The sequence below is a fragment of the Mesoplodon densirostris genome, chromosome 3, assembly GCF_025265405.1.
Source record: "Mesoplodon densirostris isolate mMesDen1 chromosome 3, mMesDen1 primary haplotype, whole genome shotgun sequence".
Lineage (NCBI taxonomy): Eukaryota > Metazoa > Chordata > Mammalia > Artiodactyla > Ziphiidae > Mesoplodon > Mesoplodon densirostris.
In genome coordinates, this window is record NC_082663.1 from 60,034,800 (window position 1) to 60,178,978 (window position 144,179).

Here is a 144,179-nt window from a genome sequence, read left to right on the forward strand (position 1 = left end):
TTACTGATTACCTCTAAAACCTTCTGCTTGGCCTCCACCACTGAACCCAATGGATTTTTACAACTTCATCTCCCCTCCACTCCTCTACACAAAACATCAGTTCCAGACAAATTTATTGATTGACTCTTGTTCAAATATAGTTTGCTTCTTCCACTCATCTTGCTTTTTTATAGGCTGCTTTCCCCACGAAGACTGACTTTCAAAACCAATCCTAACTCCCAAGGCCAAGGTCAGTTCCCCCTTCCTTAGTAATGAGGTTCTTCAGCCTCCAGTTTGAACTCATCACTCCTTCCTAAAATCCTCCCATAATCATTCTTCATATAATCCAATTGGCAATGAACCACTTACTGCCTACTGACCTTGCAACAATCATTGCTTTCTATTGTTAAGTGCTTTATTATTACTTAAGTTTTCATATTTGTAAATCTTGTATCTTCAGTTTGGTTGTTTACCTCTTCTGTAGAAAGGGACAAGTTTATTCTCTTTGTATCTCACAAAACATTTAAGAGTAACTTGCACATGGTAGAAGCTCAGTAAATGTTTGTTGAGTGAATGTGTTAAAGAGATGAGTTAAGAAGGGGTTACCTCTAACATTTAAGACCATTTAAGTTCATCACTTTATATCCTTTTAGTTAACATGCCTTCATGGTTGGTCCCAGAGCTTTGAGAAAGCACACGTCTCTAAAATGTTTGTGCATCTTGTCATGATCTTGTACCTTATATCCTTCATCCTGGCTTCACGTTCATATATGGCAAATTTGGCCTTTTACTCTACCATTAATGAACTGAGTGTGATTTTTAAACATCGAGAGTAGAGCACTAGATTAATTCTGCTACATTGTGTAAAATAAAAATTTTCTTCACCCCATCCCACATAGCTCTCACTCAACAAAACTGTAAAAAATAAAAGTGAACTTAGTTACCAATTGTTATTCTCCTCTAGTGTTATTTAAAATGCTTTGAAAAGAAATTAGTGTAAAACGCGCATTGACCTATTTGAAAGATGCTAGATGTCTGCAAGCTGTCAACTAGTACAGTCAGCTAGTTACTGACTTCTCATAGCTTCAGGGGTTTCCAGACAAGTGACTGGCGGTCGACTGCTGACCAGCCATCTCGGCCTCCAGCTTACACCCAGCCCCCTTTATCCAAACCCACTGAAGGAGATTGTTCATTTGGTCCAACTCACCAAATATCAATCTAAGACAGGTTGGAAAATAAGTACTTTCTCATATGCTGGTAACTGTCAGTTTGTAGTGGCTGCCTGGAGTGCAGTGATGGGAAGAATTCTAACACCATGTCCAGGCTCAACAGGAAGGGCCCATCAATGACGTCTTGATGTCTGCCGTGGACACAAGATGTGTTGGCCCCTGAGCCATGAATTTGCTACCTCTGGCCTAAGCAAAACTTAAGACATCAAGTTCCTCAAAGGCAAAGACTCTGCTCTATTCACCTTTGTGCCTCCCTACCTCTCCTCTCCCTTCACCCAGACTTAGTTCAGTGTCTGCCATGAAGTCGGTCGGCCCCATCAGAGGAGGTGTAGTGGCTTACATGTATCTGTGCCTATAATGGACGTGTGTGCCCTTTGTCACACTCAGTTTCCACTTCCCCTTCATGTGGAAACAGTCCCCATTTTCATTTGGAAATTCATGTGTCTCCGGTTTTCAGTCAGTGTGGTTCTAGGGGAGATGATTCTACCCCAGGCTCCTTGTGATGTGTGATCCAGGCCACCAAAAGAGATCACTGCATTCCTCACTCATTGGCTTAGGAAGGGCATGTGACTCTATTAGGGTCAATGAGATACCGTGAGATTTCTGCTGAGGTATCTGACAGGGAGACAGTCCCTCTCCTTGCTTGCCAGATTTGAAGCTCACTCCAAGCTATCACATGAAATTGAGAGTTTTATGTTAACAGAAAGAAAGACGAAGTCAAAATGTGATGACGACAACAACAGTCATGATTACGTCAACTGAGCCCCAAAGCCCATCACTCCTGAAGCCCTGACTACCTCTCACTGATAAATTCCCTTTCCTGCTTAAGCCTTTTTGAGTTTTCAGTTACTTGTAACTGACACAGCACCCCTGAGATAAACCTTTACAAGGGCCTTCTTTGACTCTTTAACTACAAAAATAGTAATAATATCCAGTGGAAAGTCTGAGAAAGGACTGCTTGGGTGGTATTTATGCTGACGTCAGGAAAGATCATACTCTGCCAACAGAAAACACAGCCATTCAAAAGCAAAAGGTTTGGGAGTTGACCACTAGCTGGGTGTATCTTTTGTTCTATGCCAGTTGCTTTCTTGTGTGAGTGCTGATGGTTGAGAATGGACTGTTTACATTGTAAGTGCTTTAACAGCAGTTTGATCAGCCCAGTAAGGGAAGGTTGGTGGCTGAGTCACTGTCCGAGCAGTGTTGGGAGCAATCTCCAAAGCCAGAAGAGAGGCCATCTCTAGAAGCAGTAGGACTGGTCCAGGCAGCTGTGGGGAAAGTTGCCAGTCACAGGCAGTCCCAAGGTTTGGAACAGAGTCCTCCAACCTCACACACGTTGAATGCTCCTCACGAGGGATGAGGAGGTAGGCGGAGGGACCGTAGTCTACTATCTCAAGAAGACAGTACTCAGGAAGAAGATTCCTCAAAAAGTGTCTACCCTAGCCGGGTTTAGGCAGCATCCTTGCATCACTTGAGTACTGGATCATGTCAGAATATTGCCCAGAGGGCTGTGCCCACTGCTTAGTGAGTACCTTTGACATTACTGACCTAGAGTAACTTGAAGAAACAGCAGAGTCTTAGCCACGATCCGAGTCTCTTCATTTTATGCTGCTGTTTTTCACAACTAAAAATAGTAGCTTCCTGCTTCCCTGAGATAGGGCTCAGAGGGCGCCTTGAACATCAGTGCTGAAATGCTTCTTTCAGCTCCAGGAAAATGCGTCTGTTGTGTCTCAACAAAATTGCTGTCTGAGGCAAAACTATCTTTTGCTGCAATGCTCCCACAAAGCCTGCAGGAAAGGGTCACACAAACATCCACAAAGGGAAAAGTCAGATAATATTTCTTCTCTCTTTTTCCCTCCCTTTTAGTTCTAAGCTATGAATGTGGTTAAAAGTCCAAGTGATGAGTGAAGTAAGTCAGAAAGAGAAAAACAAATACTGTATGCTAACACATATATATGGAATCTAAAAAAAAGAAAAAATGTCATGAAGAACCTAGGGGTAAAACAGGAATAAAGACACAGACCTACTAGAGAATGGACTTGAGGATATGGGGAGGGGGAAGGGTAAGCTGGGACAAAGTGAGAGAGTGGCATGGACATATATACACTACCAAATGTAAGGTAGATAGATAGTGGGAAGCAGCCGCATAGCACAGGGAGATCAGCTCGGTGCTTTGTGACTGCCTAGAGGGGTGGGACAGGGAGGGTGGGAGGGAGGGAGACGCAAGAGGGAAGAGATATGGGAACATATGTATATGTATAACTGACTCACTTTGTTATAAAGCAGAAACTAACACACCACTGTAAAGCAATTATACTCCAATAAAGATGTTTAAAAAAGAAAAAAAAAGTCCAAGTGTTGAGGCCCATTCTATCTGGTTCTTGTTCCTCAGGACATGTTCAAAGATATCAAAAGTCAGCCTCTGAAGCTGACAGGAAAATGGTCCTTTTTACTTAGCCGCCAAAAGAGTTTAAATCAGGGGCCTTGCAGAAATTCAACGGTGAGAGCTAAGAGGGAAGTTTAAGATTGTTCCCTGACGTCGGAATATATGGCTTTTTTTTTTTTTTTTTTTTCTGCAGGCAAATCAAATTCACACAGCTGTGCCTTTAGAACAATTAGACACACCTAGAAGATCAGGCCGGGATGCCAAGAAAATGTCCCCAGGAGAGAGAAACAGTAAACATTCTGACATCATATGAACTGATTGGCTTTTTATATTCTGAGGTCTTTTCAGAGAGATGTTACTCAGATAAAAATGCGAGCATCTGAACCATATGCCTCAGTGTTTTTTCTGTGCCGCTGGCCTGAGCAGCTGGCAAAACATGATCTAAGACTGATAAACCGTCTTGACAAAAGCACTTCAGAGGGCCAGGGTCTGAAAGATGTCTGAATTTTAAAAAGGTACTAATTGCTCCAAGGATGAAACAATTCTTCTGAAATCTAACCCAGTACCTTAAGAGAACCCAGAACAACACTGAGAGAATCTCAGAAAGAAAACCTGCTCGCTTTCCTGCCACAGAGGAAAAGTATGCCCACTACGGATAGGGTGACATGGGAGAAGGCACTGACTGGGACTTTTTGAGGCTCTGATGAATCCTTCAAGAGCTGGAAGAAAAATGTGACTTTAGCAACTGAGCAAGAGACAAAAGAGCAAAAATCTATTACTGGGGAACTACTGGAGATGAGGTTAGTGGTCTCTGCGTAAACTTTGAGTCTGTCAGCTCAATCCTCCCAACAGCTGTTGCGAAGGTCTGTCAGGACGACTGCAGGGGACTGTGCCCAAAGGCTGGGGATGGATGGCCCATCTGCACACTCAGTAGCTCTGACCCTCCAGAGACAATGTGAACTCCACAACTGGGCCTGTTCTGCTCCTCTGGCACCTGCAGTATGGATTTCATATCAGCAATTGACAGCTGTCGAATAAGACTTTATCAAACACACAAAATCCTACATTACTGGGCAGTGAAACCAAGTAAGGACTTCAGTGGCCCTATGCCATCTGAACCAATCAGGGCTGAGGACTTGTGTGCCCGCCACTGTGTTTTATCTGGCCACAGTGCTTCCACATCGGGGGTCTCAACAATTTTAGGTTCTCTAATGATCATGTCTCATCCCTGTGTTTTATCTAAAGAACTGGAAACTGGAAGATGAGTGAACATCTCCATACCTAATGCGCAAAAGTATGTTGGAGTAGGATCCTCAGCTCTTGATCCCCATTGCCAACGGCATTTGTGATGAGAACAGATGAACCAAATCAAATAAAGAAAGACAGTTATCAGGATAGCTATTCTATGTCCCAAATGAACAATCAACATATTACTGCTGTCTGCAAAAATATGATCTAGACAACTAACAATATAAAAAACATCCCAAGCTCATTCAGTATGCACACGTCAATTTCTTGTGATGTCTCCAGGAACTGAGTAGAAAATATTATGCAGAAAGGGGGGTAATGGGGGTAACAGAAGGTAATGGCTTTACAAAACACAGCAGTGAGCCTGGCATCCCAGTACCCTCCCCTCCATCCCCTCCTTCTCTGCCTCTTCCCTCCTCTGAGACAGCAATGCACAACCAAGGGAGTGGCCGAGATTACCACATGGAAGATGAATCACGGCTGTGGTCCACAGCTCCACCCGCACTCAGGAGGGAGCCGCTCTCAGATGGTAATGGCCTCCTTACTGATGCTATGGAGGCGGCGGCAGGCCTTCTCTAAAAAACAAACTGGTTCTATCCACACTTCACAGGGTAAAGTAAATTCCTTTGAAGAAATGGACGAATTCTTAGAAATGCACAACCTGCTAGACTGGATCAGGAAGAAATAGAAACTATGAACAGACCAATCACAAGCACTGAAATTGAAACTGTGATTAAAAATCTTCCAACAAACAAGAGCCCAGGACCAGATGGTTTCACAGGCGAATTCTACCAAACATTTAGAGAAGAGCTAACACCTATCCTTCTCAAACTCTTCCAAAATATAGCAGAGGAGGAACACTCCCAAACTCATTCTACGAGACCACCATCACCTTGATACCAAAACCAGACAAGGATGTCACAAAGAAAGAAAACTACAGGCCAATATCACTGATCAACATAGATGCAAAAATCCTCAACAAAATACTAGCAAACAGAATCCAACAGCACATTAAAAGGATTATACACCATGATCAAGTGGGGTTTATTCCAGGAATGCAAGGATTCTTCAATATACGCAAATCAATCAATGTGATACACCATATTAACAAATTAAAGGAGAAAAACCATGTGATCATCTCAATAGATGCAGAGAAAGCTTTCGACAAAATTCAACACCCATTTAGGATAAAAACCCTGCAGAAAGTAGTCATAGAGGGAACTGTCCTCAACATAATAAAGGCCATATATGACAAACCCACAGCCAACATCGTCCTCAATGGTGAAAAACTGAAACCATTTCCACTAAGATGAGGAACAAGACAAGGTTGCCCACTCTCACCACTCTTATCCAACATAGTTTTGGAAGTTTTAGCCACAGCAATCAGAGAAGAAAAGGAAATAAAAGGAATCCAAATCGGAAAAGAAGAAGTAATTCACTTTGTTATAAAGCAGAAACTAACACACCATTGTAAAGCAATTATACTCCAATAAAGATGTAAAAAAAAAAAAAAAAAAAAGAATCCGCCTGCCAATGCCGGGGACACGGGTTCAATCCCTGGTCTGGGAAGATCCCACATGCTGCAGAGCAACTAAGCCCGTGAGCCACAACTACTGAGCCCACGCACCACAACTACTGAAGACCGTGTGCTCTAGGGCCCACGTGCCACAACTACTGAGCCCGCATGCTGCAACTACTGAAGCCCGTGAGCCTAGAGCCCGTGCTCCACAACGAGAAGCCACCACAATGAGAAGCCTGCTCACCGCAATGCAGAGTAGCCCCCAGTCCCCACAACTAGAGAAAGCCCGTGTGTAGCAATGAAGACCCAGTGCAGCCAAAAAAAAAAAAAAGAGAGACAAATACCATATGATATCACTTATATGTGGAATCTAAAATATGACACAAATGAACCTATCTACAAAACAGAAACAGACTCACAGACATAGAGAACAGACTTGTGGTTGCCAAGAGAGAGGGATGGACTGGGAGTTTGGGGTTGGTAGATGTGAACTATATATATGTGGGGGGGGTGTATGTATATATATATATGCAAACTATATCTATGTATATAATATGTGTATATATATGTCTGTGTGCATATAACTGAGTCACTTTGCTGTACAGCAGAGATTGCCACAACATTGTAAATCAACTGTACTTCAATAAAAAAAAATTGGAAAAGAAAAAAAATTCCTTTGAGCTTATTTACCAACGTGAAGATGGCTGGACTCTTGCTAAGCAGAAGTTTTAGAGTGAGATTATGCTGATGCCTCATCCCTGTGTCTCATTGGTAAAGCACAAGAGAGGCGACCAGGCACGGGCGGGGGGGGTCTGTGTAAATGATGCTCTTTCTCCTGCCTTCAGAATATGCCAGAATTCAACCTTCTGCTTGGCTGGAGTTTTGAGTTTGGGATTTTTACATGTTTGTTTCGGGAGAGAGTAGTGTTATCACCTGGAGCTTCTGGCTTACCTATTGTTTATTGATCACCTATTCAATACTATATATATGCCAGACTCTGTGCTTAGTCAATACATATGCATTATCTCATTTAAAGACAATCGTCATCTCTCAAGGTAGATATATCTCCCCATTAAACAAACTAATACTCCAAGCAATTAAGTTTCTTCCCAAGGTCAAGTGAAATAGTAAATGACTGAAAAATTAGAAGCTTGATGTGCATCCTTTCACTATCCAAGAGCCACCTCCCCAGGACTAGAGCTTTGCCCAGGGGGCAAGAACCAGCAAGGAGCTGCCTCTGTGCACAGGGTCCATAGCAGAACAAGTCTGTCTGCAGGATTCCCACGTCTACGGAAGGTGAAGGTGCCAGCATTTGTCCAGCTTGTCAATGGAGCACCTGCTAACCCTCCCCATCACTGAGAACCGAGGGACAGCAGGGGCATTCTTCCTTTGCATGTGAAAATCTACAACGGAACCTCAATGTATAATTGGCTAGGAGGGGTGGCCAAAAGAAGTATCTAGAGCTTGCTAAAACAAGAAACATTCAAGTGGTACGTGAACCACCCAGAGTTACCAGCTCCCTGGTGCCCAGTGCCGACCTTCTTACTTGGCCTCTTGGCAATTTTACTACGTGTTAGAAAGTTCTTGGTACAGTATAGTTGTATTCAGACAGAATATAATCATAAATTAACACACATTTTTGGAATATAAGTTCACACACTTGTGAGTTTATATGCTCTGGATAGTGCAGAAAATTAAAATTACGTGATCCAAGAGAACCATATTGAAGAATACTGGTTCTCAACGTAAAGGCAAGCTGACGTCATCACCATCTCCATGCCATCTGTATTTCTTTCATTACATCAAATTAACACTGACCACAGTGGTGAGAATAATATGATTACCTAACTATGCATCTGAAATTTTATCAGATTGGGATCTGTTCAGCTTTTCTCCCAATCCCTGTCTCTCAATTTTGCTGGGCATGTGGTCCACAAGAAATCCTGCTCTTTCAAGAATAGGTATAGAGAGAGTCAAGGTCAAGGGTCACCAAGTCACAAGGGGCACTTCTCAAACTTTCTCACCAAAATCTCCCAAGGACAGGTTGAGTCAGCACATCCCCCAAAGGCCTTCAGCAAGAGAATAGATTCCTCAAAGTCTAATGTTTTACCTTAAAGCTTGTGGAAATCCCCCACTTTGCCCATAATAAGTCCACATATGTTAACATAGAAATGATATTCTATTTCTTATGTGCTTAGAACTGAAGCTTCAGGAAGACGTGTCACATGCATCCAGTATTCCAGGTGTCACCTTGCATTCTCAGGGTACAAACACGGAATCCAATGTCCTTGGTTCTTAAAAATCAGGGCAAAGTGGAGGAGTGAGGAGAAATGTAAAAAGGGAAGCTGTCTGGCCAACCGAAGGGAAGAGTTACATTTGTCATAAACCAAGAACAAGCACAAACCCCAGCCAGCCCCATTTCAAACAAGACCGTGCAAGCGCGCGTGAGCTTTGTATCCCAGCTGTGCTGGTAACACAGCCACGGCCTCACAGAAAGGAGCAACTGTCATAGGGCTGCTCAAGGGCTGATTTCCCAGGCAGGGCTCTTGGTCTGCAACCAGACAGCTGAGTCACTGGAATGCTTCTGCACTGACCCAGCCTGGAAATCCCCAGAGAACATTCCAGTCCTCCTCTCCTTCCCAGCACTGAGCTGGGGAGGTGCTGTGTCTCAGCTGCCCCGGCTCAACAGAACAGGTCCTTCCCCGACTGGGGGCACCGCATGGAGTGGGCATCAGGGTATGGAAGCCACAGCCTCAGCATGCTGAGGCCCTGTTACAGCACCGCAGGCTATTGTCAACAGGCCGTACCTGGCCACCTGTGTATGTTTGTGAGGACTGTTGCCATGGCACCTGGCCTCTGCTCTGTGCATAGTGAGTGAAGGAGTGCTGGCCAAGCAGGGCTCCTCACAGGATCGAAACTCATGTGGGACGTGCAGAGTGGTGGGACCTCAAAGAATCCTGGAAGGGAGCCTGACCCTGGGGGCGGGGGGGGAGAGGAAGTACAGGGAAGAGCAGGGAAGGTTCTAGAGGTTCTGAGAGATTATGTCACAGACTCCCTAAACCCCCTCAGAAAGAGCCATAAAACTCCTTCTCCTGCCAGAACTCCTTGGGCTACCATGGCTGACTTTGGCTCTCAGATTGGGCCAGTTCTATACAAAGATAAAATAGATGTATGTATAAATATACATTTTTTATATATTATTAAATATGCACATTATTAAATATATAAATTATTGTATATATAGAGAGAGATATATAGATGCAGCAAAGCAGCAATATTTCCTCTCCTTTCCTAGAGAGGAAAAAAAAACGAAACAGCAAATTTGACAAAAATAAAGCTAAAATAATTTCTACAGTTTTCAAGTAAAGGAAAGCATAATGGGAGCTAAACTTCTGTTTCCTCTGGGGCATAACAGAGTAGGGAAGGTTGCAGTATCTTCTGGTGTGAGGGTAAAATCAAAGAGGAAGGGAAAGGAAAAGAAAAGGGTGAAAGAGAGAACAAAGAAAAAGAAGGGTAACTCCATAGGGGGCAGAAGAGGCCATTTCAGAGTCAGGCAGTCAACATGTTAAGGCCTTTAAGAGCAAATAAACCTTAAGACTTTACCCTAACAGAACCCAAAGAGGTTAAAAGTGTGAATTAAGTATAGGTCACAGCACTGGATTTTGGACTTGCCCCATGTGTGCTGGACAGAGGAAATGGAACTCAGGGCCCAGGAGGGCAATGACAATACTATTTACATGGCACATCCTATATGCAGACGCTCGTCCAAGTGCTCCCCATATTTTAGTGCTCACAGAAAACCTGGAGTAGGGGAGAGGGCAGTATCACTCTCCTTATTTCATAGATGTGAAACCTGTGGCCCAGAGGGGTCACGTGACTTGTGTAAGGTCACACAGCGAGTAAGAGGGAGGGCCACTCAGGATTTGAACAAAGGTGGTCTGACCCAAACCCCACCCTCGTAAGAACTTCCCTGTACCACTTCTCCAGGGTAGTGGTTCTTGAGTGTGTGTTCACCATTACTCTCAGGAATGGTTTCCCACAGGCAAGATTACAAGTTTAAAAAAAGAAAAACTGGGTAGAGAGAAATTTCAAGCAGGTTTTGGAAAGCAATCTGATCAAGAGCTGTGTGTGGGAGGGCTGGTAAGGCGGCCTCCGCCAGGAAGAAGGCCATCTGCATGGCTGGAAGGCTGGCGATGCTCCCCACGCAGGAAAAGGAGCCTGGCCAGCACAGAACCTCTGCCTTCCCTTTGGTTTTCAGCTCGTTCTGAGCACTGGGTAAGTAGAGGAAGGGTTTCCCAGGGCTGTCATCATCTCACAGCCCCAAATCTTGCTTTAAAACGCTCAGCCTTGAGCTTCCAGGTGTCCTCAGGTCTTTTTTCAAAACTCAAACTGGAGCTGAAGACAAACAAACAAGCAAACAAAAACGCTCATTGTAATGATCTAAGGCATTGTTGACTATAGATAAAGTACCCAGGTAGAGCAATATTGGGAATCCTTCAGACAGAGAATGCACTGGAATATTCTTGGCCTTTCTGATATCATTCTACCTGTATACCTTGTCTTCTTGCCCTTGGCCTTGAGGAGAAATTGCTGGGAGAAAGTGTCACCAGCAGCCCTGGCCAAAGGCCTGTCTTTCTGCTATTCCACTGTAGTCTAGGAGTCCAGCATTTGGCATCCTCAGCTTGCCATGGTCTTTGGGGGGGCCTGAAGATCCACTGTGTACTTGAAATACTATTTAAGTGGTCTACAGCAGCTCTTCAGATATAAGTTCTTTGCTGAAAAAAACCCACAAATTTTACTTAAAATGAACCAAACCTGTTTGAGTAAATGAAACCTCAGAAAAAATGAAAAACCCTTCATTGTTATAACTTTTCTTCTCTAGATGCTACTGCCTGACCAACTTAGGTAGGAATCACTCTCAAAAACATAATCATTAAATATCTACATAAGAGAGGAAGTATAAATGCTCTGGCTTGGTTTCCAAACCTTGGGCTGCAGAGTTTCTGTAGATAAAGAGGGACATTGTTTCTAACAAGTGGCACTGACTGAACCATTTGGGATGAGACGATATAAAATCATGTTCTGTGATGAGCTTTCTGTTGTCCTTTTGCTTTTCTCTTTCCTTTTTGCAGCACCCATCCAGGGGAGAGTGTGTTATTTTCATTGGGTATGTAAGATGAATCCATTTTGCATTGAAAACTCAATTCAAACTGGCTGCTATAACGCAATGACTTACGAGGAGTGTCACAAATAAGTTGATACTCATAAGGGAATACCAAAGCGTGGGAATGAGTTCCTTTACAAATTAGAGCTGACTCAACAGTCTCACCATTCTGGAGTCACTCATAAGCCCGTGTAGTCCAATGTGCTTTCTTAAATGGCAGAGACAGAGATAGAATTACAGTTAGTGAAAGAAACTGCACATCCTCAGCATACAACCATGGCTCACCTCCTACCCATTAGGATGGCTACTATTAAAAACAAACAAATAAAAGTAAAAAAAATAAGTGTTGGCAAGGATGTGGAGAAATTGGAAATCTTGTGCACTGTTGGGGGGAATGTAAATGCTGCAGCTGCTGTGGAAAATAGTATGGCAATTACTCAGAGTTGAATGTAGAATTATGTATGATGCAACAATTCCACTTCTGGATATATATCCAAAAGAACTGAAAGCAGGGGCTCGAAGAGATATTTGCACACTACGTTCATAGCAGCATTATTTACCATAGCCAAAGGATGGAAGTTATCCCAAGTGTCCATTGATGGATGGATCAATGGATAAACAAGATGTGGTGTATACATCCAATAGAATGTATATTATATTCAGCCTTAAAAAGGAAGGAAATTCTGACACCTGCTACAACATGGATGAACCTTGAGGACATTATGCTAAGTGAAATAAACCAGTCACAAAACAAATACTGTATGAGAATAGTTAAACTCAGAGAGACCAAAAGTAGAAGGGTGGTTGACAGGGGCTGGAAAGAGAGAGAGATGGAGAGCTGTTTAATGGGTATACAGTTTCAGTTTTGCAAGACGAAAAGAGTTCTAAAGATTAGTTGCACAACTACGTGAACGTACTTAACACTGCTGAACTGTACACTCAAAGATGGTTAAGATGGTAAATGGTATGTTATGTGCATTTTACCACAATTAAAAAAAATTTTTTTTTAATTTTTTTAAAGATTAAAAAAATACTACTATGGGACCATGGAGTATGTTGCCTGTGAAATATCATCCAGCACATATGAAGGTGGAAAACCACTTTGGAGTACTGGGAAGCTGCACGGTACTGCTCAGACCACCACCTTCTTTTCTCCTCCTTCATCTTCATCATCTTCCTCAGTCTATGTACATTTGCCATCTGCAAAATCTTGCTGATTGGCCCTTTCTTTTCTGCCTTTGCTGTCTCCATCCCCTCATACAATCTGCATCCTAACTCATCTGTATGACTTTAGTTTTCTCTTCCCCCCAATCCTTTCAGTGTCCCTCTTCCATTCAAGTATTTCTACAAGAACGCTTTGTCCATGTCACTAGCCTGCCCAATAAAACTAATAATTACCCCTTAATTACTGCATCGTATCTGCCCTCAATACTCTTTAGCACTAAGCTATCACCATTCCAGCAAACCTTGTTCTCTATTGCTTTCTTATGCAAGCTTTCACCTCTAGCCTGATCAGACTCTTTATTATTTGCACCTCTGTGCCTCATACTAAATCTCCCCATTTTGAAATATACTAGAGCAACCTGGAAGGTCCATGGCCTGTACTTTTCTGTCATCAATCTGAGGGGAAGAGACATGAGCCACTCAGCTAGGAGGGAGCCTGCCATAGTTTGCATCTCTACATGGCCCCATGGTTCTCTGCTTGTCACTGCAGAGGCAAAAACTCTTTGTGTTTGACTGTGGCTTATGGGAGCAATGAAATACCATCGTGGTATTGGTGAAACTGGGCTCTCAGAAAAATTAAGGACCTATTAGACCTTCCTTCTCTTCTCTGCAATTTAATTCTCTCCTTCTTCAAGAAGTCTTCCCTGGTTACTCTGAGGCTTGGGGTTCTCTGCCCTTTCTCTGCTCTTTCTCTGCTCTGACGGCCAGAGAAGAAACTCTGACCTATAAACACTTAGCACAGGTTTATATACTATCTGGTATTGTTCCTTAGTTAATTCATTTGTGTGAACCTTACCTCTCCAACCAGACTGTAGATATTTTGAAAGATTAGGAACCATATCTTCTATGTCTCTTGATTTCACAACATCACTAAGTCCAAAGCTGGACAGATTACAGAACCCTAATAGCTCAAAAGAGTGTACCTGATGGCCATGGAAAACGATGCCCTATGCCGATCCTCCTAGAGAGACATGCATCTCCCATGAGGCAGTGAGTTCTCCTTTACTGCCATATACTACCCTAGGATTTCTCTCTTCAATTTTGAGAAATGTCTGACATGGGCTAGGATAATCAATCATTCTGGAATTCTATATCAACACAGAATCATGGATGGGGAAATTCCAAAAAATTTACTTCCCTTTTTCATATCCTATTTTCCTCATCTCAAAGTGGGACGAATGGAGGTTCCCTAGCGGCCTGGGGATTAACTATCCTGTAAAATCCCGTCAGCTTGAAAATCTAAAGTGTTGCATTGTTGCCCCATCACTGACAAACAAAGTGAAAGTTAAATTTCCTGGTGGCTCTCATACTCCATGGAGTTGGTGGCAACACTGAAGTACCTCTGCCCAGGAAAGAATCTCTGAGAAATAGACAACAGATTGTCTACCAGCCCAAGAGAAATTTAGTAAACGTTGTTCTGGAGTTCTGACAGAGCCATGACTAGTCAGAAACCTGTCAGGTAAGCCCACACCCTGGCAGGCCTATCCTCGATGGCTCCCAATTCCTTGGAGGCCTTCCTGAACATTCGGGGTTGGTTTCTATTGAAAACACAGACGGGAATGAGAAACAATCGAAAAACACTCCTTCCAGCCCTGGAACAATAGCCCTTTGTTTTGTGTATTCTTTATGCAAGAACATGGCAATTATTTTCTGAGCCAACTTGTTTAAGCAATAGCGTGGCAGGGTGAAATGCAGAGATATAATTAGAATATCAAGGCTAATGAAACTAGTAGTTTCAAGGTAAGCCCATATATGACTGCAGCACCACATAACTGCCTTCCCTTTTCTATTCTCTCAGGGAAACTTGCCAGATGTATCAGAAAAAATTAGCTGTCTTTTCTAAGAGTTAAAAAGAGAACAGGCCTGGTGCACAGAACACCCTTCAAGATTTCAAAGAGAATACTACCCAAAGCAATCTACAGATTCAGTGCAATCGCTATCAAACTACCAATGGCATTTTTCACAGAACTAGAACAAAAAATTTCACAATTTGTATGGAAACACAGAAGACCTCAAATAACCAAAGTAATCTTGAGAAAGAAAAACGGAGCTGGAGGAACCAGGCTCCCTGACTTCAGACTATACTACAAAGCTACAGTAATCAAGGCAGTATGGTACTGGCACAAAAACTGACATATAGATCAACGGAACAGGATAGAAAGTCCAGAGATAAACCCACGCACATATAGTCACCTATCTTTGATAAAGGAAGCAAGAGTATACAATGGAGAAAAGACATCCTCTTCAGTAAGTGGTGCTAGGAAAACTGGACAGCTACATGTAAAAGAATGAAATTAGAACACTCCCTAACACCATACACAAAAATAAACTCAAAACGGATTAAAGACCTAAATGTAAGGCCAGACACTATAAAACTCTTAGAGGAAAACATAGGCAGAACACTCTATGACATAAATCACAGCAAGACCCTTTTTGACCCACCTCCTAGAGAAATGGAAATAAAAACAAAAATAAACAAATGGGACCTAATGAAACCTAAAAGCTTTTGCACAGCAAAGGAAATCATAAACAAGGCGAAAAGCCAACCCTAAGAATGGGAGAAAATATTTGCAAATGAAGCAACTGACAAAGGATTAATCTCCAAAATATACAAGCAGTTCATGCAGCTCAATATCAAAAAAACAAACAACCCAATCCAAAAATGGGCACAAGACCTAAATAGACATTTCTCCAAAGAAGATATACAGATTGCCAACAAACACATGAAAGGATGCTCAACATCACTAATCATTAGAGAAATGCAAATCAAAACTACAATGAGGTATCACCTCACACTGGTCAGAATGGCCATCATCCAAACATCTACAAACAATCAATGCTGGAGAGGGTGTGGAGAAAAGGGAACCCTCTTGCACTGTTGGTGGGAATGTAAATTGATACAGCCACTATGGAGAACAGTATGGTTCCTCAAAAAACTAAAAATAGAACTACCATACAACCCAGCAATCCCACTACTGGGCTTATACCCTGAGAAAACCATAATTCAGAAAGAGTCATGTACCACAATGTTCATTGCAGCTCTATTTACAATAACCAGGACATGAAAACAACCTAAGTGTCCACTGACAGATGAATGGATAAAGAAGATGTGGCACATATATACAATGGAATATTACTCAGCCATAAAAAGAAATGAAATTGAGTTATTTGTAATGAGGTGGATGGACCTAGAGACTGTCATACAGAGTGAAGTAAGTCAGAAAGAGAAAAACAAATACTGTATGCTAACACTTATCTATAGAATCTAAAAAAAAAAAAAGTTCTGAAGAACCTAGGGGCAAGAGAGGAATAAAGACACAGACATAGAGAATGGACTTGAGGACACAGGGAGGGGGAAGGGTAAGCTGGGATGAAGTGAGAGAGTGGCATGGACATATATACACTACCAAACATAAAATAGATAGCTAGTGGGAAGCAGCTGCAGAGCACAGGGAGATCAGCTTGGTGCTTTGTGACCACCTAGAGGGGTGGGATAGGGAGGGTGGGAGGGAGACGCAAGAGGGAGGAGATATGGGGATATATGTATATGTATAGCTTATTCACTTTGTTATACAGCAGAAACTAACACACCATTGTAAAGCAATTATACTCCAATAAAGATGTAAAAAAAAAAAAAAGATTTTGAAGTGAGCGAAGGAAGCTTTCACGGCCGGAGGGCAACCTCTCACAGGGGAAGATCAGCCCAACTGCAAAGCAGTAGCATCTAGCTGGCACCCTACAGATGGGGAGGATGCAGCCCCCTTTTCCTTCTCCTTCTTTGCCTCCTCCAACCATTCTCTCTCCACTTTGTAACAGATGCATCACTAAGGAAACCATGGTAACATCCATGTTTCTGCGGAGCTGAGTGACAGCTCAAAAGAGAAAGGAATGGGTTCAGTTTGCAGTTTGAAATCAGGAGTATGATTTGGGGAAATATTCTGAAATAGCCCATGATTTGAAGAAATTGCTAGGTGGCTAGAATAATATGCAAGATGGTGGTTACGAGTCACTTAACTGCAGTCTTGGTTTGATAAAACTTCTCACAAGGTCTCAAATTTACGAGCAATACGGGGTCTGGTTGGCGGGTAAACTTCCCAGGTGAGAAGAATTTGGTCTGTAACATGTGGCAGCACCTTTGAGTTTGCTGTGTAATCTGAGGATCTGGCGCCAAGAGCAGTGCAGAGTGAAGTCCCAGATGTCTTTCATGACAACTTTTATCACATACCACTTTGTCCTCGCCCGTGTTGAACCACCACGCACGGGCTGTTGAATTCAGCGGTCTGTGGAAAAATTATACCAAGCCCATGCTTTGGCAGAAGGAATACAACATACTGCTTATTTTGTATCTACAAAGCTAAGCAATGTGGAAGACACCAAGCCTGCCCAGTCACTTCCCATAAGGACAAATGGAGATGCTTCCAAGCGGCCTTACGGCAAACACATCTCAATCTAGAGTCAGATGATGTTCAAAATAATAAGACATTCACTTGAATCTTAGAGTTGAATGCTGCTGACTGTGTCACCTCAGGATTCAAGAAGAAGGAGACTGTTTATTGAAGTGGCTTGGGTTTACCAATCTGAAGTCTTGGTAGATTTCTTTTTTTTTTTTTTTTGCAGTACGCGGGCCTCTCACTGTTGTGGCCTCTCCCGTTGTGGAGCACAGGCTCCGGACGCGCAGGCTCAGCGGCCATGGCTCGCGGGCCCAGCCGCTCCACGGCATGTGGGATCCTCCCGGACCGGGGCACGAACCCGTGTCCCCTGCATCAGCAGGCAGACTCTCAACAACTGCGCCACCAGGGAAGCCCCAGTAAATATTTTTTGAAAAAACAAATGGATGGATGAAGAAGGCCAGTTTAGGATGTGTCCTGTGGCTGCTGAAAGAATGAAGAAAATGATATAAAATCATTTTGAAAAATTAATAGGTAGTAAATGTCAGAAGTTTTATTCACAATAAGGTACATGCTATTGTTTTATGAAATGTGCCAGAGAAATAAATGTGCCATACAACATTTATTTGGTTGATGCAATCAAATAACCAGAAAGTCATTTGAGGCACCAGCTTGACAAGGTATCTGACTTGGATAGTCAGATACCTTGTCAACCAAACTAGGAGTCTGGTTGATCTCGTTGTCCCTTTGTGGTCATGCCCCTTGTGCCCTAGTGGTGACCCACCATTCCTGTCAGGAGCCAGAAGGAAAGGAAAAGGGAGGGAGGGCTGCAGCTGTGCCGTGGTGTGGTCAGGAGAGTACCGGCTGAGAGCCTGCAGACCCGGTTTCTACAACAAGATCACAATTCATATCCCCTCCAGAAACCAAGTTCCATTTCACCAAGCTGACCTTGGCCTGAGACCACTTGGGAAAGTTCTGTTCTCCTCAGAGGGAGTGGAGGGGTGTGCGGCAGGAAACAGGGGGCAGCGGAAGACCCCTCAAATTCTAGCGTTGTGGGCTTCCCCGGTGGCGCAGTGGTTGAGAGTCCGCCTGCCGATGCAGGGGACATGGGTTTGTGCCCCAGTCCGGGAAGATCCCACACGCCGCGGAGCGGCTGGACCCGTGAGTCATGGCCACTGAGCCTGTGAATCCAGAGCCTGTGCTCCGCAACGGGAGAGGCCACAACAGTGAGAGGCCCGCGTACCGCAAAAAAAAAAATTCTAGCATTGTACACTACTCCTTGGATGGGCCCCTCCTCAGCCTTGGGGAGGGCCTTCCTGGCCACGGCTCTGTGACCTCCATTCCTGGCCATTGGTCCTCCGTCTCAGGACCGTCCCCTGACTAGAGACACAGCAGGGGCAAGTCTGAGAGAAACTGGGCTGTCTGCTGTCCCAGATCCCTGCCCTTTCTTCTATGTTCTCCTCTCTACTGTAGGCAACTAGGAGCCAGTCCCCTTGCCAGAAAGCAGGAGGAAGAAGTAGGCTTTGTTGTCTGATGCTGGTGGTGCCATCAACTAGTATGGCACCAGCAACTATGATCTCCTGCAGCTCCAGAGGTGACTCTGAGCGGTAGCAGCACGAGCCCTGGTTTCACCAGCATCAGTGTGTGGCATCCTGAGCTCCTGTTCATAGAGACCAGCATACAGCCAACAGCAGCGGCATTGAAGCAGCTCAGCAGGGAGTGTGGGCTTAAAGCTTCCCACCCCAGGTCAAAACCATCCTCCTGATCTCTGGGGAAGATCACCCTCTCTCTGTGCTCCCCCAGCTCTTTCACCTTTGGAACCTTCTTTCTCTATGAATCCCCTCTATCTGAAGCATCCGGAGTAGTTTCTGTCTTCCTCTCTAGATACTGATCGATACACCTCCACCCACGGCTCTCCCAGAGCAGGTTCAAAGGCTGTGTGTGTGTGTGGGAACCACAGCCTGCCTCAGCTAGAAGGTAAAGGAGGAAGGGAGGACCAAACAGAGCACCACACCTTACAAAGCTCAACTCCATCTTGAAAATCCTGAAACGTGATAAGCCATCCTTCACCTTGATTTTATGGTGGATGCTGTGATGTACCACCCAGATCCCCCCTGAGGAATGAAGGACTATGCCCCCAACTCTGGGATTGATCCCAAAAGATCATCCCCAACTGTTGACCCTCTTCAGGAATTGCTTTGGCTGAAGAAAACTGCCTCCCCCGAGGTCATACCTCCTTCCAGAGGCAGCCCTCACCCAATGATGGATCGACCAGGGCGTACAGAGGCTCAAACCCATTTCCCAACCATGAAGGGCCATCCCCCAGATCCAGAGCATCCCATGGAGTCAGCTGAGGCCTTCACTGGGACTCCATCACATCTCCGTATCTCCCACTTCCCAGGCTGCTTCTTTCTCTTCTTTTCCACAGGAGTTTATCCCAAGAGTGCTCCCTTACAAACCCCCTTCATTTTAATCTCTGCCTCTGAGTCTGCTGCCCAAGGTCCCTGTATTAGTTTGCTAGAGCTGCTGTAATAAAGTACCACAGCCTGAGTGCCTTCAAAAACAGAAATTTATGTTCTTGGTTCTGGAGGCTAGACGTCCCAAATCAAGGTGTTGGCAGGGTTGCTTCCTTCTGAGGGTTGTGAGAGAAGACTCTGTTCTAGGCCTCTTTCCTTGACTTGCAGATGGCGATTTAATGCTCATATGACATTCTCCCTCTGTGTGGGTCTGTCTCCAAATATCCCCGTTTTTATAAGGACACCAGTCATATTGGATTAGGGCTCACTCTAATGGCCTCATTTTAACTTGATTACTTCTGCAAAGAACCCTATCTCCAAATAAGGTCACATTCTAAGGTACTAGGCGTTAAAACTTGAGCATATGGGTGGAGGAGGAGACACAATCAACACTTAACAGAGCCCAACCTGCAACCACATTCAATTATGTTTTCAACCAAGAGGTCAATGGACATGGACCTGACGGCTTCCTGAGCCCACTCTAAGATTCAAGCACAATCATATCAAGTTGCCTTTATTACATGTCTGCCCACTCACAAAGCTAAAAGAAAGAGAGATGCTTGGCCAGGTTATATGCGGGTTCTCCTACACAGGTTGGCAAGATTAAAATCAGGAAGGACAGAGTCTGGTTCCCAGGCTGGAGGGAAGCTGGAAATCTGCATTTACATGGAAGCTCTTTCTGACACATAGCTGGGTGACAAGAAGTGTGACTGACAGACTAACCTCTGGAAGGGTGTCTGGGAACCTAACGTAATTAGCTTTTTATGTCCTTTGTTCTCAGAATTAATAACAGTATGACAGTGAGTAGAGGTGGGAGGAGGGAGATGCAGGTAAATCGATGATGGATTTTTCACTAGAGAAAGATGGGGTTTTTTTTCAATTAATTTACTGGTAGAGTTATAATGGCGTCACCGAGGTTTTTCTCCACACATGTATTGCTTTAGTTTCAAGCTGGACAGGAAAGATGCACTGCTGTGGAAGGCCTAGCTGCTGTGAAAAGCCTTAAGCATCGACACATTGCTGGTGGGGGCAGGGCAGCAGGAAATGCAGGTTAGAGAAATTCACACATCAGTGCTTAAAAGCAACTCAAAGCCAGCCTGCATGTTGGAACTCAAGGATATTCAGGTTGGTGTGACCATCCGTATCTGGAGCCAGCAAGACCGTGTTTGGATGGGGCACACACAGGCAGGGTTGCAATCTGGCCCCAGGCCCTGATTCCCAAGAACACTCGTCTCAAAAACATCAGAAAGCAGTGGAGGTCTGAGGATCAAGTGCCAATGTGCTTATGTGCCAAGAAAACCTAGATGGCTATTTTCACAGCATACTGGGGCTTGGCCGGGTTCCAGAGACCATCAGCAAAGCAGCCTGCCCGATACTTCAAAGGAAGAACTCTCACTGATAAATCCTGTTCCACACTTTCCACAGCACACACTTAATCTTGAGGCATATAATACCACAACAGTGAGTCACTGGGCTGGAGCCTTAGGCCTGTCCACAGGACCGGGTGGGTGAAAAAAGTCTCCCACGTCTGTTTTCTAAGGTAATTCCCCCTCACTCCTCAGAATGGCACTAAAACAGAGTAATAAAACCTGTCACAAGGCAGATGAGTTATGGCCTGGTGTACCTGTACAGAGCCCCATACAGGACCATAATGAACTCAGGCCACCATTTTTCATGACCCTGTTTTATCACATTTTGATAGAACCCATCAGACAGGGGTTAACCAACCTGCTTGATTCCTCAGATTAAGCTCAGAGATCTCTGGAGGGCTTTCAGCCATGAGATAAGTTGAGAACTCTTCTTCAACACACACACACACTCACAGCTCTCTCAGGAGGTCTGAAACTTGGAAAGCCTCGGTGTTCTGAATTGTATTCCATATAAGTTAGAATCCAGCCAATATTCACAAGAAGGCCCTGGATAAATAATATCAAGCCTAGGTGTCGTGGAACAGAAGAAAGCAACAAGGGAATGCCAAGGTCAAAGGTGAAGGCCTTTGCTTCTTCAGGGAGCAGGGGAAGAATAATACTAATTCCTTTGCTACAAATCCCACACTGTCTGGAACGCTCGTGGCCCGCTTGGCAGTTAGGTCAGCAGTAGACTGCTTCCCATCTGGTCATTTAGCAGTGGTCTGTGGAAGGATGGTGGAAACAGTCTAAATCTTTTCTTGAGTGAGACAAGCAAGCCGGAAATTGAGTGACTGCATAATCCACTGGTGGCGGCCTCTCAGGAGACACCTGCTTTAGGTGTTTGCATCTGGCCGCGTACGCACTGGGGTGCATTTCTGGGCCCACAGACACTTGCCCAGCCCAGTCCACCCTCTCCTCGAGGCCCTCGTTATGCACACCTCCTAAGGGTATGTACTTTCCAGATGACCTACACCAAGTCCTTCTCCCGAAGTCCTTTCCCTCTTCCTGGTTTCACTGAATTCTAATTTTCCCTTCACTCGCATTTTGACTTCTGTCTCCTGGGACCCTGGCGGGCATCTGAGAACAGGCTCCACGGCCACATCTGTCGGGGAAGGAGAAAATGAGGAGCTGCCAATTTGCCTATTTCGAGGTGGCAATAAAACCCCTGGACTCTCTGGAACTCAAGCTGACACGACTGGTTCGGGAGTGGTGGCCGGCTACGTGGCCTTCCACCGTAAGGGCCACCTTTTTCATCACCTAAGAAATAAAAGCTGGCAGGTTTCATGCGGGGCCCTCTATAATTCTTACGGAGTAATTCTGTGCACATTAGCCACCCTAGCTTGAAGAAAGTGAGCCTTGGTGAGCATGAGGTTGCTTTGCCAAGGCCAGGAGCCTGGATGCTGTGCTTGAGGTCCTGTAGGGAGTGGCAAACAGTCCAAACCACAGGCAGGGGCAGAGGAGGGGCACGTGCTCCTCAAACACCTGCAGAGTCCAGGATCCTGCTGCCCATCAAGGTAGAGGGGTGGGGGGCTTTTTTTTTTTTGTGGTACGCGGGCCTCCCACTGCTGTGGCCTCTCCCGTTGCGGAGCACGGGCTCTGGACGCGCAGGCTCAGTGGCCATGGCTCACGGGCCCAGCCGCTCCGCGGCATGTGGGATCTTCCCGGACCGGGGCACGAACCCATGTCCCCTGCATCGGCAGGCGGACTCCCAACCACTGCGCCACCAGGGAAGCCCGGGTGGGGGGCTTTGACGAGGTCCACAAGACGCCCAGAAGGAAAGGGCCCTGGAGGCAGGGGCTGCGTGGAGTTCCTGAATCTGTGGCGAGGAGACTCAGATCCAGAGTGTACACTGGGGTGCCCCCTGCCCAGCCCCCTTTGGGAAGGAAAGAAAATCAGGGAGGAAGTTTCCAGCACTGGGACCTTCTCCAGAACCTCATCCCAACTACAGGGGGTGTCGTGGGAACGTCTGGTGGCGTACAAACACCATCTCACTCAAGCAAGAAGAGTGGTTCCCTATTCGAACTCCATCACTTACTGCCTTCTAGAACTTGAGCAAATTACTTGATTTCTCTGAGCCTCAGAAAGTTCTCAGGATGACTAAATAAAACAGTATATCATATTAATAGGTAATGTTTCTTAGACATTTCCTGAAAGCCAGGCACAGGGCTAAGAAAATAAATAGCCCAGTGTTCAGATAAGAAACAATGTAAAGCGCAGAGACCAAGTAACTTGCCTCACGCCACACAGAGCAGACGCCCAACACATATTTGGTTATTTTGTCTGTCTGTTTAGAACCATGAGCGTCTCAGCTACCTCTACAACACATGAAATGTTTAAAAACTCCAGTGGCCATAGTTTTGGTTGTTTGCTGGCAGAAGACAAAACTTGTACAAAGGTTCACCCAGGACAGCCGTTGTTGTGTGATCAGGTTGGGAGGCTGATTAGGCTGATGGGGGCCTTTTATTGCTGTTGTTGTTTTGTTTTTGCTGTTTGTGGCCACAGCCTTCACAGGCACCTGGAGGCCAAGGTGGCTTCCTCTTCTGGCCCTTGGGCCACAAGCCTGCAGCTGAGCAAATCGGAGGTGTGAATGGGACACGGAGAGATGGAGTGTAAACACTCAGAAGGCTGAAGACAAATCTTAGAGAAAATACACCACCCCTTACAGAAAAAGCATATAAAGGGAAGACTGGCAAGAATTGCAGGCCCACCGCTCCAAATGGAATGGGTAGCTCTTCAAGCCAATAACGTTTCCATCTGCACACGTGCCCAAGTGGACACCAGCTGACCAGAGCGGGCAGCTCCGCGGCAGGGAATCTCCTCGGCAGAGCTCACTCCTCTGTTCAGCGATCACAGGTCGGAGGCCTCCCCCTCCCACCTCTCCGAGAAGAAGGTGCTAGACCACGCCCAGTGAAGAAGGGTTGACCTCAAGGTGTCTTTCTGTGCCAACATCCTGAGATTCCTAATTGTGTCGAAGAAGCTACTTTGAACCGACTTTAGGCAAAAGAACCAGACCCAAAACAATGCTTGTTTGGGGCCAAGCCTAACAGTTCTGACCCTTTAAAGCTTGCATTTTATGTCTCTTTCCATAGTGCCTTGAGGAGAAGACACTTCAGAATCCCTGCATGGATCTTCTTCTTTCTCCCCTTCTACTTCTCCTTACTCTTCTCTTTTACATCATCAGCCTCTGCAGAAAGTGCTTTACTTGAGCTGCTGCTCCTACCTACTGAGGAACGGGAAGAAAGCCACGGAACTCCAAGATCTCACATGGTACCAAGGCTGCAGAACACCCACCAACAGAGCCCTGCCCCACGCCGCTCCAAGAGGGCCCAACCTACAGCCCCAACTGAGGGGTCTTGAAGCGTAAATTGCAATGTTCATATCATGACACCCTACCTCCCAGATAACTGGTCCAGGTACAAAAGCCTGACCTACGAGCAGCCAGTCTCTGAGTTGGCCCGACACAAACGTCACATCCAGCAAAGACAATGGGGATAAATGGAACCACTCGGATTCTCTCTGCTGAAGAATCTAAATTGAGAATCAGAGAGAGAAAGAAAGAGAGAGATTCGTGACTTGGAAGGTGGGAAGGAAACAGAAGCTGAGAGGCATTCAGTAGAAACCTAGAGGAACAGGAGCCACGGGCGAGGGAAAGCATGGGTAGCAGGAGCTAAGATAAGCCTGGGACTCTAGAAAGCAGAGACTGAGTGATGCACAGGAGAGACGGTGATCTACTTGGTTGTGGAGTGGCTTGAACGGTGGAAAATTAGAAAACCCCTGTCATTCTAGGGCAACATGATAATCCAGTTCCTAGAGTTGCTTTTGACCCTGCATAACCTCTCAGTTCCTGCTGCACATTCCATTCTCCATGTGACTTGGCTCTTTATAATTTCCCATGAGGGATGGTGCAGATGAATGCCTGCATCTATCCATCCATGAATCTCTATTTCCTCATTGTAACCTGAGTCAGTCTCTCTTTCTTATCATCAAAAATGCCTATTAAATATAAAACGCCACACGGACTCGTTGGCTGAACAATAATTTCCTGTTCACAGCTCCACTGACATTGATGCTTCTGTTCTATAAAATTCCAGGGTTCATCTTCTATTTTTATTGAATTAACCACATGCCTGTTTTTAAAATGCTCTAAACCTTGTATTTCCATAAATGCCCTTATACCCTCTTTCATATACCTCTCGCATTCTCTCTAGACACCCAAAACTAAAAGCTCTGGTACTATTACTTCAACTACCACCCTTACACGTGTACTTTTCCAGACCAATTTTTCCAAGTTCTTTTCCAAGTAATTTCACGCACATGATCTCTTTTGAACTGTGCAGTAACCTTATGAGGAAATAATAATAAAACACCTAATCTTTGTAGAATGCTACACAATTTAAAGACCACTTTCACATACATAATCTCCCTTGATGAGATCCCAGTCAACAGTGCTACGAGGTCTTTTTCTCATTTTACAAATAAGAAAACTGAGACCTGGGGATGGCAAAGAATTCATCCAAGTTCACACAATAAAGAATGGTTTCTACTGGGATTTATGGCCTCCGAATCAGCATTAAAATACTTTGTGGTCTTTTTTTCCACCACGGACAAACAGGCACTAATCTTGGATGTACTCATATGACATTGGAAATGTCTAGTTTCTTATCTCTATTTATTAAGTCAAAGGTCCTTGAGGTTTACCATGTACCACTGCACATGACTGTGGTCTGCCCGCATGGTCTGGCTGCCACTGCTCAGCAACACTCAAAGGATGGCCATTTAACAAGGAAACTCACCTTTGTTCTTCCACAGGTGCACAAATAATCCATTGATAATATTAACTTGACACACAGACCTGTTTCTTCCTGGTCACTGAATTTGATATATAAGTGTCCCGTAACCCAGGCTACCTGAGGCAAAGCCTTGGTCTAACATAGAGGGCTTTTTTTTAATACCAGGAAATTGACACTTTCAGAATAGTGACTCAAACTAGCTTGCTGTAAATACATTGTGCCATTTCAGCTTGTAGGACAGAATCTTGAGATCATTTTGGTTTAGGAGAGAGACTCAGAATATAAATTGTTGTTCGGTTTCACCTATAGTAAATGTGGTTGCTCTAATGATAGCACACAAAGCTCGTTGTTTTATCATTCCTTAAATAAGACCTTGACATTCAGCACCTCTTCTTCCTGTCATTTGAAAGCCAAGGGAGTTTAAATTTTGTTTGCCCCAGTAGCTGTTCTTCGCAAGCACACAGATGGCTGATGCAGTTTATAACAGGGACCCTGGTGATCAGAGCAGCATCGTACATGTAATAAAGTAAACACTATGTGCAACAGCATGAGCTGGATGCTGGGGGGTGGGACCTCCTCCGTGGTGTCTGAACCACTGCAGAGAGAGGCATTTAGATAAATGTCAGCAAATCCTTGGCGCATGGGTTCCACACTATTAATCAAAGCTTTCTTGCTGATACCAGCCATGGCCTCATATTCTCCAAAACATGGTATTCTAGGCACCTAATTACCAATAGATAAGACCTGATTATACAAGATGAACCCTACATGCTATTTAAAATTTAGATGATCCCTACCGAGCAAGACTGCTCAGGATTGATCTTTGTCCCACAACAACTGGGTCCAACTACATGGTCCCACTATAACTGGATGCCATGGCCAGTGCTGTGAAGGTGATAACTCAAAATATGTCCATTGCCCTAGATTATAAATGTGCACTGTAACATTCACTGCCCTGTTCATACTGGGAACTCCATTTGGAGTTATTTAAGTGCTACACCCCAGTAATCCAGGACTGTGATTCCCCAGCACATCATGTGATATCTCAACTCTATGCTTTTTACACACCCTGTTCCCTCTGCCTGCAATGTCCTTTCTCTTGCAGGTGACTTATAAATGCCTCCTGATCCTTCAAGATTTCAAGATTAAATATTATCATCAAGCCATAACTCACCTCTGGATAAAAACCCTAGAGAAACTTGTACACTAGGAAACAAACACAAAAGTTCATAGCACTGGGTAAATAGACGGGGGAATGGGTAAATTGCAGCCTGTTCATACAACAGGATACTGCAACAAACTAGACATTTACTTAACATTAATGAGGCTTATAAACAAAACGTAGTGAAAGAGGCAAAGACACAAAACTATATATATTCTATGATTTTCTTTATATAAAGTTCCAAAGCAGGCAAAACTAAACCATAGTGTTTAGTGATACATAGGTGGTCAAATGACAAAGAAATTGACAGCTGTGATCACCATAAAAGCCAGAGCAGAGGAGAGGTCGTCAGGGTTTGGAGGAGAAATGTGAGGGCGTCTGGGGTGCACATGATGCTCCACTCCTTAAAATAGATCATCATGACTTGGTGTTCATTCTTTGTTATACTACACATTTGTATTTTATATACCTTTCTATATGTATGCTATATTTAATGACTTTTAAAAGCAGTAAACGAAAAAATGAGTACAGAAATTGTCCAGACAGAAATTTTTGGTTAAGAAATGCCATCAGGGCTCCCCTGGTGGCGCAGTAGTTGAGAGTCCGCCTGCCGATGCAGGGGACACGGGTTCATGCCCCGGTCCGGGAAGATCCCACATGCCGCGGAGCGGCTAGGCCCGTGAGCCATGGCCACTGAGCCTGCGCATCCGGAGCCTGTGCTCCACAACGGGAGAGGCCACAGCAGTGAGAGGCCCGCGTACCGCCAAAAAAAAAAAAAAAAAAAAAGAAATGCCATCAAAGGGCTTCCCCGGTGGCGCAGTGGTTGAGAGTCTGCCTGCCGATGCAGGGAACACAGGTTCGTGCCCCGGTCCAGGAGGATCCCACATGCCGCGGAGCGGCTGGGCCCGTGAGCCATGGCCGCTGGGCCTGCGCGTCCGGAGCCTGTGCTCCACAATGGGAGAGGCCACAACAGTGAGAGGCCCCGCAAAAAAAAAAAAAGAAAAAAAAAAAAAATGCCATCAAAAATGCAGACATCATCTTTCTGATTAGAACCCCTTTTAATGGACAGAACCCCTTTGTGCAGTCCTTTATCAGTAAGGAAGCCCCCTGCACCAATGTAAAACATGCTGCTTTAGTAGCAGGGTGAAAAAATATATACCCTTCCTCTGGTGTGTCTGTGACTGCTGTAGCATAAAATATCTGTTTATGGAAAATAAATTGATCCAGTGTTTTTTGAAGACCCTAAATTCTTGCTTTGTCTCGTCTGCCTGGAGCAGGGCTTTTAGCAACCGTGGTTCATAGTGTTTGTATTCTCCCTCCTGGGGTCATTGCTTCCCTGGAGGCAAATTTTAAAGCTGTTTTTGGAAGCCAGCCTTGGCTGGCATAATGACGTATACAATTTTGGGATTCTTTTGGGTTTTTTTAAATAAGGAAGAATCACCACCCTCTTTGAAGCTGGGAGGCAGAGAGGTGCATCAGAAGTAACCTCGTCTTGCCTCCTCCAGTGCCCCCTGTGGCTGCAATTGGCTATGGTCCCCTTCTTCATTCCCCGTCCTAAACCGGTGTGCACGATTGCGTTGTGTGTTAAACAGCTGCGGGGCCTTCAGCAGACAGCTGCTTCTCGAGGCTGTGTGAAATGAGCCTGGTACCCTCGGCGCCTCAGCACCTCAACTCTTGGGTCCATGATACGCTCCCGTGTGCAGGTAGGAATTACATGCTCGGAGCTCAAGATTCTCTTTTGGTCGCTTCTTGTGTAAGCACCAGAGGTCAGCATTTTATGGGGAAGCTCAGGTTCTCAAAGGGGAGATGGGGGTGGGATCTAATCAGCTGAGTGTCTTGAAATTTTGCCCACGAACCAAAGAAAGGGAACCACAGCAGGTAGCAGGGGAGATGTGAGGCAACCAGGACTACGCTGAAATCTCAAGGAGAAACCTCAACACATAGCCAAGTGCACCATCACCCTGGCTGCAGCTGGCAGGGGACCAAAAATAAAGGGTGGGGTGCTGAAAGTCGGGGCAGTAAAGAGAGTGGTGGTTGTTTTGTTTTAATTTCTGGAAGAGTTTACTTAAATTGTTAGGCATTGTAACGTTAAATTGAAGAAGAAAGATTTTGTAAAAAAGAGAAAGGCATCTGCTGGAGAAACAGGGAGAGACAAGGATATACAGAGAAAGAGATTCAAAGGGACACAGAATGCAGAGAAAAAAAGAGATGGAGAGAGAGGCTGGAAGCAGAGACAGACCAAAAGAGAGACAGAGACAGTGAACAGGAACTTTCCTTGGTTTGGTTCATTTTTTTTGTTAGGACGGCAAAACAGAACTCTTTGCACCTCTCCAGATTAGTGCTGCGCTTAAACCCATTTAATTACTGTGATGGATTGCATTCTTGCCACCAATAGCCTTGTTCTCACTTGCCCTAACTACTAATGGGCTGTAAATATGGCCTTTCAAAAAGGAACCAGGTTTGATGTGGATTTGTGCTCACCTATGTTAATGTCATGTGGGGAGATGATTAGCTGCTGTCTGCCAGTGACTCACTATACTAACTTGGCCTGGCCCAGTCCAATTGGATAGAGGGTACTGCTCAGACTGTATGCAAACCTGGGCTTTTATCATCCAAAGAACAGGCTTCAGCAAAGCAGAACATTTCTAGCAGGAGCAGAAAGAGGTCTGGTTATTGTTTGGTGAGCAGTTGAGTCCTAGGGGATTCTTCCAAGCGATGAGCAGCTTCAGCTGGAAATAACTAAACAGCTTTCCTGGGAAAGGGGCTGAGGAGGAGGGGAGATTAATGAGCTCCAAGCAGCGAAAGGGTTACAGCATAATTAACTCCCAGACAGTCTCATGGATGGTACTGCAGGGTTGTCCAACCCAACCCAGAGCTTCCTCCCTGGCAAGACTAAAGGTTAATTCAGTGTCAAAAGGGCATTAGAAAAAAGCCCTGCACAGCACAAGAGGGAGAAATCAAGGACCCTTTGAGAAAGGGTCCCACGGAGAGAGGGTCACCATGTAGAAGCTCCTTCCTGCACACTCAGACGAGTGGGTGGATTCTAAGGGGCGACTGTGAAATCATCTGACCTAGACTGAAGGAAGTCTGAGTCTGGACCATTTGAGAGAGAAATTGATGGAAATATCTGCCTGATGCCTGGAGAAGCTATTTGTTTTGACTACTGCTGCTGCTATTTTCCTTAAGGTTAGAACCCACAGGACTGTGAAAAGCCAGTGCCCTGAACCAGAGAAAGTTTTCTCTTTAAGCAACTGGGAAGCCCTGTGCTCTGGGTGCCCACCTGCCACGGTGGGCATTCGGTGCTCAGGAAAAGCTAACCTGCAGTCAGTGGCCCACCTCATGTATTTAATATCCAGAGCAGATCATTTTTAACATCGCCTCCTCTTTTCAACAAAACTATTTTCATCAAAATCTTGAAATGGAATAAAAAATAGCTTGGCCAGGAAATGCAGGGAAAATTTCACAGGCAGTGACAAATTTCCTTTATTATACTTTGTATGTATAATCTTCCCAGTAAAAAAGAAAATTTATTCTATGTATATAAAAGGGAAAAAGCACCACTTGTTCAAAAGTTTTATATCCACCTTACAGTTTGGACTTTGATCCTTTCTTCACAATATTCTGTAATATTATTTTATGTAAAGAATTGTCCAGTAACTTCTAAATAAATTTTATTAAAATCCAAATGTCTACAAAAATTATAATATAACTGTTAAGTGATATAATTGTGTGTGGTAATGTTTTCTTTACTGGATTTGTTCTTCAGTTTAAAAACAAATAATTATAATTTTCAAAGTAGAATACATGGACAAAAATGCCCATTTTAAAGATATTGTTCACAGTCGGTAAAACATTTCATGTGTGAACTAAAATTTGCACTTAACAAAAATATTATTCCCCACAGGTTTACAGTGTTTCACTATTTCGAATTTTAGACACAGATACACACCCAAAATGTCCACAGAGAATGGCAGAAATGCAGTAATTCAAATTCTGTTTCTTTATCTTTTGCAATCATTGTTTACTTCAAATCTAGTGTTTAAACGCAGGAGTATGAACTACAATGGGGCTGGAGAAACAAACTCTCGTGATGCAATCTCTAATGATTTCAAACCGCTATGAACTGGTTCTGGAAATAAAAGCAGGTAACTCATTCCTACGTAACCAGAAATTATCTGAATTAACTTCTATATAAAATATAATGCTTATTAAATAAATATAGTGTTTATTGTGATTTGAGGATTACATATAGCATTGAAACTCAACAATAACCACAGCCATTGTTTAAAATTTAGATCACTAACATTTTTTCTTCCGGGAAGATATTTTATCGTGACATTATTTAGAATCAGGGTACATGGTGAAAATGAAAAGCAAATCCCATTTTAGTCAGTTTTATAATTGTTTTTCAATTCTTCAACACACTTGCTCTCCTGTTGCTGGCATTGGGCTGAACCTCTCCCACTGCCCTGCCCTTCCTATCCCTCTGTTATTCTCTGCTCATAACCCCAGACCCAGGCATCATCTCAGCGGGGACAGCCCAGAGTATCTCCAACAATACCCAACTGGAGTGAGAAAGAAGGAGGGTACTGGGCAGAAGTGACATTTGTTGAGGATCCCTTTACCAAGCATTTTCACTCACAATGACTTTCATTCTTCCCAATGTCTCTTCACAAGAGGGGTTAAAATCCCAATAGTTAGGAATGAGGAAAAGCAGACTACAAGAAGTTGAGTGGCATACACATGGCCCACTTCTCATAAGTGGCAGAATCCTTATTAAAGCCCAGATAAGGCTGAGAATGAGGCTCCAGTTACCTCCTGAAGGCACCGCAGGTTCTGCGACATCCTTAGGAGATGGTGTAGAACTCCCTGGCTGTGTACAAATGCACAGAAGGCATGCTGAGGGTCCACTGCTCTAATGAGAACAAATTCACCTCTCCTGGGGGTCTTTCCTGAATTCAAGTAAATCACACCTTGAACGTCATTGGACCACTAATCCTATGCCAACAAAGGGCTTCCATCTGACTCAAGGAGGTAGAGAAAGTCTCACTGGAGGGTTTCTGAACCTTCCTTCCTTCTTCCTCCCTCTCTCCCTTCTTCCCTTCTTCCTCCCTCCCTTCCTTCCTTCTTTCCTTTTCTTCATATCTTCTTGTTTCTCTCTCTCCCTCTGCCCATCTCCCTCTCTCTTTCCTTCCTTTTTATGACTTTTTAAAACTTCTTCCTTACCAATATCTGTATCTTGGGTGAAATGGCTAGGACTCTCACATTAAGTTTCAGAGAATTTCTCATTTGGGACCTTGCCTATTACACATAGTTCTGAAGGACTGATAAATCCTTTTTATGTCCTCTTTATGACTAAAGCTTAAGGGGAACATCTTGTGTCTCTCTTTCTTCTTCCTGCTGCATTAAAAAATGATAATCTAGCTCTCCATATGTCCAGAGTTCAGACGAGATCTTCCTTATTGGTTAGTATTGATTAGTATGCATTTATAACTGGTATAATATTTTCCCTACAGGGTGCATATTGCAATTTTCAGAGTCAGGCCACAGAAAGCTTTGAATCACATAATTGCAAGATTTGGCAAAACCTATAGTCAATGGTCTCTCTTCTCCTCTCTAATTCCCAGGAGAGCTATTTTGTCTCCGTCTGTTGTCTTGCCTTTGAGTATGACCAGGGGCAACAAATACAATGCTGGCCACCTCAGACTACTGGGGGAAGGGTTCCTCCCCACTCACCAACAGGGCGAGATGAACAGCCTAGTGGGAGTTAAGGTGTACAGCTAAGGTACACAGGGCCAGGTGCACAGCAGAGCCTTCCCTGAGCTTCCTCTCCTCTGGAGGCACACCCTTGAGAGCCTTCATAGCGAAGAGACAGGTGAGTAAGAAAGGGAGAGCAACTGAGTACTTCCTCTCCTTCCATGGCCAACAGAGGAACAGGTGTCATGCCACTGTACTCCTCTTTATTAGTTGATCTATTCAAAACACATTGAAGGAGAATAAGCATCTTCAGAATAACAAAAAAGTACCAGTTATAAGTAAGGTCAGTGCATATAACAGTAGCCCAAATAAGTGACTTAATAATATACAAGTCTATTTTAAAAAGTGGCTGAAGTGGGCAGCCCAAGACTGTAATGGAAGTTCCACAGTCAGGAGGGACCCAGGCACTTTTTTCTTTCTTCTCCATTGGACGTGGCACATGGCTTAAATCTTCAAGGCCACCTCGTGATCCAAGATGGCTGTTGGAAGGCCAGCCATCATCTCTTTTCTAAGAAAGAAAAGATAGGGCAAAAAGGGGACCTCTCCCAGTTGAGACAGCATTCTTGATGATTTCCAGAAACCCAACCAACAACTCCTCCAGAAGTCAAGGAAACGTATCTCTTTATCTAGGCACATCACCACCCAGAATAAAATCAGAGCTCTGCTAGTGAGGAAGAGGGGAGACTCAACACTGAGTAGGCATCTCCAGTCTCTGCTAAAAGCTAGGTGCCAGCCCCCGAGCTGAGGACATTATATACATTACTCTGCTTCTTCCACAAAACACCTCCACTAACCATAAGCCATTAGAGCTAAAGAAGTCTTAGGGAGTATCAATCCAACAACCCAATTTTATTTTAACTAACATTTGAATAGAGTTTTAGCATTATAGAACTCCCTCCAGATCTCATTTAATTCTCAAAAACACTCCCTTGAGGTAAATGGTATTCTTAGCTTGATTTTCCAGAGGAGGAAACAGATCTAGAAAGGTTTAAGTGATGGTTTCAAAGTTACACAGCTAATTAGAAGCAGAACTGGTACTAGCTACTCAGATCTCCTGACGCCCGGCACCATATATTTTTTTCTGTCTTTTTTAAAAGAAATTAAAGATACAGAAAAGTACAAATGTCTAGCCATGACTCAGAATTAACAAATCCTAATATTTTTATCATTTTGCTTCAGATTTTTTTTAGACTGAAAAAAAGAAAAAAATATTGCTGAGAAAGTTGAAATCTATTTTGTACCCCTCCCCAGTCACATTCCCCTGGCTCCCCAGAGATAATCAATATCATTAATTTGGTGGTTATCCTCCTGGTCCATATTTCTCTATTTTAATCTCTCATATGCATCCATAGATAAGTTGTTTTTGCAGCTTTTTTTTTCATTCAACATTTTTTTGAACTCTATTTAGGTTAATGCATATAGTTCAATCATTCTGATTGCTAAATGATTCTCCATTATATAAATATATAGTATGTTTTATTTATTCATTTCCCACTTTCCTACTACATATATTGATTAGGGGTTACTCAATCAGCAGATGAGTAAGTATTCCAAGAGCTTATCTTCATAACAAATCTGAGAAAGGGATGGTGATAATCCCTGCTGTACATGATGAGGAAACTAAAGCAAGCAAGAAGTAGGAATCTTCCCAGGCTTTCGTAGCTGATAAGCAACGGAGCCAGAATTCAACCCCAGAGGACCTGGATCCAGAGCCCCTACCCTTGACTTCTACTCTATACTACCCAGGTCTAATATTCAGACATCCTTACCAAGACAGTCATACCTGTTGTGAAAATATTGCCCCCAACACTCTATCCCAACCAGGTAGGACTCTGCCCAGGTCCACGGCCAGCATCGGTTCTGATTGGTTGGTGCCTCTACCCTACTTCACAGCTAAATATTTTGAAGATCACTCGTGTTCTGTATTGACTGGATGACACTTGAGTTATTTCCAGTTCTTCATCCCCTACGAACTAGGGAACCCAGCAGTAGAAATACTGACTCATATATCATACCCATCACAGGCTTTACTAAAAACTACTGACTGCTCTGGAAAGTTGGCTATACAAATGAACTAATAAACTAATAAGCTTAATACTAATAAGCTACTCTAAGCTCCCATTCTTCCCTAATATTTTATGTCATCAAACTTCCTCATTTTACCAGTTTGTTGGGTATAAAATGGTACCTCATTGTCTTTATTTGCATTTTGCCTATTACTAGTAAGGTGGATAGGGTTTTTAATATGTTTATTAGCCATTTCGGTTTACTCTTGTTTGAATTGCCTTTCTTTCTCTTTGAACATTTTAAAAATAGCTTCTTTTCCTTTTATGTATTTTCTTTTTCTTTATATAATTTGGACATTAATCTTTTGCCTATTATATCCAGTACAAATTCTCCCCACCACCCTTTACCTCTGGCCCCTATCTCTCCTGTCTTCTGCCATATAGAAGTTTTAAATTCAATACTGTCAAATCTAAAAATCTTTTCCTTTAGAATACACTTCTTGTTACTTCTCGTTCTTGAAGTAGTGAAGAAATTCCATATCTTCTTCTAATTGTTTTATAATTTTGTTTCTCCTCTTTATTTTTTGTGTGCGGTATGAGGAAGGAATCCAGATATTTTCCTACTTTGAAATCATTCCAACACTATTAATTTAATAACATCTTTTCCCCACTGATTTTCTTAGTATCACTTCTAGCGTAAATGACCCAGTTCCATAAATGTACTGATTTATTTCTTGGTCCTCTATGCTATTTCACGAATCTGGGTTTTTTATTCTTTTTTTTTTTTCAGTTTAATTCTCTGGCTTAAAAATAATGCATGTCTGAGACTAATACCCTCTATCTGATCATATCATTCCTATTGTCCTGGTGCTGAACACAAGCCTAAAAGTTTCATAAGTGCCTGGCAGATCTTCAGGATGGTAGACTAGAAGGCATGTGGTCTCTTTGGTTTCCATGCTGGAGATACCACTTGCACTGCTGGGGGATCTGGGTGTTTGGGATGCTTTCCTCTGAAGTAGAAGGAAGAATTAATTCTAGAGGTCATGAGAAAGAAGGAATGAGTCTCAGGCTCTGCATCCACAGAGATATCCCACTACTGATACCCACTCTTCCACATCTTATAAGTAAATCTCAGTGATGGCACATCATTCATAATCATCATTCTTATTAATTTAAGTTGACCAAATATCCCAGTTTTTGATTACACAAGTATAGAAAGATTGAAAAAAATCAGTTTCAGAGCTTAGAGAAGAAAGAAAATTTTAAAATCACATTGCTTTTTATAAGTGACTGCATCTATACTACTACATAATGGTCTGTGGTTTATAGTACTTTACAGGGTTCAGCTGTCTGTATATATTTATGGCTTAGAGTCTGGCTAGGGAAAAGTGCTCTTCTAGCGCAAGTTAGCAAGCACTATAGGCAGAGGATGTGAGGAGGATGATTGATGTTCCGCATACGACACCCTGAAGTAAAGAAGGGTAAGAAAGAGATAGACCCCTGACAGCAATCCTGAGTGTGGCTGTAGCAGTATCTTTCTGCCTGAGCAACCCGACTCCGGCCAGGGGTGGGGGAGTGGGGAGGAGCAAGCTCGGAAGGCATGCGAACTTTCTGGTTCTGCTGGTGAGGTTGGAGAAAAAATGGCAAGATGCTGACTGCGCAGAACCAACATTTAGGGATTCACAGTTTCTATATTTTCTGGTCATACTCCCCCCACTCCCAGCCCTACCCCCACTTCTACCTTTTCCTAAATAAAATTTTACAAAAGTGGAGAGAGATTATTTTTAATCATTCAAGGAAATTTGAGGATATTTCTGATTTGTAGCCTCTAATTTCTATAATGAAAATGATATGTGGCACGGACTAAATGTGAATAAATAGGCAATTGACTATATACCCAAGGATATTTACATTAAAAAAATTTTTTTGTCTCCTGCATTAGAGCTGACATGGCTTTCCTCATCTTCAAACAAAACAATTGTTTTGAAAAAGGAGAAGAATCCAGGCTACCCATTTGCTCAAAGCAAGCTGAACAGAGCATGACGTGAGAACGCCACTGCCTTCTTACAACCATGCTGGACCTCCCCTGTAACGCTGTTCTCTGGGTCCATGTCTGAGACCATTTTTAGGTAAATCTGTGTTTTAACAAGAGTCTCCTGCTTCATCCAGTCATAAACCACCTTGGACAGGGTCCAAGTCTAAAATGCCACGCTTTGTATTATATGCATAACGGCACGTCACATTTGTGCAAGGCCCCGGTGCAATTGGTCGTACATTTTTATTTCTTTTTACTCTATTTCTTAACATGCAGACTTGACTGGCACGCTTACGTCAATTGCTCTGTTATTCTAGCTTTGTTGTGGTTGTATGTTTTAATGAAAACTCTTCCTCCTGAAAGACAGGATCTGTGGAACCTACAGATTTTCTTCCTGGATAATAAAACAAGAGCTTGGCTAATGTGCACATTTGCTAAATGAGGCTTTCCTCAAATGTCACTCATTCATTCAACAAGTATGTACGGAACACCTCTTAGGCTCCAGGCTTTGTGTTTGTGTGTGAACACGAGAGTGAATGAAACAGATGTGCAGCGTCCCTGCATGTGTGGTGGGTACCATCCCCTGGCAGAGGCAGCACAGCAAATATCTAATTACCCGTTGTGCTGAGTGCAGGGAGGGGCAAATAGGATGCTCTGATAGAGAATAGTGCAGTGGGGAGAGAACTGCAGAGGAAGAGCTCTTGGAAGTGTGACATTTAAGCCGAGTCCTACAAGATGACGAGGGCCCACCATCCAAGTGGAAGAGGGAAGCGTGTGGGCAGAACGGCAGCTGTGAAGGTCCTGCGGAGTGCTTAGACCACCTCTGCTCACCACCTCGGCCCTTCCGTCTCCCACCAGCCTTCAGAGGGCAAGGCCAGTGCTTCTGCCCCGAGGGAGGCTTCCCAGCCAGCCAGCGCGCATGGCGCTCTCTCCTCTACGGCCTCCTCCAGCACTCCACTGGTTCCCCATGACTTCCCGCTTAACCATATGCTGGCTTGTATTGTCCTCAGATGGTCCCTGTGGTTAAACTTGCCTCCCCAGCAAGTCCTGGGAACCCACTGAGGACAGAGGGGAGGAGCTCCTTGGCGCCCCCCCGCCACGTCTGCCACCGCACTGGAGCAGAACCTAGGCGGGCTGCGTGGCGATGACCTGGCGAAGCAGGTGAGAAGCCGTGGCTAGGCCGCTTTCTGTCTGAATCTGCTCATATCAGACAAAATGCAAATAGATAGGCACCATCTCTCTCTGCTCTATTTAGCATTTATATGACACCTTTCAGCACAGAGAAATGAGTAAGTGGAACCAGAAGTGGCTGTTCTGTGCACTCATCCCCCCCAGCTCGGCTGCAGCCAGGCATCTGGTCCCCACCTGCCCCCCCACCAGACCCTTCCTCCCCAGGGGGCTGCAGGACCGCCGCCTGGCTTTCAGCGGTGCCCTTCCCTCAGCCACACGCTGTTGAAAGAAGGCATTGTCTGCACTAAAGGGAGAGTGCGGATAGCACGTTACAAATCTGAGCTGTTAAGTGATAAATGAGCAATGAAAAGTGTCCTGACATCATTAAGGGGTTCCGGAACATGTGCCCCGCTCAGCCTCACCCCCATGCAAGCACGAAGACAGACTGGCTTGTAGGGTGACAGGAGCCTGGCTCAGGAGTCACCAAATTGGGTCATTCCGACCCTATGGGGTTTTCCTAGATTCTGCCAGTTGGGAACATGGGCACTTTATAAAAAGCAGACTTGCACCTTTGCAGACTTTCTTAGAGGATATGGCTCTCTCCAACGATAGGGAAATGAACTTGCTCTTTCACTGCTCAGAGTATTCCCAGAGTAGGAAGCAGTCCCTCAGCACTCCCCCTCCCCCCCAGCCCCATGTTCTGGAAGCCCTCCCCCAAACCCCCAGGGCACACACATCTGGACTGGCCCCTCTTACAGAACCCACACCACATCCTCCGCATTCCCCTGGCTCTACCAGGACCCAGCATTGACGGGGAATCCGGGATAGACTGCCTGGTGGGCGACAGAGCAGCTCATGTGACATTTACGAGACAACATTTGCCAGGGCCAGAAAGGGCATCCCTTTAAGATCCTATAAAGAGCATCTTAACCCCTGGAATGCTGCGGGGACAGGGGCAGGGGCCAGGTAAAGCAACCCCTGTGCTTTTACCCACTAATGCCGTAGAATTCTAAGTTTCTAGAGAAGAATTCAGGTGTCGGTCAGCAAAAGCAGTGGAGGGGCTGGATTCATGTCCTCATGGCTCAATCACTACTAATTTGCTTGTATACATCCCAAGACCATTGGTGTAGAAGAAGGTACATAATTCCACAATAACATATTGTGACAATATGGATATAAATCCTGGTTCCATCTCTTAGCAGCTGAGTTACCTTGGGCAAGTCACTTAGCATCTTGGTTTCCCTACCCGTAAACCAGGGGCAAATGATGACAACCGTCACATAAAATACGATGAGGATCACGTGATGGCAAAAGTTACACGCTCAGCACAGTGTCTGGCACATAGAAGGGATGTAGTAAATATTTATTGTTTATTGCAGACCTATTTAATATGTCACACACTGAATTACATGTTTCACTTGGTTCTCTAACTTAATCCTACAACAACTCTCAAAGGTAAGGCCTGTATTTATAACCACTATGCTATTCTACTCACTAAGTTCCCCTACGAGAAATATTTTCATGTCAGTGGCTATTCCCACCTGCAATTTTCCCTTGAAAAATTGCTCCAGGATGGGTACTTCCTAAGGGGAAGCTTTCTCCATTAGCTAGACAGGAGGGGAAATGCAAGGGCAAGCCTTGACCCCCCATTGCCAAGAAATCAACTGTGGAAGTGAGTCATCTTTCTCTCGCCACTAGGCTGGATGTGGTGATTAATGGGAGACATTTAACATTAAAACACTTTCTTGTTCAAGTTTTGAAAATTAAAGCTCTTGGAAATGTGAGCCCAGAGAACGAAGGAAAAAGAAGGAAGTAGAACAAGATTCTCTTTCTAGTTGCCTGCTTTCAAAAACTCAATCCCCTTCTGCCAAAATGTAGAGAATCACCTAGCCTTGTCTATGTCACGTTGCTTTCCTTTTTTCCCTCCTCGCCTCCAAAAGGACCTCAGTTCCAGCCAAAATGGTTATCATAGATCCTTAGCACAAACAGTTTCCAAGTTCTCAAATGAGGCAGTGGAACAATTGATTGCACTGGCACAGGCCAACGGTAGGAGATAAGGGAGTAACATGTGGGCTCAAATAGCTATTGTTGCTGTGTTTTTCTCAAAGCATGAGTGCACAGCCTGTGCTGGCCTGAGCCCCTGAGATTCTTGGGAAAGAAAAGATAGCTCAGCTCGTGCCTTATCAAGGCCAGGCTTCTCGGGGCTCCGTGTTACCCTGGCCACCTTAGCTCACACCACCCCATCCTGAGATGGGCTCTGAGACCCAGCCACCAAGAGCAAACTTTGGCTCCATATGTCACCATCTGAGTTAGGCCACCTGACTGATTGTGAATGACATTTACTGAGCACTTTCCACTGTGATAAAAGTGCTTCTCAGCTTTCCATTTAAATATCCGAAACAGAGGATTTAAGAAAGGACTTTCAGGGCCTCCCTGGTGGCGCAGTGGTTAAGAGTCCGCCTGCCGATGCAGGGGATACGGGTTCGTGCCCCGGTCTGGGAGGATCCCATATGCCGCGGAGCGGCTGGGCCCGTGAGCCATGGCCGCTGGGCCTGCGCATCCGGAGCCTGTGCTCCGCAACGGGAGAGGCCACAACAGTGAGAGGCCCACATACCGCAAAAAGAAAAAAAAAAAAAAAAAAAAGAAAGGACTTTCGGGCTTCCCTGATGGTGCAGTGGTTGAGAGTCCGCCTGCCGATGCAGGGGACGTGGGTTCGTGCCGTGGTCCGGAAGGATCCCACGTGCCGCGGAGAGGCTGCGCATCCAGAGCCTGTGCTCCGCAACGGGAGAGGCCACAACAGTGAGAGGCCTGCGTACCGAAAAACAAAAAACAAAAAACAAGGAGCTCTGGTTCTAAGCACCCCAAAACTGTCACAGCCTTTACATGAGAGGGATGATGGGGAAAGCTATTCTCAGTTCTTCAAGCAAATAGGAATCCACAAGCACGCTGTGAAACTGGAGCATCTACTGGGGAGGGTGTTGGAACATTTATTCACCAAAAGGAGCTCACAGTTATTGAGTGTTTACTCTGGGGCAGGCACCGTGAGAAGCATTTACACGCAGGAACTCATTTCATTCATTCTCACCACATCCGTATGACGTCGATCCAAGTCTCACCCTAAGTTTGCAGATGAGGACATGGAAGGACAGACAGACTCATCAATTCACTCAAGGTTCCGAAATTCTGTGTAGCTGCTCTGGGGAAAGGGCCCAGGCAGTGGGCTATTGCCCAAGCACCCCAGGGGGTCTCGTGTGCTGCCAGGGTCAAGAACCACTTGACTGAGCCAGTGCGAGGATCCTGCGATCCTATAATCACATAACACTTTGCCCTGTGAACTGTTGCCTGAAGACGTTTTATGTCTCCAATTAGATGATAAACTCCCAGGAGTGATAAGGTTGAATGGGAACAAGGTCTTATAAGCACTTGGAATCTGTTCTTTCAGTACTGGCACCGCGGGGTGTAGCCGGAGTGTACACTCAGTATACTTGGAGGCTTCAGACTGAGCACAGGGATGGCAAGGCAGGCTGTACACCAATTCTTTCGTTTATTTGATGAGGTCGGTATTACTATTATTATTCCCATTTTATAGATGAGGAAACACAGGCACTAAGTGGTTATGGACACACAACTTGTAAATGCAGAAGTTAGAGTTGAATACAGTCTGGCCCAGAGCCTGGTCTAATCCAGTATGATGGGAAAGGGGGGAGGGAGAGGGAGGGAGAAAAGGAGGAACCGTCAATAGGAAGATGGAGGAAAACAGAGAATTCCAAGTCGTATTAGTTTGCTAGGACTGCCAAAACCAAGTACCATAGACTGGGTGGCTTAAACAACAGAAATTAATCGTCTCATCCTCCTGGAAGCCAGCAGCCCCTGATCAAGGTGTCAGCAGTGTTGGTTCCTTAACTGAGGCTGAGAGGAAGACTCTGTCCCAGGACTCTCCCCTAGCTTCTGGTAGTTTGCTGGCAATGTTGGGCATTCCTTGGCTTGTAGAAGCATCACACTGATCTCTGCCTTTATCTTCCATGTGACGTCCTTCCTGGGTGTGGGTCTGACTCCCAATTTCCCCTTTTTATAAGGACACTGGTCATGTTGGGTTAGGGTCCACCCTCCTGACCTCATTTTAACTTGATGACCTATGTAAAGACCCTGTCTCCAAATAAAGTCACCTTCTGAGGTCCTGGACGTTAGGACTTGAACATATGAATTGGGGGGTGGTACACAATTCAACCCATAACACACGTTAAGAGCCACATGGCACATGGGTTAAGAAGCGGAGCTCCACGGGAGCGAGAAGGAAACTACTGGAGACGAGACTCGGAGCTGCCTGGAGAAGGGCTCCAGTGTATGGGGGATGGGGGGTCGGGAGAGGGGCATCTGCAGCGGAGGCCAGCCTGCAAGGGCCTGGCCAGGCTTTCTTTGGCACAGAAAATGAGTGGTTTCCAACTGGTTGCTGGCTTTTCCTGGCAATGCCTCAGCCCCTGGATTGCACAACCATCTCATCAATGAAAACCAATAAGCAAAACAACAACAACAACAAACAAAAAAAAAAAACTAAACAAAAAAACCACACACAAAAAAGAGCAACCGTATGTTGTCTGTAAAAAACCTTAAAAAAATGCCAACCAGTGCTGAGTCAGGAAATTCTCCCCTAATAGCTTTTGTTGGAAACGTTTAACATTTCAACTTTATCTCTTCTTTTCTTGAAGACAGCTCCTCAGAGGTATTCAGATGCAACAATACCACCATTCAGGCCTTTTGGCTCCCAGAGCCCTGGCCAACACACACACACACACACACACACACACACACACACACACTCACAGAATCAGAGCAGTGTACACATCCTGGGTAGCTGACTTCCTCCAGCCCTACCAAGCTGGGAGAGAGGGGATATACCTGTGCCTTGTTGCCATCTCACCACTCGCGAGAGTATCCCCTAGGTAGGGACTGCGGAGCAGACACACCCCAGGAGCTGAGGTTTCATCTCTGGCAGTGGCCAAGATATACCAGAGAACCTCAGTAAGGGTCCTTCAGTGCCACCCAGAGACTCACGGTCACCTTGGCATCACAGGACAAGAGTTTGGCTAAGCCAACACCATAGCACTCCGTCAGTTTCCCTCACACCTCAGTCTTCTGCAAGGGGTCCCAGGCTGCTCTGACAGCAGCACTCCCTATGGGATGGCTACCCAACAGTTCTCGGTCCCCTGAGCAACTCCACTGTTTCTCCACTGCAGAATCTCCCCTGAGTGGGACGCCACCTTCTTCCGAACCAAACAAGCAAACAGGAGGACAGAAGGGAAAGTAGTGGAGTGGGGCTGGCATGGAGAGAGTAGCTGACAGGAACGGCAGTAACCAATCTGGTATGGCCTAAGCCGATTGCTGGCCTTCTTTAGTGAGACACCACCTCTCTGGGCAGACAAGCAAAGAGGCATCTTCTAATGCAGAACAATAAGTAGCAACGAAAAGAGAGGCGCATTCCCTTTCTCACCACACTCAGCCCCAAAGGCACAGCCTACTCCCCAACAGGGGATTCACGAGCGTCCAGGCTGGCACCCAGTGACCCTTAGTCAGCAAAGTCCGGCCTTCCCAAAACTGGAGTGGAATCAATGAGCCCATTGTGCTCAAGCTTGAGCTGAGAAATTGTATGTACAGAACAAAAGAGGAGCCAGTGCCAAAGGTAATCTTTGGCCACCCAATCATCATGCTAGAATAAATAATGCATCAATAAGCATTGATTAGGAAAGGACATATTAATTGTCCAAACATCATGAGGTCATTATGCCCAGCTGTGAGAGCTAAAGGACGAGGCTAAGCCAGCAACTTTTGCCCTTTTCAGTATGAGCATGAAAGTTCACTGAAGACACGGCAGAAAGGGCCAGGCTCACCATTGGGACACAGACTCAAGAACAGCAACCATGCCAGGAAAGGCTGGGGAGACTGAGTCGCTGGGGCCAATCATTCAAAACCGGGTGACAGGGCCTCCCTGGTGGCGCAGTGGTTGGGAGTCCGCCTGCCAATGCAGGGGATACGGGTTCGTGCCCCGGTCTGGGAGGATCCCATATGCCGCGGAGCGGCTGGGCCCGTGAGCCATGGCCGCTGGGCCTGCGCATCCGGAGCCTGTGCTCCGCAACGGGAGAGGCCACAACAGTGAGAGGCCCGCATACCGCAAAAAGAAAAAAAAAAAACAAAAAAAACCGGGTGACATTTCTCACCTTAAACCATGTTGACACACCCATCACCTGGAAGAGAAAGGAGAGGGAAGCAAGTGTCTACTGGGCACTTGCTCACTGACCGAAATCCTCCTCGCCCCACAAGTAGGTGCATCATTCTCATCGACAACACGAAGAGAGCATTAAGTGACTCGTACTCAAGGACCCGTTATCAAGTCAACAACCATTTTCCTTGCAAAAGGATCTTCAAGTCAGATTCAGGGCCAAGGAAAAGGGTCTCTAGTTTGGTGTTGGGTTATTGTAAGCACAGGACTTGGACAGCGTAACCAGGTTAATGAACTTGCTGGGGTGCGAAAGGAAACGAGTTCATCCTTCCCCCACCACAAGCTCCTGCAACATGATTCCCCCTTCCCCGCCCCCATACAACTTCCTGGGTTCACTCTATATAGCCTCCTGGGCTGCTTCCATCCATAAGAACAAGTCCCATGGGGGTTTCCCTGGTAGCACAGTGGTTGAGAATCTGCCTGCCAATGCAGGGGACATGGGTTCGAGCCCTGGTCTGGGAAGATCCCACATGCCGCGGAACAACTGGGCCCGTGAGCCACACAACTACTGAGCCTGCGCGTCTGGAGCCTGTGCTCTGCAACAAGAGAGGCCGCAACAGTGAGAGGCCCACACACCGCGATGAAGAGTGGCCCCCGCTTGCCACTAGAGAAAGCCCTTGCACAGAAACGAAGACCCAACACAGCCAAAAATAAATAAATAAATAAATAAATAAATAAATAAATAAATAAATATTAAAGGCAAAGAAGAAAGGGGAAATTGTAGATAGAGTAAGGATCTAGTTTAAAAAAAAAAAAGAACAAGTCCCATTTGGTCAGTTAAGAGCTTTTCAGGTATTAAAACGTCACATCCAAGTCCAAACTTCCTTGTCCCTCCATATTGAAACTTCCCTCTTCCTGTAGCTGAGGCTGAGTCCACTTGGGTCAGAAGTGGCAAGGGGTGTGGGAATCTTCTTCCCCTTTTTCTTACCCATCACTCCTCCTCCCTACTTCTGGGTCTTTCTGGGTCAGAGCAGGGTTGAGGGGACCAGGAGGTGCTCAGGGGTTTTGCTTGGTGGTCCTCTGAGCAGTGATCTCTTGACTCTGAATATTCTGTGTCACAAGCATCCCATGCAGCTTATGAGGACCCCATACAGGGCCCTTCTCTATATACAGTTCCTGTCTACGGTTGAGGAACACTCAGGCAGACTTCCTGTGGACGGTCCCAGCATCCCACCTTTCCCCTGACCCTCACAGAAAGTCCTCTTACTGGGAGATTGGGATTGACATATACACATTATTGATACCATGTATAAAATAGATAACTAATAAGAACCTACCATATAGCACAGGGAACTCTACTCAGTGCTCTGTGGTGACCTAAATGGGAAAGAAATCCAAAACAGAGAGGATACATGTATACATATAGCTGATTCACTTTGCTGTGTATTAGAAACTAACACAACATTGTAAAGCAACTATACTCCAATAAAAATTTATAAAAAAAAAAAAAGAAAGAAAAGAAAAGCAAGTCCTCGTGCTCAGGGAACCCTGAAGGCACTGAGGTGCCCGTGGGACCCACGGGAAGCTCACACACACCTGCCACACCAAACGGCGGGGAACACAGGCCGCCCCAGCCATCCTGCCTCCTTGCCCTGCCCTGCTGCGTTATTGCAGCTAGTCCTCCCAACGGCGGCATGCTCCAGGCAAGCGGTAGGCTTTGGGTTCACATCTGCCCCCAGATTGTCAGGGGGAGGTGCCAACCTCTCCCAAAGTGCTGGTGAGCCTCTGCTCCGCTGTAGCTCCCAATCAGCCACCCAGAGAGCAAGAGCCCGGCCCCTTCCTGTCAGCACCCGCAACGGCCCTGAGGGCCAGGCCCCCCCAGCACTGCAGGGCCCAGGGCAAGAGTCCGCGTGGAGGCCCGCATGCCAAATATCCAAACATTTAAGTTACAAATCTAGCTAACAATACCATTAAATGAAATATCCTCTTGCCTCCTACCTTGACAAATATACCTCCATTATGGCCTGGGAGGTCAGTTTGAATTTAGAATTCTCCGTCTCCTTGGAACTGGAAGCTGAGAGAGGCATTCCTCCCAACACCTGACCCTGCACCTGGCTGACAGCCTGCTCTGCAAATCTTCCTACCCCCGCCTCATCCCACACAGAGGACCCTCAAGTGAACACACGTAGCCACCCAGGCTGCACCTCCAGGCTCAGCCCACATCCCCCCAAAGCTGCCAGCCCTTGGCCATGCTCAGGCCCAGGGCTGAGCCCAGTCCACCTTGGGTCAAAGGACCTCGGAACAGGGCTGAGCAGGCTCTGGAAGGGGATCTGGGCATCCTGGGAGACCTGCATACCTGGAATGTAGTGGGGCCGAGGCTCCAGGAGGACATGTCCCCTTCAGGCCACAGATTATGGGCTCCATGGGGAGGAGAATCCTGGAGGAATTCCTGAGAAGATCTCTCTAGAATGCAGAGGTCAGAGCAGGGACCCTGCTGCAGGGCGGTTCCAAGGAGCATTTTCATGGCCTTGCCTCACCTGACTTGAGGGCACAGCATGGAAAGGGGAGGGCAAATGCCACAGCCCTGTCCTCCAAAGCCCTCAGTCACCACTCGGCAACTCCCCTTCCTATGAATCTGTTTCCCCTGCTTCTACAGGCCACATGGGATGGCACCAGGGAAGGACGACCCGCCAGCCTGGCTGCCTCCTGCTGAATCCCGGAGGGTACCCCTCAGCACCTCCCTGTCTGCTCTCGTTAGACCATGGAGGCCCATTCTACCTGCTGTCCTCAGCTCTGGGGCTTCGGCCATAATTCCAAGACCTCAGTTCCGTTAGGTGACGGGCTGGACACAGTACTGATGGGACACAGATTTTAAGTTAAGGAGTGTTTGACACGCCCACATTTTAACGTCACGTGAGGGGAGGAGAAGGGGAGAGTGTCGTTCACATGTGGGCAGCTTTCAAACCAGGCTTGACCCGTGACAGGCATACGTTTATTGAAACGTGTCTGCAGTGACATTGGGAGGAAACACAAAGCCCTTGCTAAGGGAAACCCCACCAAGATTTTGGGAGAGAAATTTGCTATTTCCCTCAACTCAGAGAGCTCCGTGCTGGCCCCAGTCAGGAGGCCACTGCCCTCACATCACAGCTTGAACACTGGGCCAGCAGGTCCTACCCCAGCCTGGAAGGCCCTCGCTTTCTTTTAGGGAAGTGTGCGGAGGCCCCGTCACCCCTGTCCCCAGCCTCCCTGGCCTCTGTTCGCCTGGGCCCACCAGGCCTGCCGCCGTCCGCACATTCAAGCCTGCTCTGGAAGCAGTTCAGGAACTTAGCTAACACCTCGGCACAGGGGACCGCATAGAGAAAACAGGACTGATTTGGAATTGGAAGCCCTGGATTGAAGTTCTGATCCGTCTACTTACTAGGAGATCGTAAGATGTTTAGGTGTCAGTGAATGTTCTGGGCTTCATCTGGAAATGGGAGACCGAAAGAAGCCAGCGGTCCATTTTCCTGCTTCCCAGCCCCGCAGAGGGGCATGGGTCGGGGAACACCATGCTGCCCCCTCTCTCTCAGGTAGGCGGGGGCAACCCCGGCTCTTTGCGACATCCCACTCATGCCAACCGAAGATGGATGATCTAAGGGGTGGGCCCCGGAGACTGACCCCGCACACGTGGACGCGCCATGCTGTGCTATCTGTGAGCAGGGAGGCCCAGGCAAAACCTCCCACCAGCCGGGCAGCGGCCTCCCCTGCCTCGTGGCCCCCCACCATCCTGCCTCCTGGGTGCAGGTGGGAGCCGAGACTCTGAGGACAGGCCCAGGCTCCAGAGCCACAGCGCCTCTGTGTAGTCGAGGGGGCAGAGCCCTGGACAAGTCCCTCACGCCTCCCCACAGGGCTCCCACGGGCCACTCAGGGACAATTCCCAGGGAGCTGCATTTTCCGCCTGTGTGGACAACACCTGGCAGGAAGGCAAGCTTTCGACAGTTCCAGCTTGATGATCTGGGCCTCGGGCTTTACTCCTTATCCTCATCTTTCCCACACAAGAAAAGGGATGCTGGCCCAGCTCTGCAGATCTGGCCCGGTTGCGAAGCACTGTCGCTAATTCCTAACTGCAGAAGCGCCAAGAGTGCTGGAGGGGCCGAGGGGAAAGATGATAGAACCATTTATCTTTCAAGGAAACCCCGAGGGCAGAACCGTCCCAGGATTGGACGGGGTGACTGGGCTGCCAGGGACGGGATGGCAGGAGGGGAACCTACCCCCCCAGGCCACCAGGAATCAAGGTTTTAAAACGTTTGCAGACGTTAATCTTGACTTCTCAAAGTAGCTTCCGGGGGAGGAAGGGTGAGTGACAATTTAATCTCTCCACCCTCACCAACCTTTACTTCCTCCTCTCTCTCCCACTCTCCCGGCCTAGAAAAGCCATCTGCTGTCGACTGGGGCTGAGCAGCGGTTCATAAAAAGCAGCTGGATGGGCCTCCCTGGTGGCGCAGTGGTTGGGAGTCCGCCTGCCGATGCAGGGGATGCGGGTTCGTGCCCGGGTCTGGGAGGATCCCATATGCCGCGGAGCGGCTGGGCCCGTGAGCCATGGCCGCTGAGCCTGCGCATCCGGAGCCTGCGCATCCGGAGCCTGTGTTCCGCAGCGGGAGAGGCCACAGCAGTGAGAGGCCCGCATACCGCAAAAAGAAAAAAAAAAAAAAAAAAAAAAAAAAAAAAGCAGCTGGAGCAGCAGGATGCTGCGACACTCAGTTAACGAAACGTTTTTTTTTTTTTTTTTTGGCGGTATGCGGGCCTCTCACTGTTGTGGCCTCCCCCGTTGCGGAGCACAGGCTCCGGACGCGCAGGCTCAGCGGCCATGGCTCACGGGCCCAGCCGCTCCGCGGCATATGGGATCCTCCCAGACCGGGGCACGAACCCGTATCCCCTGCATCGGCAGGCGGACTCTCAACCACTTGCGCCACCAGGGAGGCCCCGAAACGTTTTTTTAAATGGAACCATTTGGGGGCTTCCCTGGTGGCGCAGTGGTTGAGAGTCCGCCTGCCGATGTGGGGGACACGGGTTCGTGCCCCGGTCCGGGAGGATCCCACATGCCGCGGAGCGGCTGGGCCCGTGAGCCATGACCGCTGAGCCTGCGCGTCCGGAGCCTGTGCTCCGCAACGGGAGAGGCCACAACAGTGAGAGGCCCACGTACCGCAAAAAAAAAAAAATTTTTTTTTAATAAAAAAAAAATTTTTTTAATGGAACCATTTGGCTGCTGACTATTGGGTGATGTGGGTGTGCGGGGGGGAGGGAGGAAAAACCCAGACAAGTGAATGGGCCTAGAATAGTGGGGAGGGAACGGACCACAGAAATGGCCAAAAGACGCGGAAAGACAGAAAGTGAAGAGCCTGCCCTCGGAGGAAAGGGAGAGTAGAGGCCGAAGAGGGAGGAGACGGCAATGGAGAAGAAGAAAGTGCTAGAAATGAGGGGAGGAAAAAAACAAGGAGGCTGAGGATGAGAGGAGTTATAAAGAGATGTATCATTAAAAGAAGCAGGAGGAGAGGAAGGGAGAAATCCCCAGCTCGTAAATGGGTCGTGCCCTGGAAATGTTTTTACAATACACAAGTTTAAAACTAAAAAAACCCATCTCTATCGAAACAATGAATGTTGCCTGAGTTCCTAACATCACCTCCCAAAAAAAGAGCCGACTTGCACCCCCCTGAGAGTGAGCAACTCCTTGAATTTTGCCCCTGGGCGCCTCTCGGGCCTCACCCCAGGCCTCACCCCGCTGCAACATCCCAGGGCTCTCAACCCTCTACACACAGTAGAATTTCCAGGGAAACTTGTTAGAAGCACCTATGCCTGGGCCCCTGCTTAGGCCAGTTTAATCTGACTTTCTGGTAGAGGGACCCAGGCAGGGTTTAAAAGCACCCCGAGGTGATTCTAATGGGTGGTCAGAGTTTAAAATCACTAATATAACTTACACGGTAATGTTGAGCTCTGTGAGGGTAAAGAGGGCCTTCTGACCTCCATGAAGAATATTGTTTCTAAGCCAAAATGTATTTAGGACTTCCCTGGTGGCGCAGTGGTTAAGAATCCGCCTGCCAATGCAGGGGACACGGGTTTGAGCCCTGGTCCGGGAAGATCCCACATGCCACGGAGCAACTAAGCCCGTGTGCCACAACTACTGAGCCCACGTGCCTAGAGCCAGGGCTCCACAACAAGAGAAGCCACCGCAGAGAGAAGCCCGCGCACCACAACGAAGAGTAGCCCCTGCTCGCCGCAACTAGAGAAAGCCCGAGTGCAGCAACGAAGACTCAATGCAGCCATAAATAAATAAATAAATAAATAAAAAGAAAACACATTTAGATTCTAACTCCAGATGTCAGGCACAGACCAGCCCGCATATCCTGTATGCCTCCCACCTGCCACTCACTGCAAGGCTTACTCATCAGTGAAGGTGGGGGCCAGAGGGTCTGGTAGAGCATCCCCCACCCCAGATCCCCCTGCAGGGCCTCCACGCCGCTCCCAACGTGGGGACACCATCCAGTCACGTGTGGCAAACATTCCATAACTTGGGTGTTTGAGCAGTCAAGGGGCTCTTATTCGAGTTTGGTGAAAGCCTGAAAGGAAAGGGAGGTGGGGAGGGAAATGTGACAACAATAAATAACAGAGCTCCGCAAGAAAGGGCAGAAGCTTCGAGTTAATAAATAAAGAGGACACATGCCTGGAAATGGAGATGAAATGTGGCTTCACAACTCTATACTAGAAAATCGGCCGAGCCCAGATGTCAGAGAAGTTGATTTCTGGGTTCACTTGTGTTAGAGCCGCCAGACATAATGAGATTGTTCCAATCAAACAAATACAGCCATTTCTCCTGGGACGAAGGGGAGAAGGCAGAGAATTTAGGCACCGGCACTACAAATTCTCTGACCTGGAGGGGCCCTGGACACCCCACCCACGTGCGGGTGACTGAGGGTTACACTGCCCCACTTCCTACGGAAGACAAGCTCACAGAAAGCAGGACGCTGCTTGTGCAAAACACCCGGGGAGACCGTTGGCAGCAACACAAAACTTCATGAAATCCTTAGAGCCAACAAGACAGAACAGGCCAGAGGGTACAGCCAAAAACCTGTTGCCTCTTCACCTCTGCCAGCATCGCACAATGTAAAGTCAATCAAATAATCGAATTACACAAGCAAAGGCCTAGGGAGGATTATGTAAATGCAGCCAGCTTCTGGTGGCCAAGCTGGCTCCCCCGAATCCCTGTCCGAAGAGTCTCCCCGTCAGCCAACAGGGGTCCAGGGGGTCCTGGTGCCCAGGCTGATGAGCCACTGAGCCTGCACACAACAGAATCTCAGCCCGGCCTCAGATAGCTTTCTCCCCGCCAGAGTGGCTGCTCCCTGACGGGCAACCGTGGGAGGTGTGGGAGGAGGCCTACGCCTCAGTCACCCTCTTACTCCATAAGGGACAGAGTAGCATACTGTCATGCCTCAGTTAGTTGAATTCCTCAGTGAGTCAGGCTCTGCAGCTGCCGGGATGGGACACCATTGCAAGTCAGCCCGAAATGGGACACGTGGGGAGCAAGGGAGGCAATAGCCCAGGCAGAGGACAATTGGGAACATGCCCCAGGATCCAGGGGAGCTCCAGCAACCTCAGGCAAAGCAGCGGCCCCAGGAGCTGGTCTTCCCGCCCCTCACAGCATGGGCTGCTGCTCCCATCACATCTCGACCATTATCTCATGGCTTCTGCCTCCTCCGCTTCTGTTCCTCATGGCATCTGCTTACTTGTCCCCGCTCTGTGTGCCCCTTGGCTTCTGGACAGCTCTAGGATCTCCCATTCAAAGAGTGACTCTTAGACAGAGAAGCTGATTGGGTCAGCTAATTTCCGCCCTGTATGGAGCGTTCTTATTGGGTAGAAATCTCACTGCAGCCTCCCGCTGGCTACCTCTGAGTCAGGTCCAAACTGCTAAAGCCAGGGTAGAAGGGGCATGGGCAAAGCGTGGCAACCCATACCTGAGGAATACCCTGTGGCTTTGTCAGAGTCAGAGGGGGTCATAGGCAAGCCTAACACCTTGTCCAGGACAATCTCAGCCTACCCTGCGACTCAGCTTTCCTTCCACAGATGCACAATGTGACAGCTCCTAAACCACACACTGAAGGTGGCGTGAGCAGAGCGTGCACGGGGAAGGAATGTGTTTCTCTATGGGAAAGAAGACCAGTAACTTTCTAATACTGAATATCCGTGGTTCAGGTCCACGTACTACATGGTTGAAAATAACTGGGGTGAGGTTGAATCAGTGCAAAGGGAAGAAAAATCGGTTCTTGGAGAATAATAGCTAACAATTATCGAGTCCTTGCTCTGGGTCAGGCTGTGCACTAAGCACTCAACCACTGGTGACATCCTGACATCGCTGTGGGGCGGTGTGGCACACCTGTTTGCTGGCTGACCCCAAAGAATCCCAACCCGTTCTCCTTTAACCACTACCACAAAAGCTGAAAACGAATCTGCCAATTTCCCTCACAGATGGGGGGCCTTGTAGCCCTGTTCTGGCCAATGAAATACAAGAGATCATCTGGGAGCTTTGGTGAAAGTTTTTCCTTTTTGGAGAAAAGGAAGATACAGCCCTGAAACATGGGCCTTTGCCCTATGCACCTTTTCCTTTTTTTATCCTGCTATCACCTCTCATTTCCACCCCCTCTTCCTACTGTGAATGAGGACAATATCTCGAAAAACCACAGCAGTCTTGCAAGATGAGGCAACAAATATGAAGATGAAAAATGAAGTTGTCAAAAGAGCCTTTGTCCCTAATAAGTCAGTTGAGCGGCTGCATATGCAAACTGATACAAGTAGTAGTATTACTATCCCCACCTTACAGGTCAGGAAACTGAGGCCCAGAGTGAATAAGGATTGGTGTAATGGTCTGGGATTTCAGCTATAAAGGGACTTCATCAAGATTCAAAACCAAACCTGTTGACACCAGAAACCTAACCATCATGAAATACTCCTCTCCCACCATGAGAAATCTTCGAATTGAAAAGTCCATATTTGGAAGGTCCCTTAAGGACCCTGTGGCCCAATTCCTTTTAATTAATGGATAAGGCCCACAGTGGTTAAATGCTGGCCCCAGGTCCCATTGGCTTCACCCTCCTGAATATTAGGGCTGAATCCTGACTCTTCATCCAGGGTTCTTTACATTGCTTTATGCTTTACATTACCCATGCCTTCTTTCCTGAGAACAAGAGACTCTAAATCCTGTGCAGTACCACGGTGGCTTCTCTGCTGCCTTAACTAAGGATTTATCATCTTGACTCACTTTGGACCTCTGACGCCACAGGAACCAAGACAGAAGTAAAGACAATAGTATTGTATGTCAGTCGTCAGAAAATCTATAAACAACAAATGCTGGAGAGGGTGTGGAGAAAAGGGAACCCTCTTGCACTGTTGGTGTGAATGTAAATTGATACAGCCACTATGGAGAACAGTATGGACGTTCCTTAAAAAACTAAAAATAGAATTACCATATGACCCAGCAATCCCACTACTGGGCACATACCATGAGAAAACCATAATTCAAAAAGACACATGCACCCCAATGTTCATTGCAGCACTATTTACAATAGCCAGGTCATGGAAGCAACCTAAGTGTCCATCGACAGATGAATGGATAAAGAAGATGTGGTACATGTATACAATGGAATATTACTCAGCCATAAAAAGGAATGAAATTGGGTCATTTGTAGAGACATGGATGGATCTAGAGACTGTCATACAGAGAGAAGTAAGTCAGAAAGAGAAAAACAAATATCGTATATTAATGCATATATGTGGAACCTAGAAAAATGGTACAGATGAACCGGTTTGCAGGGCAGAAATAGAGAAACAGATGTAGAGAACAAACGTAGGGACAACAAGGGGGGAAAGCCGCGGGGGGAGAGGGAGATGGTGGGATGAATTGGGAGATTGGGATTGACATGGATACACTAATATGTATAAAATGGATGACTAATAAGAACCTGCTGTGTAAAAAAATAAATAAAATAAAATTCAACAACAAAAAAAATAGTATTGTATGTCAGAACGCTGTCATGTTGACCGCATTACACTTCAATGTATTTAGACGATATTAAGCCAAGATATTTTATACCAGAAAATGTTACCTGAGAAGGACCATTATTAGCGGCTTTTGCAATATTCACTCTGGGAGCCTGCCACACAGTCCCTTAGGGAGAACAGTATTGCACTGCTAAAGCAATGGCAGGCCCCATCCCTGAGGCAATTTCTATTATCAAGCTGTTCAAACAAAACAAAACAAAACAAAACTCTCCAGTTTCCTAAGGATCACAGTAAAACAAAGAAGTCTGTTTACACTTAAATTTGCCATCTCTCCAAAGGGTGTTGGGCAGGATGGAGACTCGTTTTGAAAACCCAACTCTTAAGGATCGGTTTATTCTGCACTCTGGCTACTTTTCAAGCATCTCTGAACTTTCCCCCAAAAGTGCCGCCGTCCTATGATTGATGCATTTCTGGAGATCCAGCGGAACTTGTCTCTTCACATTATCCAGCTGTTCACTGCCTGTGGTTTTCGCTAATGGTCGTTCCATTTGATCATTCCCTCCTTGTCCCTAATCTTCTGACAGTGCTCAAGAAAAATGGAGAATGCAGCTGGGACTGGGAGCCTTGCAAATTTAGCAGAGTTTAGGATAGGAAAATGTCTTACATTTGAAATAATATGGGATCAAGGTGGGAAATCAGAAGAATCATTTGTTCATTTATTCCCCCGGTGTTTACTGTGCCCTCATGGTACAGCAAGCTCTGTGCTTAGCCCTCTAGATGCATTCCCCTATTTAACAATACCACAAATGTATGAGTTCAGCACTAAGATTATACTCATTCTATTCTTCAGGGAACTATGGCTTAGCAAGATAGAATAACTTAACAATCCAGAAAAGGAGAGAGCAGGTAGTACAGACACACATATGCATGTACAAACTCCAACACGTAGCAGAATCTATTAGTTAGATGATCTAAATGTCAGGGCCCAGATAAAGAAGAGATTGCATCCCAGCCTCAAAGAGAAGATTGCGTTTTAATAAAGTTCTACAAGATGAGTAAGAGTGCAGCAAAATTATAATAATAATAGGGATCCCAGAAGAAGAGACGGCATAAGTAAAGGGGAAGAGGCAAGCAATGTAGACCGCATTTGGAAACGGTGGACCATCCAGTTTAGGAAGAGCAAATTTGTGCAGTAGAGTAAAGGCGTTAGGACTGGGCACGGGTCATGTAAGACATAGAATATCTAAATCTGGAATTTATCAGTATCACAAAAAGAAGCCACTGCGGAGCTTTGGGGAACCAGGAAACCCTCCCAGGCTGTCTTTAAGTAAAGTGTATTTAACAGTAATACAAATATGGAAAAGGAAAGAGGCTGACAGCTGGGAGCCTGGGCAGCTGCAACCACAGGACCGTACGGCAAACAGTGAAGATCTGCACTGTGGTGGAAGGGGTGGGGATGGAAGGATGTCTATACAGGCGAAAAATGTGGTAAATAGACCAGGCCATCGATAAGTGGGAGAATATGGTGTCAGGAATGATTCTGATGCTGAGTGCCGTCAACATACATTCAGGCAGGAGATGCTGAGCAAAAAAATTACAACGTAAAGAGCTTCCAGTTAAAAATGATACCTGGCTAGCAGTCCCTGCCTCCACTAATTTCCTGCTAGACATACAGAAGACTACACACTTTCAAGAATGAAACTCAAAGATAGCACAAAAATGAAAACAGAATTGCCAAAATGTGGAAAGAATTTCAAGGGACTCCAGGATGGCTGAAGGTTGATTCAGAGAAACAGTGAGTGGCCAGGCTGTCCTTGTTGTCCTGAAGCAGTGAAGCCCACACATGGCAAAGAAAGCCAGGTGGGCCCTGGCCCTTCCCCACTGTCTGCCCTTCCTCAAAGGCCCAGGGTGATTGCCCAAAGGAAAACTGGTTAACTGTCACTCTGTTATGTGAGTGTTTCTGTTAAGGTGCCAGCGTGAGATGCCAATCATCTGTCCCCATCTTGTCCTCTCTGACTAAGGCCATCCCACCCAAATTTTCTATCACATCTATGGACTGAAAACAATAAGCAGGGAGTTGAAGGGGTCTATCATGATGCTCTGCATCCTTTAGGATGTAGCCCACACACTGAAGCCATATTAGCGAGAGAAAAAACTGTAAGAAATCTAACAGCAGGGCTTGCTGGAGTTGTTCATCTGCACGAACATCCTCAGTTTCAAAGCGTCAGAGAATCAAGCAGTGGGATGAGAGGATCCCATTTCTATACAACGGAACCACAAAATCTGTTGTCTGTTGACAAACCTCAAATCCGGGGAACCTGTCTAATCTAAAGATTAATAAACAATAAACTAAATAGGAGGTCTATGAAAAAAGTGCCAAAGCTCCAGAGAAAGGGAACCATATCTTAAAGATCAAGAAGATGAACAGACCTTTGAAAATAATTTACAACTGAAAAAAAAGAGAAAATACTATGAAACGTTTTTATAGCTTCAATAGGACCTAAGAATATGTGGCTTCTCTGAGACAGAAGCAGAAAGCCAAAAAGCTGAACTGAAGGAGCATGGTGAGATGAAAAGACAAGACAATGGAATGCAAAGACAATGAGGCAGGTGGGAAGGGAGCTGGGTGAGGCAAGGAGGCTGACATTACAATAAGAGAACTAAAGTCATCACTGAAGACAGTAAAATAGACGGTGGGAAATCAAATCAGTAACAAAGAATTTGAAAAGCTCTCCCGGAATAGGGGGAAAACGAGGCGGAGGTCAAAAAATGTGTTCATTTTCTAAGGCAAAAGAATAGGTGATACATGCAGAGGACAAAGAAAGGAAATTCAACGCACCAATAATAGGTGTTACCAAAGACAGAACCGAAACACAGTGGGACCAGAGCAATGAGCATGGGTATAGTTTGGAAGCCGTAGCTGTAAGCATCTCACAGAGGAAATCTGCTTCATTTCTCTGTGTCTCAGGGTTCTTGTCTCTGAAATGGGGTTTTAAAGAAATAGGCAGAGAATTCGGATGACCAGTAAAGGAGATGCTATATGTAACGTGCTTGGCTTCAATACTGGTACATAGTAAACACTAGGTAGCATGGGTTGTCATTTATTATTTCTCTATAAATTGTCCTGACAAACTGATAAGCAAAGTTAAATAAATAAATAACTGCAAGCTTGAAGAGTTAATTCATGAAATAAGAACTACGAATAACACAGAAGCGTACAAAGAATATTCACCTTATTAGGAATCAAAGAAACTCAAATTCAAACAATGAACAACTTTTCTAATAACAGGTTAGCTACAGTTTTTTTCTTTCTTTAAGGATAATGCTCTTATGTTGAGAGAATATGCTTAAAAGAAGCTCTCCCCACCTTGCTGGTGGAGCTCTAAATTGGTTCAACCTAAACTGGTTGAAATTTATAGATCAAGAGGATGAAAAGGGTTTGTATTCTGGCTATGGAATGAATATTTGTGTCCCTCTCAAAATTCATATGTCGAAACCCTAACCCCCTAATGTGACTGCATTTGGAGCTGGGGCCCATGGGGAGGTGTCAAAGGTTAAATGAAGTCATAAGAGTGACCTAATCCAATAGGGCTGGTACCCTTATAGGAAGAGGAAGAGACACGAGAGCTCTCACTGCCACGTGAGGACACAGAGAGATGGTGTCCAGCCACAAGCCAGGAAGAGGGCTCTCACCGGGAATGGAATCAGCCAGCACCTTGATCTGGGACTTCCAGCCTTCAGAACTGTGAGAAAATTAATTTCTGTCGTTTAAGCCACCCAGTCTATGGTATTTTGTTATGGCAGTCCATACAGACAAATGTAATTCTTTAAGCAGAGTCTCCATTTATAGGAGTCTATTCTAAGGGACTAATCAGTGAAGTTGACAAGGATTTATGGAGGTGTCTTACACCACTGTTGAAACAGTTAAAAACAAGCGAAATGTCTAACAATAGAAGACTCTTTAGAAAAGTACTAAATGCACCAGGGTTTTTTTGTTTGTTTTTTTGTTTTTTTTGTGTGTTATGCGGGCCTCTCACTGTTGTGGCCTCTCCCATTGCGGAGCACAGGCTCCGGACGCACAGGCTCAGCGGCCATGGCTCACGGGCCCAGCCGCTCCGCGGCATGTGGGATCTTCCCGGACCAGGGCACGAACCCGGGTTCCCTGCATCGGCAGGCGGACTCTCAACCACTGCGCCACCAGGGAAGCCCAATGCACCAGGTTTTAAAGCTCATTTATGATGCAGGAGAGTGATTATTATATAATATTAATATAAAAGCAGTAGAAAAAACTATATCACTCTGATCCTCATTTCATTAAATTATGTATTTACCAAGTATGTACACATAGAAAAAGGAATGAAAGAATATACACCAAAAATAATAACGGGTATATTATCTCTGATGGTGGGTACAAGTGAGACTTCTTTATTTTTTGAGATGTTCTAAATCTCCAGCAACCATCCTGTATTATTTTATAATCATAAAAAAAATGTCATTTTAAAAACAAGGCATGTTATACTCCAATAAAGATGTTAAATAAATAAATAAATAATCTAAAAGAGTGGAAAAAATTAAAAAATTGAAACAAGGCATGTGAATCCTACTTCTGACATTAGCTTCAAATAGGCTTTAAAGAGAGCCTTGTTTCTTCATGGTACGCTTGTTTCCTGCCTGTAAAGTTGTAGAGATATTACCAGTCGTTCAACTGCATTCACAGCATAATAAATAAAAGTTATTAAAAAAACTGCCACTGCAGGATGGTGGCATTGTTACTTTGTTAGTAACCCCTGCATCCTCTTTTATCCACAATCCCCAAACAAATGTGTATGGTTTCTGCCTAGGGGTTTGGTGGCAGAGCCTAGCAAAATTCTTGCTTTAGTCTTTAAGATGTAGCAGCCCCAAATCACAACAGGCTCCTTGGAATTTTAAATGTTGAAAAAAGTAATCTAAGTAAACATGAGTATGTTCTTGAAAAATATGCCACAAATCAACCAACATGGAAAATATTTTGTGGAAGACAGAAGAAGCTTGTCCTGTATTGCTGCAGAGGAAGGAACTAGAATCAAAGGGTGAAGGTTAGGGGAAGGAAGATTTTGGTGCAGAACCAAGAATTCCTTAACAAGAAGAGGTTCCTTGCAAAGTAGTGAGCTCCTAGGCACCAGTAATGTGGAGAGCAAACACATGATCACTTGTTTGGAAGAAGGAGAAAAAGTAATTTCTGCATTAAATCTGAACCAAACTGAAAAATGAACTGCATAATCCTTAAGGCAAAAATAACCATAGAACTTCTCCAAACTGAGCACTTTTGAGAGAAAAGAGGCAATGTTAATAATTACACTGGGACAAGGGCATCCTAGTTCAACTGGAATGTGTGGCCATCCCTCTCTAGGGTCTCTTCTAACTCTTGGCACTAACTAAAAAAATTCTACATTCATACACCTTAAGTCTTTAATCCATGTTTCAAGGGCTAAATTCTTCCCATGCCCACGTTTGAATGGTTTAATGGCCTATTGTAATGGTCAGACATTCTGGTGTGTAACAACATTTCTCTGAATGGCTGGAGATGGAGATGGGGGTAGAAATACCATGTTTCCCCAGTAATTGGCCCTTGGAGAAAAAGAGAGGAGTGAGTACAGTTAATTGGAAGCCTACAAGGCATATGGCACTGGCAACCCCAGATTTATTTTGAGCTGCAGTTAGCATACCTAGATGATTAGTACTTGGATATTTCAGTGCTTCCTAAGCATAGCTGGACTGTGTAGCTCTGATCTGTTTTCCAGCTGGAAATGTTACAGACATGGGAAGATTTCTGCTTTTGAGCATCTTGATGTACCCGGCCTCTGCCTGGCAGGAGTTCTGCTCCAACAGTCTGCATGTCACTTCCGCTGGGCTCTGGGCTCCACGTAAGTAATTTAGATTGAGCTGCAGGAAGGCCAGCAGAACCTCACCAGCAGCAGGCAAGCCCAGCCCCAAGCTGATTCCCTGCAGTTTTATTGTCTGTGATGATTAGAGGGTCATCAGTTGGAAAAGGGTGAGAGAGGAGGTGAAAAGGTAGCTGATGTGATTTTAAATGTCCCTGCCTCTTCTGAATACCTCCCCATTGGCCTATCAAAAGTACCACTGGGCTAAGCCATCATATGCCTATAATTTCCCTATGGGAATGCATAAGTGTTTCATTCTAGAAGCGAGACAGCAATCTATTAGTTTTCAGTAGAGCTTGTTTTCCTACAATCGGACTGTAATCTCTCCCAAGGCAGAAATTCTTTTTATGCTGTGTGCCCTCATGGGTCAGGTGAATTTTGAGAGGAAATGAGTCCAGGAATGACCCAGAGATACTCTCAAAGGCAGACCAAGCTGATGCTGTACAGCAAAGAACAGTGAGCCGCTGGGAGATACTGGGCCTTGGAGGGGTGAGGGGAGGGTGTAGAGAAAAAGCCTCCGAAATGGAGATGGAACATACTTAAAGACAAACCATCCCAGATTAGAAATTTTACCTGAAGCTTGGGAAATACACAGAGGGAACAAAGCGGACCTTCTACTTAAGCAGAGAACCAGGTCACATTTCTACTGGGTTGGCCAAAAAGTTTGTTCGAGTTTTTCCATAAGATGTTACAGAAAAACCCAAATGAACTTTTTGGCTGATCCAATAAAACCCAAGAGGATGAGCTCTTTCTAGAGAAACTTGTATGTCAATGAATGAGCAACTGACTTAAATTTCAAGTATACAGTCTTGGGCATACTTGTTAAGCTCTGGCAATTGGGAAGGAGAGAAGAATAAAGTATGCAAATAATGATATCTTCAATATCTTCAACTCTTGGCACCTTCAAGAAAGCCAGCACATCCTTTGGGTAGTTGTAGCACCGATCCAGCACCAAGCTCCTTAAGACAGTCAAAAGCAGAGCAACTAGTTTTATAGGTGAGCAAAACTGAGATGTTCCATGGTCACCCTTGACCAGTTAAACCAGCCTCATCTCTAAAGCTTTCAGAATGTCAGCCAACAAGACAGCAACACCAAACTTCCTGGAATGAAGCCAAGCTACCAGTTGAGTGGGGATGGTCCATCTTTGAACACCTCCCCGGCTGTTGAGCTGAGCTGACATGGAGGAGAGGCCAGCGGTAACTGTACAGCTTTTGTGAGGAGCGTCAGTCAGGAGAGATGCTGTGAAGCCACAGGTGCAATTGCCAGGTACCTGGAAGCACAGCTTCAAGCAATTCAGAGGAGCCAGGCACCTCTGGAACCTGAGTGCCACTGGCAGACTGGCGAGGCTCCAGAAAGAGGACTGTGCAGGCTCCTTTTAAGCAAAGGCTGCGGATTATCCAGAAAATCCAACAAGTAAGATGGGAATAACCTACCGGGACAAATGCTATTTCAGCCACAAACTGAAGAGCAACCTACCGGTGCCTACCAAGGCAAGCTCAGTGCACTGCCCACTTGGACCACAGATGGAGCCATCTTCATGAAGGATGCCAACAGGTCATGAGCTTCATGACACACTGCCTTCTAGGAAGGATAAGCACGATACCAGGAGGCAGGAGACTTTGGCTCTGGTCCCCACTTTTCCACCAACATGCCTTATGACCCTGGACTTTTCTCTCAATTTACATGCCCACAATCAATAAAATAAACATCCCTTCCCTTCCGGTTCCAATTAAGTCTTGTTTACAGGGATATTCGAGTAGGGAATGAGATAACAGTAAGAAAATTATGTGGAAACTACAAAGTCGAATTCAAATGTAAGGTGTTATTTTCATTTAATGGAAGACAGACTAAAAACTGAACAAAATAATGGGGTCATGTGCTCAAAGAGCAATAAAGAAAATCCTTGTTAATGTTTCCAGACAAAGCAAACAGCTTCAAATCATTTGTCTTCCAAACTATGCCTATTGCCAAGAAAAGAGCCTACCAATTTGTCTTCAAAACCATCCTCTTTATCACTTGAAAACTCAGGCAATGTGACTGGGACTGATGAGTCTCTTTACTCTGACATTTCCATCTCCACCTTTCTTCCCCAATCCTGTGACCAGAAATGGGTGCCTGTAACTGCCGGCAAATAAATAGGAGAAGTGCCAGGTCCTAGTAGGCAGCTACCACCCTCTGACCCCCAGCACCCCCGCCCAGAATCATAGAGTCTCTGTAACTACACTGTGAGGCCATGTCAAGACATCAAACGTAGTTGTTGTTGTTTAATGCCATACTCCTTCCCTGTTCTCTTCAACATTTTCACTCATCTCTACTCTCCTTCCATACTTGAGCGAAGAAAAAATTTCTAAACATTCATAACCCCATGGCTCCGAAAAAAATAAGCAGTTCCATGAAGGCACGTAGGCAGCATGCATTTTAGCACAACCAGAGAGTGGTGGCAGGAAGTTGGAGGCCTCAGATAAACCTGCTTACAAAGGCATAGGCTCAGCCTCCACAAAGACCAGCTGCCCGGAGCTATCCATTTGTTGGTATAATTTGCACGGAGTCCCTGGCACACCCATTTTAGCTCTAAAGGCTCCTCCTCGGTTATCTCTTTAGGCTTCATCATCCATTTGTAAGATCAGGAATCAAATCACATAAAACTGGGCTCTGCACATTTGAAACTAACCAATGTCGTTTTTCAAGAGCTCTCCGAAAAAGAAAATGGATTATGCAGGAAAATTTTGTAAATGGCAAATATTGCATACGCAGATTCTGAGAGAATCCAGGACATTTTAAACAAGAGAGCAGATGGAATAAGTGCGTTATAAATTAGTGGAACTATATTTTGCCAACTGCAAAGTGACTCTAACTCCAAACAGAACTTCTCCCCAACTTGTTGACGGCGTATATATTTGTCTTTAATTACCACTCGGTAGAATTTAGTGAGAGGTTTAGTGTTAGAATCACAGAGTCTATGAAACTAAGGAAACAAGGACATAAAATTCTTGCAAGGTATTTACATTGGATGATAATATCCGTGCATATGCTCTATAAGCCAATTAACAAAAACTATGCATGTGGCAGTTTTTAAGAAACAAAGAGACAGTATATTAAATACTGAACAGAAGGGCAAGACTTCATGAGCAGTCCTTTCCGGACTTGGCCCTCTCGCCGTGACCTCCGTCTTGTCTCTCGGATGTTACGGCAGCTTCCCAGTGGAAGAGTCTTGGCCCCTGGTTGTCAGGGTCAGAGCAGGTCTTAATCGACTCAGTCCTCTCTAGGCCATCAAGTCAGGCTTAGGAAGCTTTGTCCAAATTACCCTGCCTGGAGTGAATCAATTCAGTCACACTAGAGCAAACCAACCCGCTAATTTATAAAGGAGAGAGGGAGGGGTTGGCACAGATTCTTCCCTGCAGTGCAAACTGCAGTAAAGAGACAGAGACGCTGATGACTTCTTGGTGAATCTGCCCCCTTCTCCATATTCCTGCCGAGGTGCTCAAGCCTTGAGCCGTTTCCTTGGGCTGGGTGAGCACAGATATGGCTTGACCAGCAGGCCACCGTTAACCAATGTGCTCCAGTAAACACACACCCATGACTCCCCAATCCACTGCCCAGCAAGGCTTCTGTTTGGACAAGGAACCTTGCTCAATATCCTAAGCCATGATTGGCTCAGGTCTTCAAAGCCCAAGTTTTCAGTGACAAGCAACTCTGGAGTGTGGATGATGAGGGTAGATGCCTCCTATGTCTAACATCTCTCTTCCCATAAATATTGGGTAGCACAGAACTGCAGGTCCGCGCTAAAAGACACAGGCATTACAAGGTGCTTGCTGCATTCTTACTTTTTCTTTGACATGCAGTCCCTCTATACTCTTTCGTCTCTGCCACAAAGACACCTTCATTCTCCTTGCTCAGTTTCAGATCTCTCACCAGCTGTTACTATCAGGTAGAGAGGCTCAGGGTGGAATCGGCATCTGGAAATATGTTAATTTTGCATGAAATTAGAGGCTGATGGCAGAAATGACAGAGACTGAAAGCTAGAGACATCTGTGCATTACACCATTCTACCACGCAGTAACATCGTGAAGCAGGAACTGGCAGGAAGGTGCTCTCCACCCCACAGCTCAAAGGGGCACCATCAGAGGGGATTGGGAGAGACAAACCAGGGAAATGAAACTGGCTAAACTAACTCAAATGTAGAAGAGCCTGTGCTCTGACATAGAGGGAAGGTAAGAGGGTAAGAGGGACAGGACTCCCAATCCCTGTCGAGCAAAGCTTTAGCCCTCGTTCGTCCCTGTAGAGCTCAAGAAAGGATGCAAGGATGAGTCTTTGGGAATCGCAGGAATGAGGAGTGGAAAGACAACACTTCCAACACATCATCCATGTGCAAGCACTCGGTTCTGGGCCAAGTGAATGCAAAGATGTGGACTCATTTCCACTCAAAAATCAAAATAAATACTGTACTAGGCCCATTTCTGAACCCCTTGAGTCATATGCAACACAGTGGCCATAGTTTGCCATGGGGCTCTGGCCTTCACAGCTCACTCAGCCTCTCTGCAGCGGCTTCTGGAATCGGGGGTGCAGTCCACCACGGGAGCTTCCCGAAAACTGGGCACCTTCAGACCCCTCAGAGGGCTTCTCTTCCCAAGAGTATTCCCACCACAACAGACCTGTACACTCAGTTAAAGGAGCAGCGAGGATAACTTCCATCCTAGAATTAAGTGGTAGCATAATATAGGGACTAAACCCAGTGCAGATTTGTAAACTGCATTTCCTGCAAAGTTTCTGGGGGAGAAAAGTGGGTGGGGTTGTAGACAGCAAACATAACCACATTCACTTACCTCAGAGGACAACTGAGAGAAATGGCTAATAAAAATTATTACAAATCACTACACACACATAAAGTGCTTTACAATCAACATGAAGACTTTAATCCCATGTTGACTGTTCTTTAGGCTTGAAGTTTAAGTAAAAGTTGAGCTGAAAAGAGTGAGAGAAACAAACTTCACAATCTGTCATTTTCTAGTTTCAAGCAAAGACCAAAGAAGAAGAAGAAAACCCCAAGAAGTCCATTTTTAACTTGCTGCTTATGTAATAAGAGCCTGTGAACTGCACCAGAATTTAATTGAAGGAAAAGTAACTGTAGGGAAATTGCTTGGAGAGCTGCCAGAAGGGTTTTAACAGCTGGAAGTTGAAAAGTGATTAATTTTGACAGCAATAAAAGCCTCATGTTCATACATAATTATGCTTAGATTTGTGGGCTGCTGGAATTCTTTTCTAGGCACTATTAACCTTTTGCTGTCCAAATTGGAATTTAGATACTTTAACTGAGTGCCTATTTTTATATTGAATAATAATGGGCTTTCCATGGCGTTGACTCATCTCAAGATAAAGAAGACTCCAGGGGAGAAAGTGTGGAGTAACGGGAATATGTTCAAATCCTCTTCTGAGTATTTTTAGAACTTAATACAAATAAAGACATCTCGTTTTACCCTATGCGGAATCACAATGCTTACAAAAGAGGGAGTTCATGAAAAAGGCATTCAGAGCAAATAAAAAATGATGCTGTAGTGGTTGTCCATTGTCAACCAAACAATTTAGCTAAATTCCCAACATTAGGAAATAGAGACAAATCTGTAAATGGCCACTATAATGCTACTTTCGCAAATACTGCATAGACTAAGAAAGCTATTAATTAAACGGAGTTCTAGGACTGGCAATGTTGCTAATTAGCTATAAAAGCTTAGACAAGTCACTTCATTTCTCCATGACGTCTCCGTTCCCCACATAAAAAGAGAGGGATAGAGCAGATAATTGAGAAGATCTAAAAATCTAGTTATTTACATCACCTGCTCTAGGATTAGTCACATCCTGAAATTTTTCTGTTAGTCACCTTTACTATCCTCGTGCCAACCAGTTTGACCAGATAAGAGTGAAACTTCAGTAATAGAAAATATTTTCAATTAATTGAAAATAACTAATATTTAATAATAGTGATTACAGCAGTTTCTAAGGCACAAGTCTAAGAACTTTATATAAAGCTATATTTTAATCCTCACAACCCCTCTGTGAGGTGGGTCCTACAGGGCTATTACTATTATTATCCCATTTTACAGAAACTGAGACAATAAGAGGTTACACGACTCCCTAAACACAACAGTCACCTAGTGGGAAAGCAAAGAGTTGGAGGCTCTAATGTCCTGTTGTTTCCAAGCAAATACATATTATTATGAAAACACTTCATTTGTGGCTTTAAAGGGGCAATGGTAAGAAGAGCAATGAACCTAAACTCAAAAGAACTGAATTTAGTTTTAGCTCTTCCATTTTTTCAATTGGACAGTCCATCCAATCACCTTGGACAATACACCAACTTCTTCACTCCAAATTCCTTGATTGTAAAGCACAGTAGTTGTCTAAATTGGTGGTTCTCAAGGTGTGGTACCCAGAGTAGGAGCATCACCCTCACCTGGGAACTTGGTAGCAATGCACATTCTTGAGCCCCACCCCAGACTTACGGAATCAGGAACTCAGAGCATTCATCTGCGTTTCACACGCCCTCCAAGTGATCCTGATGGACCCAATAGTTGGAGAACAACTGGCCAACTTGTTTTATCAATTCCACGTATCACTAAATTGCCTTCTGATTCCCACATGCCACGATTCTATCTCTACATGTCTGGTTTTGAGTTGCTGGATTTCAAACTGAGGTGATTTTACTATATCTAAATTCTTCTTCCCTGATTCAGCAGATATTCGGGCCTCTGTTGCCAGAGGGCAGGACACCTAATGTTGGCTCCCTGGAATGACTGTTTCCTTATTCATCATCGGATCATTATGGAATTAAAAGGCAGAAAGGAGTCGTGAATCTAAATAGAAAGATGATATTGTGAATGTTTTGTTACCTCCAGTCAAAGTCTCAGACTGAAACCCACAGTCAGAACCTCAGCATAATCTGAGTTCTTAATCCACTGCCATGTCCCACATGGGGGCTTACTGAGTCCTTGTTGCCCTTCTGAGACAAATGGCACCCAAGCTGGGATTCGCAGCCTGGAGGAGCTGGCCTGTGGTTGCTCCCATATTCTCAGCTATGCCAAAATCCAGACCTACCTTCCTCCTCTGAGTCAAGAGGGAGGAAACTAACCCCAGAGAGAATGTTGTACTTACCTCTTAATTTAACATTCCATCGCCATTGGGCAACTGAGTAGATAAACACGACCACTTTAAGCCAGAAGCCAGAATGCCCCACAAGAGACAATTCCAAATGTACTCAGGAGCCCAAATGTAAATGGGCCTTTGCCTTGTTCTCTTCAAGGAACCACCTGCACATCAGAAACAGCAGAGGAGGGCTTCCCTGGTGGCGCAGTGGTTGAGAGTCCGCCTGCTGATGCAGGGGATACGGGTTCATGTCCCAGTCCGGGAGGATTCCACATGCCGTGGAGCGGCTGGGCCCGTGAGGCCATGGCTGCTGAGCCTGAGCATCCGGAGCCTGTGCTCCACAACGGGAGAGGCCACAACAGTGAGAGGCCTGCGTACCGAAAAAAAAAAAAAAAAGAAAACAGCAGAGGAAAACCTCTGAGTTTTTGTATCACCCACAATATGAAAGTCCAGTGCCTCCTGCTTAATAAACCCGCTTATAAAAGGAGAACATTGGGTGACCTCACACCTGATGGACAACACAATGAGCAACAGGTGAGCAAAGACTGGTGTCTCTACTTCCTTTGCACGTCTCATGACACCTCATTAACATAAATTGTTTGCTGACTCATCTTTTTAAAAGATACTAGAAGAAACAAAGAGGCAGAAATGCAAACACTATCAGAGTTACACAGATTTCTAGAAAAAAGTGGGAATTTAGGCAGGAATAACATATTGAGAGCAAAGGTGGCCACATGAAGTATTAGAAACTTGTTTGGAACTGTAGTTACGAAGTACGGAAGGTTCTACTCCTCAGAGCTGAGTAAGCCTAAGACTTCCATGTGGAATAACTCTGTTCTTGTGTTTTATGAGAGTGGAGAATCCCAAACATTTATTCTAGACCCTCTTGGAGACTAACAATTTTACATTTGGATAGCATAAATATGAGAAGGGCTGAAAAACTTTTACAAACCATTTCCTCATCCAAGTCTACTTAAAGTGACATGTTAGCAGAGATTTTGCATTCTTTTATTAAAAATAATCTAGACACAATTTTCCAACTCTGGACACCTGTGTCCTGCTGTGACCCCCATAAAGAAGTCAAGCTGATATTTTGGTATTTCTTCTGAACTACACTGCACAATCTATGTAATAGGTACTATCTTACAGATAAAGAAACTGAGGCACAGGAGGCTTAGCCCAGCCAAAGTTACAAAACGAGTACACAGAAGAACTTAGATTCAATCCCAGGCAACCTGGCTCCAAACTTCATGCTTTTGGATGGTCAAGTCATTCTTATTTTATCAATTGCACGTATCACTTAAGAATGCTTTTGGTGATGTAACAGAAAACCCACCTGAGAGTGGACCTTTAAAAATAGGAATTCAGGGGCTCCCCTGGTGGCATAGTGGTTGAGAGTCTGCCTGCCGATGCAGGGGACACGGGTTCTTCCCCCGGTCCGGGAAGATCCCACGTGCCGTGGAGCGACTGGGCCCATGAACCATGGCTGCTGAGCCTGTGCTCTGCAATGGGAGAGGCCACAGCGGTGAGAGACCCGCGTACCACACACACAAAAAAATAAAAATAAAAATAGGAATTCATTTTTCTCACTTTGCATTGAGTATGGGGTGAACAATCGCTAAGCAGTTCAGTTGCTCACAGTGTCCCCTGGAACCCACATACTCTCCATTTTGCTGATCCATCCCCCTGGCATCCTCATCCTTATCCCCTCACGGTCACTTCCAGGCATCACCTCCCACGATAGGGAGGCAGAATAGGTAGGAGAAAAACTTCTTCTGGGGAGGTACTGTCTTTTCTTTGAAAACTAAGCTTATTTCAGTAGACGTCCCCTTACATCTCACCAGCCAACACAGGATCACATGCCACCCTTCAAGCAACCAGGGTCCAGGCAAGATTACAGTGTCATAACTGGTTCTGATCAATCATGATTTATATTTTGGAACTGGGAAAGAAGCTGAACTGATGGGTCTCTACCTAGCTCCTGAATAAACTGGACTTCTTTCACTGGCGAAGAAGAGTGAGCAGGAGGGGAGATGAGCATCGGGCGACGGTAAACAGTTCCTGCCGTACTCCCCGACTTGGAGTTTTGGTTGCTCTTCATTGTTCAATACCTCACTTATTTGAACTGTGGAAAGGCACTGTGCTGACAAGTATGAATAAAGATAAAAGATATAATCTCTGTATAATTATCAGTCACTCAAAGTCTTCATTCGAGAGAACCAATCTCATATCCAATTTTAAACAAAGAGGTGAAAGAATTTAAATCACGTATAGCTGAGTTGGCAAATGGCTGTCAAGAGAACCCAGTGGGCCTTCCTTGGGCTCTGAGTACACAGCAGGTAGAAAAGATTAAGCCTCAAGGTGCCGTTCTTAGACTGTAAAACAACAGACAGGGCTTTTAAGCACATACAAGGCTTCTGTATGTGCTTAAAAATAGAAGACACTGTATGTTCAGGATTTCTGAGGCATTGGGCACACAGAGTTGGCTTCTACCCAGATGTAATTATAGCATAACCTGAGTCTCTCCAAGTCTCACCTCCACTGGCTGTAGAGAGGATCTTTCGAGAGTAATGACTCAAACCTCACTGGCACCTGCACCCCTGGCCCCCGCTCTGTGTTTGTGGAGGTCCCACTGGGCTCTCACGTGTGCACACAGACAAGTCCAGTCCCTTTGGGCCTGCTCCCTGCTCAGATTCCACAGAGCCACACATCGTTCTGGAGCACAGCAGGGGAGAGTAGCTCTATCCTCTCCCCTCTGTCTTTGCCCCCACTGTTAGAAGGTTCTGGAAGCAGTCCTGCATGTAGTTTCGCTCTCACAGGAACCCAGATATGTGTCCATAGGGCTGGGCTGGACGCAGATTCAAGTGCTAGTGAGTGTGATAAACTCACTGTCTATTCTCTTCCCAAATATCACACCTTGTTACTGTCTCACATCAGCCTGTCTCTTTCTTCCCTTGGGACAACTAATTATCTCTGTTCTAGGAACTTATTCTTAGGAAATAACCAGACCTATGGCCAAGAATATGTGTAAGGAATCAATTACAGAGCTCTTCATTCTGGTTAAAAAAAAAAAAATCCTAAATTTATCAGTCGTAGAGTGGTTAAATTAATTATAGCACATTCATTTTGAAGAAGAATAGGCATCCATTTAAAATGATGAGGCAGATCTATATTTATTAACATAGAAAGATATTCATGATATATTGTTGAACTGGATGGAAAAAACTATAATCTCATTTTTGTGAAAATATAGATAAACACATGCTCCTGTGAATGTATGTGGATTGATGTGTGCCCACACTCACACCGATAAAACAGAGGTTATCTCTGGAAGGCAAGATAAGGGTATTTTTACTATCTTCTTTACATCTTTCTGGACAGCACATATTTTTACGAAAAGCATGAATTGCTTTCCCAATCATAATCACAAAAAGATAAAGCCATAGCCATTTTGAAAAATAATTCTTTTAGTAAAATGGGCTTTACTCACTGATGCATTCTTTAGAGTAAAAATATGGGCAGGTAGGAAATCTCCATTTAGTGAGATTATTTTAATAAAAGGAAGGCTCAATCATTTGCTGGATATTCCTGGGTAATGTGGAAGAACATGACCCTTGACAGAAAGATGATTACAACCGTACATCTCCCCCAAAATACCATGACACTGGCCAGTAGCGCTATACCCCCAAAACTGCTGCTCCTGGAAGTCTGAAAAAAATCATGATTTCTGGAAAAAAAAAAAAGGGTACATGGAGCAAAGCAAACACATGGGCTGGTATATTTTGTGGTTGCTTCTTTTTAGTCTTGCCTCAGTTTTTTTCAGTTGGTTGTTTATCTTTTTCTAATTGATTAGGAAAAGCTCAAAGTTTACCAATACCTGGCATTTATGTTACACATTTTTTCTCTGTTTGCCTTTCAAGTTTCGTTTTTTTTTGTTTTGTGTGTGTGGGGAGTGGGGGGGGATCTGATACCATACAGGAGTTCTCATTGTTCGCACAATCAACCATAACAATCCTTTATTTTATGATTCTTGGCTTTGGCAGCATGCTTGGAAATGCCTTTTCTACCCCCCAAAACACCAAAATTATTCACCCCTATTTTATGTAATCTATAAATTTCATCTTTTACAATTAAATGTAAAGCTAATCAGAATTTATTTTTGTGTGAGGCATGGAAGAGGTAGTGATATAAATACCCCAATTGGTTGGTCATTTTCCCTAACACCATTTATGAACTATCCAGACTTTCCCCAATGATTGGAAATGAAATCTTTATCATATACAAAAACAAAACAAATGCACATATGTATCCTTGGGTCTGTTCTCCTATTCCATCATCTGCCTGCCTATTCCTGAACTAATACAATTACAATTATTATAGTTTTAAGCTGTATTTTATTTTTTGATAAGACAAAGTCTCCATCACTGCTCTTTTCAAACAACATATGAGCTATTCTGAAATGATCATCCTTCTCAATAATTTAGATTTCATCAAATTCCAAGTAAGTCAATTAAGATTTTTATTGAGATTACATTAAATTTACAGTTGAATCTACAGAAAACATTTAATATTTTCAGTGGGAAGACTTCAATCTCCCTTTAAGATTTTGTAAATTTCTCTATATCATTCCCGGATATTTTCTGGTAAGCTTATGAAAAGTTGATTTTTTTTTTTTTTTTTTTTTTTTTTGTGGTACGCGGGCCTCTCACTGTTGTGGCCTCTCCCGTTGCGGAGCACAGGCTCCGGACACGCAGGCTCAGCGGCCATGGCTCACGGGCCCAGCCGCTCCGCGGCATGTGGGATCCTCCCAGACCGGGGCACGAACCCGTGTCCCCTGCATCGGCAGGTGGACTCTCAACCACTGCGCCACCAGGGAAGACCAAAAGTTGATTTTTTGACCCACAAGTTGGGTCACCTGTACCGTGTTGGAATCTCCTTATCACATTTACAGTTGTAGGACAGACTTGCATATCTGCAACTCCCAGGCAAATTTCCTCTTCCTCTTGGCACTTCCCTCTGACCCCCACTATCTGGCTTCTGGTTTCAGAGAACCCACTTGGGCATCCTAATCCCCAGCATGCTCTGCTCCCAGGGCTCTTATTTACTCCCCACAAAATGCTCACCTCATAGAGACTGTAACTCACTCTATTATTTTTCTTTTGCAGCCCAACAGACAACCACAAGCTTAGCAACATAAAACAACACACATTGGTTATCCCACAATTTCTGTAGGTCAGGAGTCAGAGCACAGTTTAACTGGGTCCCCTGCTCAGGGTCTCACAAGTCTGAGGTGTCGGTGGGATGTGTTCCTTTCTGGATCTCGGGGTCCTCTTCCAAGCTCACAGTGCTGTCACAAGAATTCAGTTCCTTGTAGCTGTCGGACTGAGGGCCCCACTTTCTTGCTGGCCGTCACTGGGGTCCTTGCATGTAGCCCCCCTCTTGGGCCCTCTCACAACATGGCGGCTTCCATCCTCCAGGCCAGCGGGAGGCTCTCTCCCTCAGTAATATAACCACAGGGGTGACATCCATCCTTCACCTTCACCATTCTCTACTGGCTAGAAGCCAGTCACGGGTACTGCTTGCACTCAAGGGGAGGGTATTATTCAAGGGTGTGAATAATTTGGGGGGGGGTATTTTCCACATTCACAAGTCTTAGGCCATTGCCAGCACCCCACTACTTCCCAGTCACTTCTGAGATTTGGAGTGTTGACCTAAATATAACAAGGTGGAAGCCTGAGTGGGGACAAGGGGAAAGAGGGACAGGTGGTGGTAGGAGGAAGGAGAGGAGAAAACAGAAAGCGAGGCACTCTGCTCCCTTCACAGCACTGGAAGGCTTCCTGTTTGATGTAGGCATTGGCTCTCCAAATCATGGAGGCACAGTAGAGGGATGACATAGCTGGAAGCTACATTGGTTATTCTTGGTCCTCTCCATCTGCCTCGTATTTATTGTCAGTTCCTTTATAATTCTGGAATTTGGTGGTTAGTTATTTTCCAGTGTTGTAAGTTTTATCTTTTTTTTTTTTTTTTTTTTGTCTTTGTATCTATGTTAGTAAGCGGTTAGGGAAAACGGCCAGCCTCGTGATACTTTGAACCGGAGTCTCAACCAAGCCAGTCTCCAGCAGGCTTCCACTTCTGTCTTCTTGAGATGGTCCTGCTGCCTGGTTTCTGGCTCTTTGGGAGCAAATGCAAGGATGAATGCACACAGACTAGCTATCTGTGCCTCAGGACGCTGTGGGTATCAGAAGCATATCTGCATTGCTGGCAGCCATTTAATCCTCATGATAACCTAGTGAAGTAAATATTATTAAACCACTTTACGGAAGAGGAAGCAGAGGCTCTAACTAGACAAATAACTTTCCCCATGTCACAAAATCCCTAAGTGGCAGAGCTTGGATTCAGATCACACTTTGGGTGACTCCAAAGCTCGTTCTGTCACGTCATGCTCTCAGGGTGGGGGAACGCCTCCTGGAAGATTCAAAGGCATTTAGTAATAATCAACACATTTTTCCTATTCTTAATTCAGTCTATAACCTCAGAACCCTAAAGTAGTAATGAACTACAACTTTTCTGCAGTTGGGAGTTTTTTATGATGAAAATGGACAACATTCTCACTTCTAGGATTATACCACATCGCCTTTGTCCCACAGATTTTATACCTAAAATAAAGCAAGTAAAGTCAGTTTTTGAGGGATCTGATAGTCACACTGGGGCTTTCTCTCCCTGAAACAAGCCACTCTAAACACGAACATAAGCAAGTCACAGGGAGACTCCCCGCTTGTTTCCTTCAGGAAACTCTTTAGGGGGCAGTGCATCCTGATGGGAAAGGACACGGATACTGGATTCAGAGTGTCTGGGTCCAAATCCTGGGGCTGTGTGCCCACCAGCTGCCTTGGCAGGAAGGTCATGTGCCGGATGGTGGGATTATAATAGATACGCACTAGGTATAAGCTCTTAAATAGCTAATGATACCAAAATTTACAAAGATGTCTTATAAAACAGGAGACCACACAGCACACCCATAGGTGGAGGCAGAGACTCCCCTACAGAGGTCCCTACAATGTATCGCTGCTGACCACAAGCCCATCCCCTCTGACTGCCTGAGCTCCGTGCCTGCCTGCTAACTAGGTACAAGTAATTACCTGAAGCAAACCCCAGCACATTCTTAAGTGTTTACAGATCAACAAAATCCATTTCTCTGGCATACTAGCCTCACTAGGCTCAAGATTCAGACCCGCCTTGGGTCCATTCCTGCAGCAATCTCGGGCAAGTCACAAAATCTGGCCAATCATCCATGGCCACTAGTACAGTAGTTCTCATATGTGGTCCTGGGCCAGCAGCATCCATATCGTCTGGGAACTTCTTAGAAATGCAAATTCTTGGGCTCCACCCCAGAAATACAAAATCAGAAACTCTGGGGATGAAACCCAGCCATCTGTTTTAACAAGCCCTCCAGGTGATTCTGAGGCCCGCTGATGTGAGAACCACTGCTCCAATACCCGGAGTTGTGAGAATGAACTAAAATCATGCATCTGTTCTGCTACAGTGTGCCTTTCTGTAGCACGAATCACCCCATCAGTGACTGGTTACAGAGGAATGATGCCAAGAGAATGTGAAAACTGCACACTAAAGTGTCATATTGCACTGTGAAAATTGCACATTGCTTTTCACCATATCGAAGGTGGGTTTTCCTAAGCAAGAGGAGGTGGAATAGCAAAAGTGGAACCATGACCTTCAACGGAAAAGGAAAAGGTCAGGGGCTCGGCTGCTACATCATCAGCAGGAACTTTTTTGCTGTTTTCCAGGAAATGTAAGACTAGCACCTGTCTCCAGGGCTATCTTCTCCCTCAGCCCACCCCAGCCTCGGAGCTCTCAGCTTGTGCGAGGTTTTCCTGCCGCCTGTGCTCTCCTTGACAGTAGCTCCATTTCCTCTGCCCTGTCTCTACCCCTGCCAGTGCTGGTCTAAGAAAGTTACCAGCTTCTCAGCTCTATTACTTTTGTGGACTTTAATACCCCTGTGGCAGCTTCTAGACACCCAGGTGCTGTCAAGGTGGTCCAAGCGACCTCCCCAGGTAGCAATGACTGCTTGGGCTCATCAGGGTTGCACGGGATTTGAATGGTCTATCTCGGCCCTATTTTTCCCATAAATCCTATTATTTTTTTAATACGGAGGTTTGCAGATGGCGAGATTTTCTGGGAAGTGTTATTCTGTGTTACAAGAAGAAGTGCCTGTATATGTAAAGTCCCGGGCACATAGTACAGACATAATAATTCTTATTATTAGTCTATGTCTGCCATACTTTGTCCTTGAAATGCTGACCAAAAAAAAAAAAAAAATGGAGCCAAGAAAACCCTGCAGTGACAACCCCAGTGCAAAGCAAAGAAGCACCATGATACTTTTTATAATGAAAGGGTGAAGTTTTTACCCTCTTTGGCCAATATTTTGAATGACATTCATTTGGAGCAATTCCTTCTGCTTTCTTTTTTTTTTTTTTCCAGTTTGAGCAGCTTTTTCTAAGACATGGGGATATTTCCACTCCTACACACTTAAATCCTTAATTACACTCAATCTCTTTCTTTGTGACTCTAGAAGCTCAGGCACTCATTCTTAGAAATAGCCAGGTAGAGGGTAATTATCTTGGCCATAATTCCTGATGTTTACAGAGTATGGCACTCAGACTTAAAACCTCCAGTCACCTTTGCTGGCAGGGACTAGTTCAGTCTCCTCACCTGACAAGAATGGGAACTGAGGTCTGGCTCAAGGTCTAACAGCAGGATAGTCTGGCCAGGAAAGCCAGCCAGGTGTCCTGGCTCCTAATTCAGTATTCTGTCTAATGTTTACTCTCTAGTCATGCCCTGCCTTACGAGGTCACTTCTAAATTGTTTCCTTAAACATGGGGTCACTAGTCAAAACTGGTAATCCATAGGTCAAATCGGGCCCACAGACATGTTTTGTTTGCCCATGTATTACCAAAAAACTGGGAAATTTCACACTAAAAAAAAATTTAGCTTCATTTACAAATTCAGAACATCTGGCAACGCTGAGCTAATATTCCCACGTGGCAACAAGCAGCTAGAGCTAAAGAGCATCTTCCCCTTTCAGCCACGATGAACTCACCCAGTCTTGCTACAGTCTCTACCACTCCCTGTAGTTTTACCCACATACACACACCTATCCTCACACAAGCACACACGTTCTGTATTCGTCTGCTAGGGCTGCCATAACAAAGTACCACAGACTGGGGGGCTTATACAACACCATTTGGTTTTTTCACAGTTCCGGAAGCTAGAAGTCCAATATCAAAATGTCAGCAGGGTTGGTCTCTTCTAAGGCCTCTCTCTTTGGCTTGGAGGGGCTATCTTCTCCCTGTGTCTTCACATGGTCTTCCCTCTATATGTGCCTGTGTCCTCTTCTTATAAGGACACAAGTCCCATTGGATTAGTCCCAACCTAATGACCTCATATTAACTCAGTTTCCTTTTTAAAGACTATTTCCAAAAACAGTTACATTCTGAGGAACTGGGGTTTGGGACTTCAACATATAAATTGGGGATGGGGGCACGGGATATAATTCAACCCATAACGTATTCCTTCCTCCTTCTATATTACCTGCTTGACCCCAAAAGCATTTGAATCTGCAACTGAGACAAGCAGTAGCACAGTTTGGTTTGTTATTTAACTTCCACAGCTCTGGGTCTTATTTCATCAGGCAGCCCCTATACGAAGCGCCTTAACGATGAAATGCACAAAGTACATTTCAAAGAGATGTAAAACTTTGAAGACAGCAAGACACTCAGAGACCATCTCCTGCAGTGGTTTTCAAACTATTTTTAAGTCACAGAACAAAAGTGAACTATTGATAGAAACTGATACATAAAATAGCTAAGCTTCATTCCTATTCTCCAAAATGGCTCCTAAGAAAGCTCCAGAAGATACAGGGCCTCCCAGCATGAAACATGATTTGAAAACCGCCGATGTAATCCAAATCATTCGGGTTATAGATGAGAAACTTAAGCTCATATACATGCCCAAGGTCACAGAGAGCCAAGAGCAGAACAGGACCAGATGCCGTGTCTCCTTCCCATGTAGGTTCCAAGGAAGTCATGGCATCAGTGGAACCCAACAAGATAGTGTGAATAATGTCATCAGGACAGGGAAGTCCTGATACTGTATTGGTGGGAGGGGCAGCCTGGAGCCCAGATCTAGGAGTCAGAAGGCCCAGATGCTAACTGTGCTTTGCCAGTACAGGCTGTGCAGCCCTGAGGACAGAGGGCTTGACCCCTCTGTTCATCCCCACGGGGAGCACAGTAGGATGAGACCCCACGGGCTCTAAGGTCCCTTCCAGTGTCAAAACAGTAGGATTCCAGAATGCTACACGAGTACTTCTGCTCATCTTTAGTTTTGCTCTGTTGGTACAAAGGACTTCATGATAACTCCTCACCCCAGAGGCATGTGTTCCAGTAATGGGCAGGCTCACCCTTCACACACACCCAGAGCACCCTGCAGAGAGGGGTCCTCAGATCCGGTCTGCTGACCACCAGGGTGACTTGAAACCATGGGGTAAATCCATTTCTCCTGCCTTCACTAATCGAGGTCGTTTTAAGATTTGCATGTCCTCCAAACCACACGGGGCCCAGACACGATGTTTGCCTGGTTTGTTTTTTAGGAACTTAGAGTCAGCTGTGTCCAGTTCAAGCTAAGCCAGTTAAGACTGGATAGGACCATCCCCCACACACACAACTGGGCGTGCACGAGTGTCCGCTCTGTGACCTTTTGAACGTGCAGAGGCCCCTGGCCTAGTTACACCTGAGGGAAGGACAGTTATTGCACTTTTCCCATCACCTTTCTCCACGTCCCCACCTTTTTCCAATCACTGCTCCCCACGCCTCTGACCGCCCTGCTGCTTTATTGGTCATCCCGTAAATACCCCCAGCCCCTGGCTTTTAGGGGGAGGTGGGTTTCAGATTTGTTCTCCCGTCTCCTCGCTCAGTTGAGTTGTGAATAAGCTCTCTCTTTGCTGCAAATCTTAGCATTTTTGCTGCGCACGGGGCAAAACGGAACTTGAACTCTTGAGTCCCGCTTGCTCTCATAGAAAAGAAAAGCCAAAAGTGAAGAAGGCATTCCACAGAAGAAATACTGCTATCTGACCCTCTCTTTTCTCCGTAACGTGAACTAGGAAGTTTGCCCCCCAAGGAAAGAGGAAGCAGGGAGGGTGGGGGAATTGCTGTGCTATTTGGGAACTGTAGTTTAGAACTCTGAAGTAGAAGTGGCAGGAATTTGTTCTCCAACTAACACTCCAAGGATGATCTTGTTTCATGAGGTTGCCCATCGTGGACCATGCTAATTCCCCCAAGTAACTAGTAACTCATTTCGAGCCAAAACCTATGGCTCCAAACATCCAAACTTTGGTTACCACCAACACCCATGTTCTCTTTTTCCTCTTTTCTGACATTTCCAGCCTCGATGCAGGTAGCTGCAGCCGGAGAACTGAGCTCTGGCCAGTGGCACAAGGACCAGGTATTCTGTGTCTCTTCCAGGCCTGGCCCATAAGAGGCTCTCATGTGTGATCCTGGCTCTCTTCTCTTCTGCCAGCAGCTTGGAAAGGCCTCCAGAGACAGGAGGACATGGCCTAGGGCCCTGAATGACTTCACGAAGCAGAGACCTACACCCACCCACATCCCCACTGGCTTGCGATGGGGGGCAAGAAGTAACTTTTCATTCTGTTTAGTCATCGGGGTTTGGGAGTTACCTGTTTCAGTAGCTAGCACTATTTAGTTTAATACATGCATCCTGTGAAGTGCAAGAAAAACCTACTCCTTTCCACTTGCCAGACCCTGAAATATTTGAGGCTAGTGCTCATCTAAAGGTGGCAGGGTGATAACCTCTCTTCTCCCTTAGTAGCTTCCTCCTTTTGACTTTTCCCGATTCATGAGATTCCCCAACATGCTATCCGGAACACCTTGCATCAGGACAGGGTTCGCATGGAAGAACTTACCGATAGTCTTTTTCTGGCTAAAGTTTCCAAAAACCTAAGCTTTTGATAGGTCAGAGAGGAGTCCCAACATATTCAGAATATTTGGGAGAAATATCATCAATGACAGGAAGATGATGGGACCAGAGTTTCTCCACTCTCAAGACAGAAAAGCATTCCACAAGTCTCAACCAGAGTCCCACAGCTGAATTAAGTCTTAATGCCCTCAGAGATCCGTTGCACCTCATGCAGTAACTTTTCTCCGACACATCTAGAGTGATACTAGTTATTTATCATCCTTGGGGGAATTTTAAAAACTGCTTCTGAGGACTGTTTAGATGAGGAATTCTATTTAAAAGCTGCTTAGAGGAAGGGAGAGGAGGGTAAAGAGAGTGGAGGCATTGAAGGATCCTACAGAGCAGAGGGAAAAGTGCCAGGGAGCCAGCAGAATGCCAGGTACACATGGCAAAGGAGCCTGGCCTGGCCGAGTGCTGCAGGCATCAAGGTCCGTGGGAGCAATAGCACAATGGCAAGTTGCAGGCACCTTCGCAGAGGTCCTGGCCCTCAGGGGCTCCGAGGTAGTGGGAGTGCACTCACTCGAAGGAGGGAGGTTGGCGGAGGGAGGGCCCCCTCCAGGGGGCCAGTTATTAAGGATTCTATGGGGCAATGAACATCTCCATGAATACCTTTGAAGACAACTCAAGAACTTGCTAAAATTTTCACCCGTCAGGCCAAGTATTCAGAAGGCCTAAGATGATGAAGCCAGGTACTGTTCAGTGAAGGCTTCCCACTGCGAAGTCTTGAGATAAACAGCTTCTTCCCCAGGCTGATTTTTTTTTTTTTTTGGCTTTTCTCCGCTCTCTGTTGCCAAAGAGCTTCTCTAAGACACTAGCAAAGCCCATCTTCAAATGCAAAAGCAGTCTTTGGCCCTCCTAGAAGACCCTGCCAGACTACCAGTGCACTCCGGACAGGATGTGGCTGTTCCCTCATTTTATGTTTTTCCAGAGGAATCTCCTTCCTTATCTGGAGTCATCAGACTCCAGAACTGTACCCAAACAGCAATTCTGCAATAAAAGTCAGGAGAAGGCTTTGCTCTAGAGATTCCTAACAAGGAACAAATAACCGTGCACAGGGCTGGCACATACACTGCCAAGAGTTCATATTTAGTGGAAAGATTTTTCTAAATTAAGTAAAAAATGTTAGTTTTTCAGCAAAAGTCGGTATTAACTAAAGTGCTCAATGTGGGAGTCACGGCCATCTCTCCTGAAGTGTGCACAGCACACATGAAATGGATAATTACATGTATAACTTGCGAAGGATTGCATTTTAATAGGGATGTGGGAAAACAGGAGAGAGCAGCTCAACCCAAGTCACCTAAAGCCTTGAGAGAAGATTAAAGGAGTTGTGGGCTTCCCTGCAACTCCTTCGTGCCCCAGTCCGGGAAGATCCCACATGCCACGGAGCAGCTGGGCCCGTGAGCCATGGCCGCTGAGCCTGCGCGTCCGGAGCCTGTGCTCCACAACGGGAGAGGCCACAACAGTGAGAGGCCCGCGTACCGCAAAAAAAAAAAAAAAAGAGTTGCGATGGTTTTGTCCTGGTGCTGAGAAAGCTAAGGGAAAGCTACGTAGCTGTTTTCAAACACCGTAAAGTTTAGTCCCGGCACACACTTCTGAACTCAGGCCCTGGCCCTGCCCAACTCAGAGTGCTTGAACTTCTTCTGGCTGAGCACTGCTATCCTAAGTGGAAAGTCGAGTCATACGCTCTCCTATTTCCCTGGAAGCTTCCCCCTGAGAGCCCCATGTTCTCCTGCACCACTATCTCCCCACCCGAACCATTAAGTTAGCATCATCGCTGAGTCCCGGACTCCTACCCACCCAGTGCGCAGGGTCCTACCGAGCCTCATGCCCCGCTAACCTGCCCTTCGGCGCTCCCACCCCCGCCCCCTTCGGGATCCTCTTCGCTTCTTGCCTGTAGCTTTGCCACAGCTGCATCTGGTGGCTTCCCCAGCCCACCCAGGAACCCATCTCCACGCTGCCACAGAGCTCCCACCCAAAACAGAAACCTAAGGGTATCACTCCCCCACGTAAACAGCTGCAGTGGACTTTCTGCAGGCTTAGAATTTCTCAAAACAGTAATTTTTTTTTAAAATATCTGCCTTGGCTCCTTTTTGCATCCAATCTCCTTCGCTTTGTTCTCAAGCTCCTTTACAGCCTGACCCACGCCCACCTCCCCTCTCATTTGCCCCACAGGATACTCCGCTCCAGGCCTATTCCAGAGTCACAATTCCTTGAACGTCCTGCTGCTTCGCTGTCTTTCTCTTGCTAATCCCGATGCCTGGAATGCCATTCTTATCTCCTCCCAGTGGTAGAATCTGAGCCATGTTCCACAGCACGGCTCAAACATCAGCTTCCCTCTTAGGCCTTCCCGAACCTAAGCAGAACTCCCCACTTCCTCCTGCAATCCCCACAGGGCTCGGCCCTGCAACAGCACTTGTCACGTGTCACGATTACTTGTGTACATTTTTGTCTTGCTCACTAGACTGTCAACCTCTTAAAATTAGGAACCATATCTTATTTATTTGGGTTTTCCCCTAATACTTTGCAGTGTCTAGTATATAGTAAATGTTTGATAATGGTTGAATGAAAGAATAAGCTCCCAGTTCAAAGAGTCTCCAGTTTACCTAACATACCCAGCCTGGCTGGGATCTGGGAGTGCTCAGCTTGGAGGAAGAGGCAGGATTCCAGGAAAGGGTTAATAGGAAGTGAGCTACAATTGCCTATAATGGCTCCTGCTGGGCATACTTTTACATCCCAGTGTCTGGATCACAGCTGGCAGTTTCTGCCCTGTCTATTCCTAAGTGTCATAACTGGAGCAAAAGTCCTTCACCAGCCACTCCGGCCACACCACAAACACGTGGGTTGGAAAGCAGGGACTGCCTCGTTCTTTTCAGGTTCCTATGGATACGGTGCCACCACTGATCCACTGGGATTCATCTGTGTGGGCAGCTGCCACTTCCGGAGTGCAAATACACAGCAAACAGTCAGGGAGGGAGGAGGGGAATGGAAAGGGCAAGTAGGGGGAGGGCAAGAAAGAATTGAGAGAGAGCATATGGGCAGAAGTGCAGAGGGAGGAGGGTTTGGTATTTGTTCCTGCAGAAGATAGAATGTATCTGAAAAGCAAGCATATTTTTTTAAGTTCCTTTTGCTAAATATAAAATGTGAAAATCACCTATGGAAGACTGTCTTCCTTTCTGCAGCCAGGATACAGCTCCTGGATATATTTTGATCAGAAACCTCTAGATACATGCTTCACAAACAAAATTAGGCGGGCAAGCATTTTGACATGTGCTTATTTAACTAAGAAGCAAATTAGGCAGCCAATCTGTAAAAGTGTAATATGGTGTCTTTTTCTCCCTTTTGATCATTTCATTGATTGAACACATACATTTATGCATGCAGTAATAGTGCTTTATATAGTTGGCTCTTGATAAAGAAATTTTGCCTAGAGCTTCACAACAACCCAGTGAGATAGGCAAACTGGATATTACTGTCTTGTCTCCTGATGAAGAATCGGAGATAGTTCACTGCTCCCCAGCTGCTCAGTGGAGGGAGAATCAAGACTTACACCCAGAACTCCAGCTTCCAAGACTGGTGTGCCCATCACCACATTCTCCACCTCCTGCCTCGCCAGGCTGCCAGCTGAGCCCCAGGCTACTTCTTAGTTGGAGCACAAAAGATAAAGAAAGAGGAAATGGGTGGTTTGGCTTGGGATGGGCATGTTGACAAAATTTTTATAGTTTCCTGGTCTTTTAAAACTCCACGTTAAAGTAATTACATGAATTATACTCCAATAAAGATGTTTAAAAAAAATAAAGTAATACATGCATGTCCAATCATCAAACCACTGGCTTATAACTTAACTTATTTTCTCTGAATATATAAATTTGGCTCTCTTGCCAATGCATTCAAGATTTTTGCATGCGGTTCCTTGAGTGGATCAGTCTCCAGAAGCAAGGTCATGATTTCTGTCCCCGTGGGGGCCTGTAAGCTTAGTTCTGCATGGCAGCCCATGATTGCCCTCCCTTCCATGAGCCACAGGAAGCCCCTGAATGCAACCCACTGTCTCCCTTTTAACCAGGTTTTATCTGTTTCTCAAGCATCTGTATTTGTGGGTATAGTGATGACAATACATTACATTTACAGGACGTTACAGTTTCTGAAAAGCTTTACTGTTTCACATACCCAACCCCCTACTGCCTCTCACCACAAGGTCCCGTTCCTGGCCATGAGGCTGACGGGGCTGATAACACTATTTTAATTTTACAGATTAAGATATGGAACTTGGAGAGGTTACATAATGTGTCCATTTAACACAACAGGAATGTGGTGAATCAGGAACTGCTAAATCCTAAACTTCCAATCCCAAATCCAGAATTCTTGCCAGGAGGACTGTTGATTTCTTTGTCCTCTCCCACACCCACCACAAAAACCCTGATAAGACGGGAAAAATCCATCACCAGTGACAGAGCACAACTCAGAGCATACGCTGGACTACTGGTGAGGCAGGGTCCTGGGTGGAAAGGGGACCTCGTCTACAATCCCACAGCACTCTGGACACGCCTCCGGGATGGAACCTACCACTCTGCTGTGACTGTATATCCACTTATCCATGCCTCTGACGAGGGAGTAATAGTTCTTAAACTTATGCCCATGGATAATTGATGGATCCCCTGCAATCGAATGTTTTGCTCAGATAGAAGGTCTGTACTTTTCACCAGATTCTCAAAGGAGTGTAAGAGAGGTTAAAAAAAAAAAAAAAAAAAAAAAAAGCAGCTCTGTTCTGTAAGCGCACCGAGCTTGGTAGGTTTCTCCAGTGCCTACCACAGTGCCTTTCATATCAACAGTGCTGGCTGGCTGGATGCGTGCATACCTGGCTCTGTGTGTCTCTGTCAAGCCCTAATTCCACAGTTGACCCAACTACCATGCAAACTGAATGATGCACTAGACAGGACCCAATCAATGAGACAGAATCTTGGGAAGAAGTATTTGAAATGGAAAATTTTTTCTCTCAAGGGCTATAAAATGTGACATGACGACGCACACTCAATGTTGTTCTTCCTATCTTCCCATCCGTTTACTCTATCACCAAGCAAAAAAGAGGACCCGAGTATCATCAAACGCAGCAAAGCATATAGAGAAATTACGTGGCATGTGATCTTAGTCCTGACTCATTATACACTTTACATTTTATAGCTGTTTCCCCATCAGAATTATAAATCTCCATACACACAAAACCATTAATTTTAAATGGAGCATATCAGAAAATCACAGCTCAGCAAAATAGGGCTTTTTCTTGACAAATACTGAATAAGTTATATACGCACATTGTGCTTTTAGAGACTGTCCAAACTACAGGGTGATTTGAGACTTCAGTCCCTCCTGAGCACTGGATTGATTTCAAGAAGATAATTAAAGTCAATGGTACCTGGCGTATGAAATCAAACACCCATCCTCTACTCTCTGGCTTTGGTAGATAAAAGATAATAAACCTGTCATAAACCAAGACAAAGGGCCACCAGGGAGTGACAAAGCACTCTCGGGTTGAAATGTTGGCAGAACAGGCAGTGGAGATAGAGGATTGGTAAACATGCCAATCCTCCCGCTAACCTCGACTGAACAGCCTGGAAGGAAAACTGGCCGGGCCCTTCAACATGCTGGCAAGAGCCAACGCCCGACAGCCTGGAAAAGAGCAGAGAATTGGAGAAATGCACTGGAGAACAGTGCTCTTCTGTCCTACTAGCACCCCACATCCCCATGGCCACAATCTGTCACTGGATATTTTCATGCTGCTATCAATAAGCTGTATACAAAAACTACCTGGAGGCGGACTCTGACTCTGGCATTAAATACCAGAGGGGATAAAGTATCCCGCCAAGGACACACTTTTACAACCCTACATTCCTCTACCAGTGATCTGTATTCTTTTCCTTGTCCGATTAGAAAGAGGCGGCGGGGTACAATGGATGGATTGAATATCAGATCAAAAGTCCTAAGGTCTAATATGTTTTTCCACCACTGGACGAAAGACATCCTAGGATTCAGGAGGTCAATTCAGCTTATTTCTTACACCATTTTGATAAGAAGAAGGAGAATTCTTTGTAGTTTATTGCCTCATTTCTACATTATCTTATTTACCTTCACAACTCCGCAAAGTAAGAAGAACTGGTAGTATGGTTCTGAGTGTGCCGATAAGAAATGGAAGATCAGAGACTTTGAGTAGCTTGCCTGGGTTCACATAGCAGTTTTGAGAGGCAAGTCCCAAGCTTTCTGACTCCAAGTCCAGGGTTCTCTCCAACATAGTCTTTTCCTAGGTGGTTGTAAGAGCTCTACCCCCCCTTAAACAGCTGCTCAAATGCTCAGATAACCCTTGTACTAGCAAGTCATCTTATAAGTGAAACTTTTATACAGGGGACCTTTTAGCAATTTGATAGGTAAATCCTTTGGGCAGATACAAAAGGTACTCATTTGGCATTGTATTCTGTTCTCTCTATAATGGTCTAGAGTAAACTCTATTTTTAGTACTTTAATTACAAAATATAGCCACACTTTTTTTTTTTTTTGAGGTACGTGGGCCTCTCCCTGTCGTGGCCTCTCCCGTTGCGAAGCACAGGCTCCGGATGCGCAGGCTCAGCGGCCATGGCTCACGGGCCCAGCTGCTCCACGGCACGTGGGATCTTCCCGGACCGGGGCACGAATCCGTATCCCCTGCATCGGCAGGCAGACTCTCAACCACTGCGCCACCAGGGAAGCCCTAGCCACACTTATTAATGTTACCTTTATGCCTTTAGTGCAATTATCCAGTCTAGTCTATGGCCTTTGAAAATTTTTTAAACATCTGAAAGGCATTACTTACGGAAAGCTTGCATTATTCATTCCGTTCAAGAAATATTTATTGAATGTCTACCAAGCACTACCCATGCATTAAGAAGACAAAAGTGGTCAAGACTAGGTCCCTTCTGTAAGGAGCTTAAATCAGAGAGGAAGTCAAATAAAAACAGGTAAATGCATATATTGAACGAAGAAATACATTGGGACAAGGGCAGAGGTTCTGAAAGCACAGAGAAAAGGCACTTAATTCAGTGTTGGAGGTCAGAGAAGGCTTTCCAGGAGGAATAACATCAATGCCAATAATTCAGGAGAGTAGGATTTTGCAGAACTTTTCTAGCCTCAACTATACCTCTAGGGCCACTGGGGGACACTGACCAACATTTAATGAAGCACACCATGCCTTTTCCCACTTCTTTGCTTTAGCCACACTATCCCCTTAGCCAGAATATCTTCTCTTGAATTTGATTCTGATATCATCTTTTTCATCATTTAAGGCTCAGCTTTAATGTTGCCTTTAAGAAGCTTTCCTTGATCTTATTTTAAGAAACAGAACTGAAACTAAAAGATTCTAAACACAAGATTCAAGTTCTATTACATTTCCCTTGACCTTTCAGTCCCTCAGTTATATTATCCTTAATAGATCACAATGTCCATTCTTTAACATTTCAAGGATAAGTCACACTGTACACTACTTGAGTGTTACTGGGGAAGCCTAAAGAGGGAAAAATTACGGCCAATCCTAAATTCTTCCAAGGCTTGTGTTATTACAGCATCTTGGTCTTTACCCAAAGCCAAGGAGTAAGAGAGCCAAAGCTCTTTCAGTTCCGTTGGATCCCAGTTGGGATATATGAGGTAGCCTGAAGGATAACCACCATCTGAATCCTTGGCCAACTGGTGGCAAATCTGGGTGAAAACATGTCAACATGGCATTGCAGAAGACCTCAATTTTTTCAGTCTAAAATTATATACTGGTTCTTTTGGCCATCATCAAATCTTTACAAATGGGACCAAGAGAACTTTCTTCAGAGATACGATGGGGACTAAAGAGAGAAACAGTATTCATATGACAGAGTTTTGCAAACTCTCCGGATGTCCTAAGAATGAGTTACAGATGCTTAATCCTAAATTAAGAAGCTAAATATAATGTGGACTCTACAGTGGTAATTTTCTATAATTTGAGGAAAATAGTTGGTAGCTCAATCCCCACTAGAAATGGCTGGCAATGGTTCTGCTCTGTTAAACATCTCTGTCAGCTTTTTATAAGGACCAGATCCTCTAGAGAAGAACAACAGATTTTTAAGAAAATTAATCAAGAAACTGTAATTTGAATTTTCCTCTGGACATGCAGGTATTAATTTATAACAAGAGAAGTAATAAGAAATCACGGGACCTGTATTCATATCTGTACTCATTCCATCGAACCATTTCTTGGCTTTTCATATTTTGTACTATTGCCTTGTTCTCCTTTGTTTTGAAAAGAAACTTCTTCAGTTTTCCTGTGGCATGCCATTTTATCTCCTTATTCTGCTTGCAGTAAGATATCAGCCTCTTATTAGCACAGCAACTTACAACAATGATTCTTTGTCCCCCCCCCAAAAAAAATGCATGAATAGTACATTATTAAAATAGAGAAGGAAGTGTGTTTCGTTTCATTGGTGATTTACTTAGTGAATGTTGTCATGGTACTAGGTGCTTTACAAAAGACAAAGTGAAGCAATAATACAGTGCACTTGCTTCTTGCATTTATCATGAGGATCTGAGTATTTACCAAACTACCAAACGGTGACTTATAAATCAATTCACTTCAGGTAGGATGTAAATGTGCCTTTAAATTTATAGTCAGCTTTATGGAACCTCCATGTCACCAAGCACTGTATAAACTACCTTGTTGGATCTCCGAGGGCTTCTGAGGAAAGGTGAAACCAAAATGGGGGTGGGCGTAGGAAAGATGATAGATGAGTTTTGAAGAAAAACAGCCAAAAAAGGTAATAGAGGAGAAACTGGGAAACAAAGCTACAGCAATGAATTTCATAGACAACTGACAGTTAACTCCAGATTCTAAATCAAATGCATACTTAACGGCTGTCAGGGTAAATATTTTACTTATCTCACACTGGCTCTTATCTATGTCTACCACACTTGTGACATCTGAAACTGTTTGTTCCTGCATGGGAGAAAATTTCTCTACATTTTTTAAAGATATTAATAACCAGATTGTACTTTTATATTCACAAAGCTGAAGTCTGTTTCATCCTAAATAATAATCACATATAATTTGCCACACACCATCTTGATGTGAAGGTTGAAATCAGGAAAGCCACATTAATTCAGATCCCACTAAATTCTGCATTTGTGGGAAGATAAGCAGAAATCAGTAGAAGATTATGCTTGTGTGTTTTGTCATGGCCCAAAGAGGGTCACACCTGTGAGGTGCAGAGACCAAAGGCAATGGGCAGCTGCCATTTGGGGGACTCTGACATTGGGGACACAAGGTTGCCTCTGCAGATCTTCATGGACAGGGTCCTCACACCTTTTCTCTTGGGAAGATTTTGGTGAGCCCTATGCTCAGAAATAAAATGGAAGGCAGAGAGCCTACAGGCAAGTCTTCCAATCACTATTTCAGAACCAGGTGCCAGAGACCAAGCCTCTGCAGGGGGAGCTCGGCTTCAGCCTGAGATCTGCTGCCATCCACCACCAGGCTCCAAGCTCTCTGGGTCTGAGCTGGTGGCTGGGGCCAGAAGAGGTCTGTTGCCTGGGGGCTGAGCAGCCTCCTGGGAACTAGCAGCCCGCTTTGTGCCCACGGCTGGAGGGTATACAATCTGGGTAAATCCCAGCCTGGTGGAATACCAGGCAACATTCCACTCGAAGGGAGGACCTAGGAGCCCTGGGGGACAGCTCATTCTAAGAGAGGAAGGAGCCGGGAATAGGGCAGAAGAAAGTACCAGAGCCCTGGTTACTTTCTATTCAAAGAAGGCAGTGGGAGGCGGCACGGGCTTGCAGCATCCTGGTTGTTACACCAGCCCTGGCCCAACTCCGTGGGCCACATGATCAGATCCCAGGTGAGAGAAAGAGGTTATGACCAAATTCTAAGACAGCTGTCTCAGTAAATGCTTTAGCTCCGTGGAGCCCATGCCTCACATTGAGCGCAGCATAACATTACTGCACCCTCTGAGCACAGCTGAGCCCACCAGAGTCAGCAAGGGAGGCTCCACCGCCAGAGAAGAAAGGCAGCCCTGGGGGTCAACCTCTCCCTCGGGACCCTCAGAATTACTCGAGGGAGGAAAGAGGACATTATTAGAGCACTTATGAGAGCAGTTTGAGAAAATAGTGTTTGAGGTTATGTTTCAAATAACTTTATATTTCTGAACATTTACAATTTCCTCCCATCTGCAATTTCCATTATCGTCTGTTTCAAAACAGGTAAATGACAAGGGATTGCGTATTTGTCTTCAGAGAACATAAGGAACAGGTAAGACCAAGACCCACTCCACAAACGTATTTAGCAGAAGCAGAACAAAACAATGCAGGATTGTTGGTGGGGGAAAAAGGTAACAGACTAAGATTTTAGGTCCTGCATGAAGAAAGCAAACAGAATTTGCAGACCCTGAAGATCCCCAACAGGGCTTGCCAAGAAAAATAACAGAAATATTTTAAACATTGGGATGGGAGAGGGAATTTTCAAATTTCATATAGGAGCAGACTCTATACAACCATTTAGAGGGATTTGTTCTCCCATTCAAATCAACATACTTAATTACAAATAAATAATTTGTATATAGAATTTGGCCAAATAGTAGATTTTTCTTTTAATCTCCTACATACAAACACCTATTAATGGCTTTTGACAAAATGATAGTTCCAAGTCCCTATAGGCCCTCTATTGCCAATACTTTAGAGCCATTAGTTGAGTTACTATGGAGGCTTTAAAGTACTAGAATCACATTTCTTCTGGCATTCAGACCCTTATGGGGATTCAAACAGCTCTTTCCAGCCCTCAAGACCAATTAGGGAGGTGATACTGTGTTCGAATTCAGACTGCAAGAGGTTTCCCTGGCAGGTCAGGAAACCGAGTCCAAAAACAATGCAACCCCTAAAAGCAAAAGGAGTTGTGCATTTGTGTCTGGACCCAGCAAAGCACTCAGGAAACGTGCAGCCTCCTGTTGATCTGCTTGGTTTTCCCGAAAGAACAATACTGTTCATGATGAGGGTATTGTTTATGGACGATGCAAATAAGTAAAATAATTAATTAAATCAATTAATTAATTAAATTATCAAATAATTTTAAACAAATAATTAATTTAATAAATTAATTTAATTTAATGCACTCTTTCTTCTTCCGTCTCTAACTTGGTCTTTTCTGCTTGAGTCCTTTGCAGGTCTAGGCAGTGATCTGTGACGGCTGCTGTTCTCCAGTTGAGAGTGGGGACCGTACAAGGCAGGAACCACAGTAGGATTACCTCAATTAAACGCACAGACTTCAGGGTTGGAGAAATAAATCAACAATTGTATATGTGGTCCCTCTGCCAAACAAGATTTCTGTTTTCCTATTCTGTGCTTCCTTCTCCTTCCTAGTTCTCTCCCACCTGTCCGGGCCTCACTTATCTTATGCTATTCCTCCCTTTAGTTGGGCTGCCCAGACCCCGCAGCAGGCTGTCTCCACACTGACACTCAGACCAGGCAGAAATAACAAGAGCCCTCGACTCGCCTTTTTTACTCCTTTGCCTGTAGCTCCCACCCTCCCTGTTTTATGTCTCTTGACTTGCTCCCAGGGAAGTTTTATGCTTTCAAAATGCTCCCACGTTCCTTATCTGTATCCAGGAATTAGCTTTCAGAGCCATGAGTTCAGGCTTAAAAATTTATGTGCTCGGGCTTCCCTGGTGGCACAGTGGTTGAGAGTCCGCCTGCCAATGCAGGGAACACAGGTTCGTGCCCCGGTCCAGGAAGATCCCACATGCCGTGGAGCGGCTGGGCCCGTGAGCCATGGCCGCTGAGCCTGAACGTCCAGAGCCTGTGCTCCGCAACGGGAGAGGCCACAACAGTGAGAGGCCCGCATACGGCAAAAAAAAAAAAAAAAAAAAAAAAAAAAAAATTAATGTGCTCATGTGGCAAAGTTTCCATGTTGATTATGTCGCCTGTTCCTAAAACAGGAAATCAGATAGATTCAGAAATACACAAGGATATTATGGGTAGCGTAGCATCTTCTTCAACTCCTTTCAAACCCCCGTTCTTCCCCAGCTGTGGGAAGTAGAACTGCTCTTGGCTTCTGGCTCTCATACAGAATTAGAGCAAGAAGCAGAACGTGAGAGACATACTATGTTCAAAAAGGAATTGGTCAGGATCCAAGAGTCCCCTGAGGATGGGATCTACAAAAAGCTGATCAATTGATTCCATCCATCCACTGATCCATCTCTCTGCCTATGTGGCTAGCTCTCTATCTTTTTTACACATATAAGGGGCATCAGGCTGTTGAGAATTAAATTTGTCTGCCTGTTGGACAGAGTTTAATTTTCTTGCCCTTCACACCGCCCTCCCTGGGGCTGTATTGGATTCCTCTCCTGTCCTACTCTGAGGATAATAATGATCCCTATCACTTTGTATTGGAATTGTTAGTAGCTATCTGTGTCCCTATAGACCTTAATTCTTAAAGACAGACTCTTGCTCTCTCCCGCACCTTTGTAACCTGGAAAGTCACAAGGAGTAGCTGCCAAGGGATCCCCCACTGCTAAAGGGGAGAGACCGAGAACGCAGGCAACTGTGAGGATGCAAAATGGGAGATGGAGAAGAATAAGGACTCAGGAGGGCAGGCTCAGTCAGATGCACTTGTTTTTTGATCAACATAAAGATGGCTTCCAGAAAAATCTTACCATCTACTTTAACCATCTAGCTTTGTTTCAAATTTTAAGAAATAATTATGTAAATAATCATTGAAAAGCATCCTGGTTTAAAAAAGCACAGGATACTTGACAAGTTTGTACCTATTTCTGCGTGCCTCTTCTCCAGTTTACTTCTTTCTTCTCTTCTGTTGATGTCAAGGATGAACCTACATAGAAACACTAGGCTGGCTGACTCGAAACACAGTCTTGAAGTCTCAGGCGCATCTTAATCTCTCTTATATGAAATACAGTCTCCTAGAAACAAAGGCAACTGGATTGTACCAGACACCTCTGAGACATGCTCATCAGACTCATTCCTGTTTTAACGTATGTTTCTTAATTATTCATCAGCAAGACATAAAATAGTTCATATGAGAAGAGATCTCATTTGGATGTTAATTTGCAAAAAAAATCAGGAAGACGTTTGAATAAATTATTTTTGTAAGTTTATGTACATAAAATATCTTCTAAAATTTCAGAAAAATGGTGAATAAAATCTTCTTGGGAAGAATAATCCACAGGCAATAACCTTGACTTTAAAGAATTTTATCACAGTCCGTCTTCTGTGAGCTTGTTTAGCAATCTAAAGGGTGAAATTAGACCGCATTATGAACTACTTATATACATCATTAGAGACGATGGGAAAGTAATTTGAAGAATTTGGAGCCTGGTGATGAGTTTCCATTGAAGTTGGGAAGGGGCTGGCAGTAGGAACTGAATTTGAGATAATTGGGGTTCTCTCCAAGGAGTCCAAATATTGATGAAGCTTCTGTGTTGAATAATTAAAGATGCTAACCTCAGAGAAAGATGGAGGGACGTCGTCAGGAACCCCTGGACAGTTAAAAAGCCTGTGTCCTGGTCTAACAATCCACTATTTAACTCCGCCCTCCTGTTCCCCTCTTTGCTCCTACCTCTGTACTTGCGGTGTCCCCCAGTGTAGGCACTGAGAAGGACAACTGAAAGCCTGGAGGATGGAAGAAAACCTGGTTAGGGAACTTGACTCTGGCTGCATCCCACACGACAGTTGTAAAACCTCCCCCCTTCCTGTCTGAGGTGCCCTTCTGGAGAGCAAGGGTAACGAGGATCCCTCTCCCAAGCATGTTCAGGAAATCAGCAAACGTTTGCCCAACTCTTTGAAGTTTATAAGCTCGGCATCTGGGTAAAGTCCAATGAATGCCTCCCTAGGAAGCCCTTTCCTAGGAGAAAAATGCCACTCTGGGCCTGGCTTTTCCTTCCCATTCATTCCAATCTCTGCTATTCGGCTCATGAGAACTTTACTCTGGTTAATCACGCCCCGCCTGGAATAGTCTCCCAGGATCTACTACCAAGAGACGTCAAAGTCCATTTCCAGTGTTCCACATTTGGCCTGGATCACCCTTACTCCAATCTAAAGTGCCTCTTGGCAAAGCTGTGTGGGCCAGGGGACTTCTAATGGAAAGGAGAGGGAGATGTGCTCATTTCTCAGGCCAATCCCCAGAGTACCCCGTTGTCCTAGAGGCATTCTGCAGCCAGGCCAGCAGAGCACCTAGAGTTTGTAATAGAGAATGAAGAGCGTGGCCATGGTGACCTGGGAAACAAGGTCAAAGGCACGACCTCATCTTAACTAATTACATCTGCAATGATCCTATTTCCAAATAAGGGCACCTTCTGAGGTCCTGGGGGTTAGGACTTTGACATATGAAATTGGAGGGGACACAATTCAACCCATAACAACATCTAAGTTGGTGATTCCCAAATCCTGGTCCAGGGCTAAGGCAGATGGCAACTGCAACCTCCATGGCAGATAAATCTCTCCCAGATGAAGTCTTGTCCGCTGTGGTCCAGGCCTCACTAGGTGACCCTGGCTCTTGTAGAGAGAGCTTTCTGCCCCCCTTCCCATCCCTTCCACCGGCCAGACACCTGGTCTGCCCCTGCCTGCTCTCCCCCAGCCCAGAGAGAGGACAGGAGAAGCAGTGTTGCAGGGAGAATGGCTCTTGTTTTTTGACTTCTCTTGGCCCACTCAGAATTTGGACCCAGCTAAGGAGTGGGCCAGCAGAACATCTTTCCTGGGTGCCAACCTCTTATATCACAGGATCTCTCCCAATTACTGAAAATGATATAATACAAAGACAACTGTATTTACCAGGATGAGTGGGATCGTGCAGTCCTCGGAGAGCATGTTCAAATAACAGACAATCAGTCTCCCTGATTGTCTTCAGAGGAGAACAGATCACTGACTAAAGGATTTTGGTAATGCCAAATAGGGTGTTTGAGGTTGGGGCAATATTTAATAGCTCAGATCATCAAAGCCAGACTGAGTTCTCCCACCAGGTTCCTCCTCTGACCTTCCTCTACTCAGTAACAAGCACCCTGGGACTTCCTTCGTGGTCCAGTGGGTAAGACTCTGTGCTCCCAATGCAGGGGGCCCAGGTTCGATCCATGGTTGGGGAACTAGATCCCGCATGCCATGCCACAACTAAGAAGTCCGCATGCCACAACTAAGACCCAGAGCAGCCTAAATAAATAAATAAATATTTAAAAAAAAAAATAACGACCACCCCTCAACAAAGGCTGAGTGTAAGTATTACCAGTGTGAATGTAGTTCCAACTTAGGTCATAGCCTCAGGTACCCCAATTACCACCCCACACAGGATATTCCAAGTTCAGTGAAATAACACCAGGTATGATGTTTCCATTTGCATGGAAATCATTATGAGAGAATGGATTTTTCGCACTGAATCTGATTTTTAAATGTACTTCCTAGAAGCTGGACATTTGGGCTCCACTTCATATCATAGAACATAAATCTTCAAATCAACAAATTTGCAACAAGAAAACAAGTATCTAAAAGGTGACATGATTAACTAAAATTGTACTTAATCGCTCTACATTCGACAATTTTAAATCTATCTTTCTAAACACACACATGGGTTTATAGTTATTGACCATAGGTCTTAGGAAGGATGGTCCTGCTTCCTACCCTCTAGGGTTATGTTGTCCTTTCATATGTGAAATGATGATGAGAAGAAATATTTATTTTTAATGTCCTTACTTGATAAAAATAAAAATTGGCAATCTTAGTGATCTGTGCCCTCCTCTATACACACATACACTCACTTATTTTTTTCTTTACTGGGCTCTGATATCCAGACATCTGTAAACACTGGCCGAAATAAACGAAAACCCAGAGATGGTTCAGATGATACTCTCTACTGTCAAAAAGACTTTAGTAAGTAAGAGGAGGTGAGTAAAATACTAGACCTGATCAAGACATTCCTCCTGAATACACAGCCCTGCAGAACTCCAAAAACATCGTTTCTCAACCCCATCTAAAACAGAATCTGTCTGCGACGCGAGGGTCTTTATTTCTGCCCTTTGTTCCTTGCTGCTACCATGAGCTTTATGTACACTATTTATTTCTCTCTGGACTGCTGGCCGGTGAGTAGACTGTCTCACTGTCTAGAGAGCAGGAAGCAGATGGAAAATAAATACAGTTGAGGAGCTCTGGGGGCAAAGCTACAGACGGGACAAGAAAGCCAAGAAATAAACAAACAGGAAGGAGACTGATCTTTCTGCCTTTCATCCCTGGCTCTGATAGATAAGACTTAAACAGCAAGACATCGACTGGGCTCAGTTTCAAATTCTACCCAGCTTTTACTCCGGGGTAGTTTTTCCCTTTGAAAAAAACCTATCTCTGCATTTTTAAAAAAAGAATGATCAAAATAAGCTCTTAATAAGCGATTACAACTCATTTCAAATGCTATAGCCATTATTACATCAGAGACACATAATAACGCAAGAAGCAGAAATCAACTTCAGCACAAACATTGCACGTGTATACGGTGCACATGTGTTAAAGGTAGAAACACTGACTTAGATGGATCTTACATGTATTGAAGCAGGGCCCAGGTCTTGGAATGCTTCTGAAGTGAATGGAAACCCTGACTGTACTGCCTTCATCATACTTCATGTGTCTACTGTTCCACATTCTTCCCTTTCCTCTTGTCAAATCCAGCTTTAATGACAGAATCTAAAACCAATCATTTACACCTCATAATAAACTGAAGCCAAAGCATAATCTCTGACTTTACGTCATTATTCTTATTGTAAATACATCAAACTCAAAGCCAATTCCATTTGATTTTCCTCACTAAGAATTTCTTCCTTAAAACTCCTATTATGGTCTGATACGTCTTCAATACTCCCCACCTTACCCCCAGATAAATGCCTCCTCTTTCTAGGAGTTGGCTAGGTGACTGGTATGAACCACACTGCAGCTGGATTACCCAGGTTCACATCCTGACTTCCCCACGTCCTAGTTGTTTGACCTTACCAATGTTTTTTAGTCTGAGCCTCTGTTTCCTCATCTGAAAAATGAGAACAATACCAAAACTACCTTCTTCGGAGGATTACTGTGAAGCTTGACCGTGGTAAATGTAAAGCTCTTGGAACAATGGCCAATACTAGCTAATATTAGTACTTTCATTGTATGGTCAGAAATTGTTAACATGGACATATATATGTTCCGTGATACTAAATAAATGAAATTTTAAAAGTAACTAGCTCAACAGAAAATAATAAATAATTTAAGAAATCTCTCATTTCTTAAGATCACCATCTTTTTACAGAAGTCTCTCTCCATGATCATTTTATACCATATAAGACTATCTTGGTAACATTTTTTTAAGTATAGTGTTTCAAAGAATCTTCAGGAAGAAATACATGTAGGACAAGAAAGTCTTTTAAATTTTAATTTTTTCCCCAATATAGGCAATTATCATCTGTTGTTACTAATCTAAAACCTCAGTTCATTTAGTATATTCTGATTCAATGCATGCCTTACTTTCTATAAAATCTGTTTCAATCTCTATCATCAATTTTAAAATGTTATTGAAGAGGAAGTGTTTTGAGCGGAAGGAATGACATTCAAAGAGTTAGCAAAGGGTGAAAACAGTTGACTTCATCTTAAAATAATGTTTACAACACTTCACAGCTACAATATGGCACAGTGGCCAACAAGAAGGAACCCATGCCTATTAGACAACGTTTTCTGGCTTTGGCAAGCCGTGTGTCTTATGGTCACTCTCGGCAATTCGACAAGATACACTTTGATCTTACCTCAACCCAGTGCATTTAAATGTCAAAGGTATCATAAGGATTGTAAGGGGAGAGGGGAAGGGTGAGAAACTCTTGAACCCCTACAATCGCCCAGTATAAGTGGCATCTTGCTTGGTCTTCACAAATAAGGCTAGCAGAAGGCAAAGATTAATTCTGACTTAAATTAACTGCATTTTTATTTTGCATTAAATATAAACTTGTTATAGTAAAAATAAATTTTCTCATATTTTAATTTGTGACTGTGAAAGAGAAAAGTCTGAGCAACAGTGCAATGAGTATTCCCTGCCTGAGGGAACGGGCTTTTACTGAACACTCAGGTCACCCATGGCTTCCCATCTTGTCCTTCAGGTCGAATCATAAAGCTTCTTGGTACGTCTCTTCTGTAAAGCTCAGATCAGAATATTTAACTACAAAGGATAGTCTATAGATTAACTGTCAAGGGTTTTGAGACTCTTAACTGCTTGATAAATGCTAATGAGACAGGTCGAGAAAGCTGCTTTTATTTGCTCACCAAACATGAGGATTATTCTATCCACTCTGTAACCGCCTTAGGTCTCGTTATTTACAGAGGCTAGTTTTTCACTTGTATTGCCCCTCTACATTGTCCTCCAAAAAAACATCATGTTTTAATTATAAAGTCTTGAGTTTTCAACCATCACTGCTGAGTCAATCTTTAGGGTCTGTGTTATGATCAGAGGGAAGGTAATCTGCCTAAAGCCTTGGATTTGGCTGGGAATCACCAGGCATCACAAGCCTGTGAGTTGTAACAAAGACATTTTAATAGTTACTTTAAGGAAAGATCAGCTAGGAAGCTGGGAAGAAAAACCAGGCTAAGGGGGAAGAGTAGGATGATGACTATCTTCTAAGCCTCAAATTAAATCCAGCAGTTGGGCCAAAGGCCTTATAAGTACTTTAGAAGAGACTTGAGAAAATATAGACTTTGCAATTTCTTTGATTCCCATCTCTCTGACTCTAAACGTATTTGAAACACACTAGGAAAAATAAGCATTACAAGCATCCCTGTCCTAAGGAAATAAAAAAAAGCCATGCTGCATTTACCCAACTTTTCACTGGGAGAAAGAAAATAAAGACTACTTTAATATGGGGCTACAAAATGTCCAGCTCCATTCCCACCTTGGTCTTGATTCATTCGGAGTTCCTGAGAGGGTCCTTGAACCTATATCTCCATCACATTCCCCCTCTACCTGAAAAAAAAAGGTAATTAAAACAACTCTCTCATACCTCACAAGTAAGTCATAAAGATTAGAGCATTGAACTCCAAAGATGAAAGGCTCAATATAAATTCCAGCATTATTGTCAAGACATCAGTGTGAACGGCCAGAAATGTGCTGCTGAAGCAATTCCTACCTGTCAGCAGATCTAAACTAGGATGACCTTGATCTTCAGAGGGAAGGACAGCAGTGCCTTGGACTGGGAAACACAATATCTCAGAGCCATTCCTTGTTATAACACCACTTAACTGTCCATACGGGCTAGTTCACCATAAAGATTAACTGCTACAATTTAATGCATACCTGCTACTCTCCCCACCAGCCCCCGGACAAGAAATAAATATTTATCCTGCCCCTAAAATGTGCAAGGCTGTGCCTAGGGCTTGAAATACAGAAATTAAATAACATACTGTTCTTACCTCTTCAGAGCTCATGTTAAAATAGGAGACCCATGCATTCTCTGTGTCACCTAGGGAGAAGTGTCTGCTAAAGCTTCGAGCATCCCAAAGAAAGATCCTCCGCAAACAAAAACTACCCAGTAACTTTGTAGCTGACTTCCATCATCAGTGACTGAATTTGCCACGTACTGTGACAAATTCAAATTTTGCCATTTTTTCCTGTTCTCAAACCGAAAAGATATCAGTGATATTTGAATCTACAGCTGCTCCAAATTAGCACTGAAGATATTTTTAAAGGGGCTAAGCTGAAAGCTCCACCACTCTGCTCTCAGAATCAGCAAGCTCGAAGGGGTCCTTCAACCCAGAAGACAAATGCTCACACCAATGTTTGGCAGCTGACTAGCCTCGAGATGATTTTCAGCATGGCCAGGGGTATAGAGAACAGATGTGTGTGTGTGTGTGTACGCACACACCAGGGACAGACAGCGTGCCACATTGCCCTGCCCTGCCTTGGGTCCCTGCCTTCCTCCCATTCGGTGGTGAGTGAATGAATGACCAGTTCGGGTGCTACCTCAGAAAACTCATCAACCTCAGCCTAAGTCACTTGAAGCAGCTGTTCCAACCCTGTTTTAAAGGTCACCAGGCCCTGACCTCCTTTAGAAACCTCATTCCAACATCTGACCCATTTACAGTTGGGAAAACCTTCCCTATGTGGAAACAGAGAATAACAGTTCAGCTCATTTTCTAGCTCATTTTCTAGTAATCTAGAGCTAATTGTTGTCACACTTTTAATTTTCCAACCTCTATCATGAGAGTCTGGCTTTCCCCAAAGGACATTTAATAATTGTTGATTTCATTCTCCAAATTCCCTCCAGTTTTTTCCATGTGTCTTTTTAAACATAAAGATTTAAGCTAGCTAGGAGAATGTGGATATACATTTCCTCATCTATAAAATGAGACAAGATGATTCCTAGGGTTCCTTTTGCTAAGGATCTTGATTCTTGAGAAACTCTGCACAGTAGTCTAAAGCAGCAATCAGCAAATTTTTTCTGTAAATCACCAGAGGGTAACTATTTTAGGCTCTGTGGCCATAGGGTCTCTGTTGTAACAACTCAGTAGGGCCGTTGTAGGGGAAAAACAGCCATAGACAGTACATAAGCAAGTGAGTGGAGCTGTGTTTCAATAAAGCTTTATTCACAAACTCAGGTAGCTACTGGATTTGGCCTATAGGCCATAGTTTGCCAACCTCTTGTCTAAGTTAAAAAAACAAGCTCCCATTCTGTGTGTTCGTACCACCCTTCCTGTCCCTGTGTTCAGGCTCAGATTTTCTGAAATGACCCACAACCATTCAGCAATCAGTGGACTTAAGAATTCCTCAACTGCCTGTGTATATAATACACACACGTGCACAGGGAACGGGTAGAGAGCCAAACTTGGAAAGCAGCATGTCTTTTTGTTCTGTTTTTCCATCAGTCCATTCCTGACTTTCAGGATGAGAAGAGGCCTACATTTTTGTTTACTGTGTTTTGTAATGAGACTCAATTTTTTAACTGCCTGGGCCACATTTGTCAACAGCTATGACCATACAGTTAAGGAAGTTAAGGAAGAAACTTCCTCCTGCTTAAAGGACAGTCTAAAGACCAAGAGCCTCAGCATCATAATGAGAGCATGATAGAGATGCTGAATCTTGGGCCCCACCCCAGATCTACTGAATCAGGATCTGTATGTTAATCAGACCCCAGGTGAACATTCCATTTGAGAAGCACCGTTGTATGTGATGTATTAGTCAAGGTCCTGGCAAGAAACGGTCATTAACCACAGGTGGAACAAAAAGAGAGGTGTGGCCAGGATGAGGTGAACACACAGGGATGCAGAGGAACCTCTGGGCTAGCAACAGCTGTAGCCATTACAATCCCTGGGGTTGAGGGGACATGAAGGAGAGAGAGTGATGCTTGAACCCAGTTTGTACTAGAACCGTTGAGGAGAGGCTGCCTGGTAGAGCTGTCTCCAAAGAGGAAACAGCAACTTCTAGAGACACATCACTAAAGCAGGGACAGAATAAAGACTACCCCAGCCTCTCTTCCCTCCTGCCACCCACCCTCTTGCTGGTACCTCCTATTGGCCAAACCCAACCAGGAGACAGAGTGTAAGGAAGCCCAGAAGGGGCGGTCCTCAAGGGCCAGCTCCCAGGACACAGAGCAGAGAATGAGGGAGAGCGGAAGAGAAGAACCAGAACAGCCAGATAGCACTTCCAGTTGGGGTTCACTTCCCCCCGGGGCTCTAAGCCGGTGTCCCACCAGCTGGTGGCTCCCATCTGCCCTTGTCTCCTTCACATGTAGCTCCATGTCATTGGTTGACGCTGGAATGTTGGCTTTTCCTTTTATTCAGAATTCAAAATTGTTCAACTCCTATTACTGTCCAAATTTTTAAAAACTATATATCTCCATACCACCTCAAGAAAACCACGCCTCAAAACTGCTTCTTTTTTACTGTCATCCCCACATCCCAATGAAGTTAAAACACGCCTGTTGTATGCCATCAAAGCACCCAGTCTGTGGGAAGGACCGCCTGCCTTCGCCAGCAAGGAGTTTGGCTCAGAAAGCCAACTTCCCTCTCTCTTCTACTTGCAGCAAATTCCCAGAGATGGTTTCCAAACAAGACTTCCCTTTCTTTCCTGACAGGTACAGTGGATCAAGTTATTTCTTAGCAAAACATAAGAACCGACGGTGTTGAAAAGAGTGAAAGAGGAGGCAATAAATAGACACATAATGAAGAGTTTGCCTCTTAGTCACCCTGTCTGGGCAAATAACTTACTCGAGCTTCAATATGTAAAATGGAGATACTATATATATATTGCAGATAACAATAGTACCTACCCTACACATTCGAAAAGAAGAAAACAGCAGTGCGATATAAGGTTAAAATGAGATGATGCAGAAAAAGCACTTAGCTAGCCTATTAGCTGTAATTACTATTACTTCTGTTAACATTGAGCAACATTTCAAATGCTACCAGAAGAGTCTTTGCATCACCCAAACCCAACCTCCACTTCTGGATTATTGGGAAAGGGCCCATCAGATATGTAATCTTTACTCAGGGAACAACACGTCTGCCCCTTTTTCTATCATGCCAATCTGAGTCATGTGGACGACCTAGAAAGAAACCACAGGACCCTCCTCTTTTCCCTTCTGGGTCTGGTAACAGCCCTGGGGAGAGCACTGCCTTCATCCTAGCCTTCCAGCCTCATCCAATGGGCTGGCTCTTCAGAGGCCAGTAGAACCAAAACACCCCAATCCCCACCAGGCCACCCAGCCATCTCAAGGAGAAAGAGTAAGCACTACGTCACTTCCTGTTCTTTTTTGGGTTCCCATCCAATTTCTGCTAGGAGAGGCTTCTATGTGTGGGAGTTGAGGAGGGCTGTTGACAGGGAAGAAAATGCTAGGGTTAGATGTTACCTCCATACCCTCCCTGTCTTTTCTGTTTTCAAATGACTCTTACCAACCATTTATTTGCCAACACCTTACACCTCCCCCTACAACTCCTATTAGTATATAATCTTGTAGTCACCTATATTCCTTGCCTAAAGACATGACAGCAAAGTAGGACAGATAAAGTTTTATCTGGTGTTTTGTTTTGGAAGCACTGTGTTACACAGAAGGCAGACAAAGCAGTATCTGGGGTACATGCATAGCAAAATAAAGCAAATGAAAAGAAGAAGAAAAGAAGGGAAGGAAGGAGGGAGGGAAGAGGAAGGAGGGAGGAAAAGGTGGAGAGAGGGAGAGAAGAATACTATGAAATAGTTGCAATTTGATATTTCAAAACTGTTCTGAATTAATCATCAGGGCAAAACAAAAAATCTTGTTGGAGTTCCTTATACCTATTTCGTGATTTAATATTATCTTTGTCTTAAATTACATTAGAGGAGGTACTTCCTTTCTCACAATGCCTGCACACAAAATTATTTTTAAAGAAATACAACCTGGGTTGCCCAGGAAGTCTGGGCAGGTATGATGTAGACCTCTAGGAACCCTGACTGCCCCACCGCATGCAGGCACAGAATGGCAAGATGACTCACTAGAAATCACTCAAAAAGTCAGCCAAGTGATCAGGGCATCTGGCCATCAAATCTATGTTTATTCCACCCAAACAACAAACTTCCATTCCCAGGGTAAACAGATGGTATTTCTTTTTCAAAAGTTCAACACAGCTATCGGCCACAAAAATTACTTGAACCAAGAGGAATCAGACTGCTTGCTTTGTTTCAATCCAAGCCTCCCCTTCAGAGTACCTGCTACCTGGAGGTCACATACTTCCCAGGACAAAAAGTGGTACTCAGTGTGTATACTGATTTTGCATAAATTGCAAAATCCAGGGACCCAGCACAACTCCAAGGAACTGCCACAGTCACCAAGTTTATTTGATAACTTTTGCAAATACACATTTGACTCATTAAACATGTTTTCTTTCCTGGATTAGTGTGCAAGAGTCACAGGAAAAATTTACTTAGTAGGCGGGTGTACTTTAGTGCTGTTTAAAGAAGATTTTCTCACCATTACTTGGGAAGAGGAAGGTACACAGGATGGGAACCACACTGATAAGTAATCTCCTTCAACAATTTTTGTGGATCTTTTGACTTTTTTGTGTGTGTACCCTTAACCAAAAAGTCAATGTAACCTGTGGGAAAACCAGCAGACCTTGATTCCATGTTATTTTTTAAAATATTTTTTATTGTGGTAAAACATACATTAAAAAATTTTACCATTTTAACCATTTTTAAGTGTATGGTTCAGTGGCATTAAGTTCAGTCACAGGGTTGTGCAGCCATCACCACCTTCCATCTCCAGAACTTTTTTATCTTCCCAAACTGAAACTCTGAACCCATGAAACAATAACTCCCCATTTCCCCTCTCCCAAACCCTGGTAACCACCATTATACCTTCTGTCTATGAGTTTGACTATTCTAAGTATTTAATATAAATAGAATCACATAATATTTATCCTTTTGTGTATGGCTTACTTCACTTAGCATAATGGCTTCAAGGCTGAACACGCTGTAGTATGTATCCGAATTTCATTTATTTTTAAGGCTGAATAATATACCACTGCACATACAGACCACATTTTGTTTATCTATTCATCTGTGGAAACACATTTGGGTTTGCACATTTTGGCTGTTGGGGGTAATGCTGCCATGGACGTGGGTATACGAACATCTGTTCAAGTCCCTGCTTTCAATTCTTTGGGAGTATATGCCCTCCATCTAACTTTAATTAGCTTTACCAAAATGCCTTCCTCCATCAGAGAAGACTGTTCTCTGAACATACAGTGTGTCCTTGAGAGAACTGTCATCAGCCTGGTGAGAGAGGAAGCAGGAAGGTCCTCGTCACCATCGGTTAACTCAGCCCTGGCAACCAGCAGAGCGACAGATGTGGCAGTCAAAACGCCCCATGTTCTTACTTTAGTACTTTTTAATGGTATGAGTTTTTAAATCCCTAGGGACTTCTTTGAAAAAATTTATGGTGTGACCTTCCAAACAGCAGTTTGGTAGCCAGTGAAAAGATGGCCAGGCTGGGTAGAGAAGGACATCTCAGGTGGACTCCTGGGTGTTTGGTGCTCAAAGGGAAAAGGCCAGAGGAGGCTGAATGGAGCTTCTCTGATGAAGTCATCCAGGATGGAGAGTAAAAGACCAGAGAGGAGCAAAGATAGTGGCTCCCGGATGGAGGAGAAACAGGATTCCCGTGGAGTGAGGGACAAACCCTCTATGGCATCCTGGGGCACAGGAATCCAACTGCAGGTCTAGAGTAACCCGAAGTATGTAATTTACAGTGCAGCCTCTAGAGAAGCATTGTCCAGGTCCGGAGAGAAGATAGGAAGCAAAATCCCTAGTGAGAAGCCAGCAAGAGAAATGACAGCTTTCGCAGGAGCTCAGCTGAAGGCTCAAGGAAGGTACAACTGGTGTCTGAACAGAAAAGACTCCTCTACTGGTTCCACAGGTCAGGTAAGGGGCTGAGGACCATGTCAAGGCCCAGGCCTCAAGAGTAGAAGTTACGTGGAGTCTCCAGAAGGTCTGTGGGCCCAGGAGACCCAGCACAGAAGATGGGAGAGGAGTGAGTACACAAAGGATCACACACGGCTTCCCACCAATCATCAGGTCACGTGAGCTGAACAAGACTAGGCAGAGTTCTTTCTCGGATAAGTCACAGCCCACTCAGGTTCAGTCACCTACAAGCCAACTGTTCACACCAGGCTTCAGGAGACCACGATGTAAGGGAAGAAACAGGGGAGGAAAGTGGCTGGAATCAAGGAGTTGGGGATAAAAGGACACTTCCCACATTCCCTCACATCCCATTCTCACCTTCAGTTGCTATCATCAAAGGGTGACAACCAGATCTTACCAAGCCAGAAATGGCAAACACGCTTCCTTTTGATCCATGCTTTTGATCTGTCTGAAAATTCCCCATTTGGCACTGATTTCACTAGTTCACTGAACCATTGGTTGAGTTCTCCCTCCACGCTAGGCCCTGCACCCACAGCTGAGACACAGATGTGAAGGAAGCACACATCCAATGAGGAGACAAATAATTACAAGGGCAATTACAAAAGAGAGTGACCAGGGCTATAAGAGAAAGAGATGTGGGGTGAATTAAGGGCACACAGGAGTCTCTAAACCAGGAGGCGTATACAACCCAGAGAATCAGGACAATTCAGCAAGTTTGTATTCGTTTCCCATTGCTGCTGTAACAAGTTACCATAAACTTACTGGCTTTAAAACAACACAACTTTATCCTAGAGTACCAGAAGTCAAAAAATGGGCCTCAGGGGGCTATAATCGAGGTGTCAGCAGGGCTGCAATCCTTCTGGAGGCTCTATTGGAGAACCCATCCCTTGCCTTTTTCAGTTTCTAGAGGCCGTGTGCTTCCCTGGCTCATGGCCCCCTCTCAACAATGGTATCACTGACCTCTGTTCACACTGTCACGTCTCCTTCTCTCTGGCCCTCACGCTCCTGCTTTCCCCCTTGTAATTACATTGAACCCACCTGGATAATCCAGGGTAATCTCTGATCGCAAGATCCTTGAACTTAATCGCATCTGCAAAGTCTCTTTGCCATGCAAAGTAACACATTTGACTTCCAGGGATTAGGACGTGGACATCTTGAGGGGGCCAGAGGGGAGTATCATTCTGTCCACTGTGAAGTTAATTCCCAAAAAATGAAAAACACTTTGCCTAAGTAGATCATATCATTATTCTCCTCCTGAAAAGACTATCCTCCATTTTTCTTGATCTTTTTTTTTTAATGGCAAAAAGAACTCACACAAATTTTCTATTTGAAAATGTGCCGCATGTCATCTGAATGACATATTAAAATATTGTGGATAACATCAGCACACATCAGACCCCTTCTGCAAAGCCTATGTTCCTTTTACCATTTACAGTTTCTCCAAAATGTTTCTGTAGTAAGTCACTCCGATTCTCGGATTCTCCAAATGCTGATTTTTCTCATATTCTGGTCTCATCACTCCTTTTCTCTTAAGGTAGAAACTAGGGAATCCCCTGAGCAGACCTGACTTTTCATGAGCTCATAAAACATACATTAGTCAGTTTCACTTTCTAAATTGGTCATAGGAATAGAATTCACAACTATTTCCTGAAACTATTTACTTGTATCTATAAAATCATGAGTTGAAAGTCTTAAGTCTTCTGATGTTTTATTATCATATTTCTACAGCTGTGGTGTGGGCTGGTGGGCGGGGCGAGTAAAACTGTAAACCACACTGGAACCAGAGATAAACTTTGCTCAGCATCACACAGATGGTATGGTATAACCTGGATGAAAACCTCAGCCTCTGGACTCCAGAGCCAGTACTCTTCACACTAACCGGGCTATCTTTTCTATGTCATTCTTCTCCTCGAGATAGAAAATTTGGGAGGAATACAATTAAGTTTAAATACTTGTCCTGATTTTCCTCTTCATTGAAAACCTCCCACCAATACTAATAATTGGTGTTCCATGAACAGTCCTTCCTGTTGGTGGATGTTTGACTGTGAAATATAAACAAGATTCAACAAGAGGACAGAGAATATGTAATCAATGTACCTTGGCCCATGTTCAGCACGGCCATGCCTCTGGCACTTGATATCTTTGCAGAAAATGGATATCGGAAAGGAAGATCGCACTTCATTTAAAAGCAGAACAACAGATGTAGGGACGATGGTGTCAGTGAGAATCAGTTACATATATGATGAAAGTCTTTGTGAATCTCAAATAATGGCAATATGGCAATCCTTCGATTTCTCTCTAGAATTCCCCAGAGCGGCTCTTCCAGACGCCCTCCCCCTCCAGTCTCTCTCTCCCAGCCAGATGGCCGCAGCAACTACTATAGAGAGGAAATCAAGGCCAGCCGCCACCAGCTCCCGTGACGTTCCTCCTCCCTGCCTCATAATCACTCTTCCTTTCACTCGGCTTCTCCTGCTTCCCCCTTGGTTATCATGTCCTCATCTTTGTTCAACTGGCTGCCCCGCCTTCAATCCACTGACAACATTAAAGCCCAAAGTCCTCAGCATAGTGTGAAACTATGAAGCCCTCTCCTGCCTCACTGAGCTCTCCACTCCAGCCGTACTTCTCACTAAGAACTCTCCATTCCTTTGCACCCACTGTTTTCTCTGCCCGCAAGGCCATTCCTCCATTCTTTGCCTGGAGAACTCCTAATCATCCTTCAAAGCCCCACTCAGCAGTGACCCCCGTAATGCTGTTCCTGACCAACAGCCCTCCTCAGTAAAGGGTCATACTCTTGCTCTGTGCAGCAGGAGCCCCAGGCTTTCCTCCTGGAGAGCTCTTGGCAAGAAACCTTAGCATATCTGTCCACCCCACTCCCTGTCTCCCTCCAAAAGTTCCCAGACTGAGAACTCTTTAACAGGAGAGTCCTCTCCTTTTATCTTGAAATCCCTAGCACTTACCACAATCCTCAATACTTAGTGGACAGCCAGCAAATGTTTGAATGATTGAAAGTATGTTCAAGTCTTTCCATTAAAAAAAGAAAGGAAACACAACCTATCACTCTGCCCTTTCTGGAACGGTTCTCTACGCCTACATCTTTGCTTCCCTTTCTCACTAGATTCTCAGAACCCAGGCCTTACCCTCTGCAAGAGGATACCTTCATCAACTGACCCCTGGATCTGCTTTACTGATGCTAGATTATTTCTTAGTCACCTCGTCAATATCTATAGTCAATCCTGGCTGCTTCTCATGTCCATTCTCCCTGCCCTTCTGGGCATGTGATGGCTTTTACCTTCCTGCCTTTTATGTCACTGCCTTCTATTTTAAGTCGAGAGTTGACTCCCCATCTCTTCCAGCTTCTCTGTCTCGCAAGCGTTCTCCTTCCCCAATTCCCCCACCATCACCTTCATAAAGATGCTAGCCTCGGCCACACTCCAAACCTCAGTGTAGACAGCCTGGGAACATACGTGAATTGAAACAAGCCTCTGGAAACAAGACAGCAATTCAAAGAAGTAATGTGTGAACCCACAGAGCTCCGGGCCTTAGCCCTCCACGAACGCTGTTGGACCCCATCCTGGTCAAGCTCCCTCCAAACCAGCCAACCCTGCTCCCATTTCCCTGCCCTTTAATTCATGCTGAGCACTGCTGCTATCATAATATGTCTAGCGAAGAATGTTAATTCCCAGGTTAAAAGCCCTCAGCGTGCTGCCCTACCAGTCATAAAAAGGAGGGGTTCCTCAGAGCAAAATGAGGAAGATGGAGGCAGCAAGGGCAGCAAGCCTTCCATTACGTTTCATTTCTTCAACTTCAAGTGCTGCCTTTCTGAGATGATGTGCCTCCTGCCTTCTATATTAAAATGCCCTTTCTGTAATGAACCCGTGGTCATTTTGCTTTGTTTCTTTATGTCAGTATCCTTATTTGGGAAAATACAGAATTCATAACTGTAATTGGCCTAAATTTTGCTTTTTGGAAATTCCATTAACTAGTCCGTTATCCCAGATTTCTACAAGGAACCAAGTGGCCTCTGCATTCTTACCACATTGGATGAAGGCCTTACTACCACTGATAGAATGTTAAAAGAAAAAACAGGCAGAGACAAAAAGATGTTTGTTTATAATATAGACCTCCTCGAGATGTTTGAAGCCCCCAGTTTCTTTTCAAGAAGGTATATGTCGGCTTCCCTGGTAGCGCAGTGGTTAAGAGTCCGCCTGCCGATGCAGGGGACACGGGTTCGTGCCCTGGTCCGGGAAGATCCCACATGCCGCGGAGTGGCTAGGCCCGTGAGCCATGGCCGCTGAGCCTGTGCGTCCGGAGCCTGTGCTCCACAATGGGAGAGGCCACAGCAGTGAGAGGCCCACGTACCGCAAAAAAAAAAAAAAAAAAAAAAAGAAGGTATATGTCCCCATATTGATTACTCAAGAGATGGACATTTTTCTCTGCCATGAATCATCTCCTGTTTTATATTTGGAAATAATGCATTCAGCAAGAAATGAGATTTCTTTGACTCCCATGTCCATCAGGAGGGTGCAAATGTCCAGACAACCCTAAGGGCCTTTTTGTTTACTCACACCTTCAATTTTTTAGTTATTATTTGCCTTTAGTTTGCCTTTAAGTTTTGTAGACACACACATACTAATAGTGACTGTCATCAAACACACCACACACACACACACAAACACACTTTAAAGCAGGCAATTCATCATTTCCTCCCCCAAGACCATATTTTACAGTCAGAAGCCAATTGTCAGCACACATGCTCCTAAATAAACTGACACGCATACCAGCTAATAGATCAATTTGCATGGAGAAGGCGTCGTAGGAAGGAAACCTGTGTTCCCAGATTTCCCAGGCAGGTGCTCAGCCTGTTAACATAAAGATCAGTCCTTCCGTCCAACCCCTTGGGAACACTGCCCCAAATTACTTACAATTACAAACATGGTTGATGCTAAGATAGTTCTGCAAAAGGAGACCCTGGTTTCCGCAAGGTAACATAAGAAGAGCTCAGCTCAGGAGGGGCCAGTATGAGCTTTTCGAGGGGGGCGGCGGGGGGTTGTGTTCTTGCATCTGACTTTTCTAATAGAAGACAATCGTGCACCAGTGCTTCATGCTTTCAAGTTCCCTTGCTGGTGTCATCCATTGTTCTTCTTATACCCCCTGTAAGTGGGAACGGTTATGAGTCCCAGGGAAACTGAGACCTGGTAGAATTAATGTGTTCAGAGGGGTGAAGGCTTCCCACGTGCACACGCGCTCATTCGCGGGCCCCTCCCTTAGCATTTAGAGCTCCTGTGACCCCTTCCTTCCCTTGTATCTCCTAAGCTCGTCTCTGAGCCCATGCAGCCAGCCCTTCTGAATGGCACGTTCAGCTCCCCTATAAATCACTTCATTGAGGGAAGGGATCATGGTAATATGCTCAGAGCTCCAGAAAAGGGCAACTTATGGTCTGTTTTTTCACTCCGCTCCACAAATTCCTCGTCCTTAGAGCAATAATATAAAGGCTTAGCATGAGGGGAGGGGAGAGATTTACATGACAAAATATTAGACTTCCAAAATTCAGAAAAAGAATCTACCAACAGTGTTCTATGTTTAGTTTGAGTTTCCCTAAACAAGGATCATCCACAGTGTTTTCCAAATAGGATTTACAAAAATATCAAAGGCAGTGGCTGCAAACCAGCCCTGTTGTTTGCCTGCTGGGTCCTCAGTGAAGAGAGGATGTGAATCCGGTGAAGTCTGCTCCTGGGAAATGGGCTGGAGGAGGAGGGTGCTTCCCTGGGAATTAGTCCCCCCAGCTCAGCCTAAAGGCCCAACAGAATGGCCGAATCCCAGCAGGGCAGTGACCCTTTGTTTTTACCTATCCGTCTACTGTAATCCTTCAGTATCCCACCTGTTTTCAAAGACACCATCCTCATTGTTCTTAACTCCCACCCCACCCCACCCCCCAAAAAAAGCATTAGACTCCCGCTAACACAGCAAGTCTCTGTTCCAGCACCTTAAGAAATAAAGGATTTCCCTTCCCTTCCGCAACAGGAGCAAGGCCTTCCCTCCCTGCAGGGGACATGGTCCCATTCTGCAGCTTTTCTGAACAAAGACCCAACTGTCTGTGCAGTACAGGAGACTCTCCCTCCCTGGAGTTCAGAGCACACCCTCCTACAAACCCAGACATGCACAAAAGTTCCACATTTCACTGCAGGAAGCAAGGCCGGTGGCTTCAGGCATCGTTCATCATTTTGAAGTAATTATTCTTAAAAAGGAAAAACAAAACAGGGATGCAGTTTAAGTCATGCCCAATGAAAATGAGCACTTCTCCTCAAAATCGCATTTCCCTGATTCCATGTAGGACGGTAAAAGCTCACTGTACTGACAGAAGCTGGGGAAAAAAGAATGTTTCCTCCTTAATTAGAACTCCGACAGATATTTGGGACGTGGCTTGGTCAAAGGAAACATCTTAGAGGGAGGTTCAGATGGAGGAGGGTGGTCTCCACTTCCTTGGCCGTTCCACCCAGAAAGACACACACTTAGGAGGAGGATAAAACAAGAGCCACTGGCGGGGGGGGGGGGGGGGGGGGGGGTTTTGCTTCCTCCGGGAATCTTCATTTTCCATTGGAATGCCATTAAACAGAGCTTGGGACGATCCTGTTTTGTGCTCTAATTCAGCTCTGGAACGGTGGAGGCCCCACCCCTAGGCCCTCCCCTTGCCAGGAAGGGCTGCCCCCTGCGGGTGTTCCTCAGTAAGGGAGCAGAAAGGGAGCAGGGCACCAGCCAGTCTAATCCACTCACCCCTCCCTAGCCCACGCCTTCGAAGTAAAATTGTGTCTCTAGCACAGAAAAACCGATAACTAGAAAATGAAATCTCCAACTCTGTCTTTCCTGGGAGGTTACATTTCCTGCCTACTGGGTTGAGAGGAAATTCACTTACATAAAATTGGATTCATTTCTTTTTCTTTCCCCTGGAATCTCCTGGTCTACCAGAAGCATCTTCTGTCAGTTGCCTCTTTCTGAACCTTTGGCTATTTCCCAACCTTTATTTATCCCTTAATCAGAATATCTGGCCCTGGAGTCAAGACCAGAAGCCAGAATGGAGGCAGGAAAGAGTCGGCCACTTTCGGCCTTGTTCCCTGTTGCCTCCTTACCCCCTAGGCTGGCACGTGCTTTGCCCGGGTGAGAACCTAGACACGCCTTCACCTCCTCCCCCATCAGTCAACTGCTGAAGTCTCACAGCCAAGTCCTATCATTTGTTTTAATTTAAAGTCTAAAAACAGAAGAGAGGAGGAGAATTGACAAATGTCATCTTAGCAGTCTAAGCTACAGATTTGAAATGTAATAATGTTATTAAATCGGGTGGTCTTTGTTTTTCAGAGCTTGGTTTCTTAAACTAGTTTTGTATCTATCCAAGAGGAGCCTTTTAAAACCTGAGTCACACTGTAAATGACCAGCAGAAAGCCTGAGTGGGATAAGGACGGTGGCCTGGCACAAGGTGGGGGAGCTCGGGCCAGTTAAAGACGGTGTCCCCATGGAGACCTAGAGGAACAGCCTGGTGTGGGAAGGAGGGTATCCCCGTCTGGGAGCTGGCAGGATGGGTGTCAGAGGAGGGGTTTCATGTAGCAGGAGGTAATCGTGACCCAGAATGCGGACCAGAGCCAGGGCATCTAGAGGAGGGAGTATGACAAGGGGAGATGGGAGATTGGTTATGTACAGGAGGACTAACCAGATAAAGAATCATTTTAAGGATAACAGGGAGAAAACTAGAAGGAACCCTATGCATTGTTGGGTTGGAATTGGATATATTAATGTTAATAAATCGTTTTCAATACACATGGGTAAATATAGAAATAAATATAGCTCAGTCCACTGCTAGGGCCTGGGAGTAATGACATCACGATGTCAATGAACACACTGAGTGTGCCTAGAGGGTCACTTCTGAATATCCTCCCCTCCTCCCCTAAAAGAAACCAGGGCTCCTTGGAGAAGCAGCTGATGCTAAAGCTGGAACCAGGGAAGTCCAAGATAAGTGGAATATCTTGCCGTGGCAGAAGGCAAGGAAAAGCTCAAAGACTGAGGTAGAAATGTCAAAAGGACACAGGGACAGCTTCAATGGACTGCCACTAGGCAAACCAGGGACAATTCGAGCATCAAAAAATTATAGCAGCAGCAGCTTATAACCCGTTAAATAAAATAGGAAACTATGAGTCGTTCTGAAATAAACAAATTGAAACCTTGATGAGGAACAGGATATTTACATAGTTTCAAAGTACCTCCCCACAAAATGCTCATGAATTACAAAGGAACAAAGGATCGCTTGACAGTGGAGAAGCCCGGCAGAGGCCACCCTGATCAAGTGCTCACAACGGACATCATCAGTATGGAACACTTTGAAATCGTGCCACCCAACAAGGTGCAATGAAAAGAACACAGAATCATTTCTATGTGATCGCTCCCCAAAAGGCACAGCCTAAATCTAATCATGAATGATCATCAGTCAAATCCAAACTGAAGGCCATTCTACAAAATAACCGGCCAGTAGTCTTCAAACATGTCGAGGTCCTGAAAGACAAGGGAAGACTGGGGCCATGTTCTAGACTGAAGGAGACGAAGGGATGTGACCAAATTCAACATGTGATATCAACCTGGAACCTCTTGCTATAGAAAATATTACCAGGACAAGCGGCAAAACTTGAATGGGGTCTGAGGATCAGACGACAGTCATAGCGATAGTGTCCGTGTTATTTTCCTGATTTGGGTGGCTGTATCGTGGTTATGGAGGAGAATGTCTTTATTTGTGGGAAAGACTCCCTAAGGTCATCAGGAGTTGATGGCATTACGTGACAGCTGACTCCAACACAGGTCAGGGGAAAAATTATTTTGTGCTCACAACTTGTTTGCAAGTTTATCATTGTTTCAAAGTATTTTTTCAATTTAAATTTTTTTAAAAAAAGACTGTTAGCTCATGAGCACCTGGAAGGGCAGAGACCACGGAAATTCATTCTTACCCAGTACCTGGCACATGTCCAGCCCAGACGAGTGCTCAATAAATGTTTGCTGACTTTAAATGTTTGGAAAACTCTCTGAGATACAGAAGGAATGCAATGAAAGGGCTTCCACTAAGGTTTATGTATTTATTTTTTAAACATCTACGGGGTTTATCATGTGCCAGACATTATCATAAATATTTGACAAATAGCTCTATGAGATAGGTGCTATGAATTTCCCCATTTTACAGAGACGGGAGCTGAAGGACAGAGAGGTCGTGTGGGCTGCCCAAAGTCACACAGCTGATGAGGAGTAAAACGAAGGGTCGAGGGCTTCCCTGGTGGCACAGTGGTTGACAGTCCGCCTGCCGATGCAGGGGACGCGGGTTCGTGCCCCAGTCCGGGAAGATCCCACATGCAGCGGAGCGGCTGGGCCCGTGAGCCATGGCCGCTGAGCCTGCGCGTCCGGAGCCTGTGCTCCGCAACGGGAGAGGCCTCAGCAGTGAGAGGCCCACGTACCGCAAAAAAAAAAAAAAACCAAGGGTCGAGCCCGAGCAGTGGGGCTGCAGGGTCCACGCTCTTAGCCACACTGCTGTGAGGTCTCTTCAAGATCCCACCTGCAGAAAATTTAACATCTTCCCCATTCAAGACATTCAGTTCTCAACTAGTCAGCTGTATTTTTTGTACATTCTAAGTTTACAAAATAATTTCGTATTCTTTATTACATAATGCCTAGAGTCAGCCCAAGAGAAGCCCATTCCAGAGCTGGGTGCTCACCTTTGCAGGCAGTACTTGTCCACCAGCTTTGGTCTTCACATAAGCTGTGATCACCCAAAGAGACCTTTGGGTCTTAATTCTATCAACGACAGTGTATGTGGCTCCAACTTTTTAGATTTCTCTCTGCTGTGCATGCCCCTTTCTCCTACTTGTATCCAGATTTTAACATGGAGAAGATATATCCTGGGCATATCATGGTACAGCTAATCTTCCATACGGCAAGGAACGTCCCATTAGCCACTGGCCAAGGTCCCACATTATGACACCTCGCTGTCAGGTTTCCCTCTCACAAGCATCTGAATTTCCTGAGGCATTGACTCAACCGTGCCTCCTAATGGAATGGCTATTTCTACAGCCACTGTGAAAAAAGCTGAAGATACTCCGCCCCATAGCCTCCTCTGCCTAGCTTCCTCCCTCATGTGAAATGTGAAAACAGATGGTTCCACATTCATTTATATTCTTCTAGGGAAAGGAGCTCTGTCAACACCAAGGTGCAACATCCATTAGGCTCCCCTTTAGAGCAAAGGGCTCATAAAGGAAATCCAATAAACAAATACCTTTCTTTATCATTCAGTGTAGCAAGTTACCTAATAAAACTGTAATAGGCATGACACAATGAATTCTATTTCACAAGGCTGGTTTGACTATTTTTGTAGCCTACCATGTTATAGTAAAAATGTATCGCAAGTTTCAGGCAGGCTTCGAGCAGAGCAAGTTCCACGTTGCCAAATAATAGCTCTTAGTGTTTTTACCTTCAAATAATATTTAGTCATAGGAACAAGATCGTCCATTTGCTATGCCCCATTTCCAGAGAGGTGAAAGCACTAGGGATAAAACAGGAAGAAGAAAAGCTTTTATTCAATCTTAGGTGCGATTTCTCTGTCTAAAATAGAACTATAAACTTTTCCTGCACTTCTTCTCTGTGCCAATTTCCAACCATCAACAGGTATTATTTCCTAAAGTTTATATTTATAGATTTCCATATGTGTACATATGTGAGTCTGTGTGTATATCCTCTGCCCTCCTATTTCCACTGTAAATTTCTTTCCGTTGCAAAAGCACAGATGCAATGCCCACAGTACACTGGCTACATCTCCTCACCCTTATCCCTGAAGTGCACACCTGCCCAGCTCCTAGCTGCAGCATCAGCCTTTCTTTGTCTAAGAGTCCTTCCTCATTGCTGGAGTCCACTTTGCTGCTTTGGAGACAGGCAAAGTATTGTGGAACGAATGTCCCCAGGAGTGGTCCTCAACCCACGACTCGAAAAAGTTGGTGCCTATATACCCCAGCTCCCTTGCCCCCTGGGTGGGATGAGTCTGAGGGAGTGCTTTCGACCCTGGTTGCCAGAGCTTCCCCAGAGGGGCTGAGTTCCAGTCACCCACAGGGGCAGCTGGCTTGATAATACACTCTTTATGGATTGCCTTCTCGAATTCCTGTCTCACTTCCCCAAACCGCTACTGGCGTTCCCTAAGTTAACTACTTGCACTTTAATCCTTGCCTTGGCATCTTCTGGGGAAACCCAAACTAAGGCACTCACTCTTCAAAGAACATGGAAGTTGATCAAAAGCCACTGGACAAACAGCTACCCTGCTGTTCCAGCTGTTGACAATTTTCCCATAGAAGAACCTCAAAGCACAATTTGTATCCAGACCTTAATTTTTCCCTATCTCCTCTTTTCCCCACCTTCTACAATGTTCAGCATGCCAATGATAGATTTCTTCTTCCCTAGTTCTCAACAGCCCTTACTCCAAAGTTTTCCTTCCCTAGCAATCTGCTGTCAGAGATGTCCACTGATTGTGGCACCAACCCTTTTGTTGAATTGGCTCTTAGAACAGTGTATTTATTCTTCTTCTGTGCACGACAGATATAACCTACCATATGTTTATTTCCACCAGGGTCACCCTGCCATCTGGACGATGGAAGCTAATGCCCCAGGGAAGACATAGCCATAAGGCAATTTACATTAAGACACAGATTCTAGACATACAGTCCAAATTTGGACACAGAGCTGACTCCAGCTGACAATGCCACAGACTCTGATTGATTTCACCCACAACACGTGGAGGTTCCCGTGTCTCACAGACAGAGGCAAAGGCATTATTTAGGCTGCATGACTAATCCAATTGTCTATTCCCTTGCCGTACTCATCTTTATTTGATCTGAGGGTACCAAGTCCAGGATAATAGTTTCAGGTGCCTCCCCAACCCCTATCCAATTCCCTCAGGCTTGCTTTGAAAGGGACCCAAAGACACTCTGCCTATTGGTCAGCATTTTCTTTATGGCTATTCTTGGCCTTTCTGCAACCATTAAAAAATTTTTTAAGATTATACGGCTGGTTACCATCATTAAAATTAAAATTATTTAGCACCAGTTTTTCACACTCTCTTGCCCCCCGCCCAAAACACAATGGGGGAGGGAGAGTGTAGACTACCTTTTAGTGACCTACTTTCTGTCTCTTGTCCAAAGCGAGGTTTCTGCTTTCTCCATTTTTTTTTTTAAATGGCATCAGGTATGGAAAGAATCTGTCAGCATTTTCAGCAATCATCTCCCTTCACCATCCTAGTGCTTCATACAATACTATCCAACATATTCGTTTGGAGCCCAGAAGCAGGGAGGAGTAAACAGCCCTATCAGCAGTCACTGTTTGCTAGCTGCTCTGGAAGAATCCTCTCTGCTTACTGAAGATCTGGAGTCCTGTTGGTTAGAATGCTGGTATTCCCTGTGCCTTGCTGCTGATAAGGTAGAGGCCCTTGGTAGCACAGTTTTCTCACAGTCCCACAGCCCTCTGCAGGAGACGCACTCCCTATGCATCAAAAGCAGCTTTGTGGATAGGTTACACACACACACACACACACACACACACACACACACACACACACATTTCATTCTTTTAATCAGCCTGGAAATTTCTCACAAGCTTTTTCCAAATCTAATCTTAATAAGAACCCTCAAGGGAGGGTCTTCTGCAAGGTTAAGTACATTCCTAGTATCTAGCATAGTATCTGACACACAGTAAGTTCTCAATAAATATCTGTGTCTTTATCTATTTATCTGTTTAAACAAAACACCAGGCCAATTAAGAAGTGTCCAGCAGAAAAATACCTCTTAAAAAAATGAAAAGAGAATATGACTTTATGAAAATTGGTACATTGAATAAATACAGAGCTAGTGTCTTCTCTTTTCCCCAAAGCTTGATTTCCTAGAGAACTTGTTCAAGTCTGTGGTTAACATGAGTATATTACAATAGCTAAGAAGATGCGCCAATAGATTATGAAAAAATCTAGGAAAGAGCCAATTCAGTTCTCTGATTTTGTGTGGAAATTGGATCAACAGGCACCAAAGCTGTCCATCCATTATAAAACAGGCATCCTCCTCTTATGGCCCTATTATTATAAGAATTGATGATTTCTTTGTCTCTTCAACTACTTGGAAAATAGGACTACCGTTGGGTTGTTTTTCCATCCGAGTGCCTGGCACAATTCTCATGCGCAGTAGGCATTCGAGGAAAGTTTGGTGAATGAATGAATGAGTATATCGTAGGAAACAACCATGTTATATACGTGAACGCTTTTTAAAGGCCTTACTTGTACAAGGTGATCTTTCCATAGACAGGCTGAAAGGTTTCTCAGATTCTAGAAACCAGTTAGAACCCCGCAGGGCCGGGTGGGGCTGGGGAGGAGGGAAGTGGGGGAGGGCTTAGCCAATGACTGAAGGGCTTAGGAGTGTGGAAGCCAAATTCCTTGCCTTGAGTCAGACACACCCTGACTCCAGGGCTTCTTACAGGATCAAGCTAAAGCTGCCATCTGAGGGACTTGTCCAGAAATCACACCCTTCCTGTCTGTCCCCTTCCCTGTCCTGCTGTTCCCACCCCCATACCAGTTTATTAATAGGTTAGCAACACACGCGGGGCGGGGGGGGGGCGCGGTGCGGAGAAGCAGGTTAGGATCAAAGGACGGAGTCTGTGTCAGGAGATCCGTGCACAGGCTGACCCATCCCCTAGAGGCGTCCCCTCACTTCTTCCCCTTCCCTCCTCAGTGGACACCAGTCCTGCCCAGTCGCTCTCTTCCAAATCTCTCTGATTTCCACCCACTCTCCCTTGCTGCTGGTTCTCCCCCAACCCCCACCACTTGCTGCTTCCTACACACGTTGCCACCCTTGAACTCTGACCCTTCCTCCTGCCCATAACATTCTTTCCTACCACCTTCAAACCTCTGTGACTCACTTAATGGACCCAGCCTCCCAGGATGGGATGAGTCTTTATCCCATTCTGTTTCTAGGGAAAGTTGGGAGAATAAACGTACCTCTTGGGTGGCACACCTGCCCACAAGAGCAGCCATCAGACAAGTAGGGCAGCTGTTAAGGAAAGGCAGAGGAGCCCCTGTCTTGTCAAATACATGATAACGATTCCAAACGGGGAAAAGGTACAAATGGAAAACAAAAGGTACAAAAGGTACATCCTCTTTCTCTTCAAGGAATCTCTCCTGGCTACTTTGCAGAAAGTCCACACTATGTTGAAGGCACCACCAGCGCTGCCATTTAGTTACCTGAACTTAGAGAATAATAATTTCCGGTGAGCAGTCTGGGCCCTGATCTCCAGGACGATGGTGGCCGCACTAAACTGGTTTAGGAGGTTATTTGATGAATTCCACTTTGTAAGCCACTGCAAAGTCAACATGGCTAGAGACAGACGATGGACAGATAAACCATTCTTTCTAGGGTCACCTGATGCAGTCATGCAGATGCTCCCTGATCCTCTCGGTCTGTTTTGACTCCAAGAGTTGAGAGCAATGCTATATTGGAATCTGTTTCTTTCTGAACAGTGTTCAATATTCATATCATGTAGCACTTCCTCCATTTTATTTATTTATTTTTTTTTTATTATTATTTTTTTTTGCGGTATGCGGGCCTCTCACTGTTGTGGCCTCTCCCATTGCGGAGCACAGGCTCCGGATGCGCAGGCTCAGCGGCCATGGCTCACGGGCCCAGCTGCTCTGCGGCATGTGGGATCCTCCCGGACCGGGGCACGAACCCATGTCCCCTGCATCGGCAGGCAGATTCTCAACCACTGCGCCACCAGGGAAGCCCTAGCGCTTCCTCCATTTTAGATTTATAACAGTAACACAAGGAAGTAGAACCAGTTGGCCTGCTGGGCAGTTCGCCTGCCGTGCCATGTGTCTTTTTAGGGAGTATGATCCCCTTCTAATGAGGACTCTGGACCCAGGCCATGTCAATTTAACCAGAAATGAGCACCCAAGTCAAGACAGGCCTAAGCCAGGAAAAAGGACTTGGAAATACAGGGCCTCGTGGGTCCTTGGGCCTTCTCAGGGGTCTAGTCCGTCACTGTCGGGTAACTGAACTGAGAAGTGATGTAAAGCTGAGGCTGGGGTAACCACATTCGTTCAAAAGAAAATGAAGGGGGGTGTGCTGGTGAGAGAGAGGGGAGATGAGCACACAGAGAGAGGCAGAGATGCAAGAATACGGCCCCAGTATGACTGAGGAACTATCCAGCTCTCCTGGTCCCTCCAGGTTCCTGGTGAAAATTCCTACCCTCAGGTTCCATGACACACTCCATGTACTTCTAAAAAATTCCCCTCTTTGTTTAAGTGAGTCTGAGCAGGTTTAATTCCAGAAAAGAGAAAAGAAAAGAATTCCTAAGACAGGAACAGGAAGGTACTAGGCCTCGGTTTTAGTCTGTTTGAACACCACCTCAAAGGCGGGGGAGCATTCAATTAACCAGTGATTTCTGACTTCTCCACGTTACACAATTATCCTTTCTTTGTAGATAAGGAAAAAAGTCACCAACCTTTAAAATAGATTATGTCGTCTTTTGTCGTTTTAGGAAATATTCTCAGATTAGATAACAGAATTCCTGATTTTCCAGACAACTCAACAGGGTCCCAGAGACTCTCAAATCAACATATCTAGTCATCATTACTGTACCATGTCATGAGCTGATAAATTCAGAGAGCCTAAAACCTTGCAGATGAGAGAGGTAGTGGAGAAATATGCTTATCTCCCTTTTGAGTTAGCCTCGATTTCAGAACAAACTCAGGAGTGCCAAGAATTACTGATATTCTCCCGGTGATGAAATGTACTTTCCAGCAATCTTGAGCCCTTCCCACCAGTACTGGGTTACGAAGTCAACATGGCTTAGTTATTCTCATGCCAACTTGAGGGTTGGACTAATTATTTAAGCGCCAACCTGAGAGCAGAGCCCTCAGTTTCTCTTCCAGAAGTGAGAGTACGACCACCCTGACAAATAAAAGACTTCCTTCTGCCAAACTTCCCTCTGCAGGAGACTGAACCAATGCCATCTGAGCTGTCATGCTTTCTCTTCCTGAATCTGATGTAGCATTTCACACATACACGTGAGCTGTTTGCCAGCCTCTGGCAATTTCCAAGTTTCCCACAGATGAATGAAAAATCCAGCTGGTTTTCCAACTATTTGGAACACAGCACTGTGTGATAAAATGAGGATAGAAGGGAATCTTTATCCCATTTCTCCAGCAGTCAGAGAGATCTGGAACATACTGGGAAGAAAAATTGCAAGCTCAATTGTCCAAAGATTTTTTAAAAAGAGGAAAGCAAGCTTTGTGTTAAATTTCTGAGAATGCCTTTTCTTTACCAAACAGAGAGAGCTAAAAAGCTATTCTTTGAGTCATCAGGTATGAGCTCATGCTGCCTTCCTAATCCAGCCTGGGAGTACTTTCAGTGAAAGGTGAGCAGCTAAGGTTCACATGAAGGACATTTGGACATCTTGATGATCTCAGAGCTGCAGCTAAATGAAATTGTTGTGAATGTCAGTGCCCCTCAAACTATCCTTGCTGAAGGACCACTGTTTGTTTGTTGGCTTATTTAAAATCTTTCACAGCATCTTTTCAACAGTCCTCAAACAACTGGATAGCCGTATATAAAGAGAGGAAGGGAGGAAGGAGGGAAAGAAGGGAAACATCCACACTTCCCACCCTTTACAAAAATTAACTCAAAATAAAGTCAGACAGAGAAAGACAAATATCATATGATATTGCCTATATGTGGAATCTAAAAAAATAGTACAAATGAACTTATTTACAAAAAACAAGCAGTCACAGATGTAGAAAGCAAACTTATGGTTACAAACTTAGGGGGGAAAGCAGAGCTGGGGGGAGGGATAAGTTGGGAGGTTGGGATTGACATATACACACGACTATATATAAAATAGATAACTCATAAGGACCCACTGTATAGCACTGGGAACTCTACTCAATACTCTGTAATAACCTATATGGGAAAAGAATCTAAAAAAGAGTGGGTACATGTATATGTATAACTGATTCACTTTGCTGCACAGCAGAAACTAACACAACATTGTAAATCAATTATACTCCAATAAAATTTTTTTAATTAATTCAAAATAAATCATAGACTAAATGCAAAATCTAGAACTAAAAAACTTCTAGAAAATAGAATATGACACCAAAACCATGATGCATGAAGAGAAAAATTGATAAATTAGAGTTCATCAAAACTAAGAACTCCTGCTCTTCAAAAGGCACTGTTAAGAGAATGAAAAGATGAGACAGTCTGGGAGAAAATGTTTGTAAAGCACAGCAGATAAAGTACTTGTATCCAGACTACATAAAGAAGTCTCACAACTCAATAATAGGAAAGCAATGTAATTTTTTCTAATCGGCAAAAGATTCGAACAGATACTTCACCAAAGATATACAGATGCCAAATAATCACATAAAAAGATGTTCAACATCATTAGTAAAAACTGAATCAAAAACATAATGAGAGCCTATTACAAAGGCGGAAATTTTAAAAACCAACAGTAACCAGTGTTCACGAGGATATGGAGCACTGGAACTCTGATACACTGCTGGCTGGAATGTAATATGGCACAGCCAAGTTGGAAAAGCTTTTTGCAGTTTCTTATAAATTTAAACATAGACTGTCATATGACCCAGCAATCCCCACCTAGGTATTTACTCAAGAGGAATGTTCACATATGTTCACACAAAAACCTAGACACAAATGTTTATACTGGCTTGATTCAAAATTACCAAAAACTAGAAACAACTCGAATGTATCTCAACTGGGGAATTGACAAACAAATTCCAGAATGTCCATAGGATACTACTCTGCAGTCAAGAGAAACAAAGTAATTACAGGAACAACAACAGGGAGAATCTCAAATGTATCATGCTAAGAGAAGCCAGATTCAAAAGGCTACACACAAATGTCAAATCAAATATCAAACTGTTATGTTATATACCTGAAATCAATATAATGTTATATGTCAATTATATCTCAATTAAAAAATAGATAATAAAGACACACTGTATAGCACAGGGAACTCTACTCAGTACTCTGTAATGACCTAAAAGAATCTAAAAAAGAGTGGATGTATGTATATGTATAACTTAATTCATTTTGCTGTACACCTGAAACTAACACAACATTGTAAATCAATACAATATTGAACAAAAATAAAATAAAATATAAAATTTTTAAAATAAGTTATTTAAAGGCTACAAAATGAATGACTCCCTTTATATGGTATTTTTGCAAAAGCAAACTATAGGAACAGAAAACAGATCAACGGTTGTCAGAGGCTGGAGATGGTAGAAGGGGTTGATTACAAAGGGGCAGAAAGATATTTTAGGGGCTGATGGAACCCTTCTATATCTTCACTGTGGCCACAAAACTGTATACATTTGCCAAAACTCACACTACAAAGGGTGACTTTTACTGTAAGTAGGTTATACCTTAATTCTTTTTTTTTCTAATATCTTTATTGGAGTATAATTGCTTTACAATGTTGTGTTGGTTTCTGCTGTATAATAAAGTGAATCAGCTATATGCATAAGTATATCCCCGTATCCCCTCCCTCTTGCATCTCCCTCCCACCCTCCTTATCCCACCCTTCTAGGTGGTTGCAAAGCACCAAGCTGATCTCACTGTGCTATGCGGCTGCTTCCCACTAGCTATCTATTTTACGTTTGGTAGTGTATATATGTCCATGCCACTCTCTCACTTTGTCCCAGCTTACCCTTCCCCCTCCCCGTGTCCTCAAGTCCATTCTCTACGTCTGCATCTTTATTCCTGTCCTGACCCTAGGTTCATCAGAACCATTTTTTTTTAGATTCCATATATATGTGTTAGCATATTTGTTTTTCTCTTTCTGACTTACTTCACTCTGTATGACAGACGCTAGGTCCATCCACCTCACTACAGATAACTGAATTTCATTTCTTTTTATGGCTAAGTAATATTCCATTGTATATATGTGCCATGTCTTCTTTATCCATTCATTTGTCGATGGAAACTTAGGTTGCTTCCATGTCCTGGCTATTGTAAATAGTGTTGCAATGAACGTTGTGGTACATGACTTTTTTTATTTTTTTTTTGCGGTACGCAGGCCTCTCACTGTTGTGGCCTCTCCCGTTGCAGAGCACAGGCTCCGGACGCACAGGCTCAGTGGCCATGGCTCACGGGCCCAGCCGCTCCGCGTCATGTGGGATCTTCCCAGACCGGGGCACGAACCCGTGTCCCCTGCATCAGGAGATGGATTCTCAACCACTGCGCCACCAGGGAAGCCCTATGATTGTTTTTAATGGGCGTAAAATGTGATCCATGAGAAATGTATTGCCACACAAAACCCTTTCCAGAGTTGAGTGATAAAATAAAATTACCGATAAACCATAATGCCTATAAAGAGTGAAGGCGGGCCTCCCTGGTGGCGCAGTGGTTGAGAGACCGCCTGCCGATGCAGGGGATACGGGTTCGTGCCCCGGTCCGGGAGGATCCCATATGCCGCGGAGCGGCTGGGCCCGTGAGCCATGGCCGCTGAGCCTGCGCATCCGGAGCCTGTGCCCCGCAACGGGAGAGGCCACAACAGTGAGAGGCCCGCGTACCGCAAAAAAAAAAAAAAAAAAAAAGAGTGAAGGCATGCTGGCAGTAGAGATTAGAACCGTCAGAAAATAAGAGCCTTCCCAAAGGCTGTGACCTCATCTCCCAGTGCTTGCTTCTGGAAGGGCTGGCCAGAACGCGTCAAGCTGCAAAAGGCTGGTCTTCATGAAAAGTGAAACATGGCGAGCACTGGAGCTGAGAAGGGGGGTTAGAAAGCAATAGCAGTTATATTAAATGTGTGACTCAAGCACGACAGTTGAAAACAAAACAAAACTCGCCTCTCCCAATCAACAGGAATCATAAAAATACTCTGACTCTCTGACACCAATGTCACCACTCCCTCTCCTGTTTAAAATGTAAACATGGGAAGGTGGAATAAATTTATTTTTCCTTATTCCTCTCACTAACTACCACCAGAAAAGCCCAAACTTTCTATATAAAACTGACTCCAAGGGCTTCCCTGGTGGCGCAGTGGTTGAGAGTCCGCCTGCCGATGCAGGGGACGCTGGTTCGTGCCCTGGTCCGGGAGGATCCCACATGCCGCGGAGCGGCTGGGCCCGTGAGCCATGGCCGCTGAGCCTGCGCGTCCGGAACTGACTCCAAAAGGTAAAGAGAAAGCAAAAATGTTAGGGAGCTCATGACCCAAGGAACAAAATGGGGGTAAGTTTCCTGGGTTGTCTTCTGCCTCATGTATCTCAGACTGGGAGCTGAAGAAGCTAGCAACCCAGAAACACCAGCGGATGTGAACCAAAACAACAACAAAGGCCTGCTCTCTTTAGCCAAAGGACCAGGAAAATGGTAGCCTAGTAAGACAGAAAACTTTTAGGCAATAACTGCCCTATTCCAACCAAACACCACAGAATAAATATGGGCCTACCCCAACCCATGCCAACAAAGGCTGAGGGGAGACTAGACTTTCACCCTCTGGAGGTTGTAATGAGGTGCAAAGCACGGAAGCAGGACTTTCATCCCTGTTGAATGATTACAAATCCCACCCTCACTCCTAGACATAGAGACCACGTGGAGCCTGGACCTCCACCTCAGCCAGCACTATTGAGGCATCCCACCATCCTCTGTGAGAGATGGCAAAGGAGACCTAGTGGAGAGTCAGGATGTGCATTGTGACCATTGTCACTAGCAGTTACAAGGCTACTCATGCTGTCAGTGAAGACCATGTGGGGAGCAGTAATAAGGCATCCCTACATCCTTTCCCAGCCAGGGAGGTATAAGGTGGGTTGTCTCAGCTCCCACACCTTCCTGCACTTACAAGAAGAGCCCTTGGGTGTCAACAGAGGTACAGAGCAGAAAGCAGGATTTCCACCTGCTAATAATGAGGTGCTTTCCCCCCTTTGCCTGCTGGAACGGCAGCAGACAAAGCCAGCTAAAACAGAAGGTCTGAATAAGATTCAGAATCTCACAGCACAGTACCCAAAATGTCCAGGCTTCAATCAAAAATCACTCATCATACCAAGAACCAGGAAGACCACAAACTCATGAAAAAAGACAATCAACAGATGCCAACAACACTGAGATGACAGAGCTGTTTGAACTGTCTGAAGAAGATGTTAAAGCAGCTGTCATCAAACGTTTCAACCAGCAATTATGAACATACTTGAAACCAATGAAAAAATAGAGTCTCCGCAAAGAAATAGAAAGACTCGCTAAAGAGATAGAAAATTTTAAGAAAAGCCAAATGGAAATTTTAGAACCCTAGATGTCCTTTAAACTGTGTTATAGCCATAATGTGGAATATTACTTAGCAGTAAAAAAGGAATATACTATTGATACATGCAGCAACCTGAATGAGCCTCCACAGAATTATGCTGAATGGCAAAAGTCAATCCTCAAAGGTTACATACTATATAATTCCATTTATATAATGTTCTTGAAATGAAAAAAAAAATGTAAATGAAGGACAGATTAGTGGTTGCCAAAGGTTAAGGAAGGGGTGAGGGTAGAAGGGAAGTGGGTGTGGCTACAAAAGGACAACTTGAGGGATCCTGGTGGTGATAGAAATGTTCTATACAGTTGTCTCCCCTTACCCGAGGGGGATACATTCCAAGACCCCCCAGGAGATGTCTGAAACCATGGACAGTAACTATGTTTTTTCATATACATACAGTTTAATTTATTAATTAATAAGCACAGTAAGAGACTAACAACAATAACTAATAATAAAATAGAACAATTAAAACAATATACTGTAATAAAAGTTATTTGAATGTGGTCTCTCTCTCTCTCTCTCTCTCAAAATACCTTATTATACAAATGTAATGCCTTTCCCATCTTAAGTAAGTGCTTACCACGTACTGTGGTCATAATTTTGCAGTTTGAGACGGGACAGCGAAACTAAAACAAATTTCTTTTTCTCTTCACAATTTCACAGATAGAAGATTTGCTCTTACCATAGATCTTAGCAACCTCAGTATGTGACTGTTTTTCTGTCCTTATCAAGTTGAGAACTTTCATCTTTTCTCTTAAAGGAAGCACTTTACAGCTACTCTTTGGCACAACCGAATTGCCAGCATCACTACGCTTGGGCTTTGGGGCCACTGTTAAGTAAAATAAGGTGACTTGAACACAAGCACCTGTGATATCACACAGTTGATCTGATAACCAAAATGGCTGCTAAGTGACTAAGGGGTAGATATGCTGGACAAAGGGGTGATTCAAATCCCGAGCGGGACACACCAGGGTGGTGTGAGATTTCACCATATGACTCAGAATGGCACACAATTTAAAACTGATGGATTGATTATTTCTGGAATTTCCCATCTAATATTTTTGGACTGAGGTTGACCATAGGTAACTGAAACCTCAGAAAGCAAAACCATGGATAAGAGGGGCAGTATTGTATCTTGAAGCTAGACTACTTTCTTACACCATGCACAAAAATTAACTCCACATGAATTAAAGACTTGAATGTATGACCTGAAACCATAAAACTCCTAGAAGAAAACACAGGCAGTAAGCTCCTTGACATCTGCCTTTGGACGTGACTCCAAAAGCAAAGGCAGCAAATGCAAAAATAAACAAGTGGGAGGGACTACATCAAACTAAAAAGCTTCTGCACAACAAAGGAAACCATCAACAAAATGAAGACAACCTACTGAATGAGAGAAAATACTTGTAAATCATATATCTGATGAGTCAATATCCAAAATACATAAAGAACTCATACAACTCAATAGCAAAAAAAAATCCAATTAAAAAATGAGCAGAGGATCTGAATAGACATTTTTTCAAAGAAGACATACAAATGTCCAACAGGTCCATGAAAAGAAGATCCATGTCACTAATCACTAGAGAAATGTAAATCAAAGCCACAATGAAATATCACCTCACATCTGTTAGAATGGCTATATTATTATCAAAAAGACAAGTAATAATAAGTGTTGGCAAGGATGCGGAGGAAAAGGAACCCTTGTGCACTGCTGGTGGGAATGTAAGTTGGTGCAGCCACTATGGAGAACAGTATGGAGTTTCCTTGAAAAATTAAAAATAGAACTACCATACCATCCAGCAGTTCCACTTCTGGGTATTTTTCCAAAGAAAAGGAACACAGTAACTCAAAAAGATATATGCATCCCCATGTTCACTGCAGCTCTATTTACCATAGGCAAGATATGGAAACAGCTTACGTGTCCATGGATGGATGAATGGGTAAAGATGTGGTGTATACATACAATAGAATATTATTCGGCCATTTAAAAAAAATGGAATCCTGCCATTTGCCACATCATGGATGGACCTTGAGGGCATTAAGCTAAGTGAAATCAGTCAGATAAGAGAGACAAATACTATATGATCTCACTTATATGTGGAATCAAAAAACAAAAACAAACAAATGAACAAAATGATCGTATATACGGAGAACAGATTGGTGGTTGCCAGAGATGGAGGATGGTTGGTGGGTGAAATGGGTAAACGGAGTCAAAAGGTACAAACTTCCAGTTGTAAAATCTGTAAGTCATGGGGATATAATAATGTGCAGCATGGTGACTATAGTTAATAATACTGTGTTGCATATTTGAAAGCTGCTAAAAGAGCAGATCTGAAAAGTCCTCAACACAAGAAAAAAGAATTGTAACTATGTATGTGTTGTTAACTAGAACATATTGTGGTGATCATTTCACAATATGTACAAATATCAAATCATGTTGTACACCTGAAACTTACATAGTGTTAAATGTCAATGATACCTCAGAAAAGAAAAGTTCTATATCTTGGCTGTATCAGCGCCAATATCCTAGTTCCTAGTTGTGGTACTGAACTATAGTTTTACGAGATGCTACCACTGGGAGATATCTCTGTATTATTATAACTGTAGGCAAATCTATAACTATCTCAACATTAAAATTTTAATTTAAAAAATGTTAAATAGTGCAGCTTCTAAGGTAAACAATTTCATAAATTATGACCAAATATCAAGTGATTTTGGATCCATTTGCCACCCTCCAATCTAATACGCATTAAAGTACAACATTTACTGTAATAAAATTGTATTAATTGAAATGGAGTACAAAATTCATTCTCAATTCAAGGAAACACAGCTCTGGTGCATAGACAAAGGACAGAGAGGAAGGCCTTAAAAAAAACAGCTGCACTTCTTTTCTAGATATTCATTGCAACGTAATACTTACAATTCCTTAACCATACAAAGAGCTTGATCTTTAAATGCATTAATCCAAAAGCATTCTATACCTAACATGTGCCTAAGTTTATATTTGTTTCATTTAATATTTCAAACCCTTTGAGAACAGGGGACCTTGACTGGACAATCACTGAGTGTCCCCCTACCTCCACCCTCAGCTCTAACATTTGTGACCCCAGGTCCCACTCCCACTGTCATCTCAGAACAAACTGTTATGAATAGAATAGTACCTTCTGACCAGAGCAAAATAACACCATTATTCTGTCATTAACAGATAATGCCTGTTCCTTTCAATCAATACTACTGATGTAGTTAGTACCGCAAAAAGCCTACCAGGGACACAGATAGATTACTGGGCAATGAGAAGGTAAGAATTATTTGGAAATTACCATTTCTCTTTTGACTCATCTCCTGCTGCCCGGAACCAATCTGTGTGTTATATTTGGGGGTAAAAAAAAAAAAAACCCAATGATGGGCCACAGAAATTGTTTTCCCATGCTCTGGCAACTTTACATAAAACCTAGAGATGGAGAATAATGTTTTCTAAAAGAGCATGTGCTTTCTTGAAAATCCATTTGGAAATTTTACCAAAACAGCTGCCTCAAAGTCAGCTGCGATTAAGAAGAGTGAGAACGCACTTCGTGTTGTTCAAACCCTGCCGTAAGCATTATGGCTTTGGAATTGGGATCCCATCCTAACCATCCCCAAATGCAAATGTCTCTGTGGGGAGAGAAGGGGTGAAATTGGTGTTACATCTTATGAAAAGAGATCATTTATAAACTATCTTCAAAGACTCCTTACAAGATATAACAGCCCTTACTCAACACGGCTTTTGGATGAATTAAGTGTAAATAAATATTTAAATAGCTATTAAGTTTCCATTCATACACATGGGTTTAATACTAATAATTAAAGAAGGAAAGCTGGCAAACCACACATAGAATTTAGCCAAACCCAAAATGCTTGAAAAATAAGTCAGACTTTCTGAAAACACTACTGGCTTTGCTCATCCCTCGTGACAAGAAAATGAGAAACTGAAACTAACTCCATTTAAGTATACTCTCTGCTCCCAACATATGCTAGAGTCCATTGCCACCAAGCAGCCCCGTGGGCTGGCTCTGCAGTACCACTAACAAAGCATGTGTCTCCACATGCCTCCCCTTCTGTCAGGGCTCCACACTCTTCGTCCCTCCGCCTCCAACCAGGCGACACATTCAGGCAGAAGTCGTACTTGCTTTTAATTCTTATTTTCTTATCTCTGGTTCTTGAAGGGTACAACAGCCCACATTCTGAGGTCAAAATGATTACCATCAAGCCTCTAGAACCCTAGGTTTGTACCTATCCTGACAGGGAGTCTCTTTGGGGACATTACAAGACTGATTATAATTACTTGGTAAGACTGATGCTCCATAACTGCTATTAAATCAACATAGCAGAGCAGACAAGGAGGGACGCTGCAGACATGCCACGTATTGCTAGGTGAAAATGTAGAGGGCAGGACGGATGTCGTCGATCCTTATCAACTCTTAACCAGACTTGCTTCTGACAGAATTAACACAATTGCAAATACATGATACCTGTATAGAGCTCCACAATTCATAAAATATTTTTCTCCACGCGATGTCTTCTCATCTTCACAATAACCCTCTGAGTGAAGTCTTGCCATCCCCAGACGAAGAGACCATGACTCGGAGAGTCAGTGGCTAGGAAGGCACTGTCAGGACCTGAGTCCAGGGATTCTCTGTCCAAGTTCAATGTTCTGTCCACGATACTACTGCTGAAACAGGGCAGAGGCATGCAGAAGGTGCCAGAGCTGGTAGGTTACCCTCAAGCAAACCCAACACTTTAAACACAGAATTTATACAAACTTAAAAGACCTCATGCTCTCCTGGGACTCTGGTTCTCAGATTCAAATGGCTAAGCCCATATCTCAGCATTACCATGAATTTGTTGCTTTTAACTCTTAAGACTATATGGACCACAATGTTTTTATGTGAACAAGTTAGAATCTCCTGAATGTTTAACTTTATTTTCCACCATAAAAGATCTAAACACCCCATAGATATCAAAGCCATCTCTGACAAAATGTCTGCCAAAATGTTTGAAGGAATTATGGTACCTAATTAGTGAGAGTTCATTGCATTTTTTACAGACAGAATAAAAAGAAATAACTATCTGAAGTTTTGAAGAATTTATACAGTATTTTCTTTCATTAGTCAAAAGATATTACCTAGTCTTTGAATTCACCTGGCCAAATAAATTGACATGCCACTATCCATCTGTATTTTATGTTTCATGACGATTTGAATACAAGACTATAGTTCATTAAAGAAAAGTATTTTGTTTCATATTAACCAATAAAATAGTTCCCTAGAAGTCATTTGAATGAGGAATACTTGAATATAATCTTTATCAAAAAGCCAAACCAGCTGATCTTATGGATATCAAAACCAGGCTTATATGTAAAATTTATAAAAATATTCTTAATTGCCCCTCATTCTTTCATACTTTGGAAATATTTTATTGAAACTAGAAAACCAAGTAGTGAAAAACAAGCAGACCTACAGTTACTATAAATTCTGACCCAAACAAAAGCAGTCAGATCAGCAAACCTCATGAGAAAACAAGCTCCGGTGAAATTTTCAGCCCATTAATCTATTTCTTTGACAGAGTAACAGACCCAGTAGATTGAAGAGAAGTCAGCAACATAATATATCTTGATTGAAGAAAGGTTTTTTGATTTCATCTCATACAGCAGAGACTAACTAATTAGAAAAATATTTAGAACACGAAACTACGTGGTAGGTGCCCACCTAATTGGAGGATTACGGCCAAGAAGTGTCTATGAACAGATGATGTCAGCAAAATAAACATGTTTTACGTTTGAATCTGCGGCATGAGAATTGCATACGGCAGCTCTCTCGCTAGGTTGGAGAACACCACCCCATTCAGTAGAGAAACCAGCCCCTTGCAATGGGGCACCCAGGGTGGTGACACATAGCCTTTCTGCCCTTGAGAGATTACCTGGGAAACAGTCAGAAGAGGAGGAGGAGGAAGTGGGAGTGAGCAGGAGAGATGGAGTGAGGAAAGAGAGAAAATGCATGCAAGGAAAGAGTTACTTAGAAGGAAAAAAATGAATAAGGATGAAAGGCTCTTTAGGTCATAGTGAAGGATAAGTTAAATTCAAGTCAATGTTATATCTAGAAGGGACTCTTAAAAGGTCACCTGCCTCAGTCGTTAAATGCCAGTTTTTACCAGTTTTTGGTGAAATGGAAAAAAAATAAAGATACCATATTAAGTTTTTCATGGAGTTTTTTAAATTGAATATAATGGCTGACCTTTATTGTTAAACTTCTCTCTCTCTCTCTCTCTCTCTCACACACACACACACACACACGCACACACACATATGTGGTGGTCATAATAGGGGATATCTTGATCCTTTTTTAATGCCCTTACTTGGAAAAAAGAAATGTTGATAATTCTATGTCAGTCTTCAAAATCATTTTAGATGTTTTATTGGTCAGTGAAATCCAAGAGTCTGGAAGTCACTAACCTAGTCCATCCTTTTGTCCTTTTCACTAAGTAAATAAGTCTCAGTATCCAGGTCCATTCACTTTGAAAGCTCCCTGGCAACTCAGATAAAATGTAGTCAGTTTCCAAATGTTCCGGCCGGCTGGTCCAAGGTTTACCCGGTGCCAAGCCTCCCACTCGCCTGGTGCTTTTAACTGAATTGACAGGGAAGGTGGTGTCGGGCAGGCACATTCTGGGTATGTCAGGAGCCCAGGCTCTCAAACATAAGTCAGAAGGAAGGACATTAACTCATATCCCTGTATCAGAAACCAACACATTCAAACAAGGAGAGGCCGGGCCCAAAGAGGAAACAGCAGGAAATGATTATTTAGGATTAAGATGCTTGTTTCTAGACATGTGCAGTAAAATACTGCCTGGATCAATTTTATTTGCCTTCTTTGATGAAGACCAATTAACGTAAACCAACTGTTAGAAGAACTGCCAGTTATGGACATGAATGCCACATAACCCAAAATACTCACCCTGGAGGCTTCTTGATTAAAACATTTTAAAACGCTTTTGATAATTAAGAATTCCTACAATAATTAAATTCATGAGGAATTACACTTTGGTGGGTCCTAAACTAATTATTATAGAAACTTCAAACAGAAAATTCCTTCCCAGTTCTCCCCTCCAACCTCCCCAAGGAAGCTGCCTCCACTTCCAGACCCTCGGGTCAAACCAAACAGTGAAGAGAAGTGCTAACCAGGGGCAGTGCCTTCCGAGGAGTTCAGAACACTTAGCACCAAATGACTGTACTTCTCCAGTGCTACAGGAGCAGAGAGGTGACCTAACAGGAGAATGGAGAGAAAAACTCTTTAATCCAAGCTGTCTTTGGTCACATTCAGGCAGAATCACCCTGCTAGGCCCCTTAACATGTACATGTGTGTAGACACATACACACATGCACTTAATTACATTCCTTTTGTCTTTTCATTTCCCTTACAAAAGCCTCTGTACCCCCAAAACACACTGAACTACATGTATACATATATAGCTGCCAATCACCCACATGGACGGTGCGGTTAGCAGGTGTGCACAATACGTTGCTACACTGGGTCATCCAGTAACAAGGTATCACTAAGAAGCAAAGAGCATATACCCAATATCTTGTAATAACCTATAATAGAATGCAATCGGCAAAAAATCCGAATCCCTATGCTGTACACCTGAAACTAACACAATATTGTATATCAACTATACTTCAATTTTAAAAAAAAGAATTAGGGACTTCCCTGGTGATGCAGTGGTTAAGAATCCCCCTGCCGGGACTTCCCTCGTGGCGCAGTGGATAAGAATCCGCCTACCAATGCAGGGGACATGGGTTCGATCCCTGGTCCGGGAAGATCCCACATGCCACGGAGCAACTTAAGTCCGTGTGCCACAGCTACTGAGCCTGCGCTCTAGAGCTGCCAGCCACAACTACTGAGCCTGCGCTCTAGAGCCTGTGAGCCACGACTACTGAGCCCGCGCGCCTAGAGCCCGGCTCCGCAACAAGGGAAGCCACCGCAATGAGAAGCCCGTGCACCGCAACGAAGAGTAGCCCCCGCTCGCCGCACCTAGAGAAAGCCCGCGCGCAGCAATGAAGACCCAACGCAGCCATGAAGACCCAATGCAGCCATAAATAAATAATAAATAATTCTTAAAAAAAAAAAAAAAAAGAATCCCCCTGCCAATGCAGGGGACACAGGTTCAAGCCCGGGTCCAGGAAGATCCCATATGCCACGGAGCAACTAAGCCCGTGCGCCACAACTACTGAGCCCACGTGCCACAACTACTGAAGCCCGAGCGCCTAGAGCCCGTGCTCCGCAACAAGAGAAGCCACCGCAATGAGAAGCCCGCGCACCACAACAAAGAGTAGCCCCTGCTCACACAACCAGAGAAAGCCGGCGCACAGCAACGAAGACCCAACGCAGCCAAAAATAAATAAATAAATTCATAAAAAAAGAAAAAGAAATTAAAAATTTTTTAAAAGAAGTAAAGATCTCTGCCTGGGAAAGGGGGACTCTCCCACTCAGCTCTGCCACTCAGTAGCTGTGTCATCTCAATCCAGTCATCAACCCCTCTATGCTTCTGTTTCCTTGTGTATAAAAAGACAGAAGCAGAATACTGGCGCTGGTCATTTCCTTGCAGCCTTAACATTCAAGATTCTGTGCACCAATAAATGACTTAATAACCACCACCAGCTAAATAGAACACAAGTATCCCAGCCAGAGGGTTAGCAGAATCTGTGGCTGACCGTAGCCAAACTTAGACTTTAATGTGGGGTTCTTTTTACAGTTAGTTTTGGAATATACTCAATAACTGAAAGGAAATTGGATTCCAATCCCTAAGTCAGTCCAGCAGTCATTTTCCAAGGGCAAAAGACAAACTTGCCAGCCTCAGGGAGAGCAAAGAGAGGTATGGCTGTAGTGTACCAGCAACAGACTGCACCAGAGTCCTATGGATGGGGAGCCCTGGCTCCAGGCTTGGAGAAGCCTCTGGGCTCATCAATTACCTCATCAATTACATCTGGTCTACAAACAGACCAGAGCTGGCAGCCAGCTTCCTCTGGGCACCAGAGGCTCTCATGTTAACCACCATTCAGAATAAAGGCACACAAGTCTTGGGCTACCCACCCTCACCCATATGCGACGACTAAAATCAAGTTGCCCCCTGCAGCCGCCCACAGACCAAGTCAAAACATCAGCATTTATTAGAATGCGGATGGGTTTTCCGAAACAGAAACCATAATGAAAAAGAATATGAAAAAGAATGTACATATATGTATAACCAAACCACTTGCTGTACAGCAGAAACTAACACAACACTGTAAATCAACTATACGTGAATAAAATAAGTTTCTTAAAAAAAGAGCTGCTCGCTGAATGGAATAAAGCAGTTCGTTGAATAATATGGCACAGCTTGAGCGCCTGCCTTGACTGAAGGGGAATTAAAATAATGAAAATCAATGGTAATAATGTGCTCGAGAAGCAGTTCTGAAATGCAGATTACCCACTCAGTAGTCAGCTTACTAATGACATTAGATAATATGAAATACAAACAGGAGAAAAAACACAATCTAAGCCAATTACACTGATTATGCTTCTGACATCAAAAGGTATGGCAAATGAAGCTAAATTTCCATATATTAATATTTAAGCCAGTGTGCAATGGAAAGTAACACACATAATGAAGACCCACTAGATTTGAGTACACATAGTTAAAATCTCTAATCAAGCAAAAAATAATTTTCTAAATGATAATTAGCAGTCATCATGTTCTTTAAGTGTAGGATATTAGGAAGCACAAGCTGCAAATATTTTTTAAAAAGCAAAAACCCCATTTCCTAGCTACAGTACATCAAATATAATAAACAGAGCAACTTCAGCGTCTCTCTCTCCAGATCTTATCAATAAATGTGCCTGCAAAGAAACAGTTACAAGTGACGGGTGTGATCAAAAAGTAGACTGATATTTACCAAAGAAGACAGTGTTGGCTAGGTTGTATGTTCTACGTCAGAGGAAGAAAGGAGGAAAGAAGGGAAAGAGGGAGGGGAAACATAACAGGAACGGGCAGAAAAAACTAGAAATCTACACCTCCTAAATGATTTTGTTGAAACCTACAACTCTGTCCAGGCCTTTAGCTGGCTCTTCTTTTTATTTCTCCGTTTGCGAATAACCACTGACGTGGAGCAAAGCAGAATTCCTGCCAAGGGAGCAGTGAAGAATGCAACCGTCATTTAGTTTACTACCTAGGTTTGTTGTAGTTGTTGAGTAAATAGGGGGAAGATGGCTCATCAAAGCAACAGCATACATTCACCATGCCCTCCTACACACACACAAACACACACACACACCATCCAGAAAGTACTGACAACTCCTGGTACGCAAGATGCTTTGTAAGAACAAAGCAGGGTGAGCCCACCTGACGGTGCCATTGAAGATGGCACGATTCTATGGTACTACTCATACAGATCGCATTAATCCTTCAGCTCCCCCATGATGTGCAAAACGTTGCCATTATCTGCAGGATGAACCACGTCACAGAACAGAAAAGTGACTTTCCTGGAATCCCACGGCTGGTCCCTAGGACCACCATGGAAGACAGAAAGGACAACGCGGTTGCATGCACTGCCTTTAGGAGACACCTCAGAAGAGCTGAAATGCGAACCCTGCGTAGGAATGAGCACCAGTTTAGAAAGCCAGCTCTGGTGCAGGATGAGTGTTCCATTCCTGAGGTTCCAAAGACTTTTATATCTGAATTATCACACCAGTGACATTCCCTTAATGTCATATTTGACAACAAAGCCAGGTTTTATTTTCAGTCTCACATGTAAACCACCACCACCACACTCCAAATGAAGTTAGTCTGAATTTTTAGAACACAAATTTAAAATTTCAGACTAATTCATACAATGTCAGGTGCCAATCTGTTTGCCCTCCGGTGGCCTCATGGGCCTGAGGCAGGAAATCGTGAAAACTTTGGTGTTGAAAATTCAGCAATACCACGGAACTGAACACTTTAAAATAGTTAATATGGTTAAGTTTTGTGTTACGTGTATTTTAACACAATTTTTTTTAATTGGGAAAAAAATCCTGGCAAAATCATGAAAAGAGATACCTGTGGCTGCAAATAGAAAAGTCAAAAAACAACAGTGGTTAGAAGAAGTACACGGCTGCACGGGATGTGAAGAGGTAACATCGGAGGTCTCCATGAGGACCTCACCTTCTAGCATGGTACTTTCTGCCTTTCTTTTTTTCATCATATAAGCAGCCAACATAGCCAGTGGTTGATTTCCCAGTAGAAGCTGCTTTTCAAACAACTACTTTGTGCTGCCCAGAACTTCTTTTTTTTTTTCTTTTTTAAAATTTATTTATTTATTTTTGGCTGTGTTGGGTCTTCGTTTCTGTGTGAGGGCTTTCTCTAGTTGTGGCAAGTGGGGGCCACTCTTCATCGCGGTGCGCGGGCCTCTCACTATCGCGGCCTCTCTTGTTGTGGAGCACAGGCTCCAGACGCGCAGGCTCAGTAGTTGTGGCTCACGGGCCCAGTTGTTCCGCGGCGTGTGGGATCTTCCCAGACCAGGGCTCGAACCCATGTCCCCTGCACTGGCAGGCAGATTCTAAACCACTGCGCCACCAGGGAAGCCCTGCCCAGAACTTCTGACATGAAATTCCAACCTCCGACCTCTGGCAACTCAACACTGTCAGACCCCAGAGCTTCACTTCAGTTTGACTCCTCTTCCCCAAACTGCTCCACTCATGGTGGGTCATCTAGTTTTTTCTAGCCTTTTGTGGATGTTCTACTCTCTGCCTCCAGCCTGGAGCAGAAAAAGACAGCAAGATGCCTCCTCATCTAACAAGTTGCTTCACAGATTTAAGGGAGAAACAGGGCTGCATTTAGACGAGAGAAGAATCTTCTGGACAACTCCTATCTGACTGTGACACAAGATAACAAGGAAACCAAGAGCTGAAATAAGAATCCAAAATGAGGCTTTGAAAAAAACAGCTCGTATATTCAACTGAGATTTAACATTACATTTAGAATATTTATTCTCAGCCAGGAATATAAAAAAAAAATTTAGTTAAAAATGAAAATCCTGGAAGACTAAAAAAAAATGTCCTCCTGTTGCACATAAAATTGCTAAGAATAGCAATATGCGAAAGAAAAGGAAATTAGAACCCCTTGGTACTCACTGATCATCTAATAGACATTCAGCAATTTTCTGGGCACTGTAGGAAATAAGGTGCAAATAACATGGACATGTCCCTTAAGAAGCTTGCCTTCTTTTTAGAAGACAAGACTAACTCCAAAGCCTTTATTAATGCAAAATATTATGTCACGCTATACAGTTCAGCTCCTGCCCTTAAACGCTGTTGGTGATGGGAGGGTCCAGTGTGGTTTGTCTCTTCCTTACTCTTGATCTGTCCAGCATCACCGACAAAGGTACACATGCTGTTTAAACATCCTGGGAGAGGGGTATGTTTGGAAGGAGGCTGACATGTATTCATGACGGGGTCTCAAATATACCGACTGATTCAGTGCGTCTACACCAGGAAATCTGTGTGAAGTCATTTCTGCCTAGAGCTTCCTATTTCAAAGATCTATCATTCCCACAGCCTCAAGATGAGACTGCGGCTACCCCTTGGACTGCATATTTTTCGCATAGTTCTTCCTCCCCCAGAGACTGTTCTCTCCTTTATTGAGTAAATGTTTAATGAGACCTACCAGACATTATGGACTCAGAAGTACAAGGTTCTAGTTCATGTTTAGTAGGAAAATAGACAAGTTAACAGTGACAGCACTATATGAAACAAACCGAGAGGGAAGAAATGAATTCTTCATGAAATAGTGCTAGGAAAACTGGAAGGGCTTTCAAAGTATAAATACAATGAAAGAAATCTTTAATGAGCGGGTATGACTTTAAATTTGTTTATCTAAGAATCATCTTAAGATAAGGAAAAATATATAATAAATGCCCACATATCCACCACCTATATTTAATAAATAGATATTTGTATTTGTCCACATAAAACGATGTAAACATCTGTCCACCAGAAAATGGTATAAATAAAGTTGAAATCAAATGATGGATAGGGGCCTCCCTGGTGGCGCAAGTGGTTAAGAGTCCGCCTGCCGATGCAGGGGATACGGGTTCGTGCCCCGGTCTGGGAGGATCCCATATGCCGCGGAGCGACTGGGCCCGTGAGCCATGGCCGCTGGGCCTGCGCATCCGGAGCCTGTGCTCCGCAACGGGAGAGGCCACAACAGTGAGAGGCCCACATACTGCAAAAAGAAAAAAAAAAAAAAAAAAAAAATGATGGATAGGAAATGTACTTGCAAACAATACAATAAAGATTTAATATTTTTAATATGTAAAGTGTTGTTATAAATTAAGACAAAGAGTTAACATCTAATATCGAGATAGGCATATGCAATTAGACGATTCTCAGGAAATTAGAACTGGTTAATAAACACATTAGAAAACATGTTTAGCCTTATTAATTACTAATAACCATAGGTATGCAATAAAGACAACAATGAGATAATACTATTAAGTACTGGTAAGAGTGTGGAGAGATGGCTGTTCTCACAAACTCCTAGTTAGGAAGGTAAATTGGATTATCTTTCAGAAAAGCAGTATTTATGAAATATATGCATAACTCATTTAAGTCCACACACTTTGACCCATAATTTTACTTCCAGGAATCTTCTCTAGTGAAATAATCACAGATTTGGGAGGATTTATGTACAAAAAAAAGTTACTGTAACATTACTTATAATTGGAAAAACTGGAAACAATTTAAACATCCCAAACAAAGGAATGGTTAAATAAAATTCAGAATAGCGGTGAGGTCTGGATGTCTGAGTGTGTGTGCACATGCTCACACATGCCTGCTTGGGTTACACTGAGTGCTCAAGATTTTTTAATCAATCAGTCAGTAGTCAACAAATGGTCAATTGATATTATATTTTTAGGAAAAAAAATCTCTTTTCTTCCAGATCCCTTGATCCTTACGACCACATGAATTCTGCTGCCCCCGCAAAAAAGGCCTCATTCTACAGATTTAAAAAATGAAGTCCTCTAGGGCTAAACAGCTAATAACTGGCTTCTATAAACTCCAGAGGCCACATTTCCCCAACACTGTTCTGCCTTTGAGAGAATGTTCCTAAATACAACCGCCAAATAACAATGAAGCTTCACATTTGTTACATAACAAAGCTTAACACAGAAGAAAATTATATGGTTTACTGTCTTGTACCAATTATCACAATATTTATTGATAATAATTCCCTAATAATGGGAAATTACAGTAATCTGCCTTTTAACACTGCATCAGAAAGGTAAGGTAATAAACTTTTAAATGAACTCATGAAAAAAATGTCAAGAAAGGTAGTATTTCTGAGTAAAGAAAAGTCAAAGGGAAATTAAAATCTGAGGGTTTTATTTATGCATTAAAAAGAAGAAGAGGAAATAAGCAATTACAGAAAGTTCAAATGAGATAATGGTAGATGGTTTTTCCAGCTATTTAATTAGAAAAATCTGGGATACTTGTTTTGAAGCTCGCCATGAATACAAATGAGCCCATCACATTACAGCAATGTCAATCCAAGAGCATAATATTTTAGTATTACCATTTTTTTCAGGGAGCCAGAGAACAGCTTTCTAAATACAATGACATACCACTTATCAACATTTAGATGCCATACACACTCAGCTTTCCAGGGAAACTGTGAAAGGGTACCTGAGCATGGGTAGCAACCAAAATAGCTAAAACAACAGAAGGTGTGCTGCGATCAACAAGCTCACTGAGGCAAAAAAGGGGCCATCTCACTGACCTGGTTGGGGATGGTTATAAAAATCTGCATCAAAACCAATAAGCAAAGGTAAGAAGAAACTAGAATATTTCATATAAAGACCAACAGGCTTACCCGCCTCAGCTTTCTCCTACTACACACCAATGCACACAAAAGATTAGCACAAGAGTTTGAGTAGTTTTTTCCAAATTCACTCAGAGGCAGACACAAGGAAAGTTCAGCAGAGTCAGCTAGACCCCTGGCTGGACAGGATATACAGTGCTCTGTGGAGAACGTGGTCCAGCCCAATAGAGCTCTAGGCCTAAGGCTATTAGGCTTGACAGATTCTTATATCTCATTCTTGCAAGGCTGATGGGGACTGAAAAATCTTTTTAGCCAGCTGTGCATCTAGAATATAATCCACAACACCAATTTTTTAAAATGTATTTCTAACATTTTTTATGTTAAACTTCCTGAAGTAGATTTCTATTGGGTTGGCCAAAATTTTCATTTGGGTTTTTCCCAACGATGTTAACAGAAAAACCCAAACAAACATTTTGGCCAACCCAATATAGTGATATATGAAGCACACTACAGCCATTTCTGAAATAGGGAGTCCTCATCTGAGTGCTTCAAATGCTAACAACTACTTATATCAGTCAGGGTTGTTCAGAGAAACAGAACCAACATATGTGTGGAGAGAGAGAGAGAGAGAGAGATTTGTTTTAAGGAATTGGCTCATGTGGTCATGGAGGCTTGGTTAAGTTCAAACTCTGATGGGGTAGGATGGAGACTTGGGAAAGAGTGGAGTTCAAGTCCAAAGGCCGTCTGCTGGGGAACCAGGAAGAGCAGAAGTTGCAGAGGAAGCTGGAAGGCAGACTGCTGGCCGAATTCCTTCTTACTTGGGGGAGTTCAATCTCTGTTCCATTGAGGTTTTCAACTACCCAGATGAGGCCCAGCCACATCACAGAGGGTGATCTGCTTTACTCAGACTCCACCTATTTATTTATTTATCTATTTATTTATTTATTTATTTATTTGGGCAGTTAAAGCGAACTTTTAATTATTGGAAAACATAAGTAATTGGGAAAGACAAATCATTATACCTCAATAACAGTACAATGATGACACTAATCCTCTGCAAGAAGTTCATCAAAATGATATAACAACTCAAGTTTATAATGGAAATAGAGTTTGTTTTCATAGTAAAGTGAATTCCTTTCAACATGTCAGAGCAATCATTCCAATACAAAAGATACTAGGAAGAAAACAACATTAGGACAGTAAGGAATTAATACAATGTTGGCTTGCCTCATTTTTCATTTCAACCACTATGTGGGACATAAACCCTGACCTCACAGGTTTCACCAGGATGCTCAAAAGGAGAATCCACCTATTTAAATGTTAATCTCATTCAAAAAAAAAAAAATTACCTTCACAGAAACATGAAGAATAGCAGTTGACCCAGTATCTGCGCAATGCGTCCCAGCCAAGTTGACACACAAAATTAACCATCATACCACCCCAATAATAACTAACCATAGATTATACTGTTTATACTAAAATATTTTAAATAAATTTCTACACTGTACTCATGAGAGTAAACTAAGCTCCAATAACAAATATCCACCCCCTAAAATTCCAGGGCTTAAAGAATAAGTTCATTTCTCACTCATGTCACTACCAGCCCAGGGTGAGGGCTCCAGATCAAGTGCCCGCTAACCCACTGGATCCCTAAGAGACCCAGGCCCACAGCAGCTCTACTGTCTTCAGCACCAGCTTCCAAGGCTGCCCTGGTCACGGCCGCCCTTGGGTCTGGGGAAGGAGTGTGGAGTCTAGAGGTTCTATTGGCCAGGCTGGGAAGTGGCCCACATCACCAAAAGAGAAACCAGATAATGCCAACTGGCTGTGTGCCAGGAAGAAGAACAGGATGACAAGCAGTCACTGCTATCCATGTGGTGAAATATCTCATGGTACCAGGAAGTAGACATACCGTCAATACATTAACTTCATATTAATATGCCCCCTTTTATTTTCTTCAGAGCATGTACTTCTCTTTGAAAGTATCTTATTCATTTACTGGTTTACTTATCTGGTTTGTAGGAGAAGCCAAATGGTGATTCAGAGTGTGCGCTCTGGATGAGACTGCACAGCGTTCATCCTGGACCTCCATGCCGCTGTGTGACCTTGGGCGAATTGTTAAACTCTGGAAGCCTCTGTTTTCTTCTGTAAAAAGAGTAATGATACCTGTATTGATGACTATGGTGGGGTACCCAGATAGCCCCACTTCAGCACTCAGGCAATCCATCCCCAACTGCTAGGAATATTGACAGCTGATGGCTCTCAGCTGCTGAGAGATGGCCTTGCCCAGGATCATACCCCTTCCTGGGGACATCTGACATCCACTGATCATTGGAGGGGGGGCAGTGTAGCGGGAGATGAATGACGGCTGTAAAACCTATTCCCCTGTCTCAAGACGGAACAAAGCTGAAGGACCTTCCAGGTCCCCAGTGGGCTCAGCTTCATCCTCTGCTGCACCTCTGCAGCAGTGGGACTCCTCCCTACCCGCCCCGCTCCCAGGCCATTGCCTTCACCCCACAGGTGTTGATCTCAAAAGCATTCCCCCATCAACTTTCTACACATACCTCTCCGCCTCGAGAACCCGACCCAAGGCTCTATCTCATAGGCTTGTGGGGATTCAGGGAGATAAACCTTGTCAAGCACTCAGAACGGAACATGGCACACAGTAAGCAACTCAATGAGTATTCGATGAGTTGAAGGAATAAATGATGCCATGTCCTTTTTTAATTAGAAATATGAACCAAGAGAAGAGAGCATCCCTAACGGCATAACCTTATCTTTGTCTAAATTATACTGAGAACAAAATCTAAAAGAAAGTAGGCAAAGTTATTTGTAATATTTTAATGCCATTTCTTCATATAGCCAGAAAACTCTTCATCATGTGTGATTCTAGCTGCAAACTGTACATGAGGAAAAACTATGAAATCAGGAGCTACTTTCTTGGATATAAGCCTTGAAGCCTTTCATTTCACCCTAATTTTAGATCAATGTTTTCATTCTTCAGATCAGCATGGCAAATATTGTGAGGAGAGAGACAGGCAATTCTGTCTCCCTCTATCTTCCTGGGAAACCTAAGAGCTGTGTTTGATTTCTCATAGTTCCTCCTCAATTCTGATTCTTGCCGAAGACTTAACTGGCACAAAATCTCTTACATCTCCCCAACCTCACTAGCAAACACACAAATATCCGGGATGCACTTTGCATTTTTCTGCCCCGAAGGCTCTTTGTATCAC